Genomic DNA, 142,578 nt, shown 5'->3' on the forward strand with positions numbered 1-142,578 from the left:
CCAACCACAAGAAGAGGAGGACCGTTCACCGCTGTGAGAGATTTGTGGACGAGGCTACGTGGTGCTTTCCCTGCACAGGACTGAAATGGGGGAAAGGATCACCAGGCGAGCTCTGGAGAGTATCCAGCACGTATCTGAAAGGATGGCGAGAGTGACATAAACAAATTAAGAAGCGCTTTACGTCTGTGTGTGTTTCTCCCTGGAGCCAGGACATGGAAAGAGACATTCTGCCTGGGGGTGACCCTCCATCTCTCGAAATGTGGGCTTGTATGAATGGCGGTGATGTCCAGCATGGGTGCAGGGGAGGGGAGGGCATGGCATGAGGATCTCCTAGGCAGGGTCTAGGAGGACAACGGGAAAAGGCAGAGTTCTCCTCATGGGTGCCTTATCCTTCAGGGCACGGAAACAGGTGGGGAAGGGTCCTGGCGAGCGGGGCCCTCGTGACCTGGTGGCTCCCGGTCCCGAGACATTGACACCGCTTAAGGAGCTTGGCCCAGTACCTTTAATGCTGGAAGCATGCCCCGCAATGCTGTGATGTGCTCCCTGCCTGCCTCCGGTAGGAGCACCACAAAACCTACGTGTCCCGGGAGGACTAAGGAGGCCATCCTTTGCGGTCCCTGCGGACCCAGGCCTTCCCGAGCCTCAAATCCCGACCACAGGGGACAGTTCCAAGGACGTGTGAGGGAAGGCACATTGAGTGGTGGAAGGCACTATGGCTGTATGAGTGCACTGTGTGAGGGAGGTCTGTGTTCAGCTCTCTGTGTGTGTGCGTGAGAGCATGTGTGTGAGTTGCACGTGCGGACACCTGAGCATGCCACTCTCCTGTGGATCGTGTGTGTTTGTGTAGTGTGTGTGAGGTTGCATGTACACGTGCGTGTGTGGCAAGTGCGCATGCCTGTGGACCTAAGACACTGTGTCTTGGTGTGTTTACCGGGAGAGAGTTTGCAGGTGACCGGGTATTCTGTTTGTGAAGCCACATGTGTGTGCCATGTGTAGGGATGCTGGGTGTTTATGTGCCACAATTTGCATGCCTACGTATGTGTTGGTGTGTGAGGCCATTGTGCATGTTTGTGTGCCACAGTCATTGTGAGTTGGTGGGTGTTGCCTGAGTGTGTGTTTGCTCACGGATGTGTGTGTCTGTGTGTGTGTGTGCGCGCTTGTGTGGCCCAGTGCACATAACTGTGTGCGGGCACCATGTGTGTTTCCATTTCATGTGTATGTTTCTTTACATGTGTGTATATGTGTATGTGTGTGGTCATGTGTTCGTGCCTGTGTGCCTGTGAGTGTGTGTGCTTCTCAGTGTTGTGAGAGTGTGTGTTTGTGTGTTTCTTGTGCACGTCAGTGTGTGTTCCTGTCAAGTTTCCATGCCTGTGCACCGGAGATCATATGTGTTGGGTGTTTATTTCCTGATTTTGTCTTTGCCCATGCATGGTGGACTGTGTTTGTGTGGCCAAGTGTGCATGCCTGTGTGCGGGGACAGTGTGTGTGTGTCCCGTGGTGTGTGTCTTTCCCCGTGTACATGGACGTGAGTGTGCAGGTAGGCACAAATCTGCCCGGGTGTGTGTTTTATTTGCAGAATGCAACGCAGGACACTCCGTCTCTCGTGGGGCCGGCGTTCCTGCTGCCTGTTGCCTGGGTGTCATCCTCAGCTCCTTGGCGCCTGGCCTTCCAAAGAGTGGGCACTGAGGTCACCGAGCCGGCGGACAGCATCCACCTGCCGCCCTACCCAGAGGGTTGGCCCAGACTTCCTCTTCAGGGAGGGGCATCTAGGTGCCATTTGCTGTATATTCTTGGCTCCAGGAAAGGCATGCCTCCCTCTGTCCTCCATGCCAAACACACTGTGTGTCTCTGTGAGTGTGTGTTTGTGTGGGCACCCAGCTTGGCAGCTTTTTGAGGGTCACCGGCCTGGCTGGCGGTCCCTGAGGGGCAGAGGGCTTTGATTTCCTGAGAAAAGAGATGCTCCAAGATGCATCTGCATTTTCTGTCTGGAAGACTTTAGGTTCCAGTGGCCGTGTGGGCACAGGGGTCAGAAAAAGAGCGCCGGGAGACAAAGTCATAGAGGAGAACGAGGGACGAGGCTGAGGTGGAGGAGGTTATGAATGAGGACGGAGAGGAGGCCATGAGGTCGGGAAAGGCGGACCCATGGACAGAGCACTCTTCGTCGTTTTCTTCTGACCAGCAGAGGGCATGCGCTGGGACAAACTGTTGCCGCACATTTCCCCTGAGGAGGCAGATGGCTTCTGGGCCTCTGTCTCCAGAAATGGCACTATGAATACTCCAGGCCCTGGGCTGACCATTTCCACGCACACTGGACCAGGCTTCCTGGAGGTGCACACAGTGTCCTGAGTCTTACATGAGTCTCTTCGGGAAGGGCCAGGGACAGCTTCACAAGGCGGTACAAAATCCAGGCAGAGGGCGTGCCCGACGAGGCCGCGGGTGGCGGGGGCAGGGGGGTGGGCTGGGGGTGGTGTTTCGCGGGAGGCATGGGGGTGAGAGGGGGTTTCGGTGAGGCTGCGAACCCGAAGGAGGTGAGGCCACCCCGGAGGAGGCGCGCTGGCAGGCTCCAAGCATGGCTGTCGGGCTCAGGTGGGGTCGAGGGGCAGGGTTGCGGGAGGACACGCCCCCCGCCGTGCCACTGGTTGGACGCGACGGCCGTCCCGCGTCCTGGAGGTGGCTCGCGGACTCTATCCCGCCTAGGCCGAATACGTGCCCCAGCCACCTCTGCCCCTTGGACACCTGGCCCCAGGCCTTAGGGTGCATTCTTCCCCGAGTCCAGCGTCCTCCGGGTGGAGACTGCTGTCGGTCGCCGTCCATGGGAGCCAGAGCTCCATTTGCCGTGCCGCCTGCGGAGTCTGCGCTCACATATCCAGCCCCTCCCACCGCAGCTGCCACAGCGAGGCAGGGCCCTGTGGTGTTGACGCGGTGCCCGGCGGAGTCGGGGCGGTCCCCAGAATCCTGGACCCGCCTCAGTCGGGAAAGGGGCCGTTCAAGAGGCAGCTGTGCACGGGGATAGAGGCCCCCGGGCTACGTACGCCGCGTTGGAGGCCCTAAGTGTGGGGATGGCGGCCGAGGCTGTGCGGGAAGGGGAGGAGCGATGGGAGAGCGAGGATGCCATCCTGGTGGAGGAGCTGGGGCTAGTGGGGGGTGACCTAAGGTTGGTGCTGCAACTGGCCGTGTTGGAGGGGGAGGACGGAGAGGACGAGGAGGACACGGAGGAGGCCGCGGAGGAGGTAGACGAGGCTGACACGGAGGAGGAAGACGAGGCTAGGGAGCTTGAGGAGTCGGAGGAGGAGGGGGAGGGGGATGGTGAGGGAGAGGAGGCGGAGGAGGAGGAGGAGGAGGAGGCTGACAAGGCTGTGGAGGAAGAGGGCGAGGAGGCTGTAGTGGCTGAGCAGGAGCAGGGGGAGGAGGAGGAGGATGTGGCAGGGAGGAGGAGGGGGAGCCTGAGCATGCTGAGAAGGAGGAAGCTGAGGAGGCTGAGCAGGAGCCAAGGGAGGAGGAGAAGCCCGAGGAAGAGGAGGAGGTGGAGGGGCCTGAAGAGGCTGAGCAAGAGGAGGGGGAGGAACAGGCTGAGGAGCAGGCTGTTGCGGAAGAGGCTGAGGTGGAGGAGGCTAAGGAGGAGCATGTTGGAGAGGAGGTGGCTGAGGCAGAGGAGGCTGGGGAGTGCGAGGAGCCTGAGGAGGGAGAGGAGGCTGAAGAGGCTGAGGAGGAGGCTGAGCACGAGGACCAGAGGGAGGAGGGCCAGAAGGAGGAAGAAGGGGCCCAGGAGCTGCAGGAGAAGCGGAAAGGGGAAGAACAGCCAGAGGGGCGGCGGGGTCCGATCCCGTCCTCGCTCGAGGCTCTAGAGGCCCTGCAGTCAGAGCTGGAGCCCGTGAATAAACAAGCCAGCAGGTCCTACTCCGGGCTCAGGCTCAGGTTTTGTCGGAGGCGGCAGCGTCCCCTGGAACACCGAAGCGCCCTTATCCGGGGCATCCCTGGCTTCTGGGCCATGGCTGTATCCTTGACGCTGTCATGGAGGGACCCCGATGTGGCCGGGCTAGAGCAAAAGGAACCGAAGGGAGGGGGCCGTTGATTATCAAAGTACATGGGTTGGTGAACCCCCCCACCCCCAGCCACACCCCCAGCCCCGCTGCGGTGTGGGGGCCACGCTCAGGCCCTGGTGATCCCGACAGCCTCGACATCCTCGCCCTGGGTGGGGGTGGGGGCTGGGGGCTGCAGGGTGCCCTTGATGTCAAATGAGGCACTTGAAGTCCAGTGGAGGTGTAGGACCAGAGATCCAGCTCTCAATTAGGCATTAGGAGTCGCAGCAGGGCGTCTTCCCACAAAACAGGTCCAGCTTAAGCTCAGGTTCCCCTCGGGGTAACGTGGCAGGCGGAGGTTGTGAGTGCCCACCTGCTCAGCCTGAGGCAGGAAGGTGTGCTTGTCCGGAGATAAGCTGGTTGTGTCTGGCTGTCAGCAGCGGAGGATGAGCTACGGAGGTGGGCCTGGGGTGGGAGGGGTGTCTCTGAGGATTCACAGCCCTCTGTGTGAGTGCTGAGACCTGCAATATACCGTGAGGGGGCCCAGGGGCATTGAGGCACACCGTGCAGATGGAGTATGACCCAGGGGACAGAGGGAAAGCAGCACCCCACTGCTGTCCAGACATGCTCTGTAGTTCTAGCACTTTCATCTCCAGCCGTCGGAGGGTTCTTGACTTACAGCAGTTTGTGAACCACCCTTCATATGTCGGCCATGATCAGGAAGCAAGATGAAGGCCTCCTTGTCTACATGACGGATTTGAAGGTCTGGCCCAGCAGACTGAGCCCGGAGCGCGGGAGGTGGAGGGGAGCGTGCCGAAGGGATCCATCCCCGGAGTCAGGACAGGGAGGTTCGGCTGGACAGAGGTTTCACCCCTGTCCCCCGACTCTGCCCCCCGGGAGGTGGAGAGCTCAGGGTTCCCCGTGATTGCCCCAGCATCCTGCTCTCCTTTGGCCAAAACCCCTATGTCCGGAATGTAGTCATTGTGAAGGAGTATGTCCTCAGCGCTGCGGTTAACAAGCCGCCGCCAGGATGGGCGGTCGCAGGTCCAGGAGGGAGGGCCAAACACGATTCTATACCCTGCACCTTCTCCCAACCTCGTCTTCCGGCAGGGTATGGGCCATCACATTCCACTCCCTTCCAGTGGCACCAGGAATATGAACGGGAGGCCTAAATGCAGGCACCACAACACCAGTCTTAACTTCTTCAACTGGTTCTCTGACCACAGCTTTGCCGTGTCTAGCTGGATAGCTGAGGTGGGTCCCTGTGACAAACAGCGGGAAGGACCCGGCTGGGTACCCCGGCTGCTTGGGATGGGACCCTGAGGCCTGCCAGATCATCATGGACGACCTGTGGCCCAACCCCCTGCAGTACTACGTGAGGAAGAAGGCCCCAGGAGAGGGAACCGAGAGGAGGACAGGTGAGGGGCTGGGTTGTGGGCGCTGGAATGTGCGTGATGGGCTCCATGGGACCTGGGCTCCACCAATGGCGACACTGAGGCTCTGAGGAACTCTCTGACGCAGGGAGCCCGGGTCAAAAGGGCATCCACGTGAGACAAGGAGACTGGACAAATGCAGGGCCAAATGGCTTCTGCATGATGAAGCTTGAGGCAGGCGGGGCCAGGGAGCGTCCATGAGGAGAGCTGGAGAGGCAAACCCGGGTCGGCCGCTGCACTTGTGAGAATTGTCTTTCCGGGGCCGTGAACCTCAACCTTATATCTCCTAGCACCGCCTTTCACTTGGGCCCACCAAAGCTGCCTCCCGCCATGCTTCGCACAGTCATCTGGGTATCCTGGCACAAAGGCACACCCCACCGCCCTGTCTCCTTTCTGTATTGGTCTGGACACCACCATTGACCCCTGAAGGGGGTCAAATAATCAACAGATTATTTGAATACGTGGGTGGAAGAAAGGTAAGGCGATCACAGTCAGCGGCAGGCAGTGTCATGGGAGAGTGCCCGCCATTTCCGGACAGGGTCTTCAAACACTGAAGCAACCTATGGCCCGGAGATGGGACACACGTGTCTGCTCCTCTGTGCCTGTGTGCACGTGTGTCTGTCTGCATGTATGATTGCCTGTCCCTCCCAGGGAGTGTCAGGAATATGAAATGAATATGAGGGAGCATCGCACTAGCGCGAAGCCAGTCCAAAAGCTTCAGATGGAGCCGAATGGTCGGGCCGGTTCCTCTGCGCGGGAAGTAACTGATGACCGGTGCCGGGGCGAAGCATAGGGCAGATTGAGGCTCCGGGAGACCTGGAAATATATTAAAACGTTGATAAACAGAGTGAAGTGTCCTTGTGTTTGTGTGTGTGTCTGTGTGTGTATACGCACGCGGGTGCTCGGGTGCGTATGCTCCCCTTTCTGGCAGGGGTCGGCGGAGTGCCTCAGCACTTCGGCCTCGTGTGGGTGTTTCACTCTTCTCCCTGGGCATCTCCATCCGATGGAATGACTTGCATTGTATGCTTGACCAGAAGACTAGGGCACACATGCTCTGGGACTGCATCCCAGGGGCCAGAGGTCCTTCTCCTTGGGGTGTGGGGTGTTAGGCAGGGAGAGGAAATGAGACCAAGGCCAGCTACCTGGGGATCATCTCTTCCCTGGGGAAATGAGGACGTTCAAGGAAAGGGAGCGTCGAGACAGGAATGAACGTGTCTGGGACCAAGGTTCACTGGATGGCGATGACAGTCCCTAGGGATGCTCCCTGGTGGGTGTCCTCAGACATATCCACTGCACACGCCACGGGGGAGCCGGGGGGAGAATCCAAGGTTCATTATTCAGTTGAACGCAGTGCTGGTGCTCTTCATGCCCTAGGAATGTGCACAGGCTCTTGCTGACACGGTTGGACTCTCAGGAACAGCCACAATAATAGCGAGTGTGGGTCAGGCTGTAAGGAGGGACGGTGGGAGAGGCTACTGAGGGAGGTGGGAAGGTAGGAAAGATGACACTCATTCAGGCACAGGAGCCAGGCAAGGATCTAATTTGTGGGGAAGACTGACAGACACACATACCACACACGCAGACACTCTCAGATGCACACTCAGGTGCACAATCACTCACACACCAACAATCACACTCATTCAGGCACTCCCACACACTGACACACACACTCACTCTCAGTCACCCCCCACATGCTCATTCACTCACTCACAGCCACTGACATACACCCACTTGGTCCCTCACTTGGGCACACACTCACTGAACCACCCACCCACAGGCTCCTTCACTCACATGCCCTGACACTCACACACTTACACACCCACGCTTCCCCAGGATCACTAGCCCCCTATTGCCCTAAGTCCCTAGTTTTGGGTCCGCCAGGGTGCAGAGAGCCAGAGGGGAGTGTCAGGGGTAGCACAGTTGCTAAGTGCCAGGGGCGGGGCCCACACCTGTCTGCTCTCTGTCCCATCATGACTCTGGGGCTGATATCCCTTAGCCTTCTGTGCATAGGTCCATGGAACGACCAGGAGCATACAGAGTACCTGTTGCAATCTGCACCTGGGTGGCGGTGAGGTGAGCCCCGGAGTTGCTCCTCCACCAGGCGGGCTTCTGCTTGCCTGAGACACCTGGGCCTAGGGATGCTGGCAGAGAACCGAATCTGCTGCAGGCAGAGTGGGGAGATGTGAGCATTTCCCCACGAGGCTCTTCTCCATCGCCAGCTAAAGTGGCTGCACGGGTACCAGCCCTGAGCCTGACGGGCGATACCAACCTTCCGCCCCCCCCCACCAGCCCCACCCCGTGAGGCTCCCCTCTCCACAACTTCTCGGAAGTGCGGCGGATGTTTCCTGGAGGAGTGTTTGGCAGTCAAACTGCAAGGATGCTCCATGTCCCTTTCAGTAGGCAGGACGGATCGCCTGTCCGGCATCAGGTTGTGGAATGGATGATCTTTAGGACCTATCCTTGCCCCTTCCAGGGCAGGCAGAGGCATCTGAGGCTCTAGGAAGGAAGGCTTGGCTCTCTTGGCCTGCGTGGGAGATCGGGCTTCTGAGACTCTTTTTTATTTAGGATTTTATTGATTTATTGAGAGAGAGAATGAGAGATAGCACGAGAGCGAAGAGGGTCAGAGGGGAAGCAGACACCCCGCTGAGCAGGGAGCCCGACGTGGGCCTCGATCCGAGACTCCAGGACCAAGACGCGAGACGAAGGCAGCTTCTTAACCGACTTAGCTACCCAGGCGCCCTTCTTTTCAGCTTCTTGGTCTGTCAATGCCAGGGTGCCAGCCTGCTGGCCCCTGGGTCTGCTTGTGAGGCTCAGAAGAATGTGTGACTTCATAATCCGCAGCGGGATTGGGACAGCTCCCATGTTGGCGAATGGTCTGAAGGGTTCCTAGGCTGGGACATATTGGGGGACCGCAGGGTAGTGCACTACCCTGGTGCCGTTTGGTAGGGTGTTTTCGAGGATGTACACCTTGGGGGAAGAGGTGGGCACGGTGTCCCCCTCATCTTAGCATCTTGCGCCAGCGCTCGAGCAAAGGCATGACGTGGAGGCCCGGCCGGGAGAGAAGGGTGAGGCAGGGGTGGGGGGATGATTATGGAGATCAGGGAGCCCCAGATGTCAGGAGTCAATTGGACACTGTGGGCGTCGGGGCCAGGGTCCCCTAAAGGAAATCTGGTAGCCAGGAGAGCTCAGACAAACCGCGCTAGCGTCACGGTTGACCACTTGGACAAGACCACGATCACATCCTGTCTAGCAGCCTCTGCAGGGGTGACCTTTTTCAGCACGACCCCACACAAAGCCACTAACCATGAAATATCGGTCGCTGTCACAAGCTGAGGCACTTAGTCCCCAGATGTCAGCCCAGAAGACCCATCAGCACAGGAGACGGCGGCGTGATCCAAACCCTGACTGACTGCACCTTGGCAGCAAATCCACAAGGGGCCCACTCATCAAGAACTGGAAAGAGCTCAAAAGAATGCCCGAGTCTGAAAGAGAACCTGGCAGCCCTCTCAGGGAGCTTTGTACTTTGGCTCAATAAACTGCCCCCCAGCGCTCTTCGTCCAGTCTAGCTCTTCCTTCCTCGAAGCGGCGCGGCCAAGAACCCGGGCACTAAGGCAACCAAACTCCTGTAACCCAGAGTGCTTTACCGCATCTACGTTGAACACATTTTCTTCGGGGCTCTCCCCACTCACAGTTGCAGGGATCACCTTACCCTGGTGGGAGCAAGTCCGCAGATAACAGGGACATGGTTGGCGCAAGGCACGAGGGGCCGGCTCAAGGCTGTCTGTCATGACTCCACGGAAGGGCACCCTACAGCTTCCAAGATACAGCTCTGTGCGTGCTCAGCCAAGGAAATGAAACAGATGCCTGCTTGGCGCATTTGTCTTTGGGACCCCATAGGCCACGCAGAGTACTTCCATACGCAAATCCTGCTCTGGTGTTTGTTATGCGTGTACTTTACGGGGATGCCTTATTTCAGAATAGCAGCTTGACTTAAGGGACACACGGACGAGCTTCATTTTCGCCGGCCGGACTCTCCTTAGCATAGAGCCCCGCCTCCCAACTCCATTCCTCTCCCACCCCTCCCGACCCACGGGCTCATCCTCCCACTCCTACCCCTTATGTCTGATGAACGTTTTCTGGGTCACGGAAGCCGAACACCACCTGCACGTTACACTAGTTTTTCCTCTGAACCCGTCGAACGTATCACGCACTGCTTTCTGGCCTTCCTGCATCTGAAGTTGAAGCGGGCTCTTCCTCTCCCTGAGGATCCCCGGTGTGTGGTGGGTCAGTCCCACCTCAATAGGCTGCCGAGAGACGCATCTTTGCCTCACTGTCCCAGTGGCCTGGGCATCTCTTTGGAGCATGCCTTCTGCTAGGAGCGCATTGCGTTTCCTTGGTTGTGCAGAGTCAGCGTTGTCAGGCAACTTGCAAAGCCCTGTCATGTTAGGTCTTCGTGCACTTGCTGCGTGCCTAACTCCCTCCCACCTCTCTCTGGCGTGCCCGACTCGTGCCTGTCCGTGGTGGGCATGAGGGGTTCCCGCATAGCACTTTGGAGCCCTTCACTTCATTTCTTTGTAGCTTTGCCTCTCCATCTCACCCGCATGACTTCGTGGGATCTGTCTGAAGGTCCACGGGTGCTTTCAGATCTCCTCTCGACGTCCACGAGGGAATGTTTTCTTTCAGGCTGTGGGCTTCACAATGTACAGAATTCAGCCTCCCTCCCTGCCTCCGCCCGTCCTCGCTCCCTCCCTCTCTCCCTCCCCCTCCCTCCCTGTCCCCAGGCCTCCCTCCTCCTCTGCCCTCCTCTCTCTGTCGCACCCCCTCCTCTCCCTCCCTGTTCCTCTCCCTCTGTCCATCCTCTCTCCTCCTCTCCTTCTCCTCACCACTCCTGCTGTTCCCCCTCTCCCTGTCTAGACCCCGTCCCCTAGTCTTCTTGATCTCCAAGGATGCGACATTTTTCTGCACTATCTTCGGGACCCTCCATTAGAGTCCTGGGTTTGTATAAAAGAGCTAATTCAGTTTGGACTGTAGCAGTAAACACAGAGTCTGGGCTACATCAGGGACAGTCTCAGAAAATTGTGCTCTCCCCCCGCTCCCACAGACAGTCGGGCGTTTTTATCCCTGCTAGGTCTCTGGTTTGCATTTACGAGTAGAGTTCATAACGGTGACTCGCGACCACCCAGTACTCTGCACTTCACCCCAAGGAGGTCCATCCTGCAACCTTACAGTCAAAACACTCCTTCCCACCATGGGAGGCCCGACCCATTTCTCTTCATTACGTGAGGCCCTCCCACGATGCAACATTTATGCCCTCGGCCTTGCCGTCACCCAGAGGGCATTCCTGGCATCTAAGGGGGAGTGCATCATACATATTCCGGTATGCCCCCTGCAGCAGAACAGCATGAGTTGTGGGACCTCGAGCAGGGACTCGTATCGGAGAAGGGGCAGGGTGTGCCGCCAACGCTCACTTTGCCATCCTCTCCCAGACTGTCACTCCACTCAATGACAGAAAGACCAAGGAAGATATGCAGCAGAGCTGCGGCGGCCAGGACAGACACAGCTCTTCAGGAAGGTGGATTAAAGCAGGCTCCGAGCACCTTTATGCTGGAGCTCGGCCATCCCTGGCAGTTATGTTGAGGCGGGAAGGAAGACAAAGGGAAAGGGAGCATGGAAGTCAGGCAAGGAGGGAGAAAGCAAAGATGAAGGGCCAGGCAGAGGAATGTACAGTGGGAGCGAATTCTACCAGTTATTTGATGAAAGGACATACCCAGAGTTACTCTTTATGCTACCTGGGCAGCCCATTAGAATGCCAAAGTGTCCCAATCCCGGGCCTGACCTGGGCTTTGCCAGTGCTTGTGTGAGCACGGAGGTGGCCTCAGACCTTGGCTCCTTGCTCATTCCAGGCCAATTATCTGTGTGCGGTTCGTCTCTTTTTAGGAGAGGTGGGACTTTGGGGGAAGCAGGACCCAGCATGCCGGATTCTCCTGGGCTGCCTCCTGACTCCTTCCCGCACCGGGTGGGTAAAGGGGTGGAAACCATGTGGACAGCCATATGGCAGTGGTTGGAGCACCAGCTGATGACTGCAGGGCTTCCCCCCGGTGTGATAAAGAAGAGGCCAGTGAGGTTCCCGCGCAGCGGGGAGTCACCGTATTGAGCCGCCGGGTTTGAATTCCCCGGTGCCAGTAGCGTGTTCCCAGGGGAACTGACGAGAAGGTGAACACGAGGTTTGTGATAGCAGGGACCTCCCGGGAATGGCCTGGGAGGTGTCAGCGAAGAAGATGGCCGGGGTCCGGGCACGGACGCCACCCCTGAGGAGACGCGCGTGCGGACCGGCTCCCGCGGGGGCGAGGGGCGGGGCCGGGTGCGGCCACGCCCACCGCCGTGCCACTGGTGGGGTCCCGGGGCCGGTCAGCGTCCTGGGCGTGAGGCCGGGCTTCCATCCCGCCAAGGCCACAGGCGCCCCCCCGCCCCGCCACCCAGACGCCACCCAGACGCCACCGGGCCCCAAGGCTTTGTGCGCATGCGTCCCCCAGGCCCGCCGCCTCCGCTGGGTCCCGGCCTCCAGCCGTGGGCGCCAGAGCGCCACCTGCCGGCCGCTTGTGGGAGCCGCGTGCTCGCCCCTCCAGCTCCTTCGCTCCGTGGCTTGCCGGGGGTTCGGGTCCACGGCCCCATGGAGAGCCAGGCGGGGTCCGGCGAAGCCGGGGCTGCCCCGGAATCCTGGACCACCTTAGTCCGCTGAGGGGGTCGTGAGGAGGAGGGGGCCCGGTGGGGAGGCAGGCGCCTGGGGCGAGGCGGGGGTGCCGCAGGCCCTAGGTGCGGGGGGCATGGCGGCAGAGGCTGCGCCGGAGGCTGCGACCCCGCAGCGCAGAGGCGAGGCCGGCGCGGGGGAGGATTTGGTGGTCGTGGGGGAGGATATCATGGCGCTGGTGGAGGTCGTGGCGGCGGAAGACGAGGAGGTGGCACAAGCAGAGCAGGACGAGAAGCTGCAGGAGCTGCGGCAGGAAGGGCCAGGGCTGGGTCCCGATCCAGCCGGGGGCCCCACTGGCCGCGCTGGAGGTTGTTCAGTTGGCGCTCAGCTCTGTGGACGCCCAAGCTACCAGGCCCTACTTGCGGCCCAAGCGCAGGATGAATCAGAAGCGGAGTTCTCACCTGGCTCGCCGGAGGGCCGTCATATCCAGGGCATCCCAGGCCGTATCCTTCCTCGGGCCTGTGGGGCTTGGCTGCTGTGGAGGATCACCGCGAGGAGGGCAGCAGCAGAGCCACGGCCACGGCCATGAGCGCTGGGGGGAAGGGCTCTCCGCCCCCTTGCCGGGTGGGAGTGGGCCCACGATCCCTACGATGCACAGCCGAGGAAGGCGGGGCGCGGCGGGGGTGAGAACGCTGGGGCTGCGACCTGTCCAGACCCTGTCTGTGCAGAAGCTGCGGGCGGAAGCTTTGGGGCTGCAGCACACTCCCAACAGCCTTGCGGGGTTCAGGGAACACGGGTCAACACGCTTCGACAAGGAGTGTAGCCCAAAGCCCGCTTGGCTCAGAGCAGATATTGGAAGGCAACGTTTGCTGGGTACGTGGGGCACACGGAGAGGCTGCCCTCCCCCGTTCCCTGTCCTTCAGAGCCTGCGTGGTTTTCCAAATTTCCAAAGTTCAGGGCAGACCCACAATGTCGTCCGCTCTCGGGTTGCCAAGCCAGTCAGCGGGCCGCCTCGCTTCGGCAGACCGCGGGAACCCAGACACGGCGCTGCCGGGGTGCTGCAAACTCTGTCTCCACAGGCCCCGCACAGCCAGGCCGGGGCCCCAGGCCCAGGCGCCTACCCGCACCTTTCCTCCCTGCCTGTCTCTCCCCCTCTGTGTCCTCGCCCGCCTCTCCCCCTGTCCTCTCTGCCCTCCCTCTGTGCCCCTTCCTCCCGGTGTGCGGTCTCTCTGTCCCTCTCTCTCTTTTGCTTTCCGCCTGCCCCCACCTACCGCTTTCCCTCCCTCACTCGCTGACTCTGCCAGGACCACGCTTTGGGCCGTGGGTGCGCAGCCGTGCTCCAGGTGACCCGAGCGGCCCCCTCCTGGGCACAGGAGGCCCCTCAAAGTCACGGGGCTTCAGGCCAACACACAAGCAATCCCGGCCGTGACAGTGGGACGGAGCACATCCAGCCGTCCAAAGCAGTGACTGCCTGCAGGCCACACGCACAGGCCAGGGGGACGTGGGAACAGAGCGCAGTCAGGCCCTCGGCCTTGCCCTGTCGGGGGCAGGCAGCCTCAGAGGTGCTGGAAGCCAAGGGACTCCCCAGGGTGGAGCAGGTGGGAAGAAAGGGCAGGAGCTGACCAGGTTGGGAGGGAGGCGGTGCTTGGCGTTTCCGCACTTTTGCAACTTCGGTCGCTTGCTCTCGGCCGGGAAGGTCCGGGTGGCTCCTGCCTCTCTTTCCGTAGCACGTGCCGGCGAGGCTCCTTGACCCAAGGCAGATCCTGAAACACCCCAAGATATCGGCCGTGACGGGTGACCAGGACAGACACGTGCTCAGCTCCATGACCCATTTGGAGGTCAGTCCTGGGAGACGGAGGCTGGGGGAGGCCCGGTGGGCGTGGGGTTTGAGCAGGAGGGGGCCGGGCAACGTGGTTCAGTGCCGCAGCCAGGCAAACAGCTCGGGGCACCTAGAAGACACGTTCCCCCTTCCCGTCCTCTTTCTTCGGCGGGGCAGGTGGAGGTACTGGGCCATCCCAAATACCGCTTCAGGTTGATGTTTTCCTTTGGGAGCAACCCCTACTTCCAGAACAAAGTGATCCTTAAGGTGTATCGCCTTAACATTGCCGGTGGGAGTGGGCTTGAGCTTCGAGGATGCTGGGGGCGGGCAGACGGGGGGGGGGCCACTTGGGAGCGGGAGGGGAGGTGCGCGGGGTCCCCAGCGTGGGGCGGGACCGGCCCAGGAGGGAGACGGGCTGGGAGGTTGAGAGGGAGAGAAGGCGAGAGGGCGTGGGTGCGAGGGGCCTGCTCCCGGCTGTCTGTCATGAGTCCACGGAAGGGCATCCTACAGCATACAAGAGACAGCTGGGTGCGTGCTCAGCCGAGGAATGCAAACGGATGCCTGCCCTGGACGCATTTGTCTTTGGGGCCAGATAGGCAACCCAGAGTACTTCCATACTCAAATCCTGCTCTGGTGTTTGTTTTGCATGTACTCTACGGGGATGCCTTATTTCAGGCTAGCAGCTTGACTTAACGGACTCAGGGACCCGCTTCATTTCGGCAGGCCGGACTCTCCTTAGCATAGAGCCTCGCCTCCCACCTCCATCCCAGCCCCACCCCTCCCGACCCACGGGCTCCTCCTCGCACTCCTTCTCCTTACGTCTTGTGAACATTTTCTGGGTCATTGGTGCCGAACGTCGCCTGCACGTTACGGTACTCTTTCTCTGAACCTGTCGAACGTATCACGCACCGCCTTCTGGCCTCCGCGCATGCTAAGGGGAAGCTGGCTCTTCCTCTCCCCGAGGCTCCCCCGGTGTGTGATGGGTCCGTCCCAACTCTGTAGGCTGCCGAGAGACGCGTCTCTGCCTCGCTCGTCCACTGGCCTGGGCATGTCTTTGGAGCGTGCCTTCCGCTAGGAGCGCATCGGGCTCCTTGGATGTGCAGAGTGAGCATTGTGGGCCAATGTGCAAAGCCCTGTCACCTTAGGTCTTCGTGCAACTGCTGCATGACTAACTCCCTCCCACCTCTCTCTGGCGTTCCGGACTCGGAGCAGAGCCTCGGCAACAAGCCACGGGCTCGGCCTAGGGAATGAGGTGGAGGTGTGAGCACGTGGCTTCCACAAGCACCTGCCAGGTGCAGATTTAGTGCCCAGACCTTGAGGCAGGCAGCTATTGGATGCCGTGTGGCTCCTGGATTCTGGCACACACTGGTTTGGTGCCAGGTGGCTTCCGGATCACGGGGGTGTCGGCTACCGGGACGTGGCCTTGGCTGGATGGAACCCTGTGGTCAAGCTCAGGATGCTGACAGGACCCTGAGACCACCTAGTGGCAGGGCGGTGATCGAGGCCGTAGCCTGCCCAGCCCCTCGCCCCAGCGGGAGCCAGACTGCCAGCCAGGGAGCCCGACCGTGTGCCCCCTCCTGGGTGGCCTTGGCCTCCCAGCCAAACTGAACACCCCTTGCACACCCACTCCCACGTCGCAACCCCAACCCCACACACGTTGCCAGCGCAATCTGTTCCCGCGGCTCCATCGGGCACGCCGTTCTCAGGGTATTTGTCCTGCCAATGAGAAGCTGTCCCTCAACCTTTCCGAATAGATTCTTTTAAGATTCAGGACATTGTGTGCACCAAGTGGAAGCCTGGTCGAGTGTGCGTGGAAATGTTCAGTCCAGGCCCTGGAGTATGAATAGTGTGATTCCAGGAGACAGAGGCCCCGAAGCCGTTTGCCTGCTCGGGGGAAATGTGCGGCTACACTTTGTCCCAGCGCATGCCCTTTGCTGGTCAGGAGCAGAGCCACGAAGAGTGCTCTGGCCATCGGTCCGCCTGTCCTTTCCTCATGCTCTGGTCTCCGCCCTCCTCTCTGACTTTCACTTCCAGCGATCTTTCTCTGACCGCTCTGGCCACACGGCTGCTGGAACCAAAGACTTCCGGAAGAAAGATGCAGATGCATCACTGAGCAGCTCCTTCCCCAGGAATTAAAAGCCCTCTCCCCCTTTGGGACTGGCAACCAGGCCGGTGAGCCTCGAAAAGGTGCCAAGCTGGGTGCCCACACAAACCCACGCTCACACAGTCACACAGACACGCAGTGTGTTTGGCATGGAGGATAGAGGATTGCCTCCCTTTCCCGGAGCCTAGAGCACACGCAATGTGGACCAAGATGCCCCACCCTGAAGAGGAAGACTGGGTGAATCCTGTGGAGAGGGCAGCAGGTGGATGCTGTCCGCCGGCTCGGTGACCTCAGTGCCCACTCTTTGGAAGGCCAAGCGGCAAGGAGCTGAGGATGGCACCCAGGCGACAGGCAGCACGAACGCCTTTACCAGTAGGATGGAGCGTCCTGTGTTGCATGCTGCCAAAGGCACGAATGCCCAAAGAGTGGTTCCTGGCTCATCTGACCTGGAGAGGAGAATGCATCCACTCTCGACTCCCCCACTGTGCGCCAGCCAGTTGAGACCGTGAGCGGAACATCAATCTGGGCTATCACGTCCCCAAAGCCGGCCCACAAATGTGGTGAGAGAATCCCCAAGTGTGGTTTCGAGTCAGGAAAGTAGGCTTGGTGCCGTTGGTCTGGCGCCAATGTCAGCCACTCTATCCAGGCATCACCGACAAACAGGTGATGTCTGCATGGGTTTGTGTCTGTGTGCTTGCATGTGGCTGTCCATCGTCTTTTCCTTGTGTCTAGCCTGGACGTCTGGGTGTGTGTCGTGTGCGTGTATGCCTAAGCTCGTGTGTTGTTGCGTGTCTCTGTGTGTTTCCAGTCACTGAGTGTTTCCGTCTCAGTCGGGGGAAGTGTGCACATATTACCCGGGATAGTTCCCGGCTAGGTCTCCACGCGTTTTCCCCAGAGTGGATTTCATATTTGCCCCGATGGTCTTGGACCGTGGTTACCATCTTTCGCCCTTCCTGTGGGCGTCCATGTCCACTCCCACGCCCGCGTGACATTCATGCAATGACAGACCTCTGGCTTTGTCCTTGCTGGGGATGGGAGCTGAGAGGGGCCACACGACAAGAGGAGTGTGGCCCTGGATGTAGCCTGAAAGCCGTAGCTCTTTCCCACATCTGGGACAATCCGTGTAAGCAGCGCAGATGGGTCGTGCGCCTCACACCCCCTGCCAACTCCCACCTGTCCCTCCTTGCCTTGGCCCCTGTGCGTCTGTGCTGCGACAGGGGGGACAGACCCCTGAAGATCCATGGAATTCATTCGAGACCTGTGTGTCCAGAGGGACGTGGCTGCACTCGGGCACTGGCCCCATTCTCTATAATCGGCAGAGCTGGAAATCACACTGTTCTCTCCTTTGCTACTCAGGGCCTACACACACACTGAAAGATACATGTGTGCACATGCAAACACTTAGGCCTATGACACCCGCATATGTTCTCCACACAGGGTCATGCGCCGGTGGCCACACTCTCTCCCAATAACACGTGAATGGAACCACATGGAGACATGAAACACACACACAAGCTCTTCCATACACACACCCACGACACACACCCACACACCCGGGCTCGACACACAGGAAAGTTGGCCGCATGCACACACGCAGACCCAAACACATGCAGACAGGCACCTCTCGCTCTCTAACTCACTCAGGTGTGTGCACACACCCACACATACACACACACCATCTGCGGGCAACAGATATGCATGTCAGCTTCACACATCCCCTCCCATGCACACCTGTGCATGCACACACACAGATCACATAACAAAAAAATACATGCGTCCTGCACACAGGCATGTGCACTTGGCCATGCAAACACACACAGCTGAGCTCGCAAATGCACCCACAACACTCACACAAGGTCTATGGCACAGCCACACACGCTTGCCCCGGCACTAACACAAACACCCTCCTCCACCCAAGAACTCACGCAGACACATGCGCAAAAAATACACACGGTTAGGCACACATGCATAAACAACTATCCCTCACCCACACACACGCAAACTACCTGCCCTCTGGATACCCACAGGGAACAGAAAGACTTGGTCTGCATCACACAGGAGCACAAACTGAGCCACACGAACACACACACATGTGCTCACGCAAACACGAACACATGCACCCCACACAAACTCCCTGGCTCTCAGGCATGTGTGGTGAGATTCCCAACACACACACACAGTTTTCCATGTGTAATCCCACACCCACAACATACAAAAACCTTCCCCAGTACAGAAGAATACATAATTGGCCCCAAACACACACACACACACACACACACACACACACAAACACATGCACAACACACACACATACTGCACAGGAACACTCAAGACACTCACACGGACCTCACTACACAGGTATTCACCACGGGTCCTGCACTGACCGACATGGAATTGCACACAAGCTCATGCAAAAACACATACATGAAATGCACACAGAGCCGCACTTGTTTTCAGCACACAGGTGTGCACACATCACCACCCAAATACACACACACATGCTAATGCAACAAACACACACACCAAGCATGCACATTGCCTCCTACAGAGAGGCATAAGCAGGTGGCTACAGAAATGCGCACACAGCCCCCCAACACACACAAAAAAACACTGAAAGGCCTGCAAGCACACAGACACACAACAGACCCCCTTGTGCATGTATACACACATACACTCAAACCTGACACGGAATTTCTCTGACACACGTCCATACATACATAGCCCCACATAAGTCACACACCCAGGTGTGCCTGAAAACACACACACGACATAGACCCATGGCCTAGCACACACAGCCAGGCAGATTTTTGTTCATGTGCACACGCACGTTCACGTGCACTGGGAAACACCCACACCACGCAACAAACACACAGTGTCACTGCACACAGGCTCTCACGCTTGGCTGCAAAACACAGACCACCGTGCATGGGCAAAGACACACTCAGGAAACACACACCCAACACATAGGATCTCCAGTGCAAAGGCATGCGCACTTGAGAGGAACACACACCGATGTGCACAAGAAACACACACAAACACACACACAACACTTGGAAGCACACACTGTCACCAACAGACAGGCAGGCACACATGGCCACACACAGACACACAAATGCACGCAGGCAAACATGCACACACATGAAATAGAAACACACACAGTGCCCTCACACAGGTATGTGCACTTGGTTGCACATGTGTGCACACACAAACACACCCATCCATGTGCAAACACACACTCAGAGAAATCCCGCCAACTCACATGGTCTGGGGCACACAAGCATGCACACTTGGCCACACACGCAAACACATACATGGGCATGCAACCACGCAACACATAAACACCCAGGGTCCCCCACAATGGCACACACATGTAGCCTCACAAACACACACACCCATGCACATCATAAACGTCCTCTCATTACACACAACAAGACACATGGTCTCAGGTCCACAGGCATGCACTCTTTCCACACTCACACGTGCACATGCAAACTCACACACACCACACAAACAACATGATCCCTGGCAGAGAGGCATGCTCAGGTGGCCACACACACAAGCACACACACACACACACACGAACACACGTGCACACTAACACAGCCAAATGCAGAACTCCCTCACACAAAGTCCACTCCAAAGTGCCACAATGCCTTCCACCTCTCACACCTGCCTTCCCTCACACGTCATCCGAACTGTCCCCAGTGGGCGGGTTTTGCGGCACAGGATGACGAGAGTCCGCAGGGACCATTTGGGATGGCCTCCTCCTTCGTCCACCTGGGATACGTGGGTTTTGCGGTACTCTTGACCGGACGCATGCATGAGACCACATCACAGTAGCGTGGGGCCCGCTTCCAGGAGCAAGGGTAATGGGCCAAGCTCCCTAAGTGGTGTCAGCGCGCCTGAACCGGGAGCCACCTGGCCACGAGGGCCCCACTCACCAGGACCCTACCACACCTGTGTGCCCTACGCTGAAGAATAAGGCACCAATGAACAGATGTCTGCCTTTTCCACCCACCTCCTAGAGCCTGCCTTGGGTGTCCTCATGCCATGCCCTACCCTGCCCTGCCCTCATGCTGAACATCACTGCCACACAGGCAATCCCACACGTCGGAGGTTGGAGGGTCCCACCAGGCAGACTGCCTCCTCTCCATGTCCTGGCTCCAAGGACAAACCCAAACACAGTCACAAAGCCCTTCTTAACTTGTTTATGTCTCCTTTCCCGTCGCTTCAAATATGTGCTGGATACTCCCAGAGCTGTCAGTGGTGATCCTTTCCCCCATTTCTGTCCTGTGCAGGGAAACACCAACGTAGACTCGTCCAATCATCTCTCACTGTGGTGAACTCCTCCTCGACTTCTTGTGGTTGGTCAGACTCTGATGCTCTGCGGTTTCCATGTCCACACACCTGCCGTGCCCCAGATGCACACACACACATGCACACACACACACACAAACAAACATGTTAGGAATTCGTGAAATTGCTTAATGCAAAGGACAGCTGAGGTGGGATGAGTGTGTCCTCTGTCGTCGGGGGATCCCTCTTCCTCAACAACCAGAGACTCAGGAGCCTCCAGCCCACGGCCCAGTACCTTTCCAAAGAATGGCCATGTGGCTGTGGGGAGACACGGGGTGGTCGGGATCACGTAGGGAAGTGGCGGATTCTCGGCACAGGGGCGGGATTGGACAAGGGAGCCCGGCTGTCGCGGTTACCAGCACTGGCTCTTCCGGCGGCAGCTCCTGCAGCTTCTCGTACTGCTCCGTTCATGCCGCCTCCTCGTCTTCTGCCACCAAGACCTACACCACCGCCATGATATCCTCCACCACGACGACCAACTCCTCCCCCGGGCTGGACTCGCCGCTGCGCTGCCGGGCCTCACCCTCCTGCACAGATTTGCTGCCATCCCCCCTAACATAGGGCCTTTGGCACGCGCGTCTCGCCTCAGGTGCCTGCCTCCCCATCGGCCCCCACCTCCTCACGACACTCTCCATGGACTAAAGTGGTCCAGGATTCTGGGGCGGCCCAGGGTTCCCCAGTCCATGCCTCGCTCTCTATTTGGACGGGGACCCGAGCCTCGGCACCAAGCCGCGGTCTCTGCAGAGGGAATGAGCTGGAAGTGTGAGCACGCGGGTTCCGCAAGCAGCCAGCAGGTGGTAATTTGGCGCCCAGGCCTTGAGGCGGGCTCCTATCAGAGGCTGCATGCCTGCGGGATGCATGTACACATGGTTTGTTCCCAGGTCGCTTCTGGGTGACGGGGGCATGGGCTCCCGGGACGTGGCCTTGGCTGGATGGAACCCCATGGCCAAGCTCAGGCTGCTGAGCGGACTCCGGGACCAATCAGTGGCAAGGAGGTGGTTGTGGCCATAACCGGCCCCACCCCTTGCCCAAGCGGGAGCCAGCCAGCCAGCCAGGGAGCCCGACTGTGCACCCCTCTAGGTAGCCTCGGCCTTCCAGCCACACCGAACAACTCTCACACAGCCACTCCCATGCCGCAACCCCACCCCCAACCACAAGGCCGGCGCGAACTGTTCCCATGGGCCGGTCGGTTGCGCTATCCGCCCGGTATTTGTACCACCAATGGGAAGCTGTCCCTCGCCCTTCTAGAATAGACTCCTGTAAGACTCAGGACACTGTGTGTATCACCGGGAAGGCTGGCCGGGTGTGCGTGGAAATGTTCAGCCCAGGCCCTGGAGTATATATCCAGAGTCACATCATGGACTCAAGCTGTACCTCCAGCAGTAAATCCCTGGACAGAGGCTGGTGCAACCAGAGTCACTCCATGGACCCAAGGAGTACCATCCTGGACGGAGGCTGTCACTTCCAGCATCACTCCATGGGCCCAAGCTGTACCTCCTACAATAAATGCCTTGACAGAGGCTGTCACTTCCAGAGTCATACCATGGGCCCAAGTTGCTCTTCCAGCAGTAAATCCCTGGACAGAGGCTGCTGCATCCAGAGTCATGCCATGGACCCATCCTGTACCTCCAGGAATAAATCCCTGGACAGAGGCTGGTGTATCCAGAATCACTTCATGGACCCAAGCTGGACCTCCAGCAGTAAATTCCTGGACAGACAATGATATATCCAGAGTCACATCATGGACTCAAGCTGTACCTCCAGCAGTAAATCCCTGGACAGAGGCTCTTGCTTCCAGAGTCATGTCATGGAATCAAGGTGTGTTTCCAGCAGTAAATCCCTGTACAGTGACGCTTGTTTCTACCGTCACAAAATGGACCCAGGCTACCTCTTCTCTAAATACTTTGACAGACACTAAAGCTTCTACAGTGAGAATATGGACTCATAAGGAATGTTCATTAGTAAAAACCTGGACACATTCTGCAATGTCCACAATTATATCCTGGACTCAGTCTGAATATCAAGCGGTAAATTCTTATATACCGAGTATAACTGATACGGTCATATTTTGGACTGTACTTATATCTGAGTCTAAGAAATCATGGATACTGCCTGAAGCTGGTATATTCAGTATTTCATTGCATCCTCAAAGTGATCCTACTCAATCCTTGATTCAAGGAGAAAACCAGGCATCTCTTTTGTCCACATATCCTGGAATTAATAATGTTAATACATGACATTTGCCTGAATTGAAACACTGGTATCATGGAGAGTGCCTTTGTCTCAAGCAGCCAGACTCTTACCCCTATCTAAAACTGATATTAGCAGATATTGTTTTAAAGCTGAAACAGAAAGAGTAAATACCTTGGCCCACTCAGAACTTAAAACAGTGGGAACTTGGACCCAGTTTGAAACTGATAGATTTGAGCCCTTGGCCCAACATGAAACTCCTACAGTCATACCATGGATTCCAACTAAAACTGGTATATCCAACCCCTGGAAAATGTCTGAAAAAGACAAAGTAAGAACCTGGACCCTTTCTGGAGGTGCCTTGCGACCATGGATTCAGATTGAAGCTAGTATATTCAACCTCTGGATCCAGTCTAAAAGCATTACAGTCACACCCTGGACCGAGCCTGAGTCTCAGTAAGACAGAATCTGGACTGAATGAAATACAGGCACATTTTGGTACCTGACTCAAAATGATGCAATTAGGCCTTGGTTCCAGCTTGAATCTCAGATGACATCTTCTGGGACCCAAAATGGTATAAGTAGCTCTTGGACTCAGTATGAAACTAGTACAGTCAGATCCTGGACCAAGCTTGAAATCAGTATAGTACAACCATGGATGCAGGTTGAAACTGCTACAATTAGATCATGGACCCAGTTGGAAAATATAGAAATATACTCCCTGACCCAGTTAGAAGCTGATACAGTAATAAGACACTGGTTCCAGACTAAACTGGATTCAATAAAACCTTGGAACCTGCCTGAAGCCAATAAAATTAGATCATGGACTCAACCTGAAGCTGAAACAATCCAAATTTGGAACCAGACAGAGGGGCAAGTAGTAAAACCTCCAACTTCATTGGAACTTGATACAATTACATCTTGGTTAGAGACTCAAAGTGATACAGTTCAACTCTGGATTAAATCTGACTCCCAATCTGTCAGTCCCTGGAATGAGGCTGACAGTATAAATCACCCCTCGATTTAGCAAAGAGGTACTGTGAATCAACCCTACTCAAGAATCCAAACAGTCAGACCCTGGATGAAGCTAGAACCTGATGCACTTAGATCTTGGTTCTACATTCAAATGAATAAAGTCAGACCATCGAACATTTCCGAATCTCAGATCTTCAGCTCCGGGTTGCAGCCTGAAATTGGTATGTTTCACCCTTGGATCCATCCTGAAACCCAAGCAGTGAGATCCTGGGCCCACCCTGAAACTGGTATGATTGCATCATTTGCTATTCATAAACATGACAAAGTCAGAACATGGATCCATACTGAAGTAGAAATCAGGCCTGACAGGCATTATAAAGCTGACAGAATTATATCATTTGTTCCTTCTGAGGTTGAGCCAGATAGAGCAACTCCCTTAACTAGCCATTTCAGTTCCTGGTCTAAACATGTACCTTTTTTAACCAATAGAATTAATTCCTTCCCCACATCAGTATTTTATAGCTTTGTCAACTGAGATAGGTACAACAGAAAGCCAATATCAAATCAATTCTCTCCGTTTGAGTGAGCTCACAAACATTCCCTTTCTTCCCCTTGCAAGTACTTGGCTCCCTGAAAGACCATTACCCGAAGTTTGTCAAATTACAAATTACAAAAACAAATGGAAGCCCTGGTGTAGCATCTACATCTCTTAGCCCCCTCTCTCCATCATTTTCCTTTCTTATTCCTTGTTCTCTCCCATCACCATGTGCATTGCCCCACTCCTATTTGGTCATTTCTTCTTGTATATTGCCTTTATTCTATATTTTCCCTTCTTGCTCCATTCTTTCTCCAGCAGCCTTCTCTCCTGTTCTCCTGCCTTAGCCTCCTCTTCTGATAGCTCTGTCAAGGAATTGTCTTCCTTAAAATTTACTGAACAGAACATTCTTTCTCATACTTTTTCATATCTGCTTGCTGCTCCAGCCACCCTTTTAAGAAAAGAACCTTCTCTGATGCCTGGGTCTCAATCTGGAACCAAGTCTCATCAGCCTGAACAAGATCCTCTCAAGTATTCACAACTCAACGTTTCTTTGGCTGAGTGTCACCTAGGTGTGGCCTGGAAAGGGAGGGTCCAGGCTTTCTGGCTCTTCAAGACAGCTGCTATTTCTCATGAAGCCACAGGCAAGTTCAGTGTAGTCATCTATTTGAGTTATTATCCTAAGAACCAAGGTCTTTGTTAGAGCCTAGTACAAGAGTTTCTCTATAGGTCAGAAGTCATGCCCTCATACATGGGCAGGACACAATTCAAACCATTATTTAAATCAGAGAATGGGGAATGGATAACAAAATGTTAACAGATGTCTACATATTCAGAGAAGACTAATTTTTGCTAGAAACAGTTTTTTATAAGTATAGTTCCTTTCAGAGCATATTATAAAAATGCTTTTAGTGCTTAGAAATGGATTACTGTTCTATTTGAGGAGTGAATAGACATATGTTATTTTCAGAGAGGTGTATTCAGACAATCTCTGTTCCCATACCCAACTATATAGGGTTAAAATTTATATTTCCAAGCACTTTCCTAAAGTTGGAAATTTACAAGCACTTTGATAAAGTAAAAAATAGGAAATCAAACTGTTCAGGTAAAGGAGGTAATAATACTTCCTTCACCTATTGAAAATATGGATTCCTTCTACAGAGTGTGGATTACGACCTGGCCTTGTGCCCCACTGTCCCAACTGCTGGGAGGCAGACATGGGTGAATTTCCTTGGATGCTTTCTGTGCAACTGTCTTTCTCCCGTTTCTGTGCTGGCTCTGTACTGAATGAACAGTGGATCCTTACCTCAGCTAGATGTGCAAATTTCATGTCAGTCTGAGTATGTCATTTCAAGATTCTTTAAAGACGGTACATATTCTTTGTTACAGAAATCAAATTTTGTGTATCTTCCTGCAGTAGTCACATCTGATACATTTTCTTAACTAAAGAGAAAGCATCTCTTCTTTTATCTTGTCATATCTCAAGTATCCATAAATCGGTGCTTTACCTGTTTTTCAGAGATAATTTCAGGATCCAAATCAATAGAACTGTAAAAAGATGCCCTATTTATGTATAATTTTACCTATAACAAAATGATGGGAAGTTTAAATAGTACGGTTCACAGTTTTCTATTTTCTGACTTCAACCATGTTATCTCTTAAATATATGGATCTGTAGAAGAATTATAACTCTTTGAAAAATATCCTTTTGAGCATAGATTTATTTCTTCTTTTAGCATAGTGAAGTAAGTCTTTGGACAAACAAGGAAAACAAAGCCCCCAGAAAGGGAATAACTGTCCAAAGTTATTTACATTATTCCTATACAATATTTCAACTCCTAACTTTCAAAATGTATTTCACAAAGTGTTTCTTATTATGTTATATTAGTCCCCATACTGTACATCATTAGTTTTTGGTGTATTTCACTAAGTGTTAAAAGATAAAAATTAGGATGCCTAATAATTTAAGTTAGGAATTTTCCACAAAGAAATGGTTTCCATTGTAAAACTTACCTCCTCATTTCTGAAGGTGTCTAAACACAGTGTTCCTAATAAGACAGAAGTAGTAAAGGGAATAGTAGTACTTTCATGCTCACCTGGACTTTATGTTATTCATGTTAACTCTAGAGTTCTTTTCCACTTTGAAATATGTAATAATAAAATGCTTGAAAAATTTCCCTCCCAGAAAAAAACTCAGAAGCACTAGCCCTGGTCCAAGTGGGGCTTACTGATCTTCAGGAGCCTGCTCAAGCTCAAACTGTAGGCATTCACCGTGCCATGCCCTACCTAGGTCCCAAGGGAACTTTGGGTCCTGGGCTAATCTTCCTGAAACAGCCCCTACATTTTCAACCCTTGGTGCTTCCTATCTGTCTAGAGGAGAACCTGGAGCAAGAGAAAAATATACAGCTGTATGACTGCTGGCTACCCAGTTGGTCCCTCATGAGAGGTGAGTAATGCAGCATATTTACATGAGCATAAGTATGATATATTTGAAAAGAAGGAGTAGTATGCTTTCATGTAATAGAAGGTTTGTGATTATCTTTTCCTTCAGCCATTTTTCTCCCTCTAACTAGGGTAAACCTAAAATCGTCTCTGTTCTCTTTTTTCCACTAGGAAGTCCTGGAATTCTGCAGAAAAGGCATCTAAGAATACTGCAAGTCAGCACATGTGCCCAGTTTTGCCCCAAGCTGAATGAATTCACTTTCTGTGTGGAAGCCAAGCAAGCTCTTGGCGAGACTGGCTGTAAGGTGATACAGCTGAGGGGTGTGGAAAGCAAAAGTTACTTCTTCAAAACCAGAAGTTACTTCCTAGCCTCCTTTAAAGTGTACATGGACATTTTGCTCTTTGTTTCTTGCAGGGTGACTTAGGGGCACCTCTGGTATGCCATCTACAACAAAAGGACACATGGGTGCAGGTGGGAATTTTGAGTCACTTTGATGAACATTGCACAAAGCCCTACGTCTTCAGCCAAGTGAGCCCTTTCCTTTTTTGGCTTCAGGGAGTCACACGGCCCAGCCATGCACCAGGGTCCCAGCAAGGGGCCATGACTACCTCTGCTTCCATCTCCCTTTCAGTCTCTACCTTTACAAACAACTCAGCTTTTACTGCCATTCCTGCTTCTGTTCCGCCAGAGTTCATCTCTCTGCCACAGCCTCAGAGTGAGGCCCAGGAAAATGGTAGTCAGGGAGGTTTGAAAAGAAATGAAGAGAAAATGATAATGGAAATAGAAAAGGAGGGGGAGAGTTTTTTCCAGAGAAATGCATGAGTTTTTAATACCAAATAATAGGAATCATTAACCTTAGGACTTCCAAAGGTATTTCATCCTTGGTGTATTATATAACTGCCATATTTCTTTCTGATACAGGTGACATGATTATAATAATTTTCTTAATTACTGTGATACCCATAGAACCAGAATAGTTTAATCACATTATCAGAATAGAAAGAGGGAACAAGGTTAGCATAGACACTCAAACTTTTTATTCTTCTAACAAGAACTTCTTTACTACCACAGAATCTTAACAAAAGTAATGTCAGATTTTTAAGTTGAGAATACACTTTCTTGGTAGAAATATATATAAAAATTTCTCTAATATGCTCTACTGAAATCTGTTACATTGTGACCATCTTTCTTTTCCTTAATATTATGAAATCTGTCATACTATCATCAGTGACAACCTCACTTTTCTTTCCTTAGAAATTTATTTCTAACACAATCATATTACTTCATATTATATTTTCACCTAATTAATCCTATTTATCATGTTCATACTGTCATATCCATAGTAATGGATGCTTTTTTTTAAGTTTTTTCTTAAAAAATTATTTTATTATGTTACGTTACTCACCATACATCACATCATTAGCTTTTGATGTAGTGTTCCATGATTTATTGTTGGCGTATAACAACCAGTGCTCCTTTCATTATGCTCTCCTTAATACCCATCACCAGGGTATTAATAACCCATCCCCCCAATTCCTACCCTCTAAAGCACTTGTGATGAGCACATGGTGTTGTATGGAAGTGTAGAATCTCTATACCGTACAACTGGAAATACTATTATCATGTATGCTAACTGGAATTTAAATAACAACTTAAAAATATTAAACCGTACTCTGATGTGTAGTTGTTACTTTATGATTTTCAGGTTTGCACTTAGGAAAGTGAAGTTTAGAGTTTGTCACAAAAGTTTTGAGTTGACTAATAGTAGTTAATACATATATAAATTGAAATAATGGTAGAGATAAGATGTATAAAAAGAATAAGGGAAGAGAATAGGTGAAGACAGAATCTAGACTATCCAGGGAATTACACTGTGTTAATTGTCAAAGTGATGAGGACTTTGAAATATCTGAGCAAAGAACTTCTTATCTTCTTATCTCTACCATATTTCAATTTATATATGTATTACTTCAACTCAAAACTTTTATGACAAACTCTAAACTTCACTTTCCTAAGTGGCAAACCTGAAAATCATATTTAAAGTAACAACTGCACATCACACTAAGGTTTAATTTTTTAAAGTTGTTATTTAAATTCCAGTTAGCATACATGGTAATATTACTTTCAGGTGTACAATATAGCGATTCTGCACTTCCATACAACACCATGTGCTCATCACAACAAGTGCATTGCTTCATTCCCATCACCTGTTTCACCCATCCTCCACCGAGTTCCCCTTGGTAACCATCAGTTTGTTCTCTAGAATTAACAGTCTGTTTCTTGGTTTGCCTCTCTTTTTTTCCCCTTTGCTCATCTCTTTTTTTTTTAGTTTTTTTTAAATTTCAAATGTGAGTGAATTATATGGTATTTGTCTTTCTCTGAATGACATATTTTGCTTAGAATAATACCTTCTAGTTCCATCCTTGTCATTGCAAATGGCAAGATTTCATTCCTTTCTGATGGCTGAGTAATATTCCAATGTATATATGTACCACGTTTCTTTATCCATTCATCTGTCGATGGGCTGCTTCCATATCTTGGCTATTGTGGACATTGCTACTCTAAACATCAGGGAGCATGTACCCCTCTGAATCAGTATTGTTTATTCTGAGGGTAAATATCTGGTACTGCAAATGCTGGGTCATAGTGCAGTTTTACTTTTAATGTCTTGAGGAACCTCCATACTGTTCTCCAGAGTGGCTGCACCAGTTCTCATTCCCACCAACAGTGCAAGAGGGTTCCTCTCTGCATCTTTGCCAACATCTGTTGTTTCTTCTTTTTTTTTTAATTTTAGCCATTCTGACTAGTGTGGGGTGATAACTCATGGTGGTTTTGATTTGTAGTTCCTTGATGATGAGTGATGTTGAGCATCTTTTCATGTGTCTGTTGGCCATTTGGATGTCTTCTTTGCAGAAATATCTTTCATATCTTCTGACCATTTCCTAACCGGGTTTTTGGCTTATGGGTGTTGAGTTTAACAAATGCTTTTTATATTTTTGATACTAACCTTTTAGCACATATATTGTTTACAAATATCTTTCCCCATTCTGCAGGCTGCCTTTTAGTTTTGTTGATTGTTTCCTTTTCTGTACAGAAGCTTTTATCCTGATGAAGTCCCAATAGTTAAATTTTGCTTTTGTTTCCTTTGCCTCAGGAGATGTGTCTAGTAAGAAGTTGCTGTGGCTTATGTCAACAGAAGTTACTATCTGTGCTCTCTTCTAGGATTTTAATGGTTTCAGCTTTCACATTTAATCCATTTTGAGTTTATTTTTGTGTATGCTGTAAGAAAGTGGTCCAGTTTCATTCTTCTGCATGTGGCTGTCCAGTTTTCCCAACACCATTTGTTGAAGAGACTGTCTGTTCCCCATTGGATATTCTTTTCTGCTTTGTCAAAGATTAGTTGACCACAAAATTGTGTGTTTATTTCTGGATTTTCTATTCTGTTTCATTGATCTATTTTTGTGTGTTATGTATCTGTATATTCTGTACCAATGCCATACTGTTTTGATCACTACAGCTTTGTAATATAACTTGAAGACTAGATGTACTGCTTCCAGCTTAGCTTTTCTTTTTCAACATTGCTTTGACAATTAAAGCTCTTCTGTATATGTTCACTAACTGAACATAATAATAAAAATATATATGTAAAATAATTTAAAAACAAAGTTCTTCTCTGGTTCCAAACAAATTTTTGGATTGTTCTAGCTCTATGAAAAACCCTGGTGGTATTTTGATAGGATTACATTAAATTTGTAGATTGTTGTGGGTTAGAGACATTTTCACAGTAATTTTTCTTCCAGTGCATGACTGTAGGATGTTCATCATTTTTTGTGTGCTCTACAAATTCTTTCATCCGTGTTTTACAGTTCAGAGTACAGGTCTTTCAACCCTCTGGTTAGATTTATTCCTAGATATCTTATTGTTTTTGGTAAAACTGTAAATGGGATTGCTTTCTTAATTTCTCTTTTTGCTGCTCATTAATTGGTGTATAGAAATGTAACAGATTTCTGCACATTTACTTTGTATCCTGCGACTTGACTTTATCAGTTCTACCTGAATTTTTGTTGGCGTCTTGTCAGTTTTCTGTATGTAGTGTCATGTCATCTGCAGGTAGTGAAAGTTTTGCTTCTTTCTTGCTGACTGGATGCCTTTGATTCTAGTGCTTGTCTGATTGCCGGGGCTAGAACTTCTAATACTATGATTAATAACAGTGGTAAGAGTGGACATCCTTTTTCTTTTTTCCTAAATAGGGAAAGAGCTCTGTTTCTTGCCATTGTGGTTGATGTTATCTGGGGTTTTCATATATGGCCTTTATTTTGTTGCAGTATGTTCCTTCTAAATCTACCTTGTTGAGGATTTTTATCATGAATGGATATTGTACTTTGTCAAATGCTTTTTCTGTGTCTCTTGAAATAATCATATGGTTTCATCCTTTGATTGATGGTATATCACACATTGATGTGTGATAATTGAACCACCTACAACTCAGGAATAAATCCCATTTGAGTGGGTGAATGGTTTATTTAATGTATTGTTCTATTTGATTTGCTAGTATTTTATCAGGAATTTTTCCATCCATGTTCATCAGATATTGGCCTATTGTGTTTTTAGTGGAGTGTTTCTCTGGTTTTGATTTTAGAGTAATTCTCTCCTCATAGAATGGACTTGGAGGTAATCCTTCCTTTTCTGTTTTTTGGAATAGTTTGAGAAGAATAGGTATTAACTCTGAATGCTTGGTAGAATTCATCTGGGGAGCCATCTCGTCCTGGACTTTGGCAGTTTTTTTTTCTTCATTATTATTACTGATTCAATGTATAAGTTTGTAATCAATCTTTTCATATTTTCTATTTCTTCCTGTTTCTAGGAATTTACCAATTTCTTCCAGGTTGTCCAGCTTGTTAGCATATAGTTTCTCATATTTTTTATAATTATTTGTATATCTCTTTGTATTTTTGTGGTGTTGGTTGTTATTTCTCTCTCATTTGTAATTTTATTTATTTTAGTCCTTCCTCTTTTCTTCTTGATAAATAGCCTGGAGGCTTATCAATTTTATTATTATTTTTCAGAGAACCAGCTCTTGGTTTAATTGATCTGTTCTGTTGTTGTTGTTTATAGTTTCTATATCATTTATTTCTGCTTTCATGTTTATAATTTCCTTCCTTCTCCTGGTTTTAGGCTTTGATTATTGTTCTTTCTCTAGCTCCTTTAGGTGTAAGGTGAGGTTATTTGAGACCTTTCTTGCTGGTTGAACTAGGTATGTATTGCTATGTACTTCCCTCTTAGCACCACTTCTGATGAAACTCAGTAGTTTTGGACAGTTGTGTTTTCGTTTTCATTTGTTTCTATGTATTTTTTATTCCTTCTCTGATTTCCTGGTTCACTCATTCATTATTTATATTTAGTTTAACTTCCATGTATTTGTGGTCTTTCCAGATTTTTTTTCTTGTGGTTGACTTCTCATTTTATAGCATTGTGGTCAGAAAAAATGCATGGTATGACTTCCATCTTGAATTTCTGGAGGCCTGTTTTGTGGGCTTACTTGTGATCTATTCTGGAGAATGACCCATGTGCCCTTAAAAAGAATGTGTCCTTTGCTCTTTTAGGTTGGAATGTCATGATTATATTTGTTAAGTTTATCTGGTCCATTATGTCATTTAAAGCCCTGTTTCCTTGTTGATTTTCTGTTTGGATGATCTGTCCATTGATGTAAGTGTGGTGGTAAATTCCCCTACTATTATTGTTTTATTACCAATGAATTCCTTAATGTTATTAACAGCTTTATGTATTTGGGTGCTCCCATGTTGGGTGTATAAATATTTACAAGTTTTAGATCTTCTTGTTGGATTGTCCCGTTTATGATTATATAGTGCTCTTGTTTGTCTCTTGTTAATAGTCTTTGTTTTAAAATCTAGTTTGGGGTGCCTGGGTGGCTCAGTTGGTTTGGCGACTGCCTTCAGCTCAGGTCATGATCCTGGGATCCGGGGTCCTGGGATGGAGTCCCACATTGGGCTCCCCCTGCTCCGTGGGGAGACTGCTTCTCCCTCTGCCTCTGCCGGCCACTCCCCCTGCTTGTGCTCTCTCTCTCTCTGTCAAATAAAAAAAAATTTAAAAAATCTAAAATCTAGTTTGTACAATAAAAGTATTGCCACTCCAGCTTTCTTTTTATAGCCATTTGCATGATAAATGTTTTCCGTCCCCTCATTTTAATCTGCAGGTGTCTTTAGGTCTTAAATGAGTCTATTATAGACAGCATACAGATGGGTCTTCCCCATGGAAGGACACAACCATTGTGTCACTCTTTGTCTTCCAATTCGAATAGTCAGTCCATTTACATTCAACATAATTATTGATAAATACATATCAGTGTATTTGTTTTGTGGTTGTTTATGAAGATTTTCTTTGATACGTTCTTGTCTTCCTTTAATGGTTTGCTGATTTTCTTTAGTGATATACCTGGGTTATTTTCTCTTTATTCTTTGCATATTTATTAGTGGCTTTGATTTGTAGTTACCATTAGGTTTGTATATAACATCTTCTACATATAGCAGTCTATATTATGTTTTTGAACATTTAAGCTTGAAACCATTCTTTACTCCTTTCCTCCTCTCATTTTCATATCTGCTGTTATTTATCTATCTATTTATTTATCTATTTGTTTATTTTTTGAGAAAGCATGAGCAAGAGGGGAGGGGAGGGACGGGGGAAAGGGAGAGTGAGAATCTTAAACAGACTCTATGCCCAACATGGAGCTGGACTTGAGTTCAAACTCAAAACCCTGAGATCATAAACCAGGGCAAAATCAAGGGGCTTAACCAAATGAGCCACCCAGTCCCCATATGGTGTCATATTTTTTTTATTTTTTAAAGATTGTATTTATTTATTTGAGAGAAAGAGAATGAGAGATAGCACGACAGAAGAGGGTCAGAGGGAGAAACACAGTCCCTGCCGAGCAGGGAGCCCAATGCGGGACTCGATCCCCAACTCGAGGATCATGACCTGAGCTGAAGGCAGTCGCTTAACAAACTGAGCCACCCAGGCGCCCTGCTATCATATTTTAAATCCTTTTATTTTCTTAGTTCCTTGCATGACATTTCATAGAAGTGTTAATTTTACTGCTTTTATGTTTCCTACCTTCATAATTTTGGTCTCCTGTTTCCACTCAAAGAGTCCCCTTTCAATATTACTTGCAGAACTGGTTTACGGGTCATCAACTCCTTTAGCTGTATTTTGCCTGGAAAACTCTATTTTTTCCTTTTGTTCTGAGGATAGCCTTGCTAGATAGAGTATTCTTGGCTGCAGATTTTCCACATTTAGCACTTTGAAAATATCATGCAACTCCTTCCTGCTGGAAATCCACTCTTATTCTTATGCATTTTTCCTTGTATGTAACTGTCTTCTTTTGTCTTGTTGCTTTCAAAATTTTGTCTTGTCACTCTATTTTGCTAGTTTAATTACAGTATATCTTGGTGTCGGTCTACTTTTGTTGATTTTATTGAGGACTTCTGTTCTGCCACAGTTCATCAATCTGCCACAGCTTCAGAGTAAGGCTTCCAGCCTGGTGGGACAAAAGTTGCCCGCATGGAAGCACCCCCCGGATGTGTGCTCTGAGTTCCCCCAGTTTCCCTTCCACCCTTCCCACTGCTACCTGGGCCAGCTGGGGCCCAGTCTCCTCTGAGCCTCAGTTTCCCCACCGCTAATCTGCCTGTCCCCCGGGACCTTCCACACACACACACACATCAGGACACAGCACCCTGGCTCTTCATCAACAGACCCTCTTCTCAGTTCATTCCCTTCAGCTGCCTTCCTGCCTCAGGTAGTGCTGCAGGAGATTTTGCCACAGGTCCTCCCTGACGACCTGGTAGGGGAAACAGGCCAGCTGAGCACGGGACCCGGGCCCCATTCCCAAGCAGCTGGGGCTCAGGCATCACCTCTGCTGACGAAGGCTGCAGGGGCACCACCTCGGTGATCCTGTTAGACCCGGGCAGCTGGGGTCACACAACGAGTTGAAGAAGTTAGGCTGGTGATATCGTGCCTGTGGCTGGCACCTCCATGTTCATAGTCACAGAACTCTGGGACTGGAGTAGAATGAGATGCCCTCTATCCTAGAGGACGGGAAAATTTCGAGGCAGCTGTCCACGGCCTAGGACCCACGCCCTCTCACCATCTCTCCCCCTCAACCTCCCAGCCTCTCTCCATCCTGAGTCAGGTCCCGCCCCCATGATGGGGACCCCGCGCACCTCCCCTCCCGATCCCAAGTGCCCCCCTGCCTGCCCCCCAGCATCCTTGAAGCTCAAGCCCACTCTTAACGGCAAACCTAAGCTGATAATCCTTAACGATCACTTTGTTCTGGAAGTAGGGTTTGCTCCCAAAGAAAAACATCAACCTGCAGCAGTACTTGGGATAGCACAATTCCTCCACCTGCCCCGCCGAAGAAATAGGAGGGGAAGGGAGAACATATCTTCTAGGTGTTCCGAGCTGCTTGCCTGGCTGCAGCACTGAACCACTTTGCCGGGCCTCCTCCTGCCCAAACCCTGCTCCCAACGGGCCCCCCAAGTCTCCGTCTCCCAGGACTGACCTCCAAATTGGTCATGTAGCTGAGCATGTCTCTTGTCTTGGTCACCCGTCACGGCTGATATCTTGGGGTGATTCAGGATCTGCCTTGCGTCAAGGAGCCTCGCCAGCATGTGCTACGGAAGGAGAGCCAGGAGCAACCCAGGACTTCCTGGCTGAGAGCAAGCGTCCTGAACATGCAAAAGTGCAGAAACATCAGGCACTGCCGCCTTCCCATCCTCGTCAGTTCCTGCCGTTTCTTCCCACCTGCTCCACCCAGGGGAGTCCCTTGGCTTCCAGCACCTCAGAGGAAGCCTGCGCCCAACAGGGCAAGGCCAAGGGCCTGATTGCTCTCCGTTCCCATGGTTCCCTGGCCTGTGCGTGTGGCCTGCAGGCAGTCAGAGCTTTGGATGCCTGGATGTGCTCCATCCCACGCTGACGGCTGTGTTTTCTTGTGTGTTTGCCTGAAGCCCCATGGTTTGAAGGGCGCCCTCTGCCCAGAAGGGGGCCGCTTGGCTCACCTGGAGCCTGGCTGGTCACGCATGGCGCAATGGGTGGTCCTGGCAGAGTCAGCGAGTGAGGGAGGGAAAGGGGTAGGTAGGAGCAGGAGGGAAAAGAAAAGAGAGACAGGGACAGAGAGACCGCACACCGGGAGGAAGGGACACAGAGGGAGGGCAGAGAGGACAGAGTGAGGGGGCGGGCGAGGACCCAGAGGGGGAGAGACAGGCAGGGAGGAAAGGTGCTTGTAGGTGCCTGGGCCTGGGGCCTCGGCCCGGCTGTGTGGGGCTTGTGGAGACAGAGTTTGCAGCACCGCCGCTGCGCCGTGTCTGAGGTTTCGCGGTCTGCTGAAGCGAGGCGGCCCGCTGACTGGCTTGCAACCCACGAGCGGATGAGACTGTGGGTCTGCCCTGAACCCTTTGGAAAACCACGTAGGCTCTGAAGGACAGGGAAGGGGGGTGGGCAGCCTGTCTGTCTGCCCCATGTACCCAGCAATCTTTTCCTTCCAATATCTGCTCTGAGTCAAGGGTTTTTTGGGCTCCACTACTTGTCGTATAGTTTTGTCCCCTGTTCCCTGATGCCCGCAAGGCTGTTGGGAGTACGGCAGGCCCAAGGCTTTGGCCCAAAGCTTCTGCTCAGACACATTGGGACAGGTCCCAGCCCCTGTGTTCTCACCCCCGCCCTGCCCTGAACCTTGCCACTGCCTATGCTGTGCATAGAGGGAATGGGGTCCCACTCCACCCCGGGCGTTTGAGGGAAGATCCCTTCACCCCAGCACTCATGGCCCTGGCCGTGGCTCTGCTGCTGCCCTCCTCCCAGTGTTCCTCAATAGCAGCCAAACCCCACCAGCCGGAGGAAGGATACAGCCTGGGCCCAGAAGCCAGGGATGCACCAGATGATGGCCCTCCGGCAAGCCAGATAAGAACTCCGCCTCTGATTCATCCTCTCCTTGAGCCTTAAATAGTCCCTGGTAACTTGGGCGTCCACTGAGACTAGCGCTAACTGAACGACCTCCAGCATGACAAGTGGGGCCCCCGATGTCTCGGGACCCAGCACTGGCTCTTCCTGCGGCAGCTCCTATAGCTTCTTGTCCTGCTCGGGTTGCGGCACCTCCTTGTCTCCTGGCAACAGGACCTCCACCACTGCCATATCCTCCACCACGATGACCAACTCCTCCCCCGGCCAGACTCACCTCTGCACTGCTGGGCCTCACCCCCCTTCACAGCCTGTGCTGCCATTCCTCCTAACGTAGGGCCTTCGGCACCCTCACCTCACCTCTGGTGCCTGCGTCCCCATTGGCCCCCGCCTCCTCATGACACCCTCTGCGGACTAAGGTGGTCCAGGATTCCGGGGCAGCCCGGGGTTCCCCGGACCACACCTCACTCTCCATTTGGACATGGAGCTGAGCCTCGGCAATGAGCCGCGGCATAAACAGAGGGAATGAGCTGGAGGTGTGAGCACGTGTCTTCCTCAAGCTGTCGGCAGGTGGAGATTTGGCGCCCAGGCCTAGAGGCAGGCACCTATAAGAGACCGCGTGCCTGCGGGATGCATGCACAAAGTGGTTTGGTGCCAGGTGGCTTCTGGGTCAAGGGGGCGTGGGCTCCTGGGACTCGGCCTTGCCTGGATGGAATCCCATGCCCAAGGCCAGGATGCTGAATTGACCCCGGGATAACCCAGTGGCGAGGCGGTTGTCGTGGCTTTAGCCGGGCCTGCACCTCGCCCCAGTGGGAGCCAGACAGCCAGGAAGGGAGCCCGACCGCGTGCCCATTCCGGGGAAGCCTTGGGGTCCCAGCCGCAACAAACACCCTTCGCTCACCCACTCCCATGCCGAACACCCACCCCACCCCCACCAACAACACTGGCGTGAACCGTTCCTGCGGCCCCGTCGAGCGTGCAGTTGCCTCGTATTTTACAGCCAATGGGAAGCTGTCCCTCGCCCTTCCTGAATAGATTCCTATAAGACTTAGGACACTGTGTGCCCCCCGAGAAAGCCTGGTCGGGTGTGCATGGAAAAGTTCAGCCCAAGTCCTGGGGTATCAATAGTGTGATTTCAGGAAACAGAGGCCCCGAAGCCATCTCCTGGCAAGGGGGAAAGGTGCGGCTAGAGTTTATCCCAGTGCATGCCCTTTGCTGGTCAGGAACAGAGCGACGAAAAGTGCTCTGGCCATCCATTTGCCTGTCCTTCCCTCACGCTCTCCTCTATGTCCTCCTCTCTGACATTCTCTTCCGGCGCTCTTTCTCTGGCACTCTGGCCACACGGCCTCTGGAACATAAAGGCTTTTGGAAGGAAGATGCAGATGCATCTCTGTGCAGCTCCTTTCCCGGGAATTCAAAGCCCTCTCCCCCTTTTCGATCCGGCAGCCAGGCCAGTGAGCCTCGGAAAGGTGCCAAGCTGGTGCCCACACAAACCCAAGCTCACACTCACACAGACACGCAGTGTGTTTGGCATGGAGGAGAGAGAGACCCCTGCCTTTCCCGGAGCCAAGAGCATACAGCAAAGGGGACCCAGATACCCCACTCTGAACAGGAAGAGTGGGTGAACCCTTTGGAGAGGGCAGCAGGTGGATGCTGTCTGCCGGCTCGGTGACCTCAGTGCCCACACATTGGAAGCCCAGGCAGCAAGGAGTTGAGGACGGCACCCAGGTGACAGGCAGCACGAACACCTACATCAGCAGAGATGGAGCGTCTTGTGTTGCATGCTGCCAAAGGCACGAATGCCCTGGGAAGGGGTTCCCGGCTCATCTGACCTGCAGAGGAGAAAGCATCCACTCTCGACTCCCCCCGTCTGGGCCAGCTGGGTGAGACCATTAGCGGAACACCAAGTCAGGCCATCATGTCCCCAGAGCTGGCCCACAAATGTGGTGAGAGAATGCTCAGGCGTGTTTTCGAGTCAAAAAATTAGGCGTGGGCCCGTTGGTCTGACGCCAGTGCAAGCCAGTCTCTCCAGGCATCACTGACAAGCAGGTGATATCTGCATGAGTTTGTGTCTGCATTCGTGTGTGTGGCCATCTTCTCTTCCATGTGTGGAGCCCGGGGGTCTGGCTGTATGTCGTGTGTGTGTGTATGCATGACCTCGTGTGTGTATGCATGAGCTCATGTGTGTGTTGCGTGTCGCTCTGTGTTTCCAGTCATTGAGTGTTTCCGTCTCAGTTGGGGGAAGCGTGCACATATATCCAGGCATATTCCCCGACCAGGTCTCCACACGTTTCCCCCAGAGTGGATTTCATATTTGCCCCACAGTCTTGGACCATGGTTACCATCTGTTCACCCTTCATGTGGATGCTATCCACGTCTACTCCCACTCCCGGGTGACATTCGTGCAATGACAGACCTCTGGCATTGTCCTTGCTGGGTAGGGAAGGTGAGAGGGGCCACAGGACAAGAGGAGAGTCACCTGGGAATGAGACTCTTGCCCCTTTCTCCATCTTTGGCAGAGCTGGAAATCCCGCAGTCCCTCTCCTTTGCTGCCTGGGGTCTACACACACACAGTCATACACATGTGTGCACATGCAAACCCTTGGACACACGACACACACGCATACGGTCTCCACACAGAGGCATGTGCCGTTGGCCACACACTCTCACAATCACACGTGACTGGAAACACACAGAGACACGAAACCCACACACGAGGTCATGCATACACACACACACGACACACACCCACACACCCGGGCTAGACGCACGGCAAAGATGGCTGCATGCACACACAGAGACAGAAACCCATGCAGACCGGCACTGCTCTCGCTCTCTCACACAGGTGTGCGCACGCACACACACACAAACACACACACAATCTGTGGCCAAAAGGCATGCATGTTGGCTCACACTTCCACTCCCACACACCCCTGTGCATGAACACAGTCAGACCTAATAATACAAAAACACACGTGTCCTGCACACCGGCATGCACAATTGCCTGGGCAAACACACTCAGCTGCGCTCACAAACACACGCACAACACCTACACAAGGTCTATGTCACAGCCATACCCGCTTGCCCCTGCACTAACACACACATTCCCTCCACACAATAAATCACTCAGACACACGTGCAACAAATACACATGGTCTTAGGCACACAGGCATACACAACTGGCCCTCACCCAGACACAAAACACACACCTGCCCTCAGGATACCCACAGGGAACAGAAACACACGTTCTGCATCACAAAGAAATGCAAACTGGGCTGCACCAACACACACACATTCATGTGCTCATGAGAACATGCACACACGCACCCCACACAAACTCTCTGGCTCACAGTCATGTGCGGTGAGCTTCCCAACACACACAAACACACTGTGCACGTGTAATCCCACACCCACAACATACACAGCCCTTCTCCAGTACAGAAGAATACAAATTTGGCCCCCAAAACATACACACACCTACCGACACACACAAACACACACACACACACAGTGCATACTGCACAGAAACACTCAAGGAGGACACATGGTCCTCACTACACAGGCATACACTGCTTGTCCCTCACTGAGAGACACACACACGCACACATGTGCTTTGTCAATACACATATATGCAATGCACACAGAGCCACACTAGTTTTCAGCACACAGGTGTGCACACATGACCACCCAAATACACACAGAAGTGCTAATGCAACACACACACACCAAGCCCACACACAGTCTCCAACACAGAGACATAAGCAGGTGGCTACAGACATGCGCACACACGCCACCCACACACACACAATCACTGAAAGGCCTGCAAACACAGACACACAATAGACACCATTGAGCATGCAAACACACATACACTCAACACTCACACAGAAGTTCTCTGGCACATGTCCAAACATATGTAGGCCCGCAGAATGTCACACACACACCATACAACCATGGACTAGCACACTCAGCCAGGCAGATTTCTGTTCTCATGTACACACAAGTTCACATGCACTGGGAAACACACACAACACACAACACACACAGGGTCCCCGCACACAGGCACTCACACATGGCCACACAAGCACAGACCACCATGCGTGGGCAAAGACACCCTCAGGAAACACACACCCAACACATATGATCTCCAGTGACTGGCATGCACACTTGACAGGAAAACACACTGATGTGCACACAAAACACACACAAACACACAATCCTGGGAATCACAAACTATCACTGGCACACAGGCAAGCACAATGGCCACACACATACAAACATACGCACACAGGCAAACACGCATGTACATGAAATAGAAACACACACGGTACCCACACACTGGTATGTGCACTTGGCCGCACACACGCACAACACACCCATCCGTGTGAAAACACACACTCAGGGAACACCCACCAACTCAGAAGGTCTGTGACACACAAGCATTCACACTTGGCCACACACACCAACACATACGTGGGCATGCAAACATTCAACACATAAACACCCGGGGTCCCAACACAGTGGCACACCCATGTGGCCTCGCAAGTACACACACCCGTGCACCTGCAAACATGCCATCCTGTTACACATGAAGACACATGGTCCCCGTTCCACAGGCAGGCACTCTTGCCACACTCACACATGCACACAGAAACTCACACACACCACACAAACAACATAATCCCTGGCACAGAGGCATGCTCAGGTGGCCGCACACGCAAGTACACGCACACACACGAACGCAAGCGCAAACACACACAGCCGAACGCAGACCTCCCTCACACACAGCTCACTCAAAAACCGCAGTGCCTTCCACAACTCACAACTTCCTTCCCTCATACGTCCTTGGAAATGTCCCCACTGGACGGGTTTTGAAGCGTGGGAAGATGAGGGTCCACAGGGCCCATGTGGGTTGGACTCCTCCTTCGTCCTCCTGGAATACATGGGTTTTGCGGTGCTCCTGACTGGACACTTGCATGAGATCGCATGACAGCAGTGCGGGCCTGCATCCAGTAGCAAGGGTGTTGGGCCAAGCTCCCTAAGCAGTGTCAATGTGCCGGGACCAGGAGCCACAAGACCACGAGAGCCCCGCTCCCCAGGCCCCTTTCCCCCATTGTGCCCTACGCTGAAGAATAAGGTACACACGGACAGAGGTCTGCCTTTTCCGCCCTCCTCCTAGAATGTGCCTCGGGTATCCTGATGCCATGCCATGCCCTGCCCTGCCCTCATGCTGAACAACACCGACACACAGGCAATCCCAAACTTCACGGGTTGGAAAGCCCCACCAGGTAGACTGCCTCCTCACCATGTCCTGGCTCCAAGGACAAACCCACACACAGACACAAAGCACTTCTTAAATTGTTTATCTCTCCTTTCCCGTCCCTTCAGATATGTGCTGGATACTCTCCAGAGCTGCCAATGATGATCCTTGCCCCCATTTCTGTCCTGTGCATGCAAAGCACCACGTAGACTTGTCCACACATCTCTCACAGCGGTGAACTCCTCCTCAACTTCTTGTGGTTGGCCAGACTCTGATGCTCGGCGGGGTCCATGTCCACAGAGCTGCCGTGCCCCAGACACACACACACACACACACACACACTCACACACAAACATGTTAGGGATTCATGAAATTGCGTAATACCAAGGATAGCCAAGGTGGGTTGAGGGTGTCCTCTGTCCTCATGGGATCCCCCTTACTCCTCACCTAGAGACTCAGGAGATGCCAGCCTATGGCCCAGTGCCATTGCCAAAAATGGCCAAGTAGCTGTGGGAGGCCACGAGGTGGTCGGGAACATGGAGGGACTTGGTGGATTCTCGGCACAGGAGCTGGATGGGACAAGGCAGCCCAGCTGTCTCAGGAACTAGCAATGGCTCTTCTAGTGGCAGCTCCTGATGCTTCTCGTACTGCTTGGCTCGCCCCACCTCCTCATTTCCGCCGCCAGAACCTCCACCACGCCATGATATCCTCCACCATGACGTCCAACACCTTCAGCGGGCCAGACTCACCTATGCGCTGCCGGGCCTCACCCTTCTGCACAGGCTGTGCCGCCATACCCCCTAATGTAGGGCCTTCAGCACCCATGCCTAGCCTCAGCGCCTGCCTCCCCATTGGCCCCCGCCTCCTCATGCCTCTCTCCGCGGACAAAGATGGTCCAGGATTCCGTGGCAGCCCGGGGTTCCCAGACCACGCCTCCTTCTCCATTTGGAAATGGAGCAGTGCTTCAGCACAGAGCCACGGTCTTGGCAGAGGGAATGAGCTGGAGGTGTGAGCATGGGGTTTCTGCAAGCAGCCCGCAGGTGGAGATTTGGCGCCCAAGCCTAGAGGCGGGCACCTATCAGAGGCCGCGCGCCTGCGGGATGCATGCACACAATGGTTGTGTGCCAGGTCGCTTCTGAGTGGTGGTGCAAGGGCTCCCAGGACGTGGCCTTGCCTGGATGGAAACCCATGGCCAAGCCCAGGATGCTGACTGGACCCCGGGACCACCCAGTGGCCAGTCGGTGGTTGGGGCTGTACCCGGCCCCACCCCTCGCCCCATAGGGAGCCAGACAGCTGGCCAGGGAGCCGGAAAATGCGCCCCCTCCAAGGTGGCCTCGGCCTCCCAGCCACACCAAACACCCCTCGCACACCCACTCCCCTGCCGCAAACCCACCCATACCCACAACACCAGCGCGAGCTGTTCCCACGGCCCCATCAGGCCCGCAGTCGGCCTGGAATTTGTACTGCCAGTGGGAAGCGGTCCCTCATCCTTCCCGAATAGATTCCTGTAAGGCTCATGACACTGTGTGCACCACTGGGTAGGCTGGTCAGATGTGTTTGGAAATGTTCAGCCCAGGCCCTGGGGTATGAATAGTGTGATTCCAGGAGAAGAGGCCATGAAGCGGTCTGCCTGCTAGGGGAAATGTGCGGCTACATTTTGTCCCATTGCGTGCCCTTTGCTGGTCAGGAGCAGAGCATCGAAGAGTGCTTTGGCCGTCGGTCTGCCTGTCCATTCCTCATGCTCTCCTCTCCATCCTCTTCTCTGACTTTCTCTTCCAGGGCTCTTTCTCTGACCCCTCTGGCCACATGGCCTCTTGAACCTAAAGGATTCCGGAAGAAAGATGCAGATGCATCTCTGAGCAGCTCCTTTCACAGGAATTCAAAGCCCTCTCCCCCTTTTCTTACCGGCAGCCAGGCCGGTGAGCCTTGGAATGGTGCCAAGCTGGGTGCCCACACAAACCCACTTTCACACAGTCACACTGACATGCAGTGTGTTCGGCAAGGAGGACAGAGGGACGCCTGCCTTTCCCGGAGCCAATTGCATACAGCAAAGTGGAATCAGATGCCCCACCATGAAGAGGAAGCCTGGGTGAAACCTGTGCAGAGGGCAGCGGGTGGATTCTGTCCACCAGCTTGGTGACTTCAGTGCCCACTCTTTGGAAGGCCAGGTGGCAAGAGCTGAGAACAGCACCCAGGCAACAGGCAGCACGAACACCTTCACCAGCAGAGACGGAGTGTCTTGTGTTGCATGCTCTCAAAGGCACGAATGCCCCGGGAATATGTTCCAAGCTCGTCTGGCCTACAGAGGATAACACATCCACTCTCGACTCCCTCGCCCCACGGCCCCTGGGTTAGACCGTGAGCGGAAAATCAAGTGGGACCATCATGTCTGCAGAGCTGACCCACAAATATGGTGAGAGATTGCCCAAGTGTGGTTTTGAGTCAGCAAATTAGGCTTGGGGCCATTGGTGTGGCGCCAATGCCAGACAGTCTCTCCAGGCATCACTGACCAGCAGGTGATGTCTGCATGGGTTTGTGTCTCCATGCGTGCATGCTGCCATCTTGTCGTCCATGTGTCGAGCACGGGGGTCTGGGTGTGTGTCGTGTGTGTGTGTATGCTTGAGCTCGTGTGTGTGTTGTGTGTCTCTATGTGTTTCCAGTCACTGAGTGTTTCCATCTCATTCAGGGGAAGAGTGCACCTATATCCAACCATAGTCCCCGACCGGGTCTCCAAGTGTTTCCCCCAGAGTGTTATTCATAAGTGCCCCCATGGTCTTGGACCTTGGTTACCATCTGTTCGCCCTTCATGTGGATGATTTCTACGTCCACACCCACTCCTGGGTGACATTCGTGCAATGACAGACATCTGGCATTGTCCTTGCCAGGGATGGAAGATGAGAGGGGCAACATGACAAGAGGTGTGCGGCCTGGGAATCAGCCTGAAACCCCGAGCTATTTCCCACACCTGGGACCATTCATGCAAGCAGCACAGATGGGTGGTGCGCCTCACACCCACCTGCCAACTAAAACCTGTCCCTCCTTGCCTTGGCACCTTTCTGTCTCTGCAAGGACAGGGGAGACAGACCCCTGACGATCCCCAGAATGCATTCGAAACCTGTGTGTCCTGAGGGACGTGTCTGCACTCGGCCTCTTGCCCCTTTCTTCATAATCGGCAGAGCTGGAAGTCCCACAGTCCTTCTCCTTTGCTGCCCGGGACCTACATACACTCTTATACACATGTGTGCACATGGAAACGCCTTGACACACGACACACACGAATACGGTTTCCACACACAGGCATGCGCCGGTGGCCACACACACTCACAATCACACGTGACTGGAAACACACAGAGACACGAAACTCACATGAAACTCACACACAAGGTCATGCATACACACACACATGACACAAACCCACACAACCGGGCTAGACACATGGGAAATATGGCCGCATGCACGCTGTCTCACACAGGTGTGCACCTGCACACACACACACACACACACACACACGCACGGTCCATACCGCACACAGACAATCAAGGAACACACACGGTCATCAGTACACAGGCATACACCGCTGGTCCCACACCCACAGACACGCACACACACACAAGCACATGCCAACACACATACAAGCAACGCACACACAGTCACACGTGTTTTTGGCTTCACTATTATATGTTAAGTTGAACTACTTTTATTGATATTGAGGGGGGTTTCTCTGTCCCTCCCGGACTGAATGCCTGTTTCTTTACCCAGATTAGGGAAGTTCTCACTATAATTTTTTGAAATCAACCTTATTCTCCCCTCCCCCTGTCCTCATTTTCTGGGACCTCTGTTATTCAAATATTATTGTCCTTTATGATTTTGCTGATTTCTTGAAGTCTCCCCTGATGATCCAGTAGTTGTTTTTCTCTTTTTTTCTCAGCTTTTTTATCCCCATCATTTTTCTTCTTTGTCACTCTCTTCTGCCTCGTTTATCCTCATTTGTGATTACATCTCAGTACTAGCATATTTAATTTTGTCCTGATTAGATTCTAGTTCTTTTATTTCTACAGTAAGGGATTCTCTAGTGTCTTCTATGCTTTTATTCATGCCCAGGTAGTTATTTTATACTCATGCCTAAGTTCTAGTTCTGACATGTACATATATCTGTGTGGATTAAATCCGTGTTTGTGAGTACTACCTTCTGTTGTTTATTTTGGGGTCAATTTCTCCATTTCATCATTATGTCCAGAAAAGAAAAGAAGAAAGAGAAAACACAATCACAAAAAGAAAAGAAAAGAAAACAAACCAAAAGGAAACAAATTAAGAAATATAAAACAAGGAACAAAACTGAAAAAAACAAAGAACGAGATCCTGGGTGTATTTTGTTGTGTATCGAAAGAAGCTAAATCCCAAAATAGGAAAGAAAGAAAAAAATTTTTTGTATACAAAAAAAAAATAAAATAAATGGAAAGGAAACAATAAATAAATAAATAAATAAATAAATATCTGAAAATAAAAGCTAAAAATAGAAAAGAATTCAAAAACTAAGAAAATAGGTGAGAAACATAAACCTGAAAGACTAAAGAATAATTTAAAAATATATGAATATATATATCAATATATATCAATATATATGAATAAAATATATGAATAAAGAATATAAAATATAATATATTATATATATATAATACTGTCTTCCCCAAGAGCTGGAATTTTACAGTTCTCTGTAATAGGTAAACTTGGTGCTAGTGAGTTGTACCTGTGGTCTTCTGGGGGAGGGCCTGTTGCCTGATTCTCAGGTTACCTTGTACTTGTACTATAAGACTCCTGTCCAGGGAGCCAGCCTCAGTGTAAGCACCTCTGGATTGCACTATGTGGTGCTACTTTGTTCCCTGAAAGCTTTCAGCACTGATTGGGGGTTGAATACGGTGGCACCACACTCTCAAGCCCTAAAGCTGAAAGTCCATACTCTTCATTCTTTAGTTAGCCCTCAAAGTAAAGCAGTCACTCTTGTCATCCTGGTTTACATGTGAACTTTGTGTTCACCCAGCCTGTAACTGAGTGTTTTGATCTCAGGCACACAACTGACTTAAAGTCTCCAAATTTTACAGACTCCTTTGCTGAGGACCCACACTTTTCCTTCCAGGGGAGGGAGGGGAGTCTCAACTCACTTCTGTCTTTTGTTGGGCTCCTACGCCGAGTGTGGTCACTCAACAGTGTAGTGGTTCACAGTTTACGACCATACCAAGCAGAAAGCCAGGACCTAGACTTGCTGATCTCAGCCAGCTTCTCTGTTCCCCAGCCTAGGAACTTGGCTGCTCTCAGAAACACCCATTCTTCTTGTGACCCGAGGGATCCTGAGACCACACCGTCACACCTGGGATTCTTCCCACCTGACCACTTATAAGCCAGGCACATTCCCACCGTGGCAGACATCTAAATGTTCACCGTTTGTGCTCTGCTGCTTATAATCCTTTGCAGTAGCCGCCTCCAACAGCCACCCTCCCTGCTGCCATATCCACAGCTATATTCCATGCGGTTCAACTCTCCTCATCTCCTACCTTCCAAAGGGTGGACACTTTTCCATTTGTAGAATTGCAGCATTTTATTTTCTCAGATCTCTGATTGATTTCACAGTTGTTCAGAATGATTTGATAACTATCTCACTGAATTCCAGGAATCAGATGAACCCAGGGTTCCCTACTCTCCCATAATCCTAACTCCCTCCTCAGTTATGTTTTTTATTATTTTTTTATTTAAATTCAATTCAATCTGAATTGAATTCAAATTGAATTCACACATTCAGTACATACTGTATTATTAGTTTCAGGAGTAGAATTTAGTGATTGATCAGTTGCATATCACACCCAGTACTTATTATATCCAAGTACCCTCCTTAATGCCCATCACCCAGCTACCCCATCACCCACCCTCCTCAACCCTCCCCTCGAGGAACCCTCACCTTGTTCTCTAGAGTTAACAGTCTCTTATGGTTTGCCTCGCTCTCAATTTTCATCTTATTTTTCCTTCCCTTCCCTTAATGTTCACCTCTTTCTTTCTTAAATTATACATAGGTGAATTCATATGGTATTTGTCTTTCTCTGACTGACTTCTTTTGCTTAGCATAATACCGTCTAGTTCCATACATATCATTGCAAATGGCAAGGTTTCATCCTTTTTGGTGGCTGAGTAATATCCCTCTGTGTGTGTGTGTGTGTGTGTGTGTGTGTGTGTGTGTGTGTGGTGAGTGTGTACACTTTTTCTTTATCCATTCATCTGTCAATGGGCAATGGAGTTTTTTCTATAGTTTGACTATTATGGACATTGCTGCTGTAAAAATTAGGGTGCATGTGCCCCTTTTAATCACCAGGACCCTGCTTTTATTTCTTTTAAATATATACCCAATACTGGAATTGCTGAATCATATGGTAATTCTATTTTTATTTTTTGAGAAAGCTCTGTAATGTTTTCCACAATAGTGGTATCATTTTACATTCCTACCAGCAGTGTACAGGGTTTCAAAATTCATCACATTCTTGCCAACTCTTGTTATTTTCTGTTGTTCTAGATGTTGTTGTTTTTATTTTATTTTTAAGGTCTATTTTAATTACCTGCTCCTCATCAAAACAAGGATACTTCTTGATCCCATCTCCTGTTTTCCCATCCCCTTGCCCACCTTCCCTCTGATAACCGTCAGTTTGTTCTCTAGAGTCAAGAGTCTGTTGAGTCTCTTTCTTGGTCTGCCTCAATCTTTTTTTTTTTTCCATTCGCTCATTTATTTTGTTTCTTAAATTCCACATATGAGTGAAATTATGAGGTATGTATCTTTGACTGACTTGGTTCACTTAGCTTAATACACTCTAGTTCGATCCGTGTCAGGTTCTATTCTTTTTATACCTATTTTCCATTTTAGTATTTTTATATGTATGTAAGTATATGTTTTTTTAAAGATTTATTTATTTATTTACTTGAAAGAGAGAGAATGAGAGAGAGAGAGAGCACATTAGAGGGGGGAGGGTCAGAGGGAGAAGCAGACTCCCTGCCGAGCAGGGAGCCCGATGTGGGACTTGATCCCAGGACTCCAGGATCATGACCTGAGCCGAAGGCAGTCGCTTAACCAACTGAGCCACCCAGGCGCCCTGTAAGTAGAAGTTTTTATATATACACACACACACATATATGTAAGTAAAATAGATGTATAGGTCTTATTATATCTATCTCACATTTTCTTTATCCATTTATCAGTTACGGACACTTGGGCTCTTTCCATATTGTGGCTACTGTAGATAATGCTGCTATAAACATAGGGGTGCATGTATTGCTTTGAATTAGCATTGTGTTCTGTGGGTAAGTATCCAGTAGCAATAATGCTGGGTCATAGGGTAGTTCTATTTTTAACCTTTTAAGCAAGCTCCATACTGTTTTCCAGAGTGGCTGCACCAGTTTGCATTCCCACCAAGAGTGTAAGAGTTTTCCACTTTCTCCACATCCTCACCAACATCTGTTGTTTTTTAGGTTGTTAATTGTAGGCATTCTGACAGGTGTGAGGTGATATCTCATTGTAGTTTTATGATGTTCACCTCCCTGATGATGAGTGATATTGAGCATCCTTTCTTATGTCTCTTCATCATCTGGATGTCTTCTTTAGAGAAAAGTCTGCTCCTATCTTGACTGGATTATTGTGTTTTGGGGTATTGAGTTGTATGGGTTCTTTATACGTTTTGGATACTCACCCTTTATCAGATATGCCATTTGCAAATATTTTCTCCCATTCTGTAGGTTGCCTTTTAGTATAATTATTTCCTTCCCTGTGCAGAAGCTTTTTCTTTTGAAGAAGTTCCAATAGTTCATTTTTGCATTTGTTTCCTTGTCTCCAGACACATATATATATGCTGATTCAGAGAAATCACTCCCTGTGCTCTTTTCCAGGATTCTTATGGTTTCATGCCTCACATTTAGGCCTTTAATGCATTTTGAATTTATTTTTGTGTATGGTGTAAGAAAGTCATCCAGTTTCATTCTCTTCCATGTTGCTGTCCAGTTTTTGTAACACGATTTTTTGAAGAGATTATGTTTTTCCCATTCTTTCCTGCTTGTCAAGATTAAATGACCACATAGTTCTGGGCTTATTTCTAGGTTTTCTATTCTGTTCCATGGACATGTGTGTCTGTTTTTGTGCTATTACCATACTGTTTTGATTAATATATCTTGAATCCAAAATCTTAATGCCTCCAGCTTTGTTTTGCTTTGCTTTGCTTTTCCGAAACTACTTTTGGATATTCAGGGTCTTTTGTGGTTCCATACAAATGTAAGGATTGTTTGTTCTAGCTCTGTGAGAAATGCTGGTGGTATTTTGATAGACACTGCGTTGAATGTGTAGATTGCTTTGGGTAGTATAATCATTTTAACAATATTTGTTCATCCAATCCATGAATATGGAATAATTTTCCATTTCTTTGTGTCTTCCTCAATTTCTTTCATCAGTATTTTATAATTTTCAGTGTACAGGTTGTTTACCTCTTTGGTGAGGTTTATCTCTAGGCATTTTATGGTTTTTGGTCCAATTGTAAATGGAACTGACTTCTTGATTTCTCTTTATGCTGCTTCATTGTTGGTGTAGAGTAATGCAGCAAATTTATGTACATTGAATTTGTATCCTGTGACTTTGCTGAATTTGTGTGTCAACTCTAACAATTTTTGGTGGAGTCTTCCAGGTTTTCTTTTCTCTTTTCTTTCAGGTTTCTATATTTGGTGTCATGTCATCTGCAACAGTGAAAGTTTGACTTCTTCCTCCTGATTTCAATGTGTATTGCTTCTTTTTGTTGTCTCATTGTTGAGGCTAGGAATTCCAGTACTGCGATGAACAACAGTTGGTGAGGGTGGATATCCCTATCATGTTCCTGACATTAGGGGAAAGGTTTTCAGTCTTCCATGTTGAGGATAATGTTCACTGTAGGTTTTTCATAGATGGGCTTTATTATATTGAGGTATGTTTCCTCTAAACCTACATTTTTGGGGTTTTTTCATGGATGGATATTGTCCTTTGTCAAATGCTTTTTCTGTGTCTCTTGAAGTGATATGTTTCTTACCCTTTCTTTTCGATGTATTCTGTTGATTGATTTGCAAATATTGAACCACTTTGCAACCCAGGGATAATATTGGACCAAAAGTTATATTCAACCAAATTCAATTGACATTGGGAAATTATTATTTTTTATTTTTATTTTTTTTTAAAAAGAGTGTGTGTGAGCATGAGTAGGTGAGGGGTAGATGGAGAGAGAGAATCTAAAGCAGGGTCCATGTCCAACACAGAGCCTGATGCAGGGTTCGATTTCACGATGCTGAGATCATGACCTGAACCAAAATCAAGAGTTCTATGTTTACCCAGCTGAGCCACCCAAACATCCTGTGAATTATATATATGAGTAGTTTTGATGATATTTTATTGAAGATTTTTGCACCAGTATTCATCAGAGATTTTGGCCTATAATTTTGTTTTGTTTTGTTTTATAATGTCTATCTGCCTTGGGTATCAGGATAATGCTGGCCTTATACAATGAATTTGTATACTTACAACTCTTTCCTATTTTATTGGAATAGGGTGAGAAGAATAGGTATTATCTCATCCTTAAGTGTTTGTAAAATTCACATCTGAAGCCCTCTGGTCCTGAAATTTTTGGGGGGGAGGTTTTGTGACTACTGATTACTGCTAGTCATTCGTCTGTTCAGATTTTCTATTTCTTCTTGATTCAGTTTTGGAAGATTTTGTGTTTCTAGGAATTTATCCATTTCTTCTTGGTTGTTCAATTTTTTGGCATGTCATAATATTCTCTTATAATGCATTGAATTTCTCTGCTGTCATTTGTCATTTCTTCTTCATTTTTGTTTTCAGTTATTTGAGTCTTCTTTCATTTTTTTTTTCTTGATGAGTCTGGCTAAAGGTTTATCAATTTTATCTTTTCAAAGATAAATGAAACCAGCTCGTTTCATTGACCTGTGTTTTTAGTCTCTATTTCCTTTATTTCTTCTCAAGTCTTTTTACTTCCTTCCTTATAATGGCTTTGGCTTTGTTCCTATTCTAGCTCCTCTAGGTATAATGTTTCTTACTTTCTGATATAGTTTTATATTGCTGCAGTCTTCCCTGTGAGAACAGCTTTTCCTGAGTCCTAAAGATTTGGGGCCATTATTTGTTCATTTTGATTTTTCTTCATTTTTTTAAATTTGCTGTTTGATTTTTTGGTTGACCCATTTAATGTAGTTAAGCCTCCAGGTATTTTGGTTTACAGTTTTTCCAAGTTTTTACTTAAATTCCAGTTAGTACATAGGAGCAATGTCCACAATAGCCAAACTGTGGAAAGAGCCAAGATTGCCTTCAACAGATGAATGGATAAAGAATAATTGGTCCATATATACAATGGAATATTACTCAGCCATCAGAAAAGATGAATATCGAACTTTTGCATGAACATGGATGGAACTGGAGGAGATTACTCTAAGTGAATAAGTCAAGTAGAGAAAGTCAATTATCATATGGTTTCACTTCTTTGTGGAATCATAAGGAATAGCATGGAAGACATTAGGAGAAGTAAAGGAAAAATGAAGTGGGGGAATTGGAGGGGGAGTTGAACCATGAGAGACTATGGACTCTGAGAAACAAACTGAGGGGTTTAGAGGGGAGGCGGGTGGGGAATGGGTTACCCAGTGATGGGTATTAAAGAGGGCGTATATTGCATGGAGCACTAGGTATTACATGCAAACAATAAATCATGGAACGCTACATCAAAAGATAATGATGGGGTGCCTGGGTGGCTCAGATGGTTAAGCGTCTGCCTTCAGCTCGGGTCATGATCCCAGGGTCCTGGGATCGAGTCCCGCATCGGGCTCCCTGCTCCTTGGGAGCCTGCTTCTCCCTCTGCCTCTCTCTCTCTCTCTCTGTCTCTCATGAATAAATAAATAAAATCTTAAAAAAAAAGCTAATGATGTGCTGTATGGTCACTTACATAACATAATAAAAAATAAATTAATGAAAATAAATTCTAGTTAGTTAACAGTGTAATATCAGTTTCAACTGTACAATTTAGTAATTCAACAATTCCATATACACCACCCCAATGTTCATCACAAGCGCACTCCTTAATTCCCATCAACTATTTCACTCATCTTCCCACCCACTTCCACTCTAGGAACCACCAATATTTATGTTTAAGAATCTATTTCTATTTTTTTTAAGATTTTTATTTTTTTTAAGATTTTATTTATTTATTTGAGAGAGAGAATGAGAGAGAGCACGAGAGGGAAGAGGGTCAGAGGGAGAAGCAGACTCCCCGCTGAGCAGGGAGCCCAATGCAGGACTCGATCCCGGGACTCCAGGATCATGACCTGAGCTGAAGGCAGTCGCTTAACCAACTGAGTCACCCAGGCGCCCCTAAGAATCTATTTCTTATTTTCATTTATTTCTCACCCCAATATTCATTTGTTTTCTTTCTTAAATTTCTCATACGAGTGAAGTCATATAGTATTTGTCTTTCTCTGACTGACTTATTTCACTGAACATAATACAGTCTAGCTTCATCCATGTGGTTGCAAAGGGCAAGATTTCATTCTATTTCCTAACTGAGTATATTCTATTGTATACATATATACCACTTTTTCTTTGTTCCTTCATCAGTTGATGGTCATTTGGGGTCTTTCCAGAATTTGGCTCTTGATAATTCTGCTGTAAACATCTGCATGGATCTCTTCAAATTAGTGTTTTTGTAGACTGCAGGTAAAAACCTATAGTGCAATGACTGTCTTGTAGGTTAGTTCTGGTTTAACTTTTTGAAGAAACTTTGTACTCTTTTCCACAGTGGCTGTACCAGTTTGCATTCCCAACAACAGTGTGAGAGGGTTGCCCTTTCTCTGCATCCTCGCTAACATCTGCTGTTTCTTTCATTGTTGGTTTTAGCCACTCTGGCTGGTCTTAAGAGATACCACCTGTGTTTTTGATTTTCATTTCCCTGATGATGGTGATAATGAACATCTTTTCATGTGGCTGTTGATCATCTGTATATCTTCCTTGTAAAAATGTCTATTCCTGTATTCTGCACACTTTTAATTGGATTATTTGTTTTTAGGGTACTCAGTTGTATAAATTCTTTATATATTTGGATACCAACACTTTGTCAGATATGTCATTTGCAAATATCTTCCATTCTATATGTTTTCAGTTTTGTTGATTGCTTCCTTCACTGTCCAGAAGATTTTCATTTTCATGTAATCCTGATATTTTATTTTTGCTTTTGTTTCACTTGCCTAAGGAGACATGTCTAGTAAGAAGTTGCTACAGCCAGTGTCAAAGAGCTATACTGCCTGTAATCTCCTCTGGCATTTTTAATGATTTCAGGTCTCACATTTACATTTTTAATGCATTTTGAATTTATTTGGTTCATAGTGTAACAAAGTGATTCAGTTTCATTCTTTTGCCTGTTACTGTCTATTTTCCAAACACCATTTGTTGAAGACACTGTCTTTTTTTCATTGGATATTCTTTCCTACTTTGTCAAAAATTAATTGACCCTACAGTTGTGGGTTTATTTCTGCCTTTTCAATTCTGCTCCATTGATCTGTGTGCAAGTACAGTATTGTCTATTTTTTTAAGATTTTATTTATTTATTTGACAGAGAGAGACACAGCAAGAGAGGGAACACAAGCAGGGGGAGTGGGAGAGGGAGACGTAGGCTCCCTGCTGAGCAGGGAGCCTGATGCGGGGCTCCATCCCAGGACCCTGTGATCATGACCTGGGCCAAAGGCAGATGCTTAATGCCTGAGCCACCCAGGCACGCCAGTGTTGTCTTGATCAATAGAGATTGCACTGTAACTTGAGTCCAGAATTGTGATTCCTCCAGCTTTGTTTTTCTTTGTCAAGATTGCTTTGGCTATTCAGGGTCTTCTGCAGTTCCATAAAAGGTTAGGATTGTTTGTTCTACCTCTGTGAAAAATGCTGGTGGTATTTTGATAGGCATTGCACTAAATGTGTAGATTGCTTAGGTGATATAGACACTAAAAATTTTGCTTCCAGTGCATGAACATCGAATGTCTTTCCATATCTTTGTGTCATCTTCACTTTCTTTCATCAGTGTACCTTTTACCTCTTTGATTAGTTTTATTCCTAGGTAGCTTATGGTTTGGGTGTGATTCCTGAAACAGCCCCTACATTTTCAACCCTTGGTGCTTCCTTTCTGGCTAGAGGAGAACATGGAGCAAGAGAAAAATATACAGCTGTATGACTGCTGGCTACTCAGTGGGTCCCTGGTGAGAGGTGAATAATGCAGTATATTTACACGAGCATAAGTATGATATATTTGAAAAGAAGGAGTAGTATCCTTTCATGTAATAGAAGGTTTGTGGTTATATTTTCCTTCAGCCATTTTTCTCCCTCTAACTAGGGTAAAACTAAAATCCTCTCTGTTCTCTTTTTTCCACTAGGAAGTCCTGGAATTCTGCAGAAAAGGCATCTAAGAATACTGCAAGTCAGCACATGTGCCCAGTTTTGCCCCAAGCTCAATGAATTCACTTTCTGTGTGGAGGCCAAGCAAGCTCTTGGCGAGACTGGCTGTAAGGTGATACAGCTGAGGGGTGTGGAAAGCAAAAGTTCCTTCTTCAAAACCAGAAGTTACTTCCTAGCCTCCTTTAAAATGTACATGGACATTTTGCTCTTTGTTTCTTGCAGGGTGACTTAGGGGCACCTCTGGTATGCCATCTACAACAAAAAGACACATGGGTGCAAGTGGGAATTTTGAGTCACTTCGATGAACATTGCACAAAGCCCTACGTCTTCAGCCAAGGGAGACCTTTCCTTTTTTGGCTTCAGGGAGTCACACGGCCCAGCCATGCACCAAGGTCCCAGCAAGGGGCCATGACTACCTCTGCTTCCATCTCCCTTTCAGTCTCTACCTCTACAAACAACTCAGCTTTTACTGGCACTCCTGCTTCTGTTCCGCCAGAGTTCATCTCTCTGCCACAGCCTCAGAGTGAGGCCCAGGAAAATGGTAGTCAGGGAGGTATGAAAAAAATGAAGAGAAAATGATAATGGAAATAGAAAAGGAGGGGGAGAGTTTTTTCCAGAGAAATGCATGAGTTTTCAATACCAAATAATAGGAATCATTAACCTTAGGACTTCCAAAGGTATTTCATCCTTGGTGTATTATATAACTGCCATATTTCTTTCTGATACAGGTGACATGATAATAATAATTTTCTTAATTACTGTGATACCCATAGAACCAGAATAGTTCAATCACATTATCAGAATAGAAAGAGGGAACAAGGTTAGCATAGACACTCAAACTTTTTATTCTTCTAACAAGAACTTCTTTACTACCACAGAATCTTAACAAAAGTAATGTCAGATTTTTAAGTTGAGAATATACTTTCTTGGTAGAAATATATATAAAAATTTCTCTAATATGCTCTACTGAAATCTGTTACATTGTGACCATCTTTCTTTTCCTTACTATTATGAAATCTGTCATACTATCATCAATGACAACCTCACTTTTCTTTCCTTAGAAATTTATTTCTAACACAATCATATTACTTCATATTATATTTTCACCTAATTAATCCTATGTATCATGTTCATACTGTCATATCCATAGTAATGGATGCCTTTTTTAATATTTTCTTAAAAATTGTTTTATTTTGTTATGTTACTCACCATACATCACATCATTAGTTTTTGATGTAGTGTTCCATGATTCATTGTTGGCGTATAACAACCAGTGCTCCTTTTATTATGCCTTCCTTAATTCCCATCACCAGGGTTTTAATAACCCATCCCCCCAATTCCTACCCTCTAAAGCACTTGTGATGAGCACATGGTGTTGTATGGAAGTATAGAATCTCTATATCGTACAACTGGAAATAATATCATGTATGCTAACTGGAATTTAAATAACAACTTTAAAATATTAAACCATACTCTGATGTGCAGTTGTTACTTTATGATTTTCAGGTTTGCACTTAGGAAAGTGAAGTTTAGAGTTTGTCACAAAAGTTTTGAGTTGAATAATAGTAGTTAATACATATATAAATTGAAATAATGGTAGAGATATGATGTATAAAAAGAATAAGGGGAGAGAATAGGTGAAGACAATCTAGACTATCCAGGGAATTACACTGTGTTAATTGTCAAAGTGATGAGGACTTTGAAATATCTGAGCAAAGAACTTCTTATCTTCTTATCTCTACCATATTTCAATTTATATATGTATTACTTCAACTCAAAACTTTTATGACAAACTCTAAACTTCACTTTCCTAAGTGGCAAACCTGAAAATCATATTTAAAGTAACAACTGCACATCACACTAAGGTTTAATTTTTTAAAGTTGTTATTTAAATTCCAGTTAGCATACATGGTAATATGACTTTCAGGTGTACAATATAGCGATTCTGCACTTCCATACAACACCATGTGCTCATCACAACAAGTGCATTGCTTCATTCCCATCACCTGTTTCACCCATCCTCCACCGAGTTCCCCTTGGTAACCATCAGTTTGTTCTCTAGAATTTCTTGAGAATAGAATTTCTGTTTCTTGGTTTGCCTCTCTTTTTTTTCCCCCTTTGCTCATCTCTTTTTTTTTTTTTTTAATTTCAAATGTGAGTGAATTATATGGTATTTGTCTTTCTCTGAATGACATATTTTGCTTAGAATAATACCTTCTAGTTCCATCCTTGTCATTGCAAATGGCAAGATTTCATTCCTTTCTGATGACTGAGTAATATTCCAAAGTATATATGTACCACATTTCTTTATCCATTCATCTGTCGATGGGCTGCTTCCATATCTTGGCTATTGTGGACATTGCTACTATAAACATCAGGGAGCATGTACCCCTCTGAATCGGTATTGTTTATTCTGAGGGTCAATACCTGGTACTGCAATTGCTGGGTCATAGTGCAGTTTTATTTTAATGTCTTGAGGAACCTCCATACTGTTCTCCAGAGTGGCTGCACCAGTTTTCATTCCCACCAACAGTGCAAGACGGTTCCTCTCTGCATCCTTGCCAACATCTGTTGTTTCTTCTTTTTTTTTTTAATTTTAGCCATTCTGACTAGTGTGGGGTGATAACTCCTGGTGGTTTTGATTTGCAGTTCCTTGATGATGAGTGATGTTGAGCATCTTTTCATGTGTCTGTTGTCCATTTGGATGTCTTCTTTGCAGGAATATCTGTTCATATCTTCTGAAAATTTCCTAACTGGGGTTTGGGCTTTTGGGTGTTAAGTTTAACAAATGCTTTTTATATTTTCGATACTAGCCTTTTATCAGATACATTGTTTACAAATATCTTTCCCCATTCTGCAGGCTGTCTTTAGTTTTGTTGATTGTTTCCTTTTCTGTACAGAAGCTTTTTATCCTGATGAAGTCCCAATAGTTAAATTTTGCTTTTGTTTCCTTTGCCTCAGGAGATGTGTCTAGTAAGAAGTTGCTGTAGCTGATGTCAAGAGAAGTTACTATTGGTGCTCTCTTCTAGGATTTTAATGGTTTCAGCTTTCACATTTAATCCATTTTGAGTTTATTTTTGTGTATGCTGTAAGAAAGTGGTCCAGTTTCATTCTTCTGCATGTGACTGTCCAGTTTTCCCAACACCATTTGTTGAAGAGACTGTCTTTTTGCCATTGGATATTCTTTTCTGCTTTGTCAAAGATTAGTTGACCACAAAATTGTGTGTTTATTTCTGGATTTTCTATTCTGTTTCATTGATCTATTTTTGTGTGTTATGTATCTGTATATTCTGTACCAGTACCACACTGTATTGATCACTACAGCTTTGTAATATAACTTGAAGACTAGATGTACTGCTTCCAGCTTAACTTTTCTTTTTCAACATTGCTTTGACAATTAAAGTTCTTCTGTATATGTTTGCTAACTGAACATAATAATAAAAATATATACGTAAAATAATTTAAAAACAAAGTTCTTCTGTGGTTCCAAACAAATTTTTGGATTGTTCTAGCTCTATGAAAAACCCTGGTGGTGTTTTGATAGGATTACATTAAATTTGTAGATTGCTGTGTGTTAGAGACATTTTCAAGTAATTTTTCTTCCAGTGCATGACTGTGGGATGTTCATCATTTTTGTGTGCTCTACAAATTCTTTCATCGTGTTTTACAGTTCAGAGTACAGGTATTTCAAACCTCTGGTTACATTTATTCCTAGATATCTTATTGCTTTTGGTAAAACTGTAAATGGGATTGTTTTCTTAATTTCTCTTTTTGCTGCTCATTAATTGGTGTATAGAAATGTAACAGATTTCTGCACATTTACTTTGTATCCTGAGACTTGACTTTATCAGTTCTACCTGAATTTTTGTTGGAGTCATGTCAGTTTTCTGTATATAGTGTCACGTCATCTGCAGGTAGTGAAAGTTTTGCTTCTTTCTTGCTGACTGGATGCCTTTGATTCTAGTGCTTATCTGATTGCCGAGGCTAGGACTTCTAATACTATGATTAATAACAGTGGTGAGAGTGGACATCATTTTTTTTTTCCTAAATAGGGAAAGAGCTCTGTTTTTTGCCATTGCGGTTGATGGTGTCTGGGGTTTTCATATATGGCCTTTATTATGTTGCAGTATGTTCCTTCTAAATCTACCTTGGTGAGGATCTTTATCATGAATGGATATTTGTACTTTGTCAAATGCTTTTCCTGTGTCTCTTGAAATAATCATATGGTTTTATCCTTTTATTGATGGTATATCACATTGATTTGTGATAATTGAACCACCTACCACTCAGAAATAAATCCGATTTGAGTGGGTGAATGATTTATTTAATGTATTGTTCTATTTGATTTGCTAGTATTTTCTCAGGAATTTTTCCATCCGTGTTCATCAGATATTGGCCTATTGTCTTTTTTAGTGGAGCGTTTCTCTGGTTTTGATTTTAGAGTAATTCTCTCCTCATAGAATGGATTTGGAAGTGATCCTTCCTTTTCTGTATTTAGGAATAGTTTGAGAACAGGTATTAACTCTGAATGTTTGGTAGAATTCATCTGGGGAGCCATCTCATCCTGGACTTTTGTTTGTTGGGAGTTTTTTTTATCATTATTATTACTGATTCAATTTATAGGTTGGTAATCAATCTTTTCAAATTTTCTATTCCTTTTTCTAGGAATTTACCAATTGCTTCCAAGTTGTCCAGTTTGTTGGCATATAGTTTCTCATATTTTCTTATAATTATCTGTATATCTGTTTGTATTTTTGTGGTATTGGTTGTTATTTCTCTCTCATTTGTAATTTTATTTATTTTAGTCCTTCCTCTTTGCTTCTTGATAAATCTGCCTGGAGGCTTATCAATTTTATTAGTATTTTTCCGAGAACCAGCTCTTGGTTTCATTGATCTGTTCTGTTGTTTTTAGTTTCTATATCATTTATTTCTGTTTTCATGTTTATAATTTCCTTCCTTCTCCTGGTTTTAGGCTTTGTTTATTGTTCTTTCTCTAGCTCCTTTAGGTGTAAGGTGAGCTTATTTGAGACTTTTCTTGCTGGTTGAACTAGGTATGTATTGCTATGTACTTCCCTCTTAGGACCACTTTTGATGAAACTCAACAGTTTTGGACTGTTGTGTTTTCATTTTCATTTATTTCCATGTACTTTTTTATTCCTTCTCTGATTTCCTGGTTCACTCATTCATTACTTATATTTAGTTTAACTTCCATGTATTTGTGGTTTTTCCAGATTTTTTTTTCTTGTGGTTGATTTCTCATTTTATAGCATTGTGGTCAGAAAAGATGCATGGTATGACTTCCATCTTGAATTTCTTGAGGCCTGTTTTGTGGGCTTACATGTGATCTATTCTGGAGAATGACCCAAATGCACTTGAAAAGAATGTGTCCTTTGCTCTTTTAGGTTGGAATGTCATGATTATATATGTTAAGTTTATCTGGTCCATTATGTCATTTAAAGCCCTGTTTCCTTGTTGATTTTCTGTTTGGATGATCTGTCCATTGATGTAAGTGTGGTGTTAAAGTCCACTACTATTATTTCATTATTATCAATGAGTTCCTTAATGTTATTAACTGCTTTATGTATTTGGGTTCTCCCATGTTGGGTGTAGAAATATTTACAAGTTTTAGATCTTCTTGTTGGATTGTCCCCTTTATGATTATATAGTGCCCTTCTTTGTCTTTTGTTAATTGTCTTTGTTTTAAAGTCCAGTTTGGGGTGCCTGGGTGGCTCAGTTGGTTTGGCGACTGCCTTCGGCTCAGGTCATGATCCTGGGATCCGGGATCCTGGGATAGAGTCACACATTGGGCTCCTGCTCCTCCATGGGGAGCCTGCTTCTCCCTCTGCCTCTGCCTGCCACTCCCCCTGCTTGTGCTCTCTCTCTCTCTCTCTCTGTCAAATAAAATTTTTTTAAAAAATCTAAAGTCTAGTTTGTACAATAAAAGTATTGCCACTCCGGCTTTCTTTTTATAGCCATTTGCATGATAAATGTTTTTCCATCCCCTCATTTCAATCTGCAGGTGTCTTTAGGTCTCAAATGATTCTATTATAGACAGCATACAGATGGGTCTTCCCCATCGATGGACACATCCATTGTGTCACTCTTTGTCTTCTGATTGGAATATTCACTCCATTTACATTCAACATAATTATTGATAAATACATATCAATGTATTTGCTTTGTGGTTGTTTATGAAGATTTTCTTTGATATGTTCTTGTCTTTCTTTAATGGTTTGCTGATTTTCTTTAGTGATATACCTGGTTATTTTTTCTTTATTCTTTGCATATTTATCAGTCTATATTAAGTTTATGGTCATTTAAGCTTGAAACCATTCTTTACTCCTTTCCGCCTCTCATTTTATTTTCTGCTGATATTTATCTATTTATTTATCTATTTGTTTATTTTTTGAGAAAGCATGAGCAAGAAGGGAGGGGAGGGATGGGGGAAAGGGAGAGAGAGAATCTTAAACAGACTCTATGCCCAACATGGAGCTGGACTTGGGCTCAAACTCAAAACCCTGAGATCATAAACCAGACCAAAATCAAGGGGCTTAACCAAATGAGCCACTCAGTCCCCGTATGCTGTCATATTTTAAATCCTTTTATTTTCTGAGTTCCTTGCATGACATTTTATAGAAGTGTTAATTTTTACTGCTTTTATGTTTCCTACCTTTATACTGTAACGTTTGGTCTCCTGTTTCCACTCAAAGAGTCCCCATTTCTTGCAGAACTGGTTTACTGGTCACCAAATTCTTTAGTTCTTTTGCCTGGAAAACTATCTTTCCTTCTGTTCTGAAGGATAGCCTTGCTAGATAGAGTATTCTTGGCTGCAGATTTTCCGCACTTAGCACTTTGAAAATATCATGCCACTCCTTCCTGCTGAAAATCCACTCTTATCCTTATGCATTTTCCTTGTATATAACTGTCTTCTTTTGTTTTGCTGCTTTCAAAATTTTGTCTTGTCACTGTATTTTGCTAGTTTAATTACAGTATATCTTGGTGTGGGTCTAGTTTTGTTGATTTTGTGGAGGGGTTTCTGTGCTTCTTGGATCTGGATATGTTTCCTTCTCCAGATTAGGGGAGTTTCAGTTACTATCTCTTTAAATAATTTCTGTGCCCCCTTTTCTCTCTACTTCTTGGCTCCTATAAAATGAATGTTATTACATTTGATGGAGTCACTGAGTTTATTCTCATTTTGTGTACTTCTCTCTTCTCTCTTTTGTTCAGCTTGATTACTTTCCATTATTCTGTCTCCTAGATCATTAATTTGTTCCTCATTTCATCTATTCTTCATGCCATCAAGAATGTTTCTCATTTCATTTATTAAGCCCTTTATCTCCTATGTTATTTTTTGTGTTAGTAGTCTCACTGACGCCTTCCAGTCTTTTCTCAATCCAGTGAGTATCCTTATGACCATTATTTTGAATCCTCTATCAAGCATGCCACTTATAGCAGTTTTGCTTAGACATCTGGCCTTGGCCTTATCTTGTTCTTTCATTTAAGACAGCTTTCTCCATCTTTTTATTTTGTCTAAGTCTCCATGCCTATTTCTCTGTGTTAGGGAGGTTAGCTACAATTCCTCTTCGGACAGTAATGGCCTTAGGAAGAAGAGGTCCTGTAGTGACCTGCTGTAACGTGTTACTGGTCCCCAAATGCTGCCACTTCCAGGCATGCTTCCAGTGTGTGCTGCCTTTGTTCTTTTGTTTCATTCTGGCCACTTTATCATTTCAGCCAGTCTTTTACAGTGGCTCTCTTCACCTGCTCTGGGTAGTGTTTAAACTCTGGCCTGAATGTGGTTGGTTTTAACTAGGTGTGTTCTGGACTGCTTGTGAAATGAGATGTGTTACCACTGCCTCTGGATGCAAGGCTTCACAAAACTCTCAGGTTGGGAGATGTGACATAGGCAGGAGTTTGTACTAGGGTTATGGGAAGCCCACCATGGTGAAAAATCCACCACACTGAGACAGAGGCAAATTTGACTGAGAAGGGCAGTCTTGCCAGAGCACAAAGGGGTGGAACATGGTGTAAAAAAGTTGTGTAGCAAGCAACCATGCTGCACTGGTTACCTCAGGTGGCCCTGTGTTTATTCTGAGGGGCAGGGGACGTAAATGGTACTTTCTAGATCCTTTGTTCCTGGAGATGGTCTGTCTATGAACACTGCCTCTGGGACATTCTCTGAACTGAAGCCTCTCTGCTGTGTGGCCCAGGTGCTCTTCAGATTGCTGTTTCCACAATGTATGTTCCCAGGCTGTTTACCTGTCTTTTCTCTAGGAGCAGCCTCAAGGCCTCTGGGCTCTCCCAGAGCCAAGCCTACTGACTTTTAAAACCACAAAATTCAGCCCCTTTCACTTTCCAAGCTAATTCCTATGGGGTTTGTTATCCTTGTGCACTGCTATGTGTGCTAGTCTGTCTGTCACCCTTCTTTTACATCATTGCTCCCTACCCACAGCAGTGGCCATGAGCCATTTCTCTCCCAAACAACATCTCCACACTTCCTGCTTTCTTTGATATGGCTGCTTCTGTCTCTTTTGCTGTATAATTTGTTCTCTCAGTCTTCAGATCAAATTATGTTGCATATCAGACAATATGATGGTTATATAGTTGTGTTCATTGCATGGGGTGACTATAGTGTCTTCCTGCTATACCACCATCATCCCCTCCTAAGTGTCACTGAATTTTTAAAAAGTAATTAAGCTCAGTTCCTTCTGTTCCACTTAAATTTTTAACTTTATTTCTCCAATAAATGGTCAAATAAATTTTGCTTCTTTTTTTATTGCTTACTATGTTAATGACTCCTAACTAAGCAAACTAACAGCTGAAAAAGAATTCCCCTTGGGAAGAGACCTATAATAGTTCCCAATAGTTTGACAAATGAAAGGTAATTAAACTTGACCATAAAGAAATGATGGATCTGGAAACATAACAATAAGGCAATTATTCCTTTTAGGGAAATAGCATATATGTAACAATACAGACTGTGTGTTTGCAAGTCAATTTTAGTAACAGTGATAAGTTTAGAAGGGCTAGGAAGGATGAAAAACTTTAAAGATGGGCTACAGATGACGATTCTACTGAATTTACTTTTATTCTCAGCTTTAGCAGATCGAATTTCTCTACGATATACCATGCCTTGGCAAGCCATGATCATCAGCTGTGGCAGTCAAATTTGCAATGGTTCCCTTGTTAGCAGCTCTTGGGTTCTCACTGCTGCCCACTGTGTCAGGAACATGTAAGTTTGCATCCTGCTTCATATAATATATTGTGCTAGAGTATTTTCAAATTAGTTTGTTGAAGTCTTCTTTGAATTAATTCACTTCATATTATGTCTGAACAGTATCTCTTATCTCTATAGAATCTTTGCATCAGGCTAGGCAAGAAATTTGCCTCAGTGTGTTTGACTGATATTTCCCTTAGTTAATACCTCCCTAATTCCACTGTGTATGAATTTTGAGTTTTCATAGTGTTCTGATTTCCCTACAGGTAAAGTAGGAACTTTATACATCATAGCTAATGGAATACATTACAAAGCCTAATACTGATGGCTGTTAAGGCCTCATATATCCTAGTGAATATATTCTAATTAGTCTCTAACTACACACTTAGGAATCCTGAAGACACTGCTGTAATACTAGGCCTGAAGCACCCTGGAGCACCTCTGAGAGTTATTAAGGTGTCTAACATTCTACTGCATGAGAGATTTCGGTTGGTGAGTGGGGCAGCAAGAAATGATCTAGCACTGCTGCTCCTTCAAGAGGTCCAGACTCCCATTCAGCTCTTAGCACCATTGGGACATCTGAAGAATCTCAGTAGCTCAGAATGCTGGCTTTCTGGGCCAAGAGTTCTCAATCCAGGTCAGTAGTTAATTTGCTTATTGGGACAGTGGTTCTAAAATATGTGAGATGGGGGATCCATTTGTTTGATGTTAAAATTCAGATAAGAATTCTAGCCAATATTGTCTCCATTATTAATTTTAAATTTTTGATCAAACTCAGAGATATTCTCTGGGATTTGTTTTGGTTTTAGAAAATGATAGTTTTGATAATGACTACATAAGATTTCAAATGTGCAAAATGATACAAGGTAGATCTTTCTGTGTACAGTCAAGTTTAGTAAATAAAGTAGACATGGACTGCTTCCTAAATGTGCTAACTTTATAATAATGAAAAACATAGGTCATTGTGTTTACTTATACTTAAGAAAATGAAGTTAGATATGACTTGAAATATATTTTACAAATGAAAATAAAATTGCAAATTATTTGGAATGGCATTTAAAAAGTGAAGAAAATTATTAGAATGGATAAATATGTGCAGTAAGAAGGTGATAACAAAATAAATGAAGTTTTTTGGCATTAAAACTTAGAGATAATTTAAAGTGATGATGATATCATCTCATTAGTTAGTGTTACAATGCAGGCTATATCTCTTGGACTTCTTATTTTATACCTGTTTTTCTAGGAGAAACAGATGAGAATCCAGAAATGTTACAGATGCAGGTGATGGGAGCTTCAGGCTGTGCCCACCTCCACCCTGACATTGGCAGTTCTATTATCTGCTTCATTACTCAGGAGAAAGGCTCTGATACGAATGTGGTAAACAGTTCCTGTTCATTTTTTAATTCTAATTCATAGAAACTATAAATTTTTCTACATATAAAAATGTAGACCATGCAATTAGTAAGTTATAAATATAAGAAATTGGGTTTTTGTTCAGTGGGAATAAACAAAATTACTTACAGAACAAACTTCCTCAAAAATGTATGCTATTAATCTCTGGTTTATCTGACACTTGTTATTCTTAACTATCCACACTGAAATGCTGTTTTGGTGGTGTCCATAGAAATTAGGAATTTCATATAATTCTGTATATTCTAATACATGGCTTCTAAATTTCATCATATCTGAAACCTTAATTTGCCTTTATAAATGCCATCTTTATGGACTAACGGTCAATGGCATTATCAGTAGTTTCCTATGAGAAGAATCTATTTGGTAATTATATTGATTGGCTGCTAGCTATTTGAGACCTCTTTATTTTCTGAATAGTTTTTCTCTTTTCCAACTAACAAAGTCTAATAATAAGTAAGAATTTAAGACAGTGGCTTTAATCAAAATTCTACCATTGCCTTCACAGGAACCTGTGACTCCTGGCAGTGCTGTTATGTGCAGACCAGTGTCTGGAAATGGCAGCTGGAGACAGATAGGCTTTACCAGTCTAAAGGCACTTGCTACCATTGTCAGCCCACACTATTCCTGGATATTTTCCACATCAGCCAAAACAGGTCATCCCCTAAACCAGGCACTCATGCCTTGGGTGGAAAAGCCAAAGTCATCTAGTCTTCATAAACAGGCAACACTACCACTTTCATCATTAATGATTCTTGTAATGCAGAGTCTATTGTAAACCAGTGGTTATAATGACCAGTACCAATCTGGTCACACTGTGATAAAAAAAAAAAAAAAAAAGAGATCAGAACTTCCAATTAAAACAAAACAGTTGTATTAAGACCCTAACTTCTCTGCAGTTATTCCTTAGAAAAGCATCAATTCTATCCATTAAAATGACAGTCTTTTAACATTGTAAAAAAAAATATTTTAACAATTAAAATTTCAAAAATGTAAAACCTTCCACCATGACTTGTGATAATAGTTAATAAGATAATATAAAAAAATAAATCACATTGAAAAGTTGACAAATACATAATCACACCTCATAAAACTTCAGAGCGCTCATGTGTTCTATCAAAAACATATACGCCTAAACTTATTCTATTTCAGTTGTTAAAGAGAATAAGACAATTATAAAGCTTGAAGTAGTTAGTAAAACATAAAAAAATTAATACACAATGTACATAAAACCCTTAATTATATAAAAATAAACATGAAAGAAGGAGTTTTCCTTTGGATTTTCCATATGTAACTAAACAAGTTAACAAAGGGGAAAAAGGCAAACCACAAACAAGAAATACAATCTTAGTTATTAAAACTGTCTTAACATCATGAGATGGTGGCTTGGATTAAAAAGATTATAGGAATTAAACATAGAGCAGCTATATAGAGACAAAGTACTTGTTTGAAACTGAAAAATGATTATAAACACAGACAAGTAATATGGCACAATATATTAAATTAACTGCAATTGAAATTAAAATTAAAAAAAATAAAGGAGTCGCGGTAAATGAAGAAATCATGAATACAGTTAGCTGTAAAGATGGGACATTGCAAAGAAAAAACTTTTTTTTTAGAACAAATAAGATCAACTAAACCAAACCGGATGACAGAAAACATATGCTTTTCCTGGAGGCATACAGCAAAGGGGATCCAGATGCCCCTCCCTGAAGAGGAAGTCTGGGCGAACACTGTGGAGAGGGTGGCAGGTGGATGCAGTCTGCTGGGTCGGTGACCTCAGTGCTCACTCTTTGGAAGGCCAAGGTCAGGCGGCAAGGAGCTGAACATGGCACCCAGGTGACAGGCAGCACGAACGCCTTCACCACCAGAGATGGAGCATCTTGTGTTGCATTCTGCCAACAGCATGAATGCCCCAGGAAGGGGTTCCCGGGTCATCTGGCCTGCAGAGGAGAACGCATCCACTCTCGACTTCCCCGCTCCGGGCCAGCCGGGTGAGACCGTGAGCAGAATATCAAGCCGGGCCATCACGTCCCCAGAGCTGGCCCACAAATGTGGTGAGAGAATGCCCACAAGTGGTTTTGAGCCAGCAAAGTAGGCTTGGGGCCGTTGGTCTGGCACCAATGCAAGCCAGTCTATCCAGGCATCACTGACAAGCAGGGGCTCCTTGTACTCCCCCTCCCCCCGTCTCAGTTGGGGGAAGCATGCACATAGATCCAGGCCTAGTCCCCGACCGGGTCTCCACACGTTTCCTCCAGAGTGGATTTCATATGCGCCCCCACGGTCTTGGACCATGTTTTCCATCTGTTCGCCCTTCATGTGGATGCTGTCCAAGTCCACTGGCACTCCCGAGTGACATTTGTTCAATGACAGACGCTGGCATTGTCCTTGCCGGGGAGGGAAGGTGAGAAGGGCCAATGACAAGAGGTGTGCGTCCTGGGAAGGAGACGGAAACCCCTAGCTATTTCCCACACCTGGGACCATCCGTGCAAGCAGCACAGATGGGTGGTGTGCCTCACACCCGCCTGCCAACTCTCACTGCATCCTCCTTGCCTTCACCTCTGTGTGTCTGTTCATCGAGAGGGGAGACAGACCCCTGAATAACCACGGAATACAAACAAGACCTGTGTGTCTGGAGGGACGTGGCTGCACTTGGCCTCTTGCCTCTTTCTCCATCATCGGCAGAGCTGGAAATCCCACAGGACCTCTCCTTTCCTGCCCGGGGCCTACACATGCACTCATACACACGTGTGCACATGCAAACACTTAGACACGCAACACACACACATACGGTCTACACAGGCATGCGCCTGTGGACACACAAACACACACACACACACATGCCTGGAAACACACAGAGACACAACACACACAGGCACACGCAAACACACACACATGACACACACCCACACACCCGGGCTCAGCACATGGGAAAGAAGATGGCCACACGCATGCACGCAGACACAAACCCATGCTGACAGGCACCACTCTCTCTCTCTCTCTCACACAGGCGTGCACACACACACACAATCTGAGGCCCACAGGCATGCATGTGGCTGCACACACCCACTTATACTCACACCAGTGCATGCACACACACTCAGATCACATAACACACAACCACACACGTGCTGCACAAACCCATGCGCACTTGCCCATGCAAACACACACAGCTGCACTCGCAAACACACACACAACACTCACACAAGGTCTCTGGCATAGCCATAAACGCTTGGCCTGGCACACACACACACAACCCCCTCTGCCCAAGAACTCCCATAGACACAGGTGCAACAAATACACATGGTCTTAGGCACACATGCATAAACAACTGGCCCTCACCCAGACACACACACACACACACACCTGCCCTCAAGATACCCACAGGGAACAGATACACACGGTCTGCGTCACACAGGAATGCACGAGCCATACCAACATACACACATGCACGTGTTAATGCAAACATGCACACATGCACCCCACACAGTCTCTGGCACACAGGCATGTGTGCTGAGCTACCCAACACACACACACACACTTTTGCACGTGTAATTCCATGCACACAACATACACAAACCTCCAGCACAGAAGAATACACAATTGGCCCCGGAAACACACACACACACACACACACACACACACACACACACAGACACACACAGCCCGTACAACACACAGAGACTCAAGGAACACACACGGTCTTCAGTACACAGGCATACACTGCTGGTCCCGCAACCACAGACACACACACATACACACACGCGCTCATGCCAACACATATATATGCAACGCACACACAGCCACGCGTGTTTTCGGCACACAGGTCTGCACACATGACCACCCAAATACACACATGCTAATGCAACACACACACACACACACCAATCACACACACAATCTCCAACACAGGCATGAACTGGTGGCTACAGAAGTGTGCACACACACACACACACAATCAGTCAAAGGCCTGCAAACACACAGACACACAACAGACACCATTGTGCATGAAAGCACACAAATACTCAACACTCACACGGAAGGTCCCTGGCACACGTCCATACATACAAAGCCCCACAGAAAGTCACACACCCAGGTGCGCCTGAAAACACATGCACACACCATACACCCAGGGACTAGCACACACAGCCAGGCAGATTTCTGCTAGCATGCACACACACATTCATATGCCCTGGGAAACTCACGGACCATGCAACACACACATGGTCCCCGTACACAGGCATTCAACTTGGCCACAAACACAGTCCACTGTGTGCAGGCAAAGAGCCACTCAGGAAACACAAACCAAACGCATATGATCTCCAGTGCACAGGCAAGGCCTTGATAGGAACACATATTAAGGTGCACAAGAAACACACACAAACACACACTCAAACACCCTGGGAAACACACTGTATCACCGGCACACAGGCATGCACGTATGGCCGCACACATACACACATACACACACATGCAAACACACATGGAATAGAAACACACACAGTGCCCAGACACAGGTATGTGCACTTGGCTGTACACGCGCGCACACACACGCCTATTTGTGTGCAAACACACTCAGGGAACACACGCCAACTCACAAGGTCTGTGGCACACAAACATGTACACTTGGCCACACACACCAACACATACGTGGGCATGCAACCACACAACACATAAACACCCAGGGTCCCAACACAAAGCACACACACGTGGCCTCGCAAACACACAACCGTACACCTGCAAAAACACCCTCCCGATACACACACTAAGACACATGGTCTCCGGTCCACAGGCATGCACTCTTCCCATGCACACATGTGCACATTAAAACTCACACACACCACACAAACATACACGATCCCCGGCATAGAGGCATGCTCAGGTGGCTGCACGTGCAAGTACACACATGCACGCACACGCACACACAGACAGCCAAACGCAGACCTCCCTCACACAGCCCACTCACAAAGCCGCATTATCTTCCACCACTCACACCTGACTTCCCTCATGCGTCCTTCTAACTGTCCCCTGTGGGCGGGTTTTGCGTCGCGGGACAGCGTGGGTCCACAGGGACCACGAGAGACAGCCTCCTCCTTCGTCCTCCCAGGACACAGGGGTTTTGCAGTGCTCCTGACAGATGCATGCATGGGAACGCATCACAGCCGTGCGGGGCATGCTTCCAGGAGCAAGGGTACTGGGCCAAGCTCCCTAAGTGGTGTCAATGGGCGGGACGAGGAGCCACCAAGCCACGAGGGTCCTGCTCTCCAGGACAATTCCCCACCTGTGTGCCCTGCCCTGAAGTATCAGACACTAATGAACAGAGGTCTGCCTTTTCCGCCCTCCTCTTGAGCCTGCCTCGGATGTCCTCATGCCATGCCCTGGCCTGCCCTGTGCCCATGCTGAACATCACCGCCACATAGGCAATTCCACACGGCGGGGGTTGGAGGGTCTCATGAGGCAGATAGCCTCCTCGCCCTGTCCTGGCTCCAAGGACAAACCCACACACAGATGCACAGCCCTTCTTAACTTATGTCTCTCGCCATCTGTTCAGATACGTGCTGGATACTCTCCAGAGCTGCCAAACGTGATCCTTTCCCCCATTTCTGTCCTGTGCAGGCAAAGCACCACCTAACTCATCCTCCCATCGTTCACAGTGGTGAATATCTCCTTGACATCTTCTGGTTGGTCAGACTCTGATCTCTGTGTGGTCCACGTCCACACAGCTACCGTGACCTGGGCGCACGCGCGCGTGCACACACACACACACACACACACACACACGTTAGGGATTCGTGAAATTGCATAATGCCAAGGATAGCCAAGGCGGGATGAGGGTGTCCTCTGTCCTCGTGAGATCCTGTTCCTCCTCACCTAGAGACTCAGGAGCCTCCAGCCCATGGCCCAGTGCCATTCCCAAGAATGGCCATGAGGCCGTGGGAAGCCACGGGGGGGTCCGGAACATGGAGGGAAGTGGGGGAATTTCGGCAAGGAGCAGGCTGGGAAAAGGAGCTCCAATCGAAAAGACTGGCAGAACATCCCCAACTGAACGAGAGGCCGGGGTCCTGAGAAAGGGGCTGATGCGCACAGGTGTCAGTTCAGAATAACGGGGCGGAGAAACCTTGCTTCTCCCGTGTGACCTGGGACGTTCCGGCTGCCAGCATGGGGGGCCTGAACTTGCCCGCATGGACGCACCCACCTGGATGTGTGCTGAGTTCCCCTAGGTTCACTTCTCACCCTGCTACCCGCTCCCTGGGTGAGCTGGGGCCCAGTCTCCTCTGAGCCTCAGTTTCCCCACCACTAATCTGCCTGTCCCACGGCAACTTCCACACACACAAGTCAGGACCCAGCAGCCCTGGCTTCTCACCGACAGGCACTCCTCGCAGTTCATTCCCTTCGGATGCCTTCCTAACTCGGGTAGTACAGCAGAGGATTGGGCCACAGGTCTTCGATGACGACCTGGTAGGCGAAACAGGCCAGCTGAGCACAGGCCCTGGACCCCGTTCCAAGCAGCCGGGGCTCGGGCATCAGCCCGGCCGACGAAGGCCGCCAGGGGCCCCACCTCGGCGATCCTGTTAGAACCTGGGACGCTGGGGTCACACAACCAGTTGAAGAAGTTAAGGCTGGTGGTGTCGTGCCTGTGGCAGCCAGATCCATGTTCATAGTCCCAAAACACTGGACAGGTGTGGAACGACACGCCCTATATCCTGCAGGAAGGGAAAATTTAGGAGAGGCTCTCCACGGCCTAGGACCCACGCCCTCTCGCCTTCTCTTCCTCTCAACCTCCCAGCCGGTCTCCCTCCTGGGCCTGGTCCACCCCATGCTGGAGACCTCATGCACCTCCCCTCCCGTTCCCAAGTGCTCCCCCCCGCCCGCCCCGAACATCCTCGAAGCTCAAGCTCACTCCCACCGGCAATGCTAAGGCGATACACCCTAATGATCACTTTGTTCTGGAAGTAGGGGTTGCTTCCAATGGAAAACATCAAACTGAAGCGGTATTTGGGATGGCCCAGTACCTCCACCTGCCCCGCCGAAGAAAGAGGACGGGAAGGGGGAACGTGTCTTCTAGGTGCCCCGAGCTGTTTGCCTGGCTGCGGCACTGAACCACGTTGCCCGGCCCCCTCCTGCTCAAACCCCACGCCCACCGGTCCTCCCCCAGCCTCCGTCTCCCAGGACTGACCTCCAAATTGGTCATGTAGCTGAGCACGTCTCTGTCCTGGTCACCCGTCACGGCCGATATCTTGGGGTGTTTCAGGATCTGCCTTGGGTCAAGGAGCCTCGCCGGCACGTGCTACGGAAAGAGAGGCAGGAGCCACCGGGACCTTCCCGGCTGAGAGGAAGCGACGGAAGTTGCAAAAGTGCAGAAACGCCAAGCACTGCCGCCCTCCCAACCTCGTCAGCACCTGCACTTTCTTCCCACCTGCTTCACCCTGGGTAGTCCCTTGGCTTCCAGCACCTCTGAGGCTGCCTGCCCGTGACAGGGCAAGGCCGAGGGCCTGACTGCTCTCTGTTCCCATGTCCCCCTGGCCTGTGCGTGTGGCCTGCAGGCAGTCACTGCTTTGGACGGCTGGGTGTGCCCCGTCCCACTGTCACGGCCGGGATTGCTTGTGTGTTTGCCTGAAGCCCCGTGACTTTGAGGGGCCTCCTGTGCCCAGGAGGGGGCCGCTCGTGTCACCTGGAGCATGGCTGCGCACCCACGGCCCAAAGCGTGGTCCTGGCAGAGTCAGCGAGGGAGGGAGGGAAAGCGGTAGGTGGGGGCAGGGGGAAAGCAAAAGAGAGAGAGGGACAGAGAGACCGCACACCGGGAGGAAGGGACACAGAGGGAGGGCAGAGAGGACAGGGGGAGAGGGCGGGCGAGGACACAGAGAGGGAGCGATAGGCAGGGAGGAAAGGTGCGGGTAGGCGCCTGGGCCTGGGGTCCCGGCCTGGCTGTGTGGGGCCTGTGGAGACAGAGTTTGCAGCATCCCGGCAGCGCCGTGTCTGGGTTCCCGCGGGCGGCCGAAGCGAGGCGGCCGGCTGACTGGCTTGGCAACCCGAGAGCGGACGACATTGTGGGTCAGCCCTGAACTTTGGAAATTTGGAAAACCACGCAGGCTCTGAAGGACAGGGAAGGGGGGAGGGCAGCCTCTCCGTCTGCCCCATGCAAACGTTTCCTTCCAATATCTACTCTGAGCCAAGCGGGCTTCACACTACTTGTCGAAGCGTGTTGACCCGTGTTCCCTGAACCCTGCAAGGCTGTTGGGAGTCCAAAGCTTCCGCCCGCAGCTTCTGCACAGACAGGGTCTGGACAGGGCGCAGCCCCAGCGTTCTCAACCCTGCCACGCCCCGGCTTCCTCTGCTGTGCATTGTAGGGATCGTGGGCCCACTCCCACCAGGGAAGGGGGCGAAGAGCCCTTCCCCCAGCGCTCATGGCCGTGGCCGTGGCTATGCTGCTGCCCTCCTCTCGGTGATCCTCCACAGCAGCCGAGCCCCACCAGCCGGAGGCAGGATACGGCCTGGGATGCACTGGATATGATGTCCCTCGGCGAGCCAGGTGAGAACTCCGCTTCTGATTCATCCTGCGCTTGGGCCGCAAGTAGGCCCCGGTAGCTTGGGCATCCACAGAGCTCAGCGCTAACTGAACAACCTCCAGCGCGGCCAGTGGGGTCCCCGGCTTGATCGGGACCCAGCACTGGCCCTTCTGCCGCAGCTCCTGCAGCTTCTCGTCCTGCTCTGCTTGTGCCACCTCCTCGTCTTCCACCGCCACGACCCCCACCGCCGCCATGATATCCTCCCCCAGGGCCACCAAATTCTCCCCCGGGCCGGCCTCGCCTCTGCGGTGCCGGTTCTCAGCCTCCCGCACAGCCTCTGCCGCCATGCCCCCCGCCCCAGGGCCTCTGGCACCCCAGCCTCGCTCCAGGCATCTGCCTCCCCACGGGCCCCCTCCTCCCCACGACCCCCTCAGCGGCAGCGGACTAAGCTGGTCCAAGGATGCCGGGGCAGCCCCGGCATCCCCGGACCCCGCCTCGCTCTCCATGGGGCCCTGGAACGAACCACCGCAGCCACCGAGGGAAGGAGCTGGAGGGGCGAGCACGCGGCTCCCACAAGCGGCCGGCAGGTGGAGCTCTGGCGCCCACGGCTGGAGGCCCGTACCTAGCAGAGGCCTCGGGCCTGGGGAACGCATGCGCACAAAGCCTTGGGGATTGGTGGCGTCTGGGTGGCGGGGCGGGGGGGCGCATGTGGCCTTCGCGGGAAGGGACCCCGGCCTCACGCCCAGGACGCTCACCGGCCCCGGGAACCCACCAGATGCACTGCGGTGGGCGTGGCAGCACCTGGCCCCGCCCCTCGCCCCCGTGGGAGCCAGTGCGCAAGTGCATCTGCTCAGCTTTGGCGTCCGTGACGGGTCCCTGCCCATTTTCTTCACTGACACCTCCCAGGCCATTCCTGGGAGGTCCCTGCTATCACAAACCTCGTGTTCACCTTCTCATCAGTTCCCCTGGGAACACGCTACTGGCACCGGGGAATTCAAACCCAGCGGCTCAATAGGGTGACTGCCCGCCGCCCGGAAACCTCACCCGGCCCCTTCTTAGTCACGCCGGGGCGAAGCCCTGAAGTCATCAGCCGGTGCTCCTACCACCGCCACATGGCTGTCCACATGGCACTCCCCCTTTTCCCCGACCGGTGCGCGAGGGTGTCAGGAGGCTGCCCAGGAGGATCACGAACGCAGGGACCTCCCCGCCCCAACGGCCTGCCTCTCCTACAAAGAGAGGAACCACACACAGATATTTGGCCTGAAATTAACAAGGAGCCAAGGTCCGAGGTCACCTCTGTGCTTACACAACCACCGGCACAGCCCCGGTGAGGTCCGCGATTGGGACTCGGTGGCATGCTAATGGGCCGCCCACGAAGCCTAAAGAGTAACTCTGGGTGTGTTCTTTCGTTAAAGCCACTGGTAGTTCTCGCTCCTATCATACTTTCCTCTGCTGGGCCCTTCATCTTTGCTTTCTCCCTCCTTGTCTGACTTCCGCGCTCCCTTTCCCTGTGTCTGCCTTCCCGCCTCACCCTAACTGCCAGGGATGTCCGAGTTCCAGCATAATGGTCCACAGAGCCTGCTTTAAATCGCCTTGCTGAGGAGCTTTGGCTGTCTTGGCTGCCCCAGCTCTGCTGCAAGTTCTTCCTTGGTCTGTCTCTCACTCAGTGGAGTGCCACCCAGGGAGCAGATGGCAAAGTGAGTACTTGCAGCACAACCTGCCCTTTCTCCGGTACTCAGCATGTCCTTGGTGACAGTCCCACACCTCATGCCGGTCCGCTGCAGGGAGGCATTCTGGAATGTGTACGATGCACGATGCATGAGGTTGGAGGAAGGCCCAGTGGGTGATGGCAAGGCTAAGGGTGTTGGTGTTGCACCGTGGGAGGGCCTCCCGTCCATAAGAGAAATGGGTCGGCCCGCCCGTGGCAGGAGGGGGTATTTGACCGGAAAGAGGCCGGAGGAGCCCCCTTGGGGTGAAGTGCCCGGTTCTGGGCGGTAGCGCGTCACCGTTTCAAACTCTACTTGTCGACGCAAACGGGGGACCCTGCACGGATAACAACGCAGAGCAGCGCGGAGAAGGAGAGGAGGAGGGAGGGTGGGCCCAGGGAGAGGAACAGGGAGTGAGAGGAGGGGGTGCGAGGGAGAGAGGAGGGCAGAGGAGGAGGGAGGCATGGGGACAGGGAGGGGGGGGGGAGAGAGGGAGGAAGCGAGGACGGCCGGAGGCAGGGAGGGAGGCTGAATTCTGTACATTGCAAAGCCTACAGCCTGAAAGGAAACATTCCTCCCTGGACGTCAAGAGGAGATCTGAAGGCACCTGTGGACCTGCAGACAGATCCCACGAGGTCATGCGGGGTGAGATGGAGAGGCAAAGCCCCAAAGCAATGAAGTGAAGGCTTCTCAGAGGTCTGCGGGAAACCCTCATGCCCACCACCGGCAGGCACGAGTCGGGAACGCCAGAGTCAGGTGGGAGGGAGTTAGTCACGCAGCAGTTGCACGAAGACCTAAGGTGACAGGGCTTTGCACTTTGGCCCAGAATACTCACTCTGCACATCCAAGGAGCCCGGTGCGCTCCTAGCGGAAGGCACGCTCCCAAGAGATGCCCAGGCCAGTGGACCAGCGAGGCAGAGACATGTCTCTTGGCAGCCTACAGAGTTGGGACTGACCGATCACACACCAGGGAGCCTCAGGGAGAGGAAGAGCCAGCTTCCCCTACGGATGCACGGAGGCCAGAACACGGTACGTGATACGTTCGACAGGTTCAGAGATAAACTACTGTAACGTGCAGGCGATGTTCGGCACCAATGACCCAGAAAATGTTCACAAGACAAAAGGAGAAGGAGTGGGAGGATGAGCCCGTGGGTCCGGAGGGGTGGGGCTGGGATGGAGGTGGGAGGCGGGGCTCTATGCTAAGGAGAGTCGGGCCTGCCGAAATGAAGCGCGTCCATGTGTCCATTAAGTCAAGCTGCTGGCCTGAAATAAGGCACCCCGTAGAGTACATGCATAAGAAACACCAGAGCAGGATTTGAGTATGGAAGTACTCTGGGCTGCCTATCTGGCCCCAAAGACAAATCCGTCCAAGCAGGCATCCGTCTGCATTCCTCAGCTGAGCACGCACAGAGCTGTATCTTGTATGCTGTTTGATGCCCTTCCGTGGAGTCATGACAGACAGCCGGGAGCAGGCCCCTCGCGCCTTACGCCAACCAAGTCCGTATTATTGGCCGACCTGGGTCCCCCCCGGCTAAGGTGTTTGCTGCAATGTGAGAGGGGAGAGCACCGAAAAGGTGCGTTCAACGTAGATGCGGTAAAGCACTGTGCTAAAGTGAAAGAAGCCAGCCCCAGAAGGGGGCCTACTGGATGGAACCACCCATGAATGCGGAAGCTGAAAGTTAAGTCCGAGGTGTGCAAGCAACCAGAGGGGAAAGTTGAGGTTACGTGGTGAACAGGGTGGGGGAGGGCTGTGGGGAGGGCACAAGGGGGACGTGTCGGCCCGAGGGTATGAAGACTCAGGTCGGCCAGGTGCAGGAGTTCTGCAGACCCAAGGTGCCCGAGGCCTGCAGGAAACCGTACTTGGCTGTGTCCCTAGCGTATGGATAAGCCAAGCGTTTGCAGAGAGATTTCAGAACGAAGGGGGCAGGAAGGACCCCGTGGACGTGACGGACACCCGCACGTCCCTGACGCGACCCTGCGTACCTCCCTCACACACACTGCAACTCAAACTTCTCCTAGGCCGAGCAGAGCTCCATCCTGCGGTGTCAAAGATGTCAGTGTTCACATGTACCTAAAACATGAATGAGACACCAGAGGAGGAAGTAACGGAGGCATTGAGGATGGGAAATGTCGCGGGGTACGCAGAAACCAAGTAGTGCATCAGCGGACGCCAATCTGCCCTGGTCAGTAAAGAGGGTAGGCAGCAACCCGCTCAATGTGCACAACAGCAGAACGTTCTGCCTTTGAAAAGCTGCCCAAGTCTATGCTCCGTGCAAGAGACTGACCTTTTAGGCCCGAGGCCAGAGAGCAGTTGGAAGAGGGTGGACGGAGTAAGAAGAGTGACCTTACGCCCTAAGCGAGGCCACTCTGATCCCTGCCGCTCGCTGACTGGTGGTTCGGTGCGTGGCTGCTCATCTGTACTGAAGGAGGTGTCACAGCGCCCAATAGGCTACAGGCAGCAAAGGACTACACAGGGCTCACCAGTGATTAGTAAAGCACCACCCCCACCCCACCCCTCCTGCCCGTTTTGAGGAGGCCAGGATTCCGATCCCGAAATGGAAGGAACGGGGTCCAATCCACAGGCAGACAGACTCAGAGACAGGAACTCTCACAACAGACCCAAGTCAGGTCAACAGCCCGGCAGCTGGAGCAAAGCAGCGAGACTCGCAAAGCCCAAGGCACTTATGGGGGCGCAGGTGTGCCCGTCCGGGGCTCAGGCGCGGATGCGAGAACCGAGACATGACGGCACAGGCAGAGCCAGGCCAAGACACACCAAGGCAAGGCACGCTCAGGAAGACACAGAAACACGGGCAAAGTGGGACGCCCGCGATCCACCCTTTACGCAGAGAAGAACTCGAAGACCCAGAGAGGCCAGGGACTGAAGCACGTGCTTCAGAACCATGGAGCCAGAACGCTCATGAATTCCTGAGGCGGTCCTCTCCGATCAGACTGCACTCTGGGTTACAGGAGTTTTGTTCCCTTAGTGCCTGGGGTCTTGGCCGCGCTGCTTCGAGGAAGGAAGAGGTAGACCAGACGAAGAGCACTGGGCAGCAGGGAAAGTTTATTGAGCCAGAGTACAAAAGTCCCTGAGAAGGCTGCTGGGTTCCCGTTCAGACTTAGGGTTTCTTATAAGCTCTTTCCAGGACCTTGAGTGTGGACCGCCTGTGGATTTGTTGCCAAAGTGTTGCCAATCAGGGCTTGGATCACGCCCCCGTCTACCGTGATGATGGGTCTTGTGGGCCGACATCTCGAGACTAAGTGCCTCAGCTCGTGACGGCGACGGATGTGTCATGGTTAGTGGCTTGGTTTTGGGTCGTGCTGGAAAGGTCACCCCTGCAGAGCCTGCTAGACAGGATGCTCTCATGGTCTTATCCAAGCGGTCAAACGGGACGCCAGCACAGTTTTGTCTGAGCTGTCCCGGCTCCCCGCTTTCCTGTTGGGGACCCTGGCCCTGACGCCCTCAGCATCCAATTGACTCCTGACATCTGGGGCTCCCTGATCTCCCAAAGCATCCGCCCCCCCACCCCCGCCTCACCCTTCTCTCCGGGCCGGGCCTCAACGTCACGCCGTTGCCCGAGCGCTGGCCAGAGATGCTGAGAGGTGGGGGCCCCTATGCCCAACTCTCCCCCCAATCTTTACGTCCTCAGCAACACCCGAGCAAACCGCACAAGTGTAGAGGAACACCCTGCGGTCCACCAAAACGGCCCAGCCTAGGACAACCCTCAGACCGTGCGCCAACATGGGAGCTATCCTGGTCCCGCTGCGGATTTTGAGGTCACACTTTCATCTGACCTGCACAAGCGGAGCCAATGGCCAGCTGGCGGGTACCCCGGCATTTACAGACCAAGAAGCTGAGAAGGCCAGTCTCCCCGTAGTCTGAGAGAGCCAAGCCTTCCCTCCTAGAGCCTCAGGCGCCTCTTCCCACCCTGGAAGGGGCAAGGCTAGGTCCTACAGATCATCAAATCCACAACCTGACGCTGGATAGGCGATCTGTCCTGCATACTGAAAGGGACAAGCAGCATCCGTGCTGTTTGACTGCCAAACCCTCCTCTGGGAAAGAGCCGCCGTACTTCCCGGAAGTTGTGGAGCGGGGAGCTTCACAGGGTGCGGCGCGGTGGGGGGCAGGAATATTAGTATCGTCCGTCACCCTCAGGGCTGCTGCCTTGCAGCCACTTTAGCTGGGGATGGAGAAGAGCCTCGTGGGGCAAACGCTCACATCTCCCCACTCTACTGGCAGCGGACTCGGTCGTCTGCCAGCTTCCCCAGGCAGAGGCATCTCAGGAAAGCAGACGTCCGCTTGGGGGAAGACCACCCCAGTGGCTCACCTCACCGCCTCCTGGGTGTGGCGTTAGACAGCTGCTCTGTATGCTCCAGGTCTTTCCATGGACCGACGCACAGAAGGCTAAGGGATATCAGCCCCAGAGTCATCATGGGACAGAAAGCACACGGGTGAGTGGCCCGTCCCTTGCACTTACCAATCGTGCTACCCCCGCCCCTCCCCTCTGACTCTCTGCACTCTGGCGGACCCCAAACGAGGGCCCTAGGGAAACAGGGGCCTAGGGATTCTGGGGGAGCTTGGGTGCGTCAGTGTGTGAGTGTCAGGACATGTGACTGAAGGAGCCTCTGGGGGAGGGGCCTGAGTGAGTGGGTGCCTGAGTGAGGGACCGAGTGGGCGTATGTCAGGGGATGTGGGTCAGTGAAGGAGTGTGGGTGGGGCGGTGAGTGAGAGTGAGTGTGGGTGTCAGTGTGTGGGAGTGCCTGAAAGAGTGTGTCCGTATGGGGGGTGAGTGATTGTGCCCCTGAGTGTGCATCTGTGCGTGTGTGTGTGTGTATGCGTGTCTTTCCCCACAGATTAGACGCTCGCCCTGGCTCCTGTGCCCGACTGAGAGTGCCATCCTTCCTACCTTCCCACCTCACTCTGTCCCCTCTCCCAGCGTCCCGCCATCAGGCCTGACCCACACTCACTATCATCGTTGCTGCTTCTGAGAGGCTGACCGTGTCAGCAAGAGCCTGTGCGCATTCCTAGGCCCAGGAAGAGCTCCAGCGCCCGCTCAACTGAGTAATGAACCTTGGGTTCTCCCCCCGCCTCCCCCGTGGCGTTTGCAGTGAATGTGTCTGAGGTCACCCACCAGGGAGCATCCCTGGACGACTGTCATCTCCATCCACTGAACCTGGGTCCTACACACATTGGCCCTGGCTCGTCGCTCCCTTTCCTTGAACGTCCTCATTTCTCCAGGGAAGAGATGAGCCCCAGGGAGCGGGCCTTGGTCTCATTTCCGCTCCCTGCCCAGCACCCCCGCACCTCCAGGGGAAGGACCTCTGCCCCCTGGGATGCAGTCCCCACGCATGTGTGACCTAGCCCTCTGGGCAAGCATACAGGCCGAGCCATTCCACGGGCCGGCAATGCCCAGGCAGAGAAGTCAAACACCCACATGAGGCCGATGTGCTCAGGCCCTCCCCCGACCCCCATCCCCAAAGGGGAGCGCGCACACCCGAGCGCCAGCGCACACGCGCGTTCACACACACAAAGCACACTTGACCTTGTTTATCAACCTTTCAATGTTTTTCCAGGGCTCCTGGGGCCTCAATCTGCCCCATGTTTCGCCCCCGCACCAGTCTTCGGTTACTTCCTGCGCAGAGGAACTGGCCTGAGCATCTGAAGCTTCTGGACTGGCTTCGGTCAAGTGCGATGCTCCCTCATATTCATCTCAAATTCTTGATGCTCCCTGGGAGGGTCAGACACACCGAGACGCAGACAGATACACACGCACTCAGGAGGAGACCCGTGTGTACCTTCTCTGGGCCATAGGTAAGGTTGCTTCAGGGTTTGAAGGCCCTCCCTGGGAACGGCGGTCCCTCTCCCATGCCACTCCCTGCTGCTGACTGTGATCGCCTTACCTTTCCTCCACCCATGTATTCAACTAATCTGTGCACCCTGGCCAGTGCTTTCGGTGTGCCTGGGGGCGGGAGGAAAGGAGCTGCCTATGGAAATGAAGGGTTCAACGGTGGTGTCCAGACCAACACAGAAAGGTGACGGGGCGGCGGGGTGAGCCTTTGCGCCAGGATACCCACACGTCTCTGCCAAGCATGACGGGAGGCAACTTTGGTGGGCCTAAGTGTAAGGCGGTGCTAGGAGACCTGAGGTTGGGGCTCATGGCCCCGGAATGACAATTCCCCCAAGTGCAGCTGCCGAGCCGCCTTTGCCTCTCCAGCTCTGCTCATGGATGCTGCCTGGCCCCGCCTGCCTCAAGATTCCCCAGGCAGAAGCCGTTTGGCACTGCACTTGTCCAATCTCCCTCTCTGACGGTGATGCCCTTTTGACCCGGGGCCCCTGCGTTGGAGAGTTCCTCTGAGCCTCAGGTTCTCCATTGGTGGAGCCATGGTTCCACGGAGCCCCATGGCGCACATTTCGGCATCCACACCCTGGGTCCCTCACCTGTCCTCCTCTCGGTTCCCTCTCCTGGGGCCTTCTTCCTCATGTAGTACTGCAGGGGGTTGGGCCACAGGTCGTCGATGATGATCTGGCAGGGGAAACGGGGCAGGGCTCAGAGGCCCATCCCAAGCAGCCGGGGAGCCCAGCAGGGTCCTTCCCGCTCTTTGTCACAGGGCCCCACCTCGGCTATCCTGCTAGAGCTGGCAAAGCTGGGGTCAGAGAACCAGTTGAAGAAGTTAAGACTGGTGTTGTGGTCCCTGCGACTGTAGGCCTCCTGTTCATAATCCTGGTGCCACTGGATGGGAGTGGAATGAAAAGGCCCGTACCCTGCCGGAAGACAAGGATGTGAGAAGGCACCGGGTAAAGAATCGGGTTCGACCCCCCTCCTGTCCCTGTGGCCGCCCATCCAGGCGGCGGCCTCTTACCAGCAGTGCTGAGGACATACTCCTTCACAATGACTTCATTCCGGAAGTAGGGGTTCTTGCGAAAGAAGAGCAGGATCTGGCGGCAATCACGGGGAAACCTGAGATCCTCCACCTGCCGGGTGGCAGAGTGGGGGAGACGGGGGTGAAATCTCTGTCCAGCAGAACCTCCCCGTCCTGACTTCAGAGATGGATCACTTCAGCACGCTCCCCACTCCCGTCCCCCGCCCCGGTCTCAGTCTGCCACGCCACACCTTCAAATCCGTCATGTAGCCAAGGAGGCCTTCATCTTCCTTACTGATCACGGCTGACATCTGGGGGTGGTTCACAAACTGCTGTGAGTCAAGGACCCTCCGAGGGCTGGAGATGAAAGAGCTACAACAACAGAGCAAGTCTGGACAGCGGCCGGGCACGGCCTCCCGTCTGCTTCCCCGGGTTGCATTCCCTCCCCACGGGCTGCGTCAAGGCCCGCTGGGTCCCCACAGGGGATGCTGCAGATCTCGGCACTCACACAGGAAGCTGTGCATCCTGAGAGACCACCCCTCCCGCCCCACACCCCCCTCCCCAGCTCATCCTCCTGTGCTGACAGCCAGACACAACTAGCTCATCTCCGGACAAGCACACGTTCCTGCCTCAGGCTGAGCAGGTGGGCACTCACAGCCACTGGCCTGCTGCGTTACCCCGAGGGGAACCCGAGCTTTGCCTGCAGCTGTTTTGTGAGAAGAAGCCCTGCAGCGACTCCTAATTCCTAATTCTCAGCTGGACTTCTGCTCCTACTCCCCCACTGGTCTTCCAGTGCCTCTTGCGACATCAAGAGCACTCTGAGGCCCACAGGCCCCACCCCCACCAGAACGAGGATGTTGAGGCTGTCGGGATCACCAGGGCATGAGCGTGGCCCCCACACCGCGGCGCGGCCGGGGGTGTGGCTGGGGTTGAGGGGGGTTCTCCAACCGATGTATTTGGATACTCAACGGCCCCCTCCCTTCAGTTCCTCTTGCTCTAGCCCGGCCACATCCGGGTTCCTCCATGACAGCGTCAAGGATACAGCCTTGGCCCAGAAGCCAGGGATGCCCCGGATAAGGGCGCTTCGGTGTTCCAGGTGACGCTGCCGCCTCCGACAATAGCTCAGTCTGAGCCGAGAGGAGGACCTGCTGGCTTGTTTATTCTCGGGCTCCAGCTCTGACTGCAAGGCCTCTAGAGCCTCGAGCGGGGACGGGATCGGACCCCGCCGCCCCTGTGGCTGTTCTTCCCCTTTCTGCTTCTCCTGCAGCTCCTGCGCCCCTTCTTCCTCCTTCTGGCCCTCCTCCCTCTGGTCCTCGTGCTCAGCCTCCTCCTCAGCCTCTTGAGCCTCCTCTCCCTCCTCAGGCTCCTCGCACTCCCCAGCCTCCTCTGCCTCAGCCACCTCCTCTCCAACATGCTCCTCCTTAGCCTCCTCCACCTCAGCCTCTTCCACAACAGCCTGCTCCTCAGCCTGTTCCTCCCCCTCCTCTTGCTCAGCCTCTTCAGGCCCCTCCACCTCCTCCTCTTCCTCGGGCTTCTCCTCCGCCCTTGGCTCCTGCTCAGCCTCCTCAGCCTCCTCAGCCTCCTCCTTCTCAGCATGCTCAGGCTCCCCCTCCTCCTCCCTGTCCACATCCTCCTCCTCCTCCCCCTGCTCCTGCTCAGCCACTACAGCCTCGTCGCCCTCTTCCTCCACAGCCTTGTCAGCCTCCTCCTCCTCCTCCTCCCCCTCCCCCTCCTCCTCCGCCTCCTCTCCCTCACCATCCCCCTCCCCCTCCTCCTCCGACTCCTCAACCTCCCTAGCCTCGTCTTCCTCCTCCGTGTCAGCCTCGTCTACCTCCTCCGTGTCCTCCTCCGTGTCCTCCTCGTCCTCTCCGTCCTCCCCCTCCAACACGGCCAGTTGCAGCACCAACCTCAGGTCAGCCCCCACTAGGACCAGCTCCACCACCAGGATGGCATCCTCTCTCTCCCATCGCTCCTCCCCTTCCCGCACAGCCTCGTCGGCCATCCCCACACCTAGGGCCTTCTGCGCCCCCGGCTCGCCCCGGGGGCCTCTATCCCCGGGCACAGACACCTCGTGACCGGCCCCTTCCCCGACTGAGGCGGGTTCAGGATTCTGGGGACCGCCCCGCCTCCCCCGGACCCCGCCTCGCTACCCCCGGACCCTGCCTCGCTGGGGCAGCTGCGAGGGAAAGGCTGGAGGTGTGAGCGCAGGCCTCCGCAAGCGGCTCGGCAGGTGGGGCTCCGTCCGGCGCCCAGGGGCGGCGACCGATAACGGTCTCTTCCCCGAGGCTGCCGGACTCTGGGACGCATGCGCACAAGGGCCTGGGGCCGGGTGTCCAAGGGGCCGACCTGGCCGGGGCACCCGTGCGGCCCTGGCGGGATGGAGTCCCTGAGCCACGCCCAGGACGCGGGCCGGCCCCCGGGTCCAAGTAGTCTCACGGTGGTGGGCGTGGCCGCCGCCGGCCCCGCCTCTCGCCCCCACGGGAGACAGCCATCCAGCAAGGGAGCCCGCCGGTGCGCCTCCTCGGGGGTGGCCTCGGGGTCCCAGCTGCACCGACCCCAACCCTCGCACCCCCACGCCGCCCCCCAACACCATCCGCACCCCACCACCCCGCCCACGCCCCTGCCGCGGCCTCGTCGGGCGCGCCCTCTGCCTGGATTTTCTACCAACAATGCGAAGCTGTCCCTCGCCCTTCCCGAATAGACTCCTCTGAGACTCGGGACACTGTGTGCACCACCGGGAAGCCTGGTCCAGTGTGCGTGGAAATGGTCAGCCCAGGCCCTGGAGTAGTCATCGTGCGATTCCAGGAGACAGAGGCCCCGAAACCGTCTGCCTGCTCGGGGGAAATGTGCGGCTACAGTTTGTCCCAGTGCATGTCCTTTGCTGGTCAGGAGACGAGCGAGGAAGAGCTCTCTGTCCACCGGTCCGCCTGTCCTTTCCTCACGCTCTCCTCTCCGTCCTCCTCTCTGACTTTGGCTTCCGGTGCTCTTTCTCTGACCCCTCTGGCCACACGGCCTCTGGAACCTAAAGGCTTCAGGAAGAAAGATGCAGATGAGTCTCGGAGCAGCTCCTTTCCCAGGAAATCAAAGTCATCTCCCCCTCTGGGACCGGCAGCCAGTCCGGTGATCCTCGAAAAGGTGCCAGGTTGAGTGCCCACACAAACACACCCTCACACAGTCTCACAGACACACAGTGTGTTTGCCATGGGGGACAGAGGGACGCATGCCTTTTCCTGGAGCCAAGAGCATACAGCAAAGGGGACCCAGATGCCCCTCTATGAAGAGGAAGTCTGCAACATCCCTGTGGAGAGGACGGCAGAGGGATGTTGTCCACCATCCATCCCCAGGTGGATGCTGTCTGCCCGTTTGGTGACCTCAGTGCCCACTCTTTGGAAGGCCCGGCGGCAAGGAGTTGAGGACGGCTCCCAGGCGACAGGCAGCACAAACGCCTCCACCACCAGCAACGGACTGTCTTCCGTTGCATTCTGCCAACTGCAAGAATGCCCAGGGAAGGGGTTCCCGACTCGTCTGGACTGCAGAGGAGAATGCATCCTCCCTAGCCTTCCCCTCTCTGGGTCCGCCGGGTCAGACCGTGAGTGGAACATCAAGCCGGGCCATCACAACCCCAGAGCTGGCCGACAAATGTAGTGAGAGATGTCCAAGTGTGGTTTCGAGCCTGCAAAGTAGGCTTGGGGCCGTGGGTCCGGTGCCAATGGAAGCCTGGCTCCAGGCATCACCGACAAGAAGGGGCTCCTCACACAGCCCCCCTCCCCCCGTCTCAGGCGGGAGAAGCGTGCACATATCTACAGGTACAGTGCCCGACTGGGTCTCCAAACGTTTCCACCAGAGTGGATTTCATATGCGCACCCACGGTCTTTGGACCCTGGTTTTTATCTGTTCGCCCTTCATGTGGATGCTGTCCATGTCCACTCCCAGTCCCAGGTGACATTTGTGCAATGACAGACTTCTGGCATTGCCCTTGTCGGGGCGGGAAGGTGAGAGGTCTCCAGTACAGAAGAATACACAATTGGCCCCAGAACAACATACACACACACACACACACACACACACACACACACAACAAGAGGTGTGCGGCCCAGGAAGGAGACTGAAACCCCTAGCTATTGCCCACACCTGAAACCATCTGTGCAATCAGCACAGATGGGTGGTGTGCCTAACACCCGCCTGACAACTCCAGCCCCTCCCTCCTTGCCTTGGGCCCTGTGCATCTGGGCATCGAGAGGGGAGACAGATTCCTGAAGAAACACAAATGCACACGAGGCCTGTGTGTCCGGAGGGACATGGCTACCCTCGGCCTCTTGCCCCTTTCTCCATAATCCGCAGAGCTGGAAATCCCGCAGTCCCTCTCCTTTTCTGACTGGGGCCTACACACGCACATATACACACGTGTGCACATGCAAACGCTTGGACACACAACATACACGCATATAGTCTCGACACACAGGTATGTGCCAGTGGCCGCTCACACTCACAATCACCTGTGCCTGGAAACACACAGAGACAGGCACCACAGACACAAGCCCATGGAAACACACACACAGGACACTCACCCACACACCCAGGCTTGACACAGCAGATAGAAGATGGCCGCACACACGCACAGACACAAACCCATGCAGACAGGCACCACTCTCTCTCTCACACACACATGTGCAGAAATACACAATCTGCAACCCGCAGGAATGCATGTTGGCTGCACATGTCCACTCCCACACACACCTGTGCATGGACACACACTGAGATCACATAAGACACAAACACACGTGTCCTGCTCACAGGCATGCACACTTGCCCGTGCAAACACACCCGGCTGCACTCGCAAGCACATGCGCAACACTCACAAACGGTATCTAGCTCAGCCATACATGCTTGGCCCGGCACTAGCACACACACCCCCCTCCACCCAAAAAGTCACACACACACACGCACAGCAAATACACACGGTCTTAGGCACACATGCATTCACAATTGGCCCTCACACAGACACATTTACACACTCCTGCACTCAGGATACGCACAAGTAACAGAAACACACGGTCTGTGTCGCAGAGGAATGCACACTGAGCCGCTCCAACACACACATATGCACGTGCTCACGCACACGCACACACTCACGTGACACAAAGTCTCTGGTTCACAGGCATGTGCAGTGAGCTTCCCAATACACACACACACTTTTGCACATGTAACCCCATACCCACAACATACACGAACGGTCTCCAGTACAGAAGAATACACAATTGGCCCCAGAACAACATACACACACACACACAGACACGCACACACACAGACACACACACACACAGACACACACACACGGTCCATACAGCACACAGACACTCAAGAAACACACAGAATCTTCAGCACACAGGCATACACCTCTGATCGTGCACCCTCAAACACGCACACCCACACATGAGCTCATGCTAACACACATACATGCAAATCACACACACCCATACGTTTTTTCGGGACACATGTGTGCTCACATGACCTCGCAAACACACACACACGTGCTAATGCAATACACACACACCAAACACGCACACAATCTCCAACACAGAGGCATGAACAGGTGGCTACAGATGTGCGCACACACACACACACACACACACACACAGGGCCTGCAAACACAGAGACACACACAGACACCCAACGGCCTGCAAACACAGAGAAACACACAGACACCCTCGCGCATGCAAGCACACATACACTCAACACTCACTTGAAAGGTCTCTGGCACATGTCCATACATACCTAGCACCGCAGAAAGTCACACACCGAGGTGTGCCTGAAAACACACATACACACCATACACCCATGGCCTTGCCCAGACAGCCAGACAGGTTTCTGCTCCAATGCACACACACATTCACGTGCACTGGGAATCAAAGACAACAAATACATAGTCCCCGCATACAAGCATGCACACTTGGCCACACAAACAGGAAAAGACACTCAGGAAACACACACCCAACACATTTGATCTCTAGTACACAGGCATGCACAATTGCCAGGAACACACACGGCCGTGCACATGACACACACACACACCTAACACCGGGAAGCACACACTGTAACCGGCACACAGGCACTCACACATCGCCACACACATACACACATACACACGCATGCAAACACACACACAAATGAAATAGGACCACACATGGTGTCTCCACACAGGTATGTGCAAATGGTCACCCCTACACACACCCATCCATGTGCAAACACACACTCAGGCAACACCCACCAACTCACAAGGTCTGTGGCACTCAAGCATGCACACTTGGACACACACATCAACACATACGTCGGCATGCAAACACACACACACAACACATAAACACTCAGGGTCCCTCCGCACTGGTACGCACACAGGGCCTCACAAACACACATACCCGGGCACCTGCAAACACACCAAACAAATTATAGATTTGTTAATATTGGGTAAATATCTTCCTCTGTAGCTTTATGTTGCTTCCACTCTCATTTTTACTCATTTACACTGGATTTCGTTAAATGTCTTGGACACTGCATGTTTTATTTCCTCATTTAGGCATCTAAACAAACAGTAGGCACTCTATTCCTTGTCCTATTTTGTTTGCTTAATTGTATTCCTCACGCAGATTTCAATGTAAGCATTAGTTTAATAGCATTTTAAAATCAATTTATCCATTATTCATTATTAAACATTGTGCTCTCATTTTTACTAATTGTTAATATAAAAGTTATCTTTAAAACATTTTGAGAGCTATCATAAAGCTTAAATTATTACAGTAGTGCCTTTCACAGAATAGTGAAAGAGGGAAGGAAAAACAAACAGTGGGGTTGCTGTGGAAATACAGGAAAAGATGACTTATTGAGTTTCATCTGCTGGAAGACATTAGTTTTTTTTAAGTTTTTATTTAAATTCTAGTTATTTAACATAGAGTGTAATATTGGTTTCAGGAAGTGATTCATCCCTTACATATAACACCCAGTGTTGATCACAAGTCCCTTCTTAATATTCATCACCCTTTTAGCTCATCCTCAGCCCACCTCCCCTCCAACAACCCTAGTTTGTTCTCTATAGTTTAACTACTATGTTTGCCTCCCTCTCTTTTTTCCCTTCCCCTGTGTTCATCTGTTTTGTTTCTTAATTCCACATATGACTGACTTATTTTGCTTAGCATAATACCCTCGAGTTCCATTTATATCATTGCAAACGGCAAGATTCATTATTTTTGATGGCAGATAATATTCCATTGTATGTATACCACATCTTCCCTGTCCATTCATTACTCAGGGGACATTAGGGCTCTTTCCATAGTTAGGCTTTTGAATTTAATGCTGCTATAAACATTGGGGTGGATGTGCCTCTGTTAATTGGTATTTTTATGTCTTTCGGATAAGTACCTAGAGGTGCAATTGCTAAGTCATAAGGTAGCTCTATTTTTAACCTTTTAAGGAAACTCCGTACTGTTTTCCAGAGTGGCTGTACCAGTTTGCATTCCCACAAAGAGTGTAAGAGGGTTCCCCTTTCTCTGCATCATCACCAACACCTGTTTCTTGTGTTAGCCATTCTGAGAGGTGTAAGGTGATATCTCAGTGTAGTTTTCATTTGTATTTCCCTGATGATGAGGTTCTTTTCATGTGTCTGTTGGCCGTCTGGATGTCTTCTTTGGAAAAATATCTGTTCATGTCTTCTGCCCATTTCTTAACTGGATTTCTTATTTTCTGGGTGTTGAGTTTGATCATTTCTTTATAGATTTTGGATACTAACCCTTTATCAGATATGTCATTTGTAAATATCCTCTCCCATTCCATTGGTTACCTTTTTGGCTTGTTGATTGTTTCCTTCATTGTGCAGAAACTTTGTATCTTGATGAAGACCCAAAAGTTCATTTTGGTTTTGTTTCCCTTGCCCCCAGAAATGTGTCTAGTAAGAAGGTGATATGACCAAGTTTCAAGAGGTTGCTGCTTGTGTTCTTCTCTAGAGTACTAAGGAGGGCAGGTATGATGAGCACTTGGCGTTATAGGCATCTAAGGAATCATTGAACACTACATCAGAAACTAATGAGTACTATATGTTGGCTAACTGAACATAATAAAAAAGTAAATTTAAAAAAAGAAATTGATCCCATTTACAATTACACCAAAAAACATAAGATACCCATGAATAAACCTAATCAAAGAGGAAAAAGATCTGTACTCTGCAAAAGTTGAACACTCCTGAAAAAAATTGAAAGGGACACCAATAAATGGAAAAATGTTCCATGCTCATGGATAGGAATAAAAACCATTATTAAAAGGCCCATAGTTCCCAAAGCAACATACACATTTAATGCAGTCCCTATCAAAATACCACCAGCACTCTTCACAGAGCTAGAACAAACTAACCTAAAATTTGTATGGAACCAGAAAAGGCTCCCAAGTAGCCAAAGCGATCTTGAAAAAGAAAAGCAAAGCTGGCGGCATCACAATTCCGTACTTCAAGCTCTATTACAAAGCTGTCACCAAGACAGTACGCTATTGGCACAAAAACAGACACATAGATCAATGGAACAGGATAGAGAGCCCAGAAATGGACCCTCACCTCTGTTGTCAACGATTCTTCGACAAAACAGGAAAGAATATTCAATGGAAAAAAGACAGTCTCTTCACTAAAGGGTGTTGGGGAATTGGGCAGCCACATGCAGAAGAATGAAACTGGACCATTTCCTTATACCATACACAAAAACAGACTCAAAATGGAATAAAGACTTAAATGGAAGACATTAGATTTTGCCTTTGCCCTCTTTTCTCTGTTTTTAATTGGTGTTTTGAACAAGGACATGGTAGAGATAAAGCATTTTTTAGGCATTGTCAGAATGGAATTCAAATAATAAAATTGCTGACCAGAAAGATAGAAAGAACTCAGATAAATTCATGAAGCTGACTTCACAGGTATCTCACGACTCCTATCATATGAAATATATATTTATTCTTATATAATTGATTTATATTTTCTGTCCAGTCCAGCAGAAACTAACCTTAACTAATATATTCCTCCACTGAATTAAAAAACTTAGGCAGGCCAAGGCTTCTTGTCCTCAGATTTATGTGTTCAACTTATGGCACACTCCATATGAGAGTAGGTAAATATTATTGAATTGTTGCTCTTTGCCCAATATTGTCATCAGAGAGAAGTGTTTGTAGCTCTTGAGTTAATTTTCTACGATTGTAGTTTCTATCATTTTCATACTGATTTGTAAGTTATTTTAAACTATCATTGTTTAGTATTTCATCAACTTCTGTGTTAGATCATGTGGAACTAATTCTTTTAATTAGTATGTATATGTGGCAGGTACGTAAAGCTACATGGTAAAGCCAGAGAGATTATATTCTTTACAAAGTGTGGGAATGGGGTATTTCATTTTCTCACTCCAAAAATGAAAGTCAATATTGAACTAAATAAAAGTTTGTTTCAATATTTAAGTTACATTTAACTTGAGTAAATATGGGAAACATTTCTTGTTGGGTGAACATAATAGAAGAAGGCACTTATCTCATAAGTAGGTATTACGATGTCAGACATTCTATATGCTATAATTTCAATCCCAACCCTGGCAACTACTCGACTAGAACCCTATCTTGCATTCACATCCACTTGAGCCAACATGAGATCTCCACTTTGCTTCTATCAGTTTTGGGGACTGTTTTTTCACTGCTGTGGTGGTAAGTTACAGATAATTGGGATTTTTTTCTCCTCTGTTTGTGTTATTACTGGGGAAATATTTTTTATTTTCCTTAACTTTTTAAAATATCTTCTGTTTTTCTCCTTGATGTTTATTTCATTTCTTACTTCTTATCATGTTTGTCTTTCATCTAGTCTTACATTTTGCCACTTTTATTTATGTTTCTCATTCTTCTCTATATTCTCTTATTTCACATCTTCAACAAATGAAAGTTAGGATGACAAATATCAATAATCATTCAGCAAGATGTTGTTTATCATGTTATATTTACCTCCTCTCCTCCCTATCTGGCCTTTTAGTACCCAATTCTCAAAAGCAGTGGTTAAGCTCATTGACCCCAACGGTTGCCCCATTGACAGCATCCAGCAACATCCCATGGCTAGTGTCCCTGGCTGAAAACTGCCAGGGCATTATTCTGAGTCAGTGGTGGATCCTCTCCACAGCCAGCTGTCTGAATAAACTGTAAGTACATCTAGAATCGCGATAAAGGGATCATAGTTACATATATACTTTATATTTGTTTTGTCAAAATTAATTTTATTTGCATTGGTTAGTGACGCATTCAAGGGACTTTGTTGTTGGAAAATAACATATTAAAAATGAAGCTTGGAGTTCTAAAAGTCAAATTCTATTGCAATGTAGAGCATCATTTTACAGGGATGTTAAGAGAAATTTGTTGGATTACATTAACATTTCAGGTTAAATGAAGCTAATGAAATGTTTTTCTCAGTCTAATTTCATTATGCTCTTCTGTACTTTTCTATTCCTTTAGGAAACATTTGGACTCTGACATTTCAGCAGTCATTGACCAAGAAGATATCTTACTTGGCCATACAATATGCCTGCACCCCAGTTTTGGTCCACAAGTTGGAATGGATCCAGTCAAAGGAGACATAGGAGTCATCCTGCTACAGTACCCTATCAGGGTGGGGGGAATACCACTTTATCACACTTATAACATCTTCTGGAAGAGCTGTTATAACTGCCAGTACAGACACTGCAGGGTATACCAATATCAGAGTAAGCTCAAGTGTCATGTTCTGTCATATCATAAATGTAGCTCATATAATGATATAGAAAAAACAAAGCAAAACAGTGCAAAAATAGGATGTTAAAAAATCTTGTAAATAATTAAGGCCATATTACTCCACTTCACATGGAGGAAAGAAGGAAAAGTGACAATATCATGGGTTATAATATTCTGTGTTCTATTAAGAGGGATTTAGGAACAGCTAAAAAATACAAGAAAGTATGAAATAAGTATGTATGAGATTAGATGGAAGGAAAGGAGAAGTCAGAGTTATCTCAGTAATTTTTTGTGATTGAAAGATTGAAAGTTGTACCAACCTAGTAGTAAATCATAGGAATATAATAACCCATATCTCATAGTCCTTTCTATCTCTATTCCCTCAGACCACAATAACTTTGGAACCAGTATCAAAAAGCTGTCAGTTAAGCTGCTGGACCTCTCATTCTGCCACCATCAATATATCCACCTAACTAAAAGTAACAACTTATGCATCTGGAGTCAGCCACAAGGAGACTGCTGGGTACTTACTGTATAAGGGCAGAGTTACCATTGGGGGGAGATGTAAAAATATATGTCAAATGTAAAATGGATACAAGTTCATTTATGCAAGATGAATAAGTGCTGGAGATCTGCTGAACAACCTAGTGTATATAGTTAACAATCTTACACTGTACACTTAAAAATTTAAGAGCGTTCGATAACATGTTGACTCTTCCTCCCTTAATAAAAAAGAAAGTTTCTTTACTTTCACATGCAATCCACAGGTGTAATGTTTATGTGATTATATAATCATACATACATTATGTCAAAAAATATTCAAAGATATATTTATTCTTAAGGTCACAAATAAAGCAGGAATATTTTCATCAATGAAATTTCAGAATTAGAAAATTTGCTAAAATATATTCGAGGCAATGGGAAGAACAGGTTATCCTTGGATTGGTTTGTTAGAATACAAATGGAAGTCAGTTTTACAAATACAAACTGAGTACTTAAAAGTCTTCAGTTATGAGGTGTAATTATTATCTCACCATCCTGAAGCTACAAAAATATTGTAACTGAGTTAGAGATGAGGAGTACCTGCTACCAATATATATTTTAAAAGAGTATCATGACTTTTTTCCCAACGCTCAACCTAGAAGATATGTAGTAATATTTGTGTTATATACTACATGTAGTAATACTTAGTTTGTAACAGATAAAATTTAAGAAGTCACAAATGGCTACAAAGAAATTTAAGGCAAAAAAAGTGAGAGGCAAAAATAAAAATGTTTGAAATTTACAAATAAGGAAGATGTTAAAATTTGTAGTGGAAAAGGGATATGGGTGATATCAAATTCTTCTTAATAAACATATTGCCAAAACTTTGTCAAGCCCAAAAGACCAAAGCGTTGAAACCAATATTTGAGAAATTTGAAATTAAGAAAGACAAGGTAACCACCGCGTGGTAGATTACAAATTGATAGGGTACATAGAGGAAATAGGCCTGGTCCCAGTTCTTAGAAAATCCTGATTTTCTGGGCCCGGTCACCAGAGTTTATGTTTTGATAGGAGAGAGTAGTGCAGTAATTTAGTAAAAATATAATTTTGTTAATGTTCTTATAGAAATCTTTATTGTGAACAGTGGAGATAACAATTATATCTACATTTGGATAGAAGAAGGGCATACTTAAAATTTTGAGAGGAAAGTAGCTCTTCATAATAGAAATAAGATGTGCAAATGTAATGACCATTCAATGCATAGAAAATATTTGAGTGGTAAAATTTGTAAGGGGCACATGATGCTAAGAAAAATATTTAAAAAAAGAGAAAAGAAAATTGCTTTGGACCAATTATGAAGTAATGGTGCCTGGACTCAGTTGTAGAAGTCCTTGGAGTCACAGAAAGATTTTAATGCAAAAAAAAAAAAATGTATTTTAGAAGAATCAAATATTTCCTGTTCTGGAAGGTGGAATGAAAGATGGCTTTTAAAATTAAATTCAAGAGGCCAGATTTATTTAGAAATCTAACCAACAAAGTCTATTAAAGTACCTTTGTACTCTTCACATTTATTCCCACAAAATGGTCTGGCATGAACTGCAAAAACAATAAGGAATCATTCATTCATCAAATATTGATTGCCTAAACATGATTTGGTGCTATACTAAGATGCAGCAGTTTAAAAAAAACATATAATTATCCTTATCCACATGAAGCTTACTCAAAAGCTAACAATTGTTTCCCAAGAAAATAATGAAGATGGGCTGTTAAAATAGGAGAAATGCAGAAGATCTTTAAAAATGTTCTATTTGACCAAAAACTTACAGCCCTTGAGAAATCAACCCAAGTAAATCCCACGAGGGAAGCCAATTCCAGGCAAAGGATACTACTGTGGAAAAATTTCCGTGAAGAATGAAACAAATATGATGGTAGCAAAATGAACAAAGGAAAAATGTTGAGCTGAGATCAGAAACTAATTAACAACACCTTTGGATTTTACTCTGAGTATCATCCTGCCTGCCAGGAGGAACAAAGCATGGAATAAGTTTGGGTATGAGAGAATAGCAGAAATGAGAATGGTTTGAAAACAAATGAGGACAACTTGAACCAGAGTAATGACGTGGAGTGATAAGGATAAACACAGTCATTACATATGATTGTGTAAGTTTGCCCTGCCTAGAAATACTCAGCAAAGGGAATAAGTGATATCCAAATAAAGAATGTTGAATATGTAATTGCTATTTAGAACGTGGGAGTTTTCTCTAAATATCCTTTGTAATTTAGTTTTTCTCCTTTAAATGGAGTTACAATTATGTGTGTGTAAGTTATTCTGGAGCTTTATGAAGTATGTACCAGGTAACATTTATTATTTTTCACCATGTCATATGGATATATGCAGAAAAATATATAAATCTTATCTATTTCAATGTATTTATTGATAATATGTATATAATATACAGATATTATTTATGACAAAAGTGTAGCCATACATTTTATAATTTATATATTATATATTTACATATAACTTATGTTACATATATTTAATATATTCTTACGATTTATGTTTGTCTGCCCGTTTGTCCCACATAAATACGGCTTATCTTTTTTCCTCATTCAGGTACAGCAGGGTAGTCCTGTTCTCTGCCTCTGTGGCAACCACTGGGAACTGGTAGGCCTGGTCAGTGAATCCTCAATGGCCTGTTATGACCCTGTTCTTGTCATCAAGACAGCCCCATATTTATCTTGGGTGAAATGGCTTATCAAGACATCTCAGAAGCCACTGGATCCTATTTTTTCCCTACCCTGCAATTTTACTCCTGGGGTAGAACATCGTCCACAAGACAGGCTTAGCCTGAGCAGGGGTACTGCCATTTTGACCTCCCACAGACTCTCTGTACAGTCACGGAAGAGAAGATTAGGCACTTTCCCACTGAACAGACAGCACCGGAATCCTCCTCCAGTATTTTTTCGTTTAAATAATAGAGACTCTTTTCCTGGCAGTAGACAGTTACACCTTCAAGCTAGTGAGCTCTCCTCAACTAGCAAATTCGCAATGATACAATCTTGGACGTCTCTTGTTACCAAACAGCGGGATCCTTCTGATATTTCTGAGCCCTGGAATACCCCAATAGCTGGTACTTCTGAAACTTTGGTTCTTTCTGGACCCCCAAAGACTCCAACACCTGATAAATCTATACCCTGGGGCCTTCCTCAGAAAGATACAATGAAATATCAATACCAAACGATGACCAATTCAGTAAACTCCTGGGTTAATCCTTTAGCTGGTATCATTGGGCTTCATACTCTACCATTAGTTAGTTCTGCTATATCCTGGGTTTTGTTTTCAAGTGGCATAGATGGATCCCACCTTCTTTCTGGGGTTAATACCGTACAGTTTCAAGTTCAGTCTAGTAAGGTTCCTTTCCATGGTCAACTTCTAGCTAGACCCTGGCTAGAAATTACCCCTGACATTGGACCTTGGACACATTCTGTACCTGATAAAACTGGAACAGTGATGCAGATACAATCAAGTGAAGAGAATATTGGAAGCCAAATACACCATGTAGTCGATAGAGTTCACACTGCTTTTAAACCAGTAACTTATAACTTGAATGCATGGGTTCCTTTAACAGTTAATAAAAATGAATTCTGGACTCATTCCACGCTAAATGCAGATGGATCTCAGTATCCTACATTAACTCTTACGTTGGAACCCTGGTTTCAGTCAGTCTTAAATTTAGATGGATCCCAAGAACTTACAGAAAAGACTAATGAATACTGGATTCTTCCTGAATCTAAGTCAGCTCAACTGTGGACTTCTTCAGCACTAAATATGCCTTTCACTTGGATACCATCTGCAAGCAACACTATTAAGTCTTGGGCACAATATAATACCAGTCTGAGCAAAGCCTCAAGTCAAATGGAGAGAATAAGTCCATGGAGTAAACGTGAATCTTTTATGGTCAAACCCCAGATTCAAACTGCAGATACAACCTGGTTTTTGGCACATATTATTACAAATGTAATTAAGCCTTTTTTTCAGTCTAAAGCTGATACAACCAGGCCCTGGAGTAAACCTGAAGCTGCCATAACCCAAACCTGGACCCAGCCAGAAACCCAGGCAAGAAAACCACTGACTCAGCTGAAAGCAGAAATCAGACCATGGTTACAGATTAAAACTGAAAGAATCAGACGCTGGATTCAGCCTAAGTTTCAAATAGTCAGACCTAGAGCCCAGACTGAAAATGGTAAAGACAAACATTGGACCCAGTCAGAAGCACATATAATTAGATCCGTGACACACACTGAAATTGAAACCTTCAGACTTGGGAACAAGCCTAAAGCTGGTACAGCCAGATCCTGGTTTTGGACTCAGTCTAATCAAATGAGAGCAAGGTCTCAGCCAGACTTGCAAACACTCTACCCTTGGACTCAGCCTGAGGTTGACATAGTGAGACCATGGACTCAGTCAAAAGCTAGTAGCATCCAACCATGGATGAAGCCTGAAGCATTGACATTCAGAATCTGGAGGCAGTTTAAAGTTAATACAATTACACCCTGGACAGGGCCTGAAGCTGATATAGCTAGACTTTGGTTGCAAATACAAACCAATACATTCAGAACATGGAACCAACTTGAATCTCAGACAACCATTTCCTGGTCTGAGCTTGAAGCTGATAGAGTCAGACCCTGGTTGTATACTCAAATGCATACATTCAAACCTTGGATTGAGACAGAATTTCAAACAGCCCATTCCTGGACCCAACCTGAAGGTGATATACCCAGGCTTAGGACTAAATCTGAGGCTGACAATGTCAGACATTGGTTCCAGACTCAAGTGGAGACACCCACAATGTGGACAGAGCCAGTATCCCAAGTAGCCCACCACTGGATACAGTCCAAAACAGAAATAGTTAGGCCCTGGAACCAACCTGTGGCAGACAAGCTAAGAGCCTGGATACAACATGACATTTACACTGTAAGGCCCTGGGATGAGCTTGAAGGTGATAAGGTTAGATTCTGGACACAATCTGAATCTGACATAAGACGTTGGATTCAGCCAGATGTGGGTATAATCAATCCCAGGGCACGAAATGAAGCTGATACATCAACACCATGGGCATGGGGACAGGCTGAGACTCCAGAAGTTAATCCCTGGGCACAGTCTGAAACCGAAGCAGTTATACTCTCAAAACAGGGAGAAGCTTCAGCAATTAATCACCGGACAGATATTTTAGCTGATACTGTCACAACATGGGCAAAGACTGAATTTCCAGGACAAAGGCTCTTGATGTATCCTTTGTCTCGTATAGTCACACAGTGGACTCAGCCTGAACTGCCAGTGGCAAATCTCTGGACACAACCTGAAAATGTTACAGTCACACCTTGGATCCAGGATGAATCTCTTGCAGTAAATACCTGGACACAGACTGAAAATAACACAGTCATACCATGGACTCAGAATGAATCCCCAGAAGAAAATACCTGGACAGAGGCTGTTTCTGAAACAGCCATACCATGGACCATGGGATTTTTTCCAACCATGAAGCCCTGGATAGAGACTAAATTTGATAAAGTCACACCAGGCACCAAATCTCAATTTTCAGAAGTAAAACTTTGGACACAACAGTTGCCCAAAACATTGGACACTGAAACTGGTACCGTCAAAAGGTGGACTCAGTCTGAATCTCCACCCTTAATTCCCAGGATAGAAGCTATAGCTTCCATAGTCCCATTATGGACCCAGGCTGAATCTCTAGCTGTAAATCAGTGGACACAACCTATAGCTTATAGAGTCACAGAATGGACACAGACTAAATCTCCATCAGTAAATACTAGGACTCAGGTTCAATTTCTGGCAGTAAATCCACGGACACAGTCTGAATCAGAGTACAAATCTCCAGCCCTAAAACAGTCAGTTGAGCATGAGGCTAGTATAGTCATATTGTGGACTCAGACTGAATCTCCAGAAGTAAATCCTTGGATAGAGCCTGTAGCTTCCTTAGTCATGCCATGGACACAAGCTGAATATCCAGCAGTAAGTTCATTGACACAGGCTGTAGCTGATACAATTATCCTGTGGCCTCAGGCCGAATCCCAAGCATTAAATCCCTGGACAAAGTCTGTAGCAGATACAGTCACAGTGTGGGCCCTGGATGAATCTTCAAGAGCAAAACCTTGGACACAGATATTAACTTCATCAGATATATTTTGGACCCAAGCCAAAACAGTAATTCCTTGGTCTACTTTTGAAATATTCCCACAATTCACCCTTATTCAATCTGTAGTGGTTAAAACTTGGACACAATTTGAGAGTGACACAGTCACAGCCCTAACTCAGGGTCAGGCTCTTGCTGTGAATCCCTGGACAGAGATTATCACTTCCAGCGTCACACCATGGATCCAAGCTGAATTTCCAGCAGTAAATCCCTGGACAGAGGCTGTTGCTTCCAGAGTCACATCATGGACCCAAGCTATATCTGTAGCAGTAAATCCAGGGACAGAAGCTGTCACTTTGAGAGACATACCATGGATCCAAGTAGTATTTCCAGTAGCAGTAAATACCTGGACAGAGGCTGTCACTTCCAGAGTCTTTCCAGGGACCCAAGCTGTACTTCCAGTAGTAAATCCCTGGACAGACACTGGTGCATCCAGAGTCATTCCATGGACACAAGGTGTACCTCCAGCAATAAATCCCTGGACAGAGGCTGGTGCATCCAGAGTCACATCATGGAACAAAGCTCTTCCTCCAGCAATAAATCCCTGGACAGAGGCTGGTACATCCAGAGTCACATCATGGACCCAAGCTGTATCTCCAGAAGGAAATCCCTGGACAGACGCCGGTGCATCCAGAGTCATGCCATGGACCCAAGCTGCACCTCCAGGAATAAATCCCTGGACAGAAGCTGATGCATCCAAAGTCACTCCATGGACCCAAGCTATCCCTTCAGAAGTAAATCCCTGGACAGAGGCTGGTGCATCCAGAGTCACTCCACGGACCCAAGCTGTACCTCCAGCAGTAAATCCCTGGACAGACACTGATACATCCAGAGTCACATCATGGACTCAAGCTGTACCTCCAGCAGTAAATCCCTGGACAGAGGCTCTTGCTTCCAGAGTCATGTCATGGAACCAAGGTGTGTTTCCAGCAGTAAATCCCTGGACAGTGACACTTGTTTCTACCGTCACAACATGGACCCAGGCCTCCTCTCTTCTAAATCCTTTGACAGACACTAAAGCTTCTACAGTGAAAATATGGACTCATAATGAATATTCATTAGTAAAATCCTGGACACATTCTGCAATGTCCACAATTATATCCTGGACTCAGTCTGAATATCAAGCAGTAAATTCTTATATACCGAGTGTAACTGATACGGTCATATTTTGGACTGTACTTATATCTGAGTCTAAGAAATCATGGATACTGCCTGAAGCTGGTGTATTCAGTATTTCATTGCATCCTCAAAGTGATTCTACTCAATCCTTGATTCAAGGAGAAAATCAAGCATCTCTTCTGTCGACACATCCTGGAATTAATAATGTTAATACATGGCCTTTGCCAGAATTTGAAACACTGGTATCATGGAGAGTGCCTTTGTCACAAGCAGCCACACTCTTACCCCTATCTGAAACTGATATTAGCAGATATTGGTTTAAACCTGAAACAGAAAGAGTAAGTACCTCGGCCTGCTCAAAACTTCAAACAGTGAGAACTTTGACCCAGTTTGAAACTGATAGATTTGAGCCCTTGGCCCAACATGAAACTCCTACAGTCATACCATGGATTCCAACAAAAACTGGTATATCCCACCCCTGGAATAAGTCTGAAAAAGACAAAGTAAGAACCTGGACCCTTTCTGGAGGTGATGCCTTGCGACCATGGATTCACAGTGAAGCTAGTATATTCAACCTCTGGATCCAGTCTAAAAGCAGTACAGTCACACCCTGGACCAAGCCTGGGTCTCAGTCAGTCAGTATCTGGACTGAAAGAAATACAGGCACATTTTGGTACCTGACTCAAAATGATGCAGTTAGGCCTTGGTCCCATCTTGAATCTCAAATGACATCTTCTGGGACCCAAAATGGTATAAGTAGCTCTTGGACTCAGTATGAAACTAGTACAGTCAGATCCTGGACCAAGCTTGAAATCAGTACAGTGCAACCCTGGATTCAGGTTGAAACTGCTACAATTAGATCACGGACCCAGTCTGAAAATATAGAAATATACCCCCTGACCCAGTTAGAAGCTGGTACAGTAATAAGACACTGGTTCCAGACTAAACTGGATTCAATAAAACCTTGGAACCAGCCTGAAGCCAATACAGTTAGATCATGGACTCAACCTGAAACTGAAACAATCCAAATTTGGACCCAGACAGAGGGCAAAGTAGTAAAACCTCCAACTTCATTGGAACTTGATACAATTACATCTTGGTTACAGACTCAAAGTGATACATTTCAACCCTGGATTAAATCTGACTCCCAATCTGTCAGTCCCTGGAGTCAGGCTGACGGTATAAATCACCCCTGGATTCAGCAAAGAGGTACTGTGAATCAACCCTACTCAGAAATCCAAACAGTCAGACCCTGGATGAAGGTAGATGCTGATGCACTTAGATCTTGGTTCTACATTCCAATGAATAAAGTCAGACCATCGACCAATTCCGAATCTCAGATCTTCAGCTCCGGGTTGCAACCTGAAGTTGGTATGTTTCACCCTTGGATCCATCCTGAAACCCAAGCAGTGAGATCCTGGGCCCACCCTGAAACTGGTATGATTGCATCATTTGCTATTCATAAACATGACAAAGTCAGAACATGGATCCATACTGAAGTAGAAATCAGACCTGACAGGCATTATAAGCCGATAGAATTATATCATTTGTTCCTTCTGAGGTTGAGCCAGATAGAGCAACTCCCTTAACTAGCCATTTCAGTTCCTGGTCTAAACATGTACCTTTTTTAACCAATAGAAATAATTCCTTCCCCACATCAGTATTTTATAGCTTTGTCAACTGAGATAGGTACAACAGAAAGCCAATATCAAATCAATTCTCTCCGTTTGAGTGAGCTCACAAACATTCCCTTTCTTTTCTTCCCCTTGCAAGTACTTGGCTTCCTGAAAGACTTCATTACCCGAAGGTTGTCAAATTCCAAATTACAAAAACAAATGGAAGCCCTGATGTAACATCTACATCTCTTAGCCCCCTCTCTCCATCATTTTCCTTTCTTATTCCTTGTTCTCTCCCATCACCATGTGCATTGCCCCATTCCTATTTGGTCATTTCTTCTGGTATATTGCCTTTATTCTATATTTTCCCTTCTTGCTCCATTCTTTCTCCAGCAGCCTTCTCTCCTGTTCTCCTGCCTTAGCCTCCTCTTCTGATAGCTCTGTCAAGGAACTGTCTTCCTTAAAATTTACTGAAGAGAACATTCTTTCTCATACTTTTTCATATCTGCTTGCTGCTCCAGCCACCCTTTTAAGAAAAGAACCTTCTCTGATGCCTGGGTCTCAATCTGGAACCAAGTCTCATCAGCCTGAACAAGATCCTCTCAAGTATTCACAACTCAACGTTTCTTTGGCTGAGTGTCACCTAGGTGTGGCCTGGAAAGGGAGTGTCCAGGCTTTCTGGCTCTTCAAGACAGCTGTTATTTCTCATGAAGCCACAGGCAAGTTCAGGGTAGTCATCTATTTGAGTTATTATCCTTAGCACCAAGGTCTTTGTTAGAGCCTAATTACAAGAGTTTCTCTATAGGTCAGAAGTCATGCCCTCATACTTGGGCAGGACATAATTCAAACCATTATTTAGATCAGAGAATGGGGAATGGATAACAAAATCTTAACAGATATGTACATATTCAGAGAAGACCAATTTTGCTAGAAACAGTTTTTTTATAAGTGTAGTTCCTTTCAGAGCATATTATAAAAATGCTTTTAGTGCTTAGAAATGGTTTACTCTTCTATTTGAGGAGTGAATAGACATATGTTATTTTCAGAGAGGTGTATTCAGACAATCTCTATTCCCATACCCAACTATATAGGGTTAAAATTTATATTTCCAAGCATTTTCCTAAAGTTGAAAATTTACAAGCACTTTGATAAAGTCAAAAAATAGGAAATCAAACTGTTCAGGTAAAGGAGGTAATAATACTTCCTTCACCTATTGAAAATATGGATTCCTTCTGCAGAGTGTGGATTACCACCTGGCCTTGTGCCCCACTGTCCCAACTGCTGGGAGGCAGACATGGGTGAATTTCCTTGGATGGTTTCCGTGCAACTCTCTTTCTCCCATTTCTGTGCTGGCTCTGTATTGAATGAACAGTGGATCCTTACCTCAGCTAGATGTGCAAATTTCATGTAAGTCTGAGTATGTCATTTCAAGATTCTTTAAAGATGGTGCATATTCTTTGTTACAGAAATCAAATTTTGTGTATCTTCTTGCAGTAGTCACATCTGTTACATTCCCTTAACTAAAGAGAAAGCATCTCTACTTGTATCTTGTCATATCTCAAATATCCATAAATGGGTGCTTTACCTGTTTTTCAGAGATAATTTCAGGATCCAAATCAATAGAACTGTTAAAAGATACCCTATTTTTGTATAATTTTACCTATAATAAAATGATGGAAAGTTTAAATAGTAAGGTTCACAGTTTTCCACTTTCTGACTTCAACCATGTTATCTCTTAAATATATGGATCTGTAGAAGAATTATAACTCTTTGAAAAATATCCTTTTGAGCATAGTTTTATTTCTTCTTTTAGCATAGTGAAGTAAGTCTTTGGACAAACAAGGAAAACAAAGCCCCCAGAAAGGGAATAACTGTCCAAAGTTATTTATATTATTACTATACAATATTTCAACTCCTAACTTTCAAAATGTATTTCAATAAGTGTTTTTTTTTATTATGTTATGTTAGTCACCATACAGTACATCATTAGTTTTTGGTGTATTTCACTATTTGGTGTATTTGGTGTATTTTACTTTCACGATAAATATTAGGATGCCTAATAATTCAAGTTAGGAATTTTCAACAATTAAATGGTTTGCATTGTAAAACTTACCTCCTCATTTCTGAAGGTGTCTAAACATAGTGTTCCTAATAAGACAGGAGTAGTGAAGGGAATGGTAGTACTTTAATGCTCACCTGGACTTTATTTTATTCATGTTAACTCTAGAGTTCTTTTCCACATTGAAATATGTAATAATAAAATGCTTGATAAATTTCCCTCCCAGAAAAAAACTCAGAAGCACTAGCCCTGGTCCAAGTTGGGCTTACTGATCTTCAGGAGCCTGCTCAAGCTCAAACTGTAGGCATTCCCCGTGCCATGCCCTACCTAGGTCCCAAGGGACCTTTGGGTCCTGGGCTGATCTTCCTGAAACAGCCCCTACATTTTCAACCCTTGGTGCTTCCTATCTGTCTAGAGGAGAACCTGGAGCAAGAGAAAAATATACAGCTGTATGACTGCTGGCTACCCAGTTGGTCCCTCATGAGAGGTGAGTAATGCAGCATATTTACATGAGCATAAGTATGATATATTTGAAAAGAAGGAGTAGTATGCTTTCATGTAATAGAAGGTTTGTGATTATCTTTTCCTTCAGCCATATTTCTCCCTCTAACTAGGGTAAAACTAAAATCCTCTCTGTTCTCCCTTTTCCACTAGGAAGTCCTGGAATTCTGCAGAAAAGGCATCTAAAAATACTGCAAGTCAGCACATGTGCCCAGTTTTGGCCCAAGCTGAATGAGTTCACTTTCTGTGTGGAAGCCAAGCAAGCTCTTGGCGAGACTGGCTGTAAGGTGATACAGCTGAGGGGTGTGGAAAGCAAAAGTTACTTCTTCAAAACCAGAAGTTACTTCCTAGCCTCCTTTAAAGTGCACATGGACATTTTGCTCTTTGTTTCTTGCAGGGTGACTTAGGGGCACCTCTGGTATGCCATCTACAACAAAAGAACACATGGGTGCAGGTGGGAATTTTGAGTTACTTCGATGAACATTGCACAAAGCCCTACGCCTTCAGCCAAGTGAGCCCTTTCCTTTTTTGGCTTCAGGGAGTTACACGGCCCAGCCATGCACCATGGTCCCAGCAAGGGGCCATGACTACCTCTGCTTCCATCTCCCTTTCAGTCTCTACCTCTACAAACAACTCAGCTTTTACTGCCACTCCTGCTTCTGTTCGGCCACAGTTCATCTCTCTGCCACAGCCTCAGAGTAAGGCCCAAGAAAATGGTAGTCAGGGAGGTATGAAAAAAAAATGAAGAGAAAAGGATAATGGAAATAGAAAAGGAGGGGGAGAGTTTTTTCCCAGAGAAATGCATGAGTTTTTAATACCAAATATTAGGAATCATTAACCTTATGACTTCCAAAGGTATTTCATCCTTGGTGTATTATTTAACTGCCATAATATTTCTTTCTGATACAGATGACGTGATTATAATAATTTTCTTATTTACTGTGATACCCATGGAACTAGAATGGTTTAATCACATTATCAGTATAGAAAGAGGGAACAAGGTTAGCATAGACACTCAAACTTTTTATTCTTCTCACGTGAACGTCTTTACTACCACAGAATCTTAACAAAAGTTATGTCAGAATTTTAAGTTGAGAATATACTTTCTTGGTAGAAATATATATATAAATTTCTCTAATATGCTCTACTGAAATCTGTTACATTGTGACCATCTTTCTTTTCCTTACTATTATGAAATCTGTCATACTATCATCAATGACAACCTCACTTTTCTTTCCTTAGAAAATTATTTCTAACAAATCATATTTCTCCATATTATATTTTCACCTAATTAAACTTATTTATCATGTTCATACTGTCCTATCCATAGTAATGGGTGCTTTTTTAAAGCTTTTTTAAAAAAATTTATTTCATTATGTTATGTCAATCACTGTACATCACATCATTAGTTTTTGAAGTAGTGTTCCATGATTCATTGTTTGTGTATAACAACCAGTGCTCCTTTCATTATGCTCTCCTTAATACCCACCACCAGGGTATTAATAACCCATCCCCCCAATTCCTACCCTCTAAAGCACTTGTGATGAGCACATGGTGTTGTATGGAAGTGTAGAACCGCTATATTGTACACCTGAAAGTAATATTACCATGTATGCAAACTGGAATTTAAATAACAACTTTAAAAAATTAAACCTTAGTGTGATGTGCAGTTGTTACTTTAAATATGATTTTCAGGTTTGCAACTTAGGAAAGTGAATTTTAGAGTTTGTCCCAAAAGTTTTGAGTTGAAGTAATAGTAGTTAATACATATATAAATTGAAATAATGGTAGAGATAAGATGTATAAAAAGAGTAAGGGAAGAGAATAGGTGAAGACAGAATCTAGACTATCCAGGGAATTACACTGTGTTAATTGTCAAAGTGATGAGGACTTTGAAATATCTGAGCAAAGAACTTCTTATCTTCTTATCTCTACCATATTTCAATTTATATATGTATTACTTCAACTCAAAACTTTTATGACAAACTCTAAACTTCACTTTCCTAAGTGGCAAACCTGAAAATCATATTTAAAGTAACAACTGCACATCACACTAAGGTTTAATTTTTTAAAGTTGTTATTTAAATTCCAGTTAGCATACATGGTAATATGACTTTCAGGTGTACAATATAGCGATTCTGCACTTCCATACAACACCATGTGCTCATCACAACAAGTGCATTGCTTCATTCCCATCACCTGTTTCACCCATCCTCCACCGAGTTCCCCTTGGTAACCATCAGTTTGTTCTCTAGAATTTCTTGAGAATAGAATTTCTGTTTCTTGGTTTGCCTCTCTTTTTTTTCCCCCTTTGCTCATCTCTTTTTTTTTTTTTTTTAATTTCAAATGTGAGTGAATTATATGGTATTTGTCTTTCTCTGAATGACATATTTTGCTTAGAATAATACCTTCTAGTTCCATCCTTGTCATTGCAAATGGCAAGATTTCATTCCTTTCTGATGACTGAGTAATATTCCAAAGTATATATGTACCACATTTCTTTATCCATTCATCTGTCGATGGGCTGCTTCCATATATTGGCTATTGTGGACATTGCTACTATAAACATCAGGGAGCATGTACCCCTCTGAATCGTTATTGTTTATTCTGAGGGTCAATACCTGGTACTGCAATTGCTGGGTCATAGTGCAGTTTTATTTTAATGTCTTGAGGAACCTCCATACTGTTCTCCAGAGTGGCTGCACCAGTTTTCATTCCCACCAACAGTGCAAGAGGGTTCCTCTCTGCATCCTTGCCAACATCTGTTGTTTCTTCTTTTTTTTTTTTAATTTTAGCCATTCTGACTAGTGTGGGGTGATAACTCATGGTGGTTTTGATTTGTCGTTCCTTGATGATGAGTGATGTTGAGCATCTTTTCATGTGTCTGTTGGCCATTTGGATGTCTTCTTTGCAGGAATATCTGTTCATATCTTCTGAAAATTTCCTAACTGGGGTTTGGGCTTTTGGGTGTTAAGTTTAACAAATGCTTTTTATATTTTCGATACTAGCCTTTTATCAGATATATTGTTTACAAATATCTTTCCCCATTCTGCAGGCTGCCTTTAGTTGTGTTGATTGTTTCCTTTTCTGTACAGAAGCTTTTTATCCCGATGAAGTCCCAATAGTTAAATTTTGCTTTTGTTTCCTTTGCCTCAGGAGATGTGTCTAGTAAGAAGTTGCTGTGGCTGATGTCAAGAGAAGTTACTATAGGTGCTCTCTTCTAGGATTTTAATGGTTTCAGCTTTCACATTTAATCCATTTTGAGTTTATTTTTGTGTATGCTGTAAGAAAGTGGTCCAGTTTCATTCTTCTGCATGTGACTGTCCAGTTTTCCCAACACCATTTGTTGAAGAGACTGTCTTTTTGCCATTGGATATTCTTTTCTGCTTTGTCAAAGATTAGTTGACCACAAAATTATTTCTGGATTTTCTATTCTGTTTCATTGATCTATTTTTGTGTGTTATGTATCTGTATATTCTGTACCAGTACCACACTGTATTGATCACTACAGCTTTGTAATATAACTTGAAGACTAGATGTACTGCTTCCAGCTTAACTTTTCTTTTTCAACATTGCTTTGACAATTAAAGTTCTTCTGTATATGTTCGCTAACTGAACATAATAATAAAAATATATACGTAAAATAATTTAAAAACAAAGTTCTTCTGTGGTTCCAAACAAATTTTTGGATTTTTCTAGCTCTATGAAAAACCCGGGTGGTGTTTTGATAGGATTACATTAAATTTGTAGATTGCTGTGGGTTAGAGACCTTTTCAAGTAATTTTTCTTCCAGTGCATGACTGTGGGATGTTCAACATTTTTTGTGTGCTCTACAAATTCTTTCATCCGTGTTTTACAGTTCAGAGTACAGGTCTTTCAAACCTCTGGTTACATTTATTCCTAGATATCTTATTGTTTTCGGTAAAACTGTAAATGGGATTGCTTTCTTAATTTCTCTTTTTGCTGCTCATTAATTGGTGTATAGAAATGTAACAGATTTCTGCACATTTACTTTGTATCCTGAGACTTGACTTTATCAGTTCTACCTGAATTTTTGTTGGAGTCATGTCAGTTTTCTGTATATAGTGTCACGTCATCTGCAGGTAGTGAAAGTTTTGCTTCTTTCTTGCTGACTGGATGCCTTTGATTCTAGTGCTTATCTGATTGCCGAGGCTAGGACTTCTAATACTATGATTAATAACAGTGGTGAGAGTGGACATCATTTTTTTTTTCCTAAATAGGGAAAGAGCTCTGTTTTTTGCCATTGTGGTTGATGGTGTCTGGGGTTTTCATATATGGCCTTTATTATGTTGCAGTATGTTCCTTCTAAATCTACCTTGGTGAGGATCTTTATCATGAATGGATATTTGTACTTTGTCAAATGCTTTTTCTGTGTCTCTTGAAATAATCATATGGTTTTATCCTTTTATTGATGGTATATCACATTGATTTGTGATAACTGAACCACCTACCACTCAGAAATAAATCCGATTTGAGTGGGTGAATGATTTATTTAATGTATTGTTCTATTTGATTTGCTAGTATTTTCTCAGGAATTTTTCCATCCGTGTTCATCAGATATTGGCCTATTGTCTTTTTTAGTGGAGCGTTTCTCTGGTTTTGATTTTAGAGTAATTCTCTCCTCATAGAATGGATTTGGAAGTGATCCTTCCTTTTCTGTATTTAGGAATAGTTTGAGAATAGGTATTAACTCTGAATGTTTGGTAGAATTCATCTGGGGAGCCATCTCATCCTGGACTTTTGTTTGTTGGGAGTTTTTTTTATCATTATTATTACTGATTCAATTTATAGGTTGGTAATCAATCTTTTCAAATTTTCTATTCCTTTTTCTAGGAATTTACCAATTGCTTCCAAGTTGTCCAGTTTGTTGGCATATAGTTTCTCATATTTTCTTATAATTATCTGTATATCTGTTTGTATTTTTGTGGTGTTGGTTGTTATTTCTCTCTCATTTGTAATTTTATTTATTTTAGTCCTTCCTCTTTGCTTCTTGATAAATCTGCCTGGAGGCTTATCAATTTTATTAGTATTTTTCCAAGAACCAGCTCTTGGTTTCATTGATCTGTTCTGTTGTTGTTTTTAGTTTCTATATCATTTATTTCTGTTTTCATGTTTATAATTTCCTTCCTTCTCCTGGTTTTAGGCTTTGTTTATTGTTCTTTCGCTAGCTCCTTTAGGTGTAAGGTGAGCTTATTTGAGACTTTTCTTGCTGGTTGAACTAGGTATGTATTGCTATGTACTTCCCTCTTAGGACCACTTTTGATGAAACTCAACAGTTTTGGACTGTTGTGTTTTCATTTTCATTTATTTCCATGTACTTTTTTATTCCTTCTCTGATTTCCTGGTTCACTTATTCATTACTTATATTTAGTTTAACTTCCATGTATTTGTGGTCTTTCCAGATTTTTTTTTCTTGTGGTTAATTTCTCATTTTATAGCATTGTGGTCAGAAAAGATGCATGGTATGACTTCCATCTTGAATTTCTTGAGGCCTGTTTTGTGGGCTTACATGTGATCTATTCTGGAGAATGACCCAAATGCACTTGAAAAGAATGTGTCCTTTGCTCTTTTAGGTTGGAATGTCATGATTATATATGTTAAGTTTATCTGGTCCATTATGTCATTTAAAGCCCTGTTTCCTTGTTGATTTTCTGTTTGGATGATCTGTCCATTGATGTAAGTGTGGTGTTAAAGTCCACTACTATTATTTCATTATTATCAATGAGTTCCTTAATGTTATTAACTGCTTTATGTATTTGGGTTCTCCCATGTTGGGTGTAGAAATATTTACAAGTTTTAGATCTTCTTGTTGGATTGTCCCTTTTATGATTATATAGTGCCCTTCTTTGTCTTTTGTTAATAGTCTTTGTTTAAAAGTCCAGTTTGGGGTGCCTGGGTGGCTCAGTTGGTTGGGCGACTGCCTTCGGCTCAGGTCATGATCCTGGGATCCAGGATCCTGGGATGGAGTCCCACATTGGGCTCCCCCTCCTCCGTGGGGAGCCTGCTTCTCCCTCTGCCTCTGCCTGCCACTCCCCCTGCTTGTGCTCTCTCTCTCTCTCTCTGTCAAATAAAAATTTTTTTAAAAATCTAAAGTCTAGTTTGTACAATAAAAGTATTGCCACTTCGGCTTTCTTTTTATAGCCATTTGCATGATAAATGTTTTTCCATCCCCTCATTTCAATCTGCAGGTGTCTTTAGGTCTCAAATGAGTCTATTATAGACAGCATACAGATGGGTCTTCCCCATGGATGGACACATCCATTGTGTCACTCTTTGTCTTCTGATTGGAATATTCACTCCATTTACATTCAACATAATTATTGTTAAATACATATCAATGTATTTGCTTTGTGGTTGTTTATGAAGATTTTCTTTGATACATTCTTGTCTTTCTTTAATGGTTTGCTGATTTTCTTTAGTGATATACCTGGTTATTTTTTCTTTATTCTTTGCATATTTATTAGTGTCTTTGATTTGTAGTTACCATTAGGTTTGTATATAATATCTTCTACATGTAGCAGTCTATATTAAGTTTATGGTCATTTAAGCTTGAAACCATTCTTTACTCCTTTCCGCCTCTCATTTTAATATCTGCTGTTATTTATCTCTTTATTTATCTATTTGTTTATTTTTTGAGAAAGCGTGAGCAAGAGGGGAGGGGAGGGATGGGGGAAAGGGAGAGAGAGAATCTTAAACAGACTCTATGACCAACATGGAGCTGGACTTGGGCTCAAACTCAAAACCCTGAGATCATAAACCAGACCAAAATCAAGGGGCTTAACCAAATGAGCCACCCAGTCCCCGTATGCTGTCATATTTTAAATCCTTTTATTTTCTGAGTTCCTTGCATGACATTTTATAGAAGTGTTAATTTTTACTCCTCATATGTTTCCTACCTTCCTACTATAACTTTTGGTCTCCTGTTTCCACTCAAAGAGTCCCCTTTTAATATTTCTTGCAGAACTGGTTTACTGGTCACCAACTTCTTTAGTTGTCTTTTGCCTGGAAAACTATCTTTCCTTCTGTTCTGAAGGATAGCCTTGCTAGATAGAGTATTCTTGGCTGCAGATTTTTCGCATTTAGCACTTTAAAAATATCATGCCACTCCTTCCTGCTGAAAATCCACTCTTATCCTTATGCATTTTCCTTGTATGTAACTGCCTTCTTTTGTTTTGCTGCTTTCAAAATTTTGTCTTGTCACTGTATTTTGCTAGTTTAATTACTTGGTGGAATTAAATTAAATTAATTACTTGGTGTAAGTTTAAATCTTGGTGTGGGTCTACTTTTGTTGATTTTGTGGAGGGGTTTCTGTGCTTCGTGCATCTGGATATGTTTCCTTCTCCAGATTAGGGGAGTTTCAGTTACTATCTCTTTAAATAATTTCTGTGCCCCCTTTTCTCTCTACTTCTTGGCTCCTATAAAATGAATGTTATTACATTTGATGGAGTCACTGAGTTTATTCTCATTTTGTGTACTTCTCTCTTCTCTCTTTTGTTCAGCTTGATTACTTTCCATTATTCTGTCTCCTAGATCATTAATTTGTTCCTCATTTCTTCTATTCTTCATGCCATCAAGAATGTTTCGCATTTCATTTATTAAGCCCTTTATCTCCTATGTTATTTTTTGTGTTAGTAGTCTCACTGATGCCTTCCAGTCTTTTCTCAATCCAGTGAGTATCCTTATGACCATTATTTTGAATCCTCTATCAAGCATGCCACTTATAGCAGTTTTGCTTAGACATCTGGCCTTGGCCTTATCTTGGTCTTTCATTTAAGACAGATTTCTCCATCTTTTTATTTTGTCTAAGTCTCCATGCCTATTTCTCTGTGTTAGGGAGGTTAGCTACAATTCCTCTTTGGACAGTAATGGTCTTAGGAAGAAGAGGTCCTGTAGTGACCTGCTGTATCGTGTTACTGTTCCCCAAATGCTGCCACTTCCAGGCATGCTTCCAGTGTGTGCTGCCTTTGTTCTTTTGTTTCATTCTGGCCACTTTATCATTTCAGCCAGTCTTTTACAGTGGCTCTCTTCACCTGCTCTGGGTAGTGTTTAAACTCTGGCCTGAATGTGGTTGGTTTTAACTAGGTGTGTTCTGGACTGCTTGTGAAATGAGATGTGTTACCACTGCCTCTGGACGCAAGGCTTCACAAAACTCTCAGGTTGGGAGATGTGACATAGGCAGGAGTTTGTACTAGGGTTATGGGAAGGCCACCCTGGTGAAAAATCCACCACACTGAGACTGAGGCAAATTTGACTGAGAAGGGCAGTCTTGCCAGGGCACAAAGGGGTGGAACATGGTGTAAAAAAGTTGTGTAGCAAGCAACCATGCTGCACTGGTTACCGCAGGTGGCCCTGTGTTTATTCTGAGGGGCAGGGGACATAAATGGTACTTTCTAGATCCTTTGTTCCTGGAGACGGTCTGTCTATGAACACTGCCTCTGGGACATTCTCTGAACTGAAGCCTCTCTGCTGTGTGGCCCAGGTGCTCTTCAGATTGCTGTTTCCACACTGTATGTTCCCAGGCTGTTTACCTGTCTTTTCTCTAGGAGCAGCCTCAAGGCCTCTGGGCTCTCCCAGAGCCAAGCCTACTGACCTTTAAAACTACAAAATTCAGCCCCTTTCACTTTCCAAGCTAATTCCTATGGGGTTTGTTATCCTTGTGCACTGCTATGTGTGCTAGTCTGTCTGTCACCCTTCTTCTACATCATTGCTCCCTACCCACTGCAGTGGCCATGAGCCATTTCTCTCCCAAACAACATCTCCACACTTCCTGCCTTCTTTGATATGGCTGCTTCTGTCTCTTTAGCTGAACATGTATGTTCTCTCAGTCTTCAGATCAAATTATGTTGCATTTCAGATAATTTGATGGTTATATAGTTGTGTTCATTGCATGGGGTGACTATAGTGTCTTCCTGCTATACCACCATCATCCCCTCCTAAGTGTCACTGAATATTTAAAAAGTAATTAAGCTCAGTTCCTTCTGTTCCACTGAAATTTTTAAATTTATTTCTCCAATAAATGGTCAAATAAAATTTTGCTTCTTTTTTTATTGCTTACTATATTAATGACTCCTAACTAAGCAAACTAACAGCTGAAAAAGAATTCCCCTTGGGAAGAGACCTATAATAGTTCCCAATAGTTTGACAAATGAAAGGTAATTAAACTGGACCATAAAGAAATGATTGATCTGGAAACATAACAATAAGGCAATTATTCCTTTTAGGGAAATAGCATATATGTAACAATACAGACTGTGTGTTTGCAAGTCAATTTTAGTAACCGTGATAAGTTTAGAAGGGATAGGAAGGATGAAAAACTTTAAAGATGGGCTACAGATGACGATTCTACTGAATTTACTTTTATTCTCAGCTTTAGCAGATCGAATTTCTCTACGATATGCCATGCCTTGGCAAGCCATGATCATCAGCTGTGGCAGTCAAATTTGCAGTGGTTCCCTTGTTAGCAGCTCTTGGGTTCTCACTGCTGCCCACTGTGTCAGGAACATGTAAGTTTGCATCCTGCTTCATATAATACACTGTGCTAAAGTATTTTCAAATTAGTTTGTTGAAGTCTTCTTTGAATTAATTCACTTCATATTATGCCTGAACAGTATCTCTTATCTCTATAGAATCTTTGCATCAGGCTAGGCAAGAAATTTGCCTCAGCGTGTTTGATTGATATTTCCTTTAGTTAATACCTCCCTAGTTCCACTGTGTATGAATTTTGAGTTTTCATAGTGTTCTGATTTCCCTACAGGTAAAGTAGGAACTTTATACATCATAGCTAATGGAATACATTACAAAGCCTAATACTGATGGCTGTTAAGGCCTCATATATCCTAGTGAATATATTCTAATTAGTCTCTAACTACACACTTAGGAATCCTGAAGACACTGCTGTAATACTAGGCCTGAAGCACCCTGGAGCACCTCTGAGAGTTATTAAGGTGTCTAACATTCTACTGCATGAGAGATTTCGGTTGGTGAGTGGGGCAGCAAGAAATGATCTAGCACTGCTGCTCCTTCAAGAGGTCCAGACTCCCATTCAGCTCTTAGCACCATTGGGACATCTGAAGAACCTCAGTAGCTCAGAATGCCGGCTTTCTGGGCCAAGAGTTCTCAAACCAGGTCAGTAGTTAATTTGCTTATTAGGACAGTGGTTCTAAAATATGTGAGATGGGGGATCCATTTGTTTGATGTTAAAATTCAGGTAAGAATTCTAGCCAATATTGTCTCCATTATTAATTTTAATTTTTTTTCATAACTCAACTAATTTTTAATGGGAACATGAAAAATTTGTATTTAACTATCGACTTATATTAACAGTGAAAAAATTTAGTCAAGGGTTTCAGGAGTTTTATAATTGCATGCTACTTACTATCCAAGGAGACCCTAAGAAATCATTAGTAAATACTAGATTAACAACATGATCCGAAATGTAAAAAGAAAATGTGGCTGTGTAACCAGGGATTCCATCATCCTGTGATTCTTCTATTTTCAGTGTCTGGGTTTTGATCAAAATAAGAGATATTCTCTGGGATTTGTTTTGGTTTTATAAAATGATAGTTTTGATAATGACTACATAAGATTTCAAATGTGCAAAATGATACAAGGTAGATCTTTCTGTGTACAGTCAAGTTTAGTAAATAAAGTAGACATGGACTGCTTCCTAAATGTGCTAACTTTATAATAATGAAAAACATAGGTCATTGTTTTTACTTATACTTAAGAAAATGAAGTTAGATATGACTTGAAATATATTTTACAAATGAAAATAAAATTGCAAATTATTTGGAATGGCATTTAAAACGTGAAGAAAATTATTAGAATGGATAAATATGTGCAGTAAGAAGGTGATAACAAAATAAATGAAGTTTTTTGGCATTAAAACTTAGAGATAATTTAAAGTGATGATGATATCATCTCATTAGTTAGTGTTACAATGCAGGCTATATCTCTTGGACTTCTTATTTTATACCTGTTTTTCTAGGAGAAACAGATGAGAATCCAGAAATGTTACAGATGCAGGTGATGGGAGCTTCAGGCTGTGCCCACCTCCACCCTGACATTGGCAGTTCTATTATCTGCTTCATTACTCAGGAGAAAGGCTCTGATACGAATGTGGTAAACAGTTCCTGTTCATTTTTTAATTCTAATTCATAGAAACTATAAATTTTTCTACATATAAAAATGTAGACCATGCAATTAGTAAGTTATAAATATAAGAAATTGGGTTTTTGTTCAGTGGGAATAAACAAAATTACTTACAGAACAAACTTCCTCAAAAATGTATGCTATTAATCTCTGGTTTATCTGACACTTGTTATTCTTAACTATCCACACTGAAATGCTGTTTTGGTGGTGTCCATAGAAATTAGGAATTTCATATAATTCTGTATATTCTAATACATGGCTTCTAAATTTCATCATATCTGAAACCTTAATTTGCCTTTATAAATGCCATCTTTATGGACTAACGGTCAATGGCATTATCAGTAGTTTCCTATGAGAAGAATCTATTTGGTAATTATATTGATTGGCTGCTAGCTATTTGAGACCTCTTTATTTTCTGAATAGTTTTTCTCTTTTCCAACTAACAAAGTCTAATAATAAGTAAGAATTTAAGACAGTGGCTTTAATCAAAATTCTACCATTGCCTTCACAGGAACCTGTGACTCCTGGCAGTGCTGTTATGTGCAGACCAGTGTCTGGAAATGGCAGCTGGAGACAGATAGGCTTTACCAGTCTAAAGGCACTTGCTACCATTGTCAGCCCACACTATTCCTGGATATTTTCCACATCAGCCAAAACAGGTCATCCCCTAAACCAGGCACTCATGCCTTGGGTGGAAAAGCCAAAGTCATCTAGTCTTCATAAACAGGCAACACTACCACTTTCATCATTAATGATTCTTGTAATGCAGAGTCTATTGTAAACCAGTGGTTATAATGACCAGTACCAATCTGGTCACACTGTGATAAAAAAAAAAAAAAAAAGAGATCAGAACTTCCAATTAAAACAAAACAGTTGTATTAAGACCCTAACTTCTCTGCAGTTATTCCTTAGAAAAGCATCAATTCTATCCATTAAAATGACAGTCTTTTAACATTGTAAAAAAAAATATTTTAACAATTAAAATTTCAAAAATGTAAAACCTTCCACCATGACTTGTGATAATAGTTAATAAGATAATATAAAAAAATAAATCACATTGAAAAGTTGACAAATACATAATCACACCTCATAAAACTTCAGAGCGCTCATGTGTTCTATCAAAAACATATACGCCTAAACTTATTCTATTTCAGTTGTTAAAGAGAATAAGACAATTATAAAGCTTGAAGTAGTTAGTAAAACATAAAAAAATTAATACACAATGTACATAAAACCCTTAATTATATAAAAATAAACATGAAAGAAGGAGTTTTCCTTTGGATTTTTCCATATGTAACTAAACAAGTTAACAAAGGGGAAAAAGGCAAACCACAAACAAGAAATACAATCTTAGTTATTAAAACTGTCTTAACATCATGAGATGGTGGCTTGGATTAAAAAGATTATAGGAATTAAACATAGAGCAGCTATATAGAGACAAAGTACTTGTTTGAAACTGAAAAATGATTATAAACACAGACAAGTAATATGGCACGATATATTAAATTAACTGCAATTGAAATTAAAATTAAAAAAATAAAGGAGTCGCGGTAAATGAAGAAATCATGAATACAGTTAGCTGTAAAGATGGGACATTGCAAAGAAAAAACTTTTTTTTAGAACAAATAAGATCAACTAAACCAAACCGGATGACAGAAAACATATGCTTTTCCTGGAGGCATACAGCAAAGGGGATCCAGATGCCCCTCCCTGAAGAGGAAGTCTGGGCGAACACTGTGGAGAGGGTGGCAGGTGGATGCAGTCTGCTGGGTCGGTGACCTCAGTGCTCACTCTTTGGAAGGCCAAGGCCAGGCGGCAAGGAGCTGAACATGGCACCCAGGTGACAGGCAGCACGAACGCCTTCACCACCAGAGATGGAGCATCTTGTGTTGCATTCTGCCAACAGCATGAATGCCCCAGGAAGGGGTTCCCGGGTCATCTGGCCTGCAGAGGAGAACGCATCCACTCTCGACTTCCCCGCTCCGGGCCAGCCGGGTGAGACCGTGAGCAGAATATCAAGCCGGGCCATCACGTCCCCAGAGCTAGCCCACAAATGTGGTGAGAGAATGCCCACGAGTGGTTTTGAGCCAGCAAAGTAGGCTTGGGGCCGTTGGTCTGGCACCAATGCAAGCCAGTCTATCCAGGCATCACTGACAAGCAGGGGCTCCTTGTACTCCCCCTCCCCCCATCTCAGTTGGGGGAAGCATGCACATAGATCCAGGCCTAGTCCCCGACCGGGTCTCCACACGTTTCCTCCAGAGTGGATTTCATATGCGCCCCCACGGTCTTGGACCATGTTTTCCATCTGTTCGCCCTTCATGTGGATGCTGTCCAAGTCCACTGGCACTCCCGAGTGACATTTGTTCAATGACAGACGCTGGCATTGTCCTTGCCGGGGAGGGAAGGTGAGAAGGGCCAATGACAAGAGGTGTGCGTCCTGGGAAGGAGACGGAAACCCCTAGCTATTTCCCACACCTGGGACCATCCGTGCAAGCAGCACAGATGGGTGGTGTGCCTCACACCCGCCTGCCAACTCTCACTGCATCCTCCTTGCCTTCACCTCTGTGTGTCTGTTCATCGAGAGGGGAGACAGACCCCTGAATAACCACGGAATACAAACAAGACCTGTGTGTCTGGAGGGACGTGGCTGCACTTGGCCTCTTGCCTCTTTCTCCATCATCGGCAGAGCTGGAAATCCCACAGGACCTCTCCTTTCCTGCCCGGGGCCTACACATGCACTCATACACACGTGTGCACATGCAAACACTTAGACACGCAACACACACACATACGGTCTACACAGGCATGCGCCTGTGGACACACAAACACACACACACACACACATGCCTGGAAACACACAGAGACACAACACACACAGGCACACGCAAACACACACACATGACACACACCCACACACCCGGGCTCAGCACATGGGAAAGAAGATGGCCACACGCATGCACGCAGACACAAACCCATGCTGACAGGCACCACTCTCTCTCTCTCTCTCACACAGGCGTGCACACACACACACAATCTGAGGCCCACAGGCATGCATGTGGCTGCACACACCCACTTATACTCACACCAGTGCATGCACACACACTCAGATCACATAACACACAACCACACACGTGCTGCACAAACCCATGCGCACTTGCCCATGCAAACACACACAGCTGCACTCGCAAACACACACACAACACTCACACAAGGTCTCTGGCATAGCCATAAACGCTTGGCCTGGCACACACACACACAACCCCCTCTGCCCAAGAACTCCCATAGACACAGGTGCAACAAATACACATGGTCTTAGGCACACATGCATAAACAACTGGCCCTCACCCAGACACACACACACACACACCTGCCCTCAGGATACCCACAGGGAACAGATACACACGGTCTGCGTCACACAGGAATGCACGAGCCATACCAACATACACACATGCACGTGTTAATGCAAACATGCACACATGCACCCCACACAGTCTCTGGCACACAGGCATGTGTGCTGAGCTACCCAACACACACACACACACTTTTGCACGTGTAATTCCATGCACACAACATACACAAACCTCCAGCACAGAAGAATACACAATTGGCCCCGGGAACACACACACACACACAAACACACACACACACACACACACACACACACAGCCCGTACAACACACAGAGACTCAAGGAACACACACGGTCTTCAGTACACAGGCATACACTGCTGGTCCCGCAACCACAGACACACACACATACACACACGCGCTCATGCCAACACATATATAAGCAACGCACACACAGCCACGCATGTTTTCGGCACACAGGTCTGCACACATGACCACCCAAATACACACATGCTAATGCAACACACACACACACACACCAATCACACACACAATCTCCAACACAGGCATGAACTGGTGGCTACAGAAGTGCGCACACACACACACACACACAATCAGTCAAAGGCCTGCAAACACACAGACACACAACAGACACATGAAAGCACACAAATACTCAACACTCACACGGAAGGTCCCTGGCACACGTCCATACATACAAAGCCCCACAGAAAGTCACACACCCAGGTGCGCCTGAAAACACATGCACACACCATACACCCAGGGACTAGCACACACAGCCAGGCAGATTTCTGCTAGCATGCACACACACATTCATATGCCTGGGGAAACCCACGGACCACGCAACACACACATGGTCCCCGTACACAGGCATTCAACTTGGCCACAAACACAGTCCACTGTGTGCAGGCAAAGAGCCACTCAGGAAACACAAACCAAACGCATATGATCTCCAGTGCACAGGCAAGGCCTTGATAGGAACACATATTAAGGTGCACAAGAAACACACACAAACACACACTCACACAACCCTGGGAAACACACTGTATCACCGGCACACAGGCATGCACGTATGGCCGCACACATACACACATACACACACATGCAAACACACATGAAATAGAAACACACACAGTGCCCAGACACAGGTATGTGCACTTGGCTGTACACGCGCGCACACACACGCCTATTCGTGTGCAAACACACTCAGGGAACACACGCCAACTCACAAGGTCTGTGGCACACAAACATGTACACTTGGCCACACACACCAACACATACATGGGCATGCAACCACACAACACATAAACACCCAGGGTCCCAACACAAAGCACACACACGTGGCCTCGCAAACACACAACCGTACACCTGCAAAAACACCCTCCCGATACACACACTAAGACACATGGTCTCCGGTCCACAGGCATGCACTCTTCCCATGCACACATGTGCACATTAAAACTCACACACACCACACAAACATACACGATCCCCGGCATAGAGGCATGCTCAGGTGGCTGCACGTGCAAGTACACACATGCACGCACACGCACACACAGACAGCCAAACGCAGACCTCCCTCACACAGCCCACTCACAAAGCCGCATTATCTTCCACCACTCACACCTGACTTCCCTCATGCGTCCTTCTAACTGTCCCCTGTGGGCGGGTTTTGCGTCGCGGGACAGCGTGGGTCCACAGGGACCACGAGAGACAGCCTCCTCCTTCGTCCTCCCAGGACACAGGGGTTTTGCAGTGCTCCTGACAGATGCATGCATGGGAACGCATCACAGCCGTGCGGGGCATGCTTCCAGGAACAAGGGTACTGGGCCAAGCTCCCTAAGTGGTGTCAATGGGCGGGACGAGGAGCCACCAAGCCACGAGGGTCCTGCTCTCCAGGACAATTCCCCACCTGTGTGCCCTGCCCTGAAGTATCAGACACTAATGAACAGAGGTCTGCCTTTTCCGCCCTCCTCTTGAGCCTGCCTCGGATGTCCTCATGCCATGCCCTGGCCTGCCCTGTGCCCATGCTGAACATCACCGCCACATAGGCAATTCCACACGGCGGGGGTTGGAGGGTCTCATGAGGCAGATAGCCTCCTCGCCCTGTCCTGGCTCCAAGGACGAACCCACACACAGATGCACAGCCCTTCTTAACTTATGTCTCTCGCCATCTGTTCAGATACGTGCTGGATACTCTCCAGAGCTGCCACACGTGATCCTTTCCCCCATTTCTGTCCTGTGCAGGCAAAGCACCACCTAACTCATCCTCCCATCGTTCACAGTGGTGAATATCTCCTTGACATCTTCTGGTTGGTCAGACTCTGATCTCTGTGTGGTCCACGTCCACACAGCTACCGTGACCTGGGCGCACGCGCGCGTGCGCACACACACACACACACACACACACACACACACGTTAGGGATTCGTGAAATTGCATAATGCCAAGGATAGCCAAGGTGGGATGAGGGTGTCCTCTGTCCTCGTGAGATCCTGTTCCTCCTCACCTAGAGACTCAGGAGCCTCCAGCCCATGGCCCAGTGCCATTCCCAAGAATGGCCATGAGGCCGTGGGAAGCCACGGGGGGGTCCGGAACATGGAGGGAAGTGGGGGAATTTTGGCAAGGAGCGGGCTGGGAAAAGGAGCTCCAATCGAAAAGACTGGCAGAACATCCCCAACTGAACGAGAGGCCGGGGTCCTGAGAAAGGGGCTGATGCGCACAGGTGTCAGTTCAGAATAACGGGGTGGAGAAACCTTGCTTCTCCCGTGTGACCTGGGACGTTCCGGCTGCCAGCATGGGGGGCCTGAACTTGCCCGCATGGACGCACCCACCTGGATGTGTGCTGAGTTCCCCTAGGTTCACTTCTCACCCTGCTACCCGCTCCCTGGGTGAGCTGGGGCCCAGTCTCCTCTGAGCCTCAGTTTCCCCACCACTAATCTGCCTGTCCCACGGCAACTTCCACACACACAAGTCAGGACCCAGCAGCCCTGGCTTCTCACCGACAGGCACTCCTCGCAGTTCATTCCCTTCGGATGCCTTCCTAACTCGGGTAGTACAGCAGAGGATTGGGCCACAGGTCTTCGATGACGACCTGGTAGGCGAAACAGGCCAGCTGAGCACAGGCCCTGGACCCCGTTCCAAGCAGCCGGGGCTCGGGCATCAGCCCGGCCGACGAAGGCCGCCAGGGGCCCCGCCTCGGCGATCCTGTTAGAACCTGGGACGCTGGGGTCACACAACCAGTTGAAGAAGTTAAGGCTGGTGGTGTCGTGCCTGTGGCAGCCAGATCCATGTTCATAGTCCCAAAACACTGGACAGGTGTGGAACGACACGCCCTATATCCTGCAGGAAGGGAAAATTTAGGAGAGGCTCTCCAAGGCCTAGGACCCACGCCCTCTCGCCTTCTCTTCCTCTCAACCTCCCAGCCGGTCTCCCTCCTGGGCCTGGTCCACCCCATGCTGGAGACCTCACGCACCACCCCTCCCGTTCCCAAGTGCACCCCCCCGCCCGCCCCGAACATCCTCGAAGCTCAAGCTCACTCCCACCGGCAATGCTAAGGCGATACACCCTAATGATCACTTTGTTCTGGAAGTAGGGGTTGCTTCCAATGGAAAACATCAAACTGAAGCGGTATTTGGGATGGCCCAGTACCTCCACCTGCCCCGCCGAAGAAAGAGGACGGGAAGGGGGAACGTGTCTTCTAGGTGCCCCGAGCTGTTTGCCTGGCTGCGGCACTGAACCACGTTGCCCGGCCCCCTCCTGCTCAAACCCCACGCCCACCGGTCCTCCCCCAGCCTCCGTCTCCCAGGACTGACCTCCAAATTGGTCATGTAGCTGAGCACGTCTCTGTCCTGGTCACCCGTCACGGCCGATATCTTGGGGTGTTTCAGGATCTGCCTTGGGTCAAGGAGCCTCGCCGGCACGTGCTACGGAAAGAGAGGCAGGAGCCACCCGGACCTTCCCGGCTGAGAGGAGTGACGGAAGTTGCAAAAGTGCAGAAACGCCAAGCACTGCCGCCCTCCCAACCTCGTCAGCACCTGCACTTTCTTCCCACCTGCTTCACCCTGGGTAGTCCCTTGGCTTCCAGCACCTCTGAGGCTGCCTGCCCGCGACAGGGCAAGGCCGAGGGCCTGACTGCTCTCTGTTCCCACGTCCCCCTGGCCTGTGCGTGTGGCCTGCAGGCAGTCACTGCTTTGGACGGCTGGGTGTGCCCCGTCCCACTGTCACGGCCGGGATTGCTTGTGTGTTTGCCTGAAGCCCCGTGACTTTGAGGGGCCTCCTGTGCCCAGGAGGGGGCCGCTCGTGTCACCTGGAGCATGGCTGCGCACCCACGGCCCAAAGCGTGGTCCTGGCAGAGTCAGCGAGGGAGGGAGGGAAAGCGGTAGGTGGGGGCAGGGGGAAAGCAAAAGAGAGAGAGGGACAGAGAGACCGCACACCGGGAGGAAGGGACAAAGAGGGAGGGCAGAGAGGACAGGGGGAGAGGGCGGGCGAGGACACAGAGAGGGAGCGACAGGCAGGGAGGAAAGGTGCGGGTAGGCGCCTGGGCCTGGGGTCCCGGCCTGGCTGTGTGGGGCCTGTGGAGACAGAGTTTGCAGCATCCCGGCAGCGCCGTGTCTGGGTTCCCGCGGGCGGCCGAAGCGAGGCGGCCGGCTGACTGGCTTGGCAACCCGAGAGCGGACGACATTGTGGGTCAGCCCTGAACTTTGGAAATTTGGAAAACCACGCAGGCTCTGAAGGACAGGGAAGGGGGGAGGGCAGCCTCTCCGTCTGCCCCATGCAAACGTTTCCTTCCAATATCTACTCTGAGCCAAGCGGGCTTCACACTACTTGTCGAAGCGTGTTGACCCGTGTTCCCTGAACCCTGCAAGGCTGTTGGGAGTCCAAAGCTTCCGCCCGCAGCTTCTGCACAGACAGGGTCTGGACAGGGCGCAGCCCCAGCGTTCTCAACCCTGCCACGCCCCGGCTTCCTCTGCTGTGCATTGTAGGGATCGTGGGCCCACTCCCACCAGGGAAGGGGGCGAAGAGCCCTTCCCCCAGCGCTCATGGCCGTGGCCGTGGCTATGCTGCTGCCCTCCTCTCGGTGATCCTCCACAGCAGCCGAGCCCCACCAGCCGGAGGCAGGATACGGCCTGGGATGCACTGGATATGATGTCCCTCCGGCGAGCCAGGTGAGAACTCCGCTTCTGATTCATCCTGCGCTTGGGCCGCAAGTAGGCCCCGGTAGCTTGGGCATCCACAGAGCTCAGCGCTAACTGAACAACCTCCAGCGCGGCCAGTGGGGTCCCCGGCTTGATCGGGACCCAGCACTGGCCCTTCTGCCGCAGCTCCTGCAGCTTCTCGTCCTGCTCTGCTTGTGCCACCTCCTCGTCTTCCACCGCCACGACCCCCACCGCCGCCATGATATCCTCCCCCAGGGCCACCAAATTCTCCCCCGGGCCGGCCTCGCCTCTGCGGTGCCGGTTCTCAGCCTCCCGCACAGCCTCTGCCGCCATGCCCCCCGCCCCAGGGCCTCTGGCACCCCAGCCTCGCTCCAGGCATCTGCCTCCCCACGGGCCCCCTCCTCCCCACGACCCCCTCAGCGGCAGCGGACTAAGCTGGTCCAAGGATGCCGGGGCAGCCCCGGCATCCCCGGACCCCGCCTCGCTCTCCATGGGGCCCTGGAACGAACCACCGCAGCCACCGAGGGAAGGAGCTGGAGGGGCGAGCACGCGGCTCCCACAAGCGGCCGGCAGGTGGAGCTCTGGCGCCCACGGCTGGAGGCCCGTACCTAGCAGAGGCCTCGGGCCTGGGGAACGCATGCGCACAAAGCCTTGGGGATTGGTGGCGTCTGGGTGGCGGGGCGGGGGGGCGCATGTGGCCTTCGCGGGAAGGAACCCCGGCCTCACGCCCAGGACGCTCACCGGCCCCGGGAACCCACCAGATGCACTGCGGTGGGCGTGGCAGCACCTGGCCCCGCCCCTCGCCCCCGTGGGAGCCAGTGCGCAAGTGCATCTGCTCAGCTTTGGCGTCCGTGACGGGTCCCTGCCCATTTTCTTCACTGACACCTCCCAGGCCATTCCTGGGAGGTCCCTGCTATCACAAACCTCGTGTTCACCTTCTCATCAGTTCCCCTGGGAACACGCTACTGGCACCGGGGAATTCAAACCCAGCGGCTCAATAGGGTGACTGCCCGCCGCCCGGAAACCTCACCCGGCCCCTTCTTAGTCACGCCGGGGCGAAGCCCTGAAGTCATCAGCCGGTGCTCCAACCACCGCCACATGGCTGTCCACATGGCACTCCCCCGTTTCCCCGACCGGTGCGCGAGGGAGTCAGGAGGCTGCCCAGGAGGATCACGAACGCAGGGACCTCCCCGCCCCAACGGCCTGCCTCTCCTACAAAGAGAGGAACCACACACAGATATTTGGCCTGAAATTAACAAGGAGCCAAGGTCCGAGGTCACCTCTGTGCTTACACAACCACCGGCACAGCCCCGGTGAGGTCCGCGATTGGGACTCGGTGGCATGCTAATGGGCCGCCCACGAAGCCTAAAGAGTAACTCTGGGTGTGTTCTTTCGTTAAAGCCACTGGTAGTTCTCGCTCCTATCATACTTTCCTCTGCTGGGCCCTTCATCTTTGCTTTCTCCCTCCTTGTCTGACTTCCGCGCTCCCTTTCCCTGTGTCTGCCTTCCCGCCTCACCCTAACTGCCAGGGATGTCCGAGTTCCAGCATAATGGTCCACAGAGCCTGCTTTAAATCGCCTTGCTGAGGAGCTTTGGCTGTCTTGGCTGCCCCAGCTCTGCTGCAAGTTCTTCCTTGGTCTGTCTCTCACTCAGTGGAGTGCCACCCAGGGAGCAGATGGCAAAGTGAGTACTTGCAGCACAACCTGCCCTTTCTCCGGTACTCAGCATGTCCTTGGTGACAGTCCCACACCTCATGCCGGTCCGCTGCAGGGAGGCATTCTGGAATGTGTACGATGCACGATGCATGAGGTTGGAGGAAGGCCCAGTGGGTGATGGCAAGGCTAAGGGTGTTGGTGTTGCACCGTGGGAGGGCCTCCCGTCCATAAGAGAAATGGGTCGGCCCGCCCGTGGCAGGAGGGGGTATTTGACCGGAAAGAGGCCGGAGGAGCCCCCTTGGGGTGAAGTGCCCGGTTCTGGGCGGTAGCGCGTCACCGTTTCAAACTCTACTTGTCGACGCAAACGGGGGACCCTGCACGGATAACAACGCAGAGCAGCGCGGAGAAGGAGAGGAGGAGGGAGGGTGGGCCCAGGGAGAGGAACAGGGAGTGAGAGGAGGGGGTGCGAGGGAGAGAGGAGGGCAGAGGAGGAGGGAGGCATGGGGACAGGGGGGGGGGGGAGAGAGGGAGGAAGCGAGGACGGCCGGAGGCAGGGAGGGAGGCTGAATTCTGTACATTGCAAAGCCTACAGCCTGAAAGGAAACATTCCTCCCTGGACGTCAAGAGGAGATCTGAAGGCACCTGTGGACCTGCAGACAGATCCCACGAGGTCATGCGGGGTGAGATGGAGAGGCAAAGCCCCAAAGCAATGAAGTGAAGGCTTCTCAGAGGTCTGCGGGAAACCCTCATGCCCACCACCGGCAGGCACGAGTCGGGAACGCCAGAGTCAGGTGGGAGGGAGTTAGTCACGCAGCAGTTGCACGAAGACCTAAGGTGACAGGGCTTTGCACTTTGGCCCAGAATACTCACTCTGCACATCCAAGGAGCCCGGTGCGCTCCTAGCGGAAGGCACGCTCCCAAGAGATGCCCAGGCCAGTGGACCAGCGAGGCAGAGACATGTCTCTTGGCAGCCTACAGAGTTGGGACTGACCGATCACACACCAGGGAGCCTCAGGGAGAGGAAGAGCCAGCTTCCCCTACGGATGCACGGAGGCCAGAACACGGTACGTGATACGTTCGACAGGTTCAGAGATAAACTACTGTAACGTGCAGGCGATGTTCGGCACCAATGACCCAGAAAATGTTCACAAGACAAAAGGAGAAGGAGTGGGAGGATGAGCCCGTGGGTCCGGAGGGGTGGGGCTGGGATGGAGGTGGGAGGCGGGGCTCTATGCTAAGGAGAGTCGGGCCTGCCGAAATGAAGCGCGTCCATGTGTCCATTAAGTCAAGCTGCTGGCCTGAAATAAGGCACCCCGTAGAGTACATGCATAAGAAACACCAGAGCAGGATTTGAGTATGGAAGTACTCTGGGCTGCCTATCTGGCCCCAAAGACAAATCCGTCCAAGCAGGCATCCGTCTGCATTCCTCAGCTGAGCACGCACAGAGCTGTATCTTGTATGCTGTTTGATGCCCTTCCGTGGAGTCATGACAGACAGCCGGGAGCAGGCCCCTCGCGCCTTACGCCAACCAAGTCCGTATTATTGGCCGACCTGGGTCCCCCCCGGCTAAGGTGTTTGCTGCAATGTGAGAGGGGAGAGCACCGAAAAGGTGCGTTCAACGTAGATGCGGTAAAGCACTGTGCTAAAGTGAAAGAAGCCAGCCCCAGAAGGGGGCCTACTGGATGGAACCACCCATGAATGCGGAAGCTGAAAGTTAAGTCCGAGGTGTGCAAGCAACCAGAGGGGAAAGTTGAGGTTACGTGGTGAACAGGGTGGGGGAGGGCTGTGGGGAGGGCACAAGGGGGACGTGTCGGCCCGAGGGTATGAAGACTCAGGTCGGCCAGGTGCAGGAGTTCTGCAGACCCAAGGTGCCCGAGGCCTGCAGGAAACCGTACTTGGCTGTGTCCCTAGCGTATGGATAAGCCAAGCGTTTGCAGAGAGATTTCAGAACGAAGGGGGCAGGAAGGACCCCGTGGACGTGACGGACACCCGCACGTCCCTGACGCGACCCTGCGTACCTCCCTCACACACACTGCAACTCAAACTTCTCCTAGGCCGAGCAGAGCTCCATCCTGCGGTGTCAAAGATGTCAGTGTTCACATGTACCTAAAACATGAATGAGACACCAGAGGAGGAAGTAACGGAGGCATTGAGGATGGGAAATGTCGCAGGGTACGCAGAAACCAAGTAGTGCATCAGCGGACGCCAATCTGCCCTGGTCAGTAAAGAGGGTAGGCAGCAACCCGCTCAATGTGCACAACAGCAGAACGTTCTGCCTTTGAAAAGCTGCCCAAGTCTATGCTCCGTGCAAGAGACTGACCTTTTAGGCCCGAGGCCAGAGAGCAGTTGGAAGAGGGTGGACGGAGTAAGAAGAGTGACCTTACGCCCTAAGCGAGGCCACTCTGATCCCTGCCGCTCGCTGACTGGTGGTTCGGTGCGTGGCTGCTCATCTGTACTGAAGGAGGTGTCACAGCGCCCAATAGGCTACAGGCAGCAAAGGACTACACAGGGCTCACCAGTGATTAGTAAAGCACCACCCCCACCCCACCCCTCCTGCCCGTTTTGAGGAGGCCAGGATTCCGATCCCGAAATGGAAGGAACGGGGTCCAATCCACAGGCAGACAGACTCAGAGACAGGAACTCTCACAACAGACCCAAGTCAGGTCAACAGCCCGGCAGCTGGAGCAAAGCAGCGAGACTCGCAAAGCCCAAGGCACTTATGGGGGCGCAGGTGTGCCCGTCCGGGGCTCAGGCGCGGATGCGAGAACCGAGACATGACGGCACAGGCAGAGCCAGGCCAAGACACACCAAGGCAAGGCACGCTCAGGAAGACACAGAAACACGGGCAAAGTGGGACGCCCGCGATCCACCCTTTACGCAGAGAAGAACTCGAAGACCCAGAGAGGCCAGGGACTGAAGCACGTGCTTCAGAACCATGGAGCCAGAACGCTCATGAATTCCTGAGGCGGTCCTCTCCGATCAGACTGCACTCTGGGTTACAGGAGTTTTGTTCCCTTAGTGCCTGGGGTCTTGGCCGCGCTGCTTCGAGGAAGGAAGAGGTAGACCAGACGAAGAGCACTGGGCAGCAGGGAAAGTTTATTGAGCCAGAGTACAAAAGTCCCTGAGAAGGCTGCTGGGTTCCCGTTCAGACTTAGGGTTTCTTATAAGCTCTTTCCAGGACCTTGAGTGTGGACCGCCTGTGGATTTGTTGCCAAAGTGTTGCCAATCAGGGCTTGGATCACGCCCCCGTCTACCGTGATGATGGGTCTTGTGGGCCGACATCTCGAGACTAAGTGCCTCAGCTCGTGACGGCGACGGATGTGTCATGGTTAGTGGCTTGGTTTTGGGTCGTGCTGGAAAGGTCACCCCTGCAGAGCCTGCTAGACAGGATGCTCTCATGGTCTTATCCAAGCGGTCAAACGGGACGCCAGCACAGTTTTGTCTGAGCTGTCCCGGCTCCCCGCTTTCCTGTTGGGGACCCTGGCCCTGACGCCCTCAGCATCCAATTGACTCCTGACATCTGGGGCTCCCTGATCTCCCAAAGCATCCGCCCCCCACCCCCGCCTCACCCTTCTCTCCGGGCCGGGCCTCAACGTCACGCCGTTGCCCGAGCGCTGGCCAGAGATGCTGAGAGGTGGGGGCCCCTATGCCCAACTCTCCCCCCAATCTTTACGTCCTCAGCAACACCCGAGCAAACCGCACAAGTGTAGAGGAACACCCTGCGGTCCACCAAAACGGCCCAGCCTAGGACAACCCTCAGACCGTGCGCCAACATGGGAGCTATCCTGGTCCCGCTGCGGATTTTGAGGTCACACTTTCATCTGACCTGCACAAGCGGAGCCAATGGCCAGCTGGCGGGTACCCCGGCATTTACAGACCAAGAAGCTGAGAAGGCCAGTCTCCCCGTAGTCTGAGAGAGCCAAGCCTTCCCTCCTAGAGCCTCAGGCGCCTCTTCCCACCCTGGAAGGGGCAAGGCTAGGTCCTACAGATCATCAAATCCACAACCTGACGCTGGATAGGCGATCTGTCCTGCATACTGAAAGGGACAAGCAGCATCCGTGCTGTTTGACTGCCAAACCCTCCTCTGGGAAAGAGCCGCCGTACTTCCCGGAAGTTGTGGAGAGGGGAGCTTCACAGGGTGCGGCGCGGTGGGGGGCAGGAATATTAGTATCGTCCGTCACCCTCAGGGCTGCTGCCTTGCAGCCACTTTAGCTGGGGATGGAGAAGAGCCTCGTGGGGCAAACGCTCACATCTCCCCACTCTACTGGCAGCGGACTCGGTCGTCTGCCAGCTTCCCCAGGCAGAGGCATCTCAGGAAAGCAGACGTCCGCTTGGGGGAAGACCACCCCAGTGGCTCACCTCACCGCCTCCTGGGTGTGGCGTTAGACAGCTGCTCTGTATGCTCCAGGTCTTTCCATGGACCGACGCACAGAAGGCTAAGGGATATCAGCCCCAGAGTCATCATGGGACAGAAAGCACACGGGTGAGTGGCCCGTCCCTTGCACTTACCAATCGTGCTACCCCCGCCCCTCCCCTCTGACTCTCTGCACTCTGGCGGACCCCAAACGAGGGCCCTAGGGAAACAGGGGCCTAGGGATTCTGGGGGAGCTTGGGTGCGTCAGTGTGTGAGTGTCAGGACATGTGACTGAAGGAGCCTCTGGGGGAGGGGCCTGAGTGAGTGGGTGCCTGAGTGAGGGACCGAGTGGGCGTATGTCAGGGGATGTGGGTCAGTGAAGGAGTGTGGGTGGGGCGGTGAGTGAGAGTGAGTGTGGGTGTCAGTGTGTGGGAGTGCCTGAAAGAGTGTGTCCGTATGGGGGGTGAGTGATTGTGCCCCTGAGTGTGCATCTGTGCGTGTGTGTGTGTGTATGCGTGTCTTTCCCCACAGATTAGACGCTCGCCCTGGCTCCTGTGCCCGACTGAGAGTGCCATCCTTCCTACCTTCCCACCTCACTCTGTCCCCTCTCCCAGCGTCCCGCCATCAGGCCTGACCCACACTCACTATCATCGTTGCTGCTTCTGAGAGGCTGACCGTGTCAGCAAGAGCCTGTGCGCATTCCTAGGCCCAGGAAGAGCTCCAGCGCCCGCTCAACTGAGTAATGAACCTTGGGTTCTCCCCCCGCCTCCCCCGTGGCGTTTGCAGTGAATGTGTCTGAGGTCACCCACCAGGGAGCATCCCTGGACGACTGTCATCTCCATCCACTGAACCTGGGTCCTACACACATTGGCCCTGGCTCGTCGCTCCCTTTCCTTGAACGTCCTCATTTCTCCAGGGAAGAGATGAGCCCCAGGGAGCGGGCCTTGGTCTCATTTCCGCTCCCTGCCCAGCACCCCCGCACCTCCAGGGGAAGGACCTCTGCCCCCTGGGATGCAGTCCCCACGCATGTGTGACCTAGCCCTCTGGGCAAGCATACAGGCCGAGCCATTCCACGGGCCGGCAATGCCCAGGCAGAGAAGTCAAACACCCACATGAGGCCGATGTGCTCAGGCCCTCCCCCGACCCCCATCCCCAAAGGGGAGCGCGCACACCCGAGCGCCAGCGCACACGCGCGTTCACACACACAAAGCACACTTGACCTTGTTTATCAACCTTTCAATGTTTTTCCAGGGCTCCTGGGGCCTCAATCTGCCCCATGTTTCGCCCCCGCACCAGTCTTCGGTTACTTCCTGCGCAGAGGAACTGGCCTGAGCATCTGAAGCTTCTGGACTGGCTTCGGTCAAGTGCGATGCTCCCTCATATTCATCTCAAATTCTTGATGCTCCCTGGGAGGGTCAGACACACCGAGACGCAGACAGATACACACGCACTCAGGAGGAGACCCGTGTGTACCTTCTCTGGGCCATAGGTAAGGTTGCTTCAGGGTTTGAAGGCCCTCCCTGGGAACGGCGGTCCCTCTCCCATGCCACTCCCTGCTGCTGACTGTGATCGCCTTACCTTTCCTCCACCCATGTATTCAACTAATCTGTGCACCCTGGCCAGTGCTTTCGGTGTGCCTGGGGGCGGGAGGAAAGGAGCTGCCTATGGAAATGAAGGGTTCAACGGTGGTGTCCAGACCAACACAGAAAGGTGACGGGGCGGCGGGGTGAGCCTTTGCGCCAGGATACCCACACGTCTCTGCCAAGCATGACGGGAGGCAACTTTGGTGGGCCTAAGTGTAAGGCGGTGCTAGGAGACCTGAGGTTGGGGCTCATGGCCCCGGAATGACAATTCCCCCAAGTGCAGCTGCCGAGCCGCCTTTGCCTCTCCAGCTCTGCTCATGGATGCTGCCTGGCCCCGCCTGCCTCAAGATTCCCCAGGCAGAAGCCGTTTGGCACTGCACTTGTCCAATCTCCCTCTCTGACGGTGATGCCCTTTTGACCCGGGGCCCCTGCGTTGGAGAGTTCCTCTGAGCCTCAGGTTCTCCATTGGTGGAGCCATGGTTCCACAGAGCCCCATGGCGCACATTTCGGCATCCACACCCTGGGTCCCTCACCTGTCCTCCTCTCGGTTCCCTCTCCTGGGGCCTTCTTCCTCATGTAGTACTGCAGGGGGTTGGGCCACAGGTCGTCGATGATGATCTGGCAGGGGAAACGGGGCAGGGCTCAGAGGCCCATCCCAAGCAGCCGGGGAGCCCAGCAGGGTCCTTCCCGCTCTTTGTCACAGGGCCCCACCTCGGCTATCCTGCTAGAGCTGGCAAAGCTGGGGTCAGAGAACCAGTTGAAGAAGTTAAGACTGGTGTTGTGGTCCCTGCGACTGTAGGCCTCCTGTTCATAATCCTGGTGCCACTGGATGGGAGTGGAATGAAAAGGCCCGTACCCTGCCGGAAGACAAGGATGTGAGAAGGCACCGGGTAAAGAATCGGGTTCGACCCCCCTCCTGTCCCTGTGGCCGCCCATCCAGGCGGCGGCCTCTTACCAGCAGTGCTGAGGACATACTCCTTCACAATGACTTCATTCCGGAAGTAGGGGTTCTTGCGAAAGAAGAGCAGGATCTGGCGGCAATCACGGGGAAACCTGAGATCCTCCACCTGCCGGGTGGCAGAGTGGGGGAGACGGGGGTGAAATCTCTGTCCAGCAGAACCTCCCCGTCCTGACTTCAGAGATGGATCACTTCAGCACGCTCCCCACTCCCGTCCCCCGCCCCGGTCTCAGTCTGCCACGCCACACCTTCAAATCCGTCATGTAGCCAAGGAGGCCTTCATCTTCCTTACTGATCACGGCTGACATCTGGGGGTGGTTCACAAACTGCTGTGAGTCAAGGACCCTCCGAGGGCTGGAGATGAAAGAGCTACAACAACAGAGCAAGTCTGGACAGCGGCCGGGCACGGCCTCCCGTCTGCTTCCCCGGGTTGCATTCCCTCCCCACGGGCTGCGTCAAGGCCCGCTGGGTCCCCACAGGGGATGCTGCAGATCTCGGCACTCACACAGGAAGCTGTGCATCCTGAGAGACCACCCCTCCCGCCCCACACCCCCCTCCCCAGCTCATCCTCCTGTGCTGACAGCCAGACACAACTAGCTCATCTCCGGACAAGCACACGTTCCTGCCTCAGGCTGAGCAGGTGGGCACTCACAGCCACTGGCCTGCTGCGTTACCCCGAGGGGAACCCGAGCTTTGCCTGCAGCTGTTTTGTGAGAAGAAGCCCTGCAGCGACTCCTAATTCCTAATTCTCAGCTGGACTTCTGCTCCTACTCCCCCACTGGTCTTCCAGTGCCTCTTGCGACATCAAGAGCACTCTGAGGCCCACAGGCCCCACCCCCACCAGAACGAGGATGTTGAGGCTGTCGGGATCACCAGGGCATGAGCGTGGCCCCCACACCGCGGCGCGGCCGGGGGTGTGGCTGGGGTTGAGGGGGGTTCTCCAACCGATGTATTTGGATACTCAACGGCCCCCTCCCTTCAGTTCCTCTTGCTCTAGCCCGGCCACATCCGGGTTCCTCCATGACAGCGTCAAGGATACAGCCTTGGCCCAGAAGCCAGGGATGCCCCGGATAAGGGCGCTTCGGTGTTCCAGGTGACGCTGCCGCCTCCGACAATAGCTCAGTCTGAGCCGAGAGGAGGACCTGCTGGCTTGTTTATTCTCGGGCTCCAGCTCTGACTGCAAGGCCTCTAGAGCCTCGAGCGGGGACGGGATCGGACCCCGCCGCCCCTGTGGCTGTTCTTCCCCTTTCTGCTTCTCCTGCAGCTCCTGCGCCCCTTCTTCCTCCTTCTGGCCCTCCTCCCTCTGGTCCTCGTGCTCAGCCTCCTCCTCAGCCTCTTGAGCCTCCTCTCCCTCCTCAGGCTCCTCGCACTCCCCAGCCTCCTCTGCCTCAGCCACCTCCTCTCCAACATGCTCCTCCTTAGCCTCCTCCACCTCAGCCTCTTCCACAACAGCCTGCTCCTCAGCCTGTTCCTCCCCCTCCTCTTGCTCAGCCTCTTCAGGCCCCTCCACCTCCTCCTCTTCCTCGGGCTTCTCCTCCGCCCTTGGCTCCTGCTCAGCCTCCTCAGCCTCCTCAGCCTCCTCCTTCTCAGCATGCTCAGGCTCCCCCTCCTCCTCCCTGTCCACATCCTCCTCCTCCTCCCCCTGCTCCTGCTCAGCCACTACAGCCTCGTCGCCCTCTTCCTCCACAGCCTTGTCAGCCTCCTCCTCCTCCTCCTCCCCCTCCCCCTCCTCCTCCGCCTCCTCTCCCTCACCATCCCCCTCCCCCTCCTCCTCCGACTCCTCAACCTCCCTAGCCTCGTCTTCCTCCTCCGTGTCAGCCTCGTCTACCTCCTCCGTGTCCTCCTCCGTGTCCTCCTCGTCCTCTCCGTCCTCCCCCTCCAACACGGCCAGTTGCAGCACCAACCTCAGGTCAGCCCCCACTAGGACCAGCTCCACCACCAGGATGGCATCCTCTCTCTCCCATCGCTCCTCCCCTTCCCGCACAGCCTCGTCGGCCATCCCCACACCTAGGGCCTTCTGCGCCCCCGGCTCGCCCCGGGGGCCTCTATCCCCGGGCACAGACACCTCGTGACCGGCCCCTTCCCCGACTGAGGCGGGTTCAGGATTCTGGGGACCGCCCCGCCTCCCCCGGACCCCGCCTCGCTACCCCCGGACCCTGCCTCGCTGGGGCAGCTGCGAGGGAAAGGCTGGAGGTGTGAGCGCAGGCCTCCGCAAGCGGCTCGGCAGGTGGGGCTCCGTCCGGCGCCCAGGGGCGGCGACCGATAACGGTCTCTTCCCCGAGGCTGCCGGACTCTGGGACGCATGCGCACAAGGGCCTGGGGCCGGGTGTCCAAGGGGCCGACCTGGCCGGGGCACCCGTGCGGCCCTGGCGGGATGGAGTCCCTGAGCCACGCCCAGGACGCGGGCCGGCCCCCGGGTCCAAGTAGTCTCACGGTGGTGGGCGTGGCCGCCGCCGGCCCCGCCTCTCGCCCCCACGGGAGACAGCCATCCAGCAAGGGAGCCCGCCGGTGCGCCTCCTCGGGGGTGGCCTCGGGGTCCCAGCTGCACCGACCCCAACCCTCGCACCCCCACGCCGCCCCCCAACACCATCCGCACCCCACCACCCCGCCCACGCCCCTGCCGCGGCCTCGTCGGGCGCGCCCTCTGCCTGGATTTTCTACCAACAATGCGAAGCTGTCCCTCGCCCTTCCCGAATAGACTCCTCTGAGACTCGGGACACTGTGTGCACCACCGGGAAGCCTGGTCCAGTGTGCGTGGAAATGGTCAGCCCAGGCCCTGGAGTAGTCATCGTGCGATTCCAGGAGACAGAGGCCCCGAAACCGTCTGCCTGCTCGGGGGAAATGTGCGGCTACAGTTTGTCCCAGTGCATGTCCTTTGCTGGTCAGGAGACGAGCGAGGAAGAGCTCTCTGTCCACCGGTCCGCCTGTCCTTTCCTCACGCTCTCCTCTCCGTCCTCCTCTCTGACTTTGGCTTCCGGTGCTCTTTCTCTGACCCCTCTGGCCACACGGCCTCTGGAACCTAAAGGCTTCAGGAAGAAAGATGCAGATGAGTCTCGGAGCAGCTCCTTTCCCAGGAAATCAAAGTCATCTCCCCCTCTGGGACCGGCAGCCAGTCCGGTGATCCTCGAAAAGGTGCCAGGTTGAGTGCCCACACAAACACACCCTCACACAGTCTCACAGACACACAGTGTGTTTGCCATGGGGGACAGAGGGACGCATGCCTTTTCCTGGAGCCAAAAGCATACAGCAAAGGGGACCCAGATGCCCCTCTATGAAGAGGAAGTCTGCAACATCCCTGTGGAGAGGACGGCAGAGGGATGTTGTCCACCATCCATCCCCAGGTGGATGCTGTCTGCCCGTTTGGTGACCTCAGTGCCCACTCTTTGGAAGGCCCGGCGGCAAGGAGTTGAGGACGGCTCCCAGGCGACAGGCAGCACAAACGCCTCCACCACCAGCAACGGACTGTCTTCCGTTGCATTCTGCCAACTGCAAGAATGCCCAGGGAAGGGGTTCCCGACTCGTCTGGACTGCAGAGGAGAATGCATCCTCCCTAGCCTTCCCCTCTCTGGGTCCGCCGGGTCAGACCGTGAGTGGAACATCAAGCCGGGCCATCACAACCCCAGAGCTGGCCGACAAATGTAGTGAGAGATGTCCAAGTGTGGTTTCGAGCCTGCAAAGTAGGCTTGGGGCCGTGGGTCCGGTGCCAATGGAAGCCTGGCTCCAGGCATCACCGACAAGAAGGGGCTCCTCACACAGCCCCCCTCCCCCCGTCTCAGGCGGGAGAAGCGTGCACATATCTACAGGTACAGTGCCCGACTGGGTCTCCAAACGTTTCCACCAGAGTGGATTTCATATGCGCACCCACGGTCTTTGGACCCTGGTTTTTATCTGTTCGCCCTTCATGTGGATGCTGTCCATGTCCACTCCCAGTCCCAGGTGACATTTGTGCAATGACAGACTTCTGGCATTGCCCTTGTCGGGGCGGGAAGGTGAGAGGTCTCCAGTACAGAAGAATACACAATTGGCCCCAGAACAACATACACACACACACACACACACACACACACACACACAACAAGAGGTGTGCGGCCCAGGAAGGAGACTGAAACCCCTAGCTATTGCCCACACCTGAAACCATCTGTGCAATCAGCACAGATGGGTGGTGTGCCTAACACCCGCCTGACAACTCCAGCCCCTCCCTCCTTGCCTTGGGCCCTGTGCATCTGGGCATCGAGAGGGGAGACAGATTCCTGAAGAAACACAAATGCACACGAGGCCTGTGTGTCCGGAGGGACATGGCTACCCTCGGCCTCTTGCCCCTTTCTCCATAATCCGCAGAGCTGGAAATCCCGCAGTCCCTCTCCTTTTCTGACTGGGGCCTACACACGCACATATACACACGTGTGCACATGCAAACGCTTGGACACACAACATACACGCATATAGTCTCGACACACAGGTATGTGCCAGTGGCCGCTCACACTCACAATCACCTGTGCCTGGAAACACACAGAGACAGGCACCACAGACACAAGCCCATGGAAACACACACACAGGACACTCACCCACACACCCAGGCTTGACACAGCAGATAGAAGATGGCCGCACACACGCACAGACACAAACCCATGCAGACAGGCACCACTCTCTCTCTCACACACACATGTGCAGAAATACACAATCTGCAACCCGCAGGAATGCATGTTGGCTGCACATGTCCACTCCCACACACACCTGTGCATGGACACACACTGAGATCACATAAGACACAAACACACGTGTCCTGCTCACAGGCATGCACACTTGCCCGTGCAAACACACCCGGCTGCACTCGCAAGCACATGCGCAACACTCACAAACGGTATCTAGCTCAGCCATACATGCTTGGCCCGGCACTAGCACACACACCCCCCTCCACCCAAAAAGTCACACACACACACGCACAGCAAATACACACGGTCTTAGGCACACATGCATTCACAATTGGCCCTCACACAGACACATTTACACACTCCTGCACTCAGGATACGCACAAGTAACAGAAACACACGGTCTGTGTCGCAGAGGAATGCACACTGAGCCGCTCCAACACACACATATGCACGTGCTCACGCACACACTCACGTGACACAAAGTCTCTGGTTCACAGGCATGTGCAGTGAGCTTCCCAATACACACACACACTTTTGCACATGTAACCCCATACCCACAACATACACGAACGGTCTCCAGTACAGAAGAATACACAATTGGCCCCAGAACAACATACACACACACACACAGACACGCACACACACAGACACACACACACAGACACACACACACGGTCCATACAGCACACAGACACTCAAGAAACACACAGAATCTTCAGTACACAGGCATACACCTCTGATCGTGCACCCTCAAACACGCACACCCACACATGAGCTCATGCTAACACACATACATGCAAATCACACACACCCATACGTTTTTTCGGGACACATGTGTGCTCACATGACCTCGCAAACACACACACACGTGCTAATGCAATACACACACACCAAACACGCACACAATCTCCAACACAGAGGCATGAACAGGTGGCTACAGATGTGCGCACACACACACACACACACACACACAGGGCCTGCAAACACAGAGACACACACAGACACCCAACGGCCTGCAAACACAGAGAAACACACAGACACCCTCGCGCATGCAAGCACACATACACTCAACACTCACTTGAAAGGTCTCTGGCACATGTCCATACATACCTAGCACCGCAGAAAGTCACACACCGAGGTGTGCCTGAAAACACACATACACACCATACACCCATGGCCTTGCCCAGACAGCCAGACAGGTTTCTGCTCGCATGCACACACACATTCACGTGCACTGGGAATCAAAGACAACAAATACATAGTCCCCGCATACAAGCATGCACACTTGGCCACACAAACAGGAAAAGACACTCAGGAAACACACACCCAACACATTTGATCTCTAGTACACAGGCATGCACAATTGCCAGGAACACACACGGCCGTGCACATGACACACACACACACCTAACACCGGGAAGCACACACTGTAACCGGCACACAGGCACTCACACATCGCCACACACATACACACATACACACGCATGCAAACACACACACAAATGAAATAGGACCACACATGGTGTCTCCACACAGGTATGTGCAAATGGTCACCCCTACACACACCCATCCATGTGCAAACACACACTCAGGCAACACCCACCAACTCACAAGGTCTGTGGCACTCAAGCATGCACACTTGGACACACACATCAACACATACGTCGGCATGCAAACACACACACACAACACATAAACACTCAGGGTCCCTCCGCACTGGTACGCACACAGGGCCTCACAAACACACATACCCGGGCACCTGCAAACACACCAAACAAATTATAGATTTGTTAATATTGGGTAAATATCTTCCTCTGTAGCTTTATGTTGCTTCCACTCTCATTTTTACTCATTTACACTGGATTTCGTTAAATGTCTTGGACACTGCATGTTTTATTTCCTCATTTAGGCATCTAAACAAACAGTAGGCACTCTATTCCTTGTCCTATTTTGTTTGCTTAATTGTATTCCTCACGCAGATTTCAATGTAAGCATTAGTTTAATAGCATTTTAAAATCAATTTATCCATTATTCATTATTAAACATTGTGCTCTCATTTTTACTAATTGTTAATATAAAAGTTATCTTTAAAACATTTTGAGAGCTATCATAAAGCTTAAATTATTACAGTAGTGCCTTTCACAGAATAGTGAAAGAGGGAAGGAAAAACAAACAGTGGGGTTGCTGTGGAAATACAGGAAAAGATGACTTATTGAGTTTCATCTGCTGGAAGACATTAGTTTTTTTTAAGTTTTTATTTAAATTCTAGTTATTTAACATAGAGTGTAATATTGGTTTCAGGAAGTGATTCATCCCTTACATATAACACCCAGTGTTGATCACAAGTCCCTTCTTAATATTCATCACCCTTTTAGCTCATCCTCAGCCCACCTCCCCTCCAACAACCCTAGTTTGTTCTCTATAGTTTAACTACTATGTTTGCCTCCCTCTCTTTTTTCCCTTCCCCTGTGTTCATCTGTTTTGTTTCTTAATTCCACATATGACTGACTTATTTTGCTTAGCATAATACCCTCGAGTTCCATTTATATCATTGCAAACGGCAAGATTCATTATTTTTGATGGCAGATAATATTCCATTGTATGTATACCACATCTTCCCTGTCCATTCATTACTCAGGGGACATTAGGGCTCTTTCCATAGTTAGGCTTTTGAATTTAATGCTGCTATAAACATTGGGGTGGATGTGCCTCTGTTAATTGGTATTTTTATGTCTTTCGGATAAGTACCTAGAGGTGCAATTGCTAAGTCATAAGGTAGCTCTATTTTTAACCTTTTAAGGAAACTCCGTACTGTTTTCCAGAGTGGCTGTACCAGTTTGCATTCCCACAAAGAGTGTAAGAGGGTTCCCCTTTCTCTGCATCATCACCAACACCTGTTTCTTGTGTTAGCCATTCTGAGAGGTGTAAGGTGATATCTCAGTGTAGTTTTCATTTGTATTTCCCTGATGATGAGGTTCTTTTCATGTGTCTGTTGGCCGTCTGGATGTCTTCTTTGGAAAAATATCTGTTCATGTCTTCTGCCCATTTCTTAACTGGATTTCTTATTTTCTGGGTGTTGAGTTTGATCATTTCTTTATAGATTTTGGATACTAACCCTTTATCAGATATGTCATTTGTAAATATCCTCTCCCATTCCATTGGTTACCTTTTTGGCTTGTTGATTGTTTCCTTCATTGTGCAGAAACTTTGTATCTTGATGAAGACCCAAAAGTTCATTTTGGTTTTGTTTCCCTTGCCCCCAGAAATGTGTCTAGTAAGAAGGTGATATGACCAAGTTTCAAGAGGTTGCTGCTTGTGTTCTTCTCTAGAGTACTAAGGAGGGCAGGTATGATGAGCACTTGGCGTTATAGGCATCTAAGGAATCATTGAACACTACATCAGAAACTAATGAGTACTATATGTTGGCTAACTGAACATAATAAAAAAGTAAATTTAAAAAAAGAAATTGATCCCATTTACAATTACACCAAAAAACATAAGATACCCATGAATAAACCTAATCAAAGAGGAAAAAGATCTGTACTCTGCAAAAGTTGAACACTCCTGAAAAAAATTGAAAGGGACACCAATAAATGGAAAAATGTTCCATGCTCATGGATAGGAATAAAAACCATTATTAAAAGGCCCATAGTTCCCAAAGCAACATACACATTTAATGCAGTCCCTATCAAAATACCACCAGCACTCTTCACAGAGCTAGAACAAACTAACCTAAAATTTGTATGGAACCAGAAAAGGCTCCCAAGTAGCCAAAGCGATCTTGAAAAAGAAAAGCAAAGCTGGCGGCATCACAATTCCGTACTTCAAGCTCTATTACAAAGCTGTCACCAAGACAGTACGCTATTGGCACAAAAACAGACACATAGATCAATGGAACAGGATAGAGAGCCCAGAAATGGACCCTCACCTCTGTTGTCAACGATTCTTCGACAAAACAGGAAAGAAT

General features: G+C 48.7%; 6 protein-coding genes across 6 annotated transcripts; 4 read left to right on the plus strand and 2 right to left on the minus strand.

Annotated features, from left to right (window-relative positions):
* The first annotated feature begins 55,670 nt into the window (after positions 1 to 55,670).
* On the plus strand, positions 55,671 to 66,664 carry LOC148161740 (serine protease 52-like). Its single transcript, XM_088020585.1, has 5 exons — positions 55,671 to 55,785; positions 64,356 to 64,491; positions 64,866 to 65,113; positions 65,720 to 65,853; positions 66,395 to 66,664. Exons 1-5 carry the CDS (start codon positions 55,671 to 55,673, stop codon positions 66,662 to 66,664), a joined length of 903 nt encoding a protein of 300 aa, XP_087876711.1.
* A 15,691-nt stretch (positions 66,665 to 82,355) lies between these two features.
* Positions 82,356 to 85,264, minus strand: LOC148161741 (testis-specific Y-encoded protein 3-like). The gene is made up of 6 exons (XM_088020586.1): positions 85,121 to 85,264; positions 84,000 to 84,227; positions 83,209 to 83,286; positions 82,958 to 83,069; positions 82,714 to 82,859; positions 82,356 to 82,620 (listed from the first exon to the last, which is right to left on the minus strand). Exons 1-6 carry the CDS (start codon positions 85,262 to 85,264, stop codon positions 82,456 to 82,458), a joined length of 873 nt encoding a protein of 290 aa, XP_087876712.1. The 3' UTR covers positions 82,356 to 82,455.
* Positions 85,265 to 92,613: 7,349 nt separating this feature from the next.
* Positions 92,614 to 99,912, plus strand: LOC148161742 (uncharacterized). The gene is made up of 7 exons (XM_088020587.1): positions 92,614 to 92,671; positions 92,991 to 93,153; positions 93,464 to 93,711; positions 94,105 to 94,241; positions 96,819 to 98,679; positions 98,743 to 99,786; positions 99,908 to 99,912. The coding sequence occupies exons 1-7, from the start codon at positions 92,614 to 92,616 to the stop codon at positions 99,910 to 99,912; spliced, it is 3,516 nt and encodes a 1,171-aa protein (XP_087876713.1).
* Positions 99,913 to 101,504: 1,592 nt separating this feature from the next.
* LOC148161743 (uncharacterized) lies at positions 101,505 to 103,589 on the plus strand. The gene is made up of 2 exons (XM_088020588.1): positions 101,505 to 102,169; positions 103,577 to 103,589. Exons 1-2 carry the CDS (start codon positions 101,505 to 101,507, stop codon positions 103,587 to 103,589), a joined length of 678 nt encoding a protein of 225 aa, XP_087876714.1.
* LOC148161744 (polyserase-2-like) lies at positions 102,222 to 117,667 on the plus strand. The gene is made up of 9 exons (XM_088020582.1): positions 102,222 to 103,873; positions 104,393 to 104,575; positions 105,440 to 105,700; positions 105,868 to 106,001; positions 106,112 to 106,412; positions 115,103 to 115,238; positions 115,613 to 115,860; positions 116,723 to 116,856; positions 117,398 to 117,667. Exons 3-9 carry the CDS (start codon positions 105,532 to 105,534, stop codon positions 117,665 to 117,667), a joined length of 1,392 nt encoding a protein of 463 aa, XP_087876708.1. The 5' UTR covers positions 102,222 to 103,873; positions 104,393 to 104,575; positions 105,440 to 105,531.
* A 14,998-nt stretch (positions 117,668 to 132,665) lies between these two features.
* LOC148161745 (testis-specific Y-encoded protein 3-like) lies at positions 132,666 to 136,263 on the minus strand. The gene is made up of 7 exons (XM_088020589.1): positions 135,994 to 136,263; positions 134,999 to 135,217; positions 134,208 to 134,285; positions 133,957 to 134,068; positions 133,713 to 133,858; positions 133,535 to 133,619; positions 132,666 to 132,824 (listed from the first exon to the last, which is right to left on the minus strand). Exons 1-7 carry the CDS (start codon positions 136,261 to 136,263, stop codon positions 132,802 to 132,804), a joined length of 933 nt encoding a protein of 310 aa, XP_087876715.1. The 3' UTR covers positions 132,666 to 132,801.
* Between the last annotated feature and the right edge of the window lie 6,315 nt (positions 136,264 to 142,578).

The sequence above is a fragment of the Eumetopias jubatus genome, unplaced genomic scaffold (genome assembly GCF_037043125.1).
Source record: "Eumetopias jubatus isolate StellerSeaLion01/CBP00866 unplaced genomic scaffold, mEumJub1_p1.0 scaffold_75, whole genome shotgun sequence".
NCBI lineage: Eukaryota > Metazoa > Chordata > Mammalia > Carnivora > Otariidae > Eumetopias > Eumetopias jubatus.

Coding starts and splice junctions, on each gene's coding strand:
- LOC148161740 (XM_088020585.1), top strand. CDS start 55,671: ATGACTACCTCTGCTTCCATCTCCCTTTCAGTCTCTACCTCTACAAAC. Junction 65,114..65,719: donor GCCAAGAGTTCTCAATCCAG/GTCAGTAGTTAA, acceptor CTGTTTTTCTAG/GAGAAACAGATGAGAATCCA. Junction 65,854..66,394: donor AAGGCTCTGATACGAATGTG/GTAAACAGTTCC, acceptor TTGCCTTCACAG/GAACCTGTGACTCCTGGCAG.
- LOC148161741 (XM_088020586.1), bottom strand. CDS start 85,264: ATGCGTCCCAGAGTCCGGCAGCCTCGGGGAAGAGACCGTTATCGGTCG. Junction 82,860..82,957: donor GTATGTCCTCAGCACTGCTG/GTAAGAGGCCGC, acceptor GTCTTCCGGCAG/GGTACGGGCCTTTTCATTCC. Junction 82,621..82,713: donor GCTCTAGCAGGATAGCCGAG/GTGGGGCCCTGT, acceptor TTCCCCTGCCAG/ATCATCATCGACGACCTGTG.
- LOC148161742 (XM_088020587.1), top strand. CDS start 92,614: ATGAGATCTCCACTTTGCTTCTATCAGTTTTGGGGACTGTTTTTTCAC. Junction 93,712..94,104: donor CAGGGTATACCAATATCAGA/GTAAGCTCAAGT, acceptor CTATTCCCTCAG/ACCACAATAACTTTGGAACC. Junction 98,680..98,742: donor ATGGACTCAGTCAAAAGCTA/GTAGCATCCAAC, acceptor GGCAGTTTAAAG/TTAATACAATTACACCCTGG.
- LOC148161743 (XM_088020588.1), top strand. CDS start 101,505: ATGTCCACAATTATATCCTGGACTCAGTCTGAATATCAAGCAGTAAAT.
- LOC148161744 (XM_088020582.1), top strand. CDS start 105,532: ATGCCCTACCTAGGTCCCAAGGGACCTTTGGGTCCTGGGCTGATCTTC. Junction 106,413..115,102: donor CTCTCTGCCACAGCCTCAGA/GTAAGGCCCAAG, acceptor TTTTATTCTCAG/CTTTAGCAGATCGAATTTCT. Junction 116,857..117,397: donor AAGGCTCTGATACGAATGTG/GTAAACAGTTCC, acceptor TTGCCTTCACAG/GAACCTGTGACTCCTGGCAG.
- LOC148161745 (XM_088020589.1), bottom strand. CDS start 136,263: ATGCGTCCCAGAGTCCGGCAGCCTCGGGGAAGAGACCGTTATCGGTCG. Junction 135,218..135,993: donor CGGGGATAGAGGCCCCCGGG/GCGAGCCGGGGG, acceptor CAGGAGCTGCAG/GAGAAGCAGAAAGGGGAAGA. Junction 134,069..134,207: donor GCTACATGACGGATTTGAAG/GTGTGGCGTGGC, acceptor GCCACCCGGCAG/GTGGAGGATCTCAGGTTTCC.